We start from the raw sequence: 144179 nt of genomic DNA on the forward strand, positions 1-144179 counted from the left end.
AGCTAGGCGTGTAAATGTAGAGGGGCAGCGGGGTGACTAGGGGGGGTGGAGGCGGCGTCTAACTTTGCACGGGTATCGTGGGGAATAGCGGGGGGGGTGGAGGGTGTCAGCGTTGCAGATGTGCAGCAGGGTGCCCAGGTGTGTTGGCAGACATGGGTGGGGTGTTTCTTGAAGGGTGTGACTGTGATACCAGAGCGGTGAGCAGTGCCAGGGCGTTGTGTTACTTGTAGTGCCACGGGGAAACATGGAGCGCGCAAGGCAGTGGGGTGTATAGCTAGGCGTGTAAATGTAGACGGGCAGCGGGGTGACTAGGGGGGGTGGCGGCGGCGTCTAACTTTGCACGGGTATCGTGGGGAATAGCGGGGGGGAGGGTGGCAGCGTTGCAGATGTGCAGCAGGGTGCCCAGGTGTGCTGGCAGACATGGGTGGGGTGTTTCTTGAAGGGTGTGACTGTGATACCAGAGCGGTGAGCAGTTCCAGGGCGTTGTGTTACTTGTAGTGCCACGGGGAAACATGGAGCGCGTAAGGCAGTGGGGTGTATAGCTAGGCGTGTAAATGTAGACGGGCAGCGGGGTGACTAGGGGGGATGGCAGACCTTGTGTATGTCGACCTATTATCTGTGGACAATTTTAAGTGTCGATCTAAGTTTGGTCGATCGAAGTTTTGTCGATCTTGTATATGTCGACCTATTACATGTCGAGCCTTTTAAGTGTCGATCTAAGTTTTGTCGACCTTTGTTTTGTCGATTTTGTATATGTCGACATATTACCTGTCGAGCCTTTTAAGTGTCGATCTAAGTTTTGTCTACCAAATTTGCGGTCGATTTAGTAACGGTCGACAAAACAAATTTCGAACTAAAAGATGTTCGAACTAATGGCAGTCGGCCTATTTAATGTCGAACTAGTTACTGTCGGTCTAACGCTGTTGTCGAACAAACTACTGTCGATCTTAATCCATGTCTATTTATATTATGTCGAACAGTATGTTATGTCTAACTAAACTATTCGATAAAGTAGCTGACGATCATTTGTTATGGTCGAACAAATACATGTCGAACTAAAGCTACTGCCGATATACAGACAGTCGATGAGTTGTATTGTTCGAACTACCGTGGTCGATCCAAACATTGTCGCACAAACGCATGCCGATAAAACGAACCACACCCGCGGTAGACGCTCTGGTGACACCATGGGTGTTTCAGTCGGTCTATGTATTCCCTCCTCTTCCTCTCATCTCCAAAATATTGAGAATCATAAGAAGAAAGAGTGCAGACAATGGGGGTCATTCCGAGTTGTTCGTTCGTTATTTTTTTCTCGCAACGGAGCGATTAGTCGCTAATGCGCATGTGCAATGTTTGCAGTGCGACTGCGCCAAGTAAATTTGCTATGCAGTTAGGTTTTTTACTCACGGCATTACGAGGTTTTTTCTTCATTCTGGTGATCGTAATGTGATTGACAGGAAGTGGGTGTTTCTGGGCGGAAACTAGCCGTTTTATGGGAGTGTGTGAAAAAACGCTACCATTTCTGGGAAAAACGCGGGAGTGGCTGGAGAATCGGAGGAGTGTCTGGGCGAACGCTGGGTGTGTTTGTGACGTCAAACCAGGAACGACAAGCACTGAACTGATCGCACTGGCAGAGTAAGTCTCGAGCTACTCAGAGACTGCACAGAGAAGTCTTTTCGCAATATTGCGAATCTTTCGTTCGCAATTTTGATAAGCTAAGATTCACTCCCAGTAGGCGGCGGCTTAGCGTGTGCAAAGCTGCTAAAAGCAGCTTGCGAGCGAACAACTTGGAATGACCCCCAATACCCGTTGTTCCAGATTGGCCTCGAAGGGCCTGGTATTCAGATCTTCAGGAGATGCTCACAGAAGATCCATGGCCTCTTCCTCTCAGGGAGGACCTGTTGCAGCAGGGGCCCTGCGTGTTCCAAGACTTACCACGGTTACGTTTGACGGCATGGCGGTTGAACACCGAATCCTAGCTGGGAAAGGTATTCCGGAGGAAGTCATCCCTACTCTGATAAGGGCTAGGAAGGAGGTGACAGCGAAACATTATCACCGTATCTGGAGGAAGTATGTTTCTTGGTGTGAAGCCAAGAATGCTCCTACGGAAGATTTCCACCTGGGCCGTTTTCTCCACTTTCTACAGACAGGAGTGGATATGGGCCTGAAGTTAGGGCCGAAATCTGTACCTTAATGGAGCCTATCTATATTCTTTCAAAAGGAATTGGCTTCTCTCCCAGAAGTCCAGACTTTTGTAAAGGGAGTGCTGCACATCCAGCCTCCTTTTGTGCCCCCAGTGGCACCATGGGACCTTAACGTGGTGTTACAGTTCCTTAAGTCACACTGGTTTGAACCTTTTCAAACAGTTAAGTTGAAATTTCTCACTTGGTACGTGGTCATGTTGTTGGCCTTGGCATCTGCGAGGCGGGTGTCCGAATTGGCAGCTTTGTCTCACAAAAGCCCCTACCTGATTTTTCATGTGGATAGAGCAGAGTTGAGGACTCGTCCTCAATTTCTGCCTAAGGTGGTTTCATCGTTTCATATGAACCAACCTATTGTGGTGCCTGTGGCTACGGGGGACTTGGAGGATTCCAAGTCTCTTGATGTAGTCAGGGCCTTAAGAGTTTATGTAGCCAGGACGGCTCAAGTTAGGAAAACAGGCACTGTTTGTCCTGTATGCAGCCAACAAGGTTGGCGCCCCTGCTTCTAAGCAGACTATTGCCCGCTGGATCAGTAACGCGATTCAGCAGGCTCATTCTACGGCTGGATTGCCGGTACCAAATTCGGTAAAGGCCCATTCTACTAGGAAGGTGGGCTCTTCTTGGGCGGCTGCCCGAGGTGTCTCAGCATTGCAACTTTGCCGAGCGGCTACTTGGTTGGGTTCAAACACTTTTGCTAAATTCTACAAGTTTGATACCTTGGCTGAGGAGGACCTCATGTTTGCTCAATCGGTGCTGCAGTGTCATCCGCACTCTCCCGCCCGGTCTGGAGCTTTGGTATAATCCCCATGGTCCTTACGGAGTCCCCAGCATCCTCTAGGACGTAAGAGAAAATAAGATTTTAAACCTACCGGTAAATCTTTTTCTCCTTGTCTGTAGAGGATGCTGGGCGCCCGTCCCAGTGCGGACTAAATTCTGCAAGTCTTGTATATAGTTATTGCTTACATAAGGGTTATGCTGATCACTGGGTACGCCTAGATGCTCTCTCCCGCAGCCTGCCGTCACCCCCTTACAGAGCCAGAAGTCAGAAGACAGGTGGGTAGCTGAAGAAAAAGAAGACTTCAGTGACGGCATTCTCTGAGGTACCGCACAGCGCGCGGACGCTGCGTGCTGAGCTCCCACATACACACAGCACTACAGGGTGCAGGGCGCCGGGGGGGAAGGGAGCGCTCCGGACAGCTAATAAATCCGCAGTGGACACTGGCAAAAGAGGGACATTAGTGCCGAGGCACTGTCCTAAACCCCCGCCAGTATAATAATAGAAGAAGCGGGACGGAAGCGCGCCATTAAGGGGGCGGAGCTTCGTCCTCACAGCTCACTCGACGCCATTTTCTCTCAGGCTGCAGAGACGCTGGTCCTTCCTTCACACTGACAAGTATCAGGGTGCAAAACGGGGGGGGGGGGGGGCACTGGCTAATTTGGTGCAATATACTTTATATTAAGAGCGCTACAGGTCTGAGGCATTTATTCAGCGCTTCAGAACCGCTGATTGGGCACTGGGGTGTGAGCTGGCACATCCCCTCTGTGTCTCTCTAGCAGGCTCTACTGTGGGTCTGTCCCCTATATGCCCGGTGTGCCTGTGGGTGTCTGGTGCACATGTGTCGACATGTCTGAGGCTGAAGGCTCTTCCCAGGAGGAGGCTGTATTAGGGACACAAACGACTGCGGGGGTGACCCTGTCGGCACCACCGACGCCGGATTGGATAAATGTGTTGAACACCTTGAATGCTAATGTTGCTCTTATTAGTAAGAGGCTAGATAAGTCTGAGTCTCAGACCCAGGCATGGAAAAAATCTGTAGAAGATATATTATTGCAAAGTCAGGTCCCCTCAGGGTCACAGAAACGTACGCTGGCTCAGTTGGCAGACACTGATACCGACACGGACACTGATTCCAGTGTCGACTATAACAATTCCAGATTAGATCCAAAATTGGCAAAGAGCATTCAGTACATGATTGTTGCAGTTAAAGAGGTATTACATATAACTGGGGACCCGGCTGTCCCTGATAAAAGGGTCTGTATGTATAAGGTAAGGAAACCTGAGGTGACGTTTCCTCCCTCTCATGAACTGAACACGCTATTTGAAAAACTCTGGGAAGCTCCTGACAAAAAGTTTCAGATTACCAAAAGAATTACGGTAGCTTATCCGTTTCCCTCAGCGGATAGGGAAAAGTGGGAGTCACCCCCCACCGTGGACAAGGCCCTGTCACGTTTGTCTAAAAAGGTGTCTCTCCCGTCACCTGACATGGCGGCCCATAAGGATCCTGCGGATCGTAAACAAGAAACTACGTTAAAGTCCATTTTGCAACCACAGGTACGCTACTCAGACCTGTCATTGCGTCTGCGTGGGTAAGTAGTGCTATCGAAAAGTGGGCAGACAACTTGTCTTCTGAAATAGATACCCTAGATAGGGATAGCGTCCTCTTGACGCTGGGTTATATCAATGACGCTGCAGCATACCTTAAGGAAGCTGCGAGAGATATTGGTCTTTTGGGATCGAAGGCCAATGCCATGGCAGTCTCAGCTAGACAAGCGTTGTGGATTCACCAATGGAATGCTGATGCTGATTCCAAGGACAGTATGGAATCTCTACCACAGAGGTTCTCAAACTCGGTCCTCGGGGGCACACACAGTGCATGTTTTGCACGTAACCCAGCAGGTGCACAGGTGTATTAATTACTCACTGACACATTTTAAAAGGTCCACAGGTGGAGCTAATTATTTCACTTGCGATTCTGTGAGGAGACCTGCAAAACATGCACTGTGTGTGCCCCCGAGGACCGAGTTTGAGAACCTCTGCTCTACCATATAAAGGTATGGCTTTATTTGGTGACGGCCTTGATGATTTGGTATCTACAGCTACCGCGGGTAAGTCATCCTTTTTGCCTTATGTTCCTCCACAACAAAAGAAAACGCATCACTATCAGATGCAGTCCTTTTGGCCCAATAAATACAGAAAGGGCCGAGGTTCTTCCTTCCTTGCTACTAGAGGAAGGGGAAGAGGTAAACGATCACCAGCCTTGTCAGGCTCCCAGGAGCAGAAGTCCTCCCAGGCTTCTGCCAATTCCACCGCATGACGTTGGTGCTCCTATGCTAGAGTCCGGACCGGTGGGGGCACATCTCAAACTCTTCAGTCAGTTTTGGGTTCGTTCGGACCTAGACCCATGGGTTTTACAAATAATATCCCAAGGGTACAAGCTGGAGTTTCAAGACGTTCCCGCTCGCCGTTTTTGCAAATCGGCCTTACCAGCTTCTCTTCCGGACAGGGAGGTAGTTTGCGACGCAATACAAAAGTTATTTCAAAATCGTCAGGGTTCCCCAGTCACAACAGGGAGAAGGCTTTTATTCAAGCCTGTTTGTGGTCCCGATGCCGGACGGCTCAGTGAGACCAATCCTAAACCTGAAATCCCTAAATTTCTACCTAAAGAAATTCAAATTCAAGATGGAGTCTCTCCGAGCAGTGATATCCAGTCTGGAGGAAGGAGATTTTATGGTGTCGGTGGACATAAAGGGTGCCTACTTACATGTTCCCATTTATCCTCCGCATTAGGCTTACCTGAGGTCTGCAATTCAGGATTGTCATTACCAATTTCAAACGTTGCCGTTTGGTCTGTCCATGGCTCCGAGGATTTTCACCAAAGTGATGGCGGAGATGATGGTTCTCCTTCGCAAGCAAGTAGTCATGATTATCCCATACTTGGACGATCTCCTGATAAAGGCGAGATCCAGGGACAAGTTGGTGCAAAGAGTTGCACTCTCCCTGACAGTTCTTCAGCAACATGGTTGGCACCTAAACTTGCCAAAATCACAGTTTATTCCGACGACGCGGTTGTCGTTTTTGGGAATGATTTTGGACACAGAACGTCTTTCTTCCAGTGGAAAAGGCTCTGGAACTTCAGAGTCTGGTCAAACAAATTCTGAAACCAGCAAGAGTGTCAATCCATCATTGCATTCGGTTGCTGGGGAAGATGGTTGCGGCCTACGAGGCCATTCAGTTTGGTAGGTTCCATGCCAGAGTGTTCCAGTGGGACCTGTTGGACAAGTGGTCCGGGTCCCACCTACACATGCACCGGAGGATAATCCTGTCTTCCAAGACCAGGGTATCACTCCTGTGGTGGCTGCACAGCTCTCATCTCCTAGAGGGGCGCAGGTTCGGAATACAGGACTGGATCCTAGTGACCACGGATGCAAGCCTCCAAGGCTGGGGGGCAGTCACAATGGGAGAAAACTTCCAAGGAAGATGGTCAAGTCAGGAAACTTGTCTCCACATAAAGGTTCTGCAGTTAAGTGCCATTTACAACGGCCTTCTGCAAGCGGAACATCTTCTTCGAGATCTGCCTGTACTGATCCAGTCGGACAATGTAACAGCAGTAGCGTACATAAACCATCAGGGCGGAACGAAAAGCAGAGCGGCAATGGCAGAAGCCACAAGGATTTTCCGGTGGGCGGAAAAACATACAAGCGCTCTGTCAGCGATCTTCATTCCAGGAGTGGACAACTGGGAAGCAGACTTCCTCAGCAGACATGATCTCCATCCAGGAGAGTGGGGCCTCCACCAAGAAGTCTTTGCAGAGGTGACAAGTCGGGTAATTCCTCAAGTAGACATAATGGCATCTCGTCTCAACAAGAAGCTTCAGAGATATTGTTCCAGGTCAAAGGACCCCCAAGCAATTGCAGTGGATGCACTGGTGACACCGTGGGTGTTTCAGTCGGTGTATGTATTCCCTCCACTTCCTCTCAAAGGTTCTAAAGATCATAAGAAGAACAAAGATCCGGGCGATCCTCATTGTCCCAGACTGGCCAAGGGGGGCTTGGTATCCAGATCTTCAGGAATTACTCATAGGAGATCCCTGGCCTCTTCCTCTGCGTGAGGACCTGTTACAACAGGGGCCGTGCGTGTATCAGGACTTACCGCGGCTACGTTTGACGGCATGGTGGTTGAGCACAAAATCCTAGCCCGTAAGGGTATTCCCAGTGAAGTCATTCCCACACTTATTCAGGCCAGAAAAGGGGTAACGACTAAACATTACCACGGTATTTGGAGAAAATATGTTTCTTGGTGTGAATCCAAGGGGGCTCCTACGGAGGAGTTTCGGCTAGGACGTTTTCTCCATTTTCTACAAGCAGTTGTGGATGCGGGCCTAAAATTGGGCTCAATTAAGGTACAGATTTCGGCCTTAACGGTTTTCTTTCAGAAACAATTGGCCTCCCTTCCAGAAGTTCAGACTTTCGTGAAAGGCGTGTTGCACATCCAACCTCCATTTGTGCCTCCAGTGGCACCATGGGATCTTGGTGTTGCAGTTCCTCAATCACATTGGTTTGAACCTTTACGGAAGGTGGAGTTGAAATTCCTCACTTGGAAAGTGGTCATCCTGTTGGCCTTGGCATCTGCAAGGCAGGTGTCTGAGTTAGCGGCCTTGTCTCACAAGAGCCCTTATTTGATCTTCCATGAAGATAGAGCTGAATTGAGGACATGTCAACAATTTCTACTGAAGGTGGTTTCCTCTTTCCACATGAACCAACCTATTGTGGTGCCTGTGGCTACTGACGTCGTCGCTGAGTCAAAATCTCTGGATGTGGTCAGAGCTTTGAAGATTTATGTCGCCAGAACGGCTCAGATTAGGAAAACAGAGGCTCTGTTTGTCCTGTATGCTCCAAACAAGGTTGGGTGTTCTGCTTCCAAGCAGACCATTGCACGCTGGATCTGTAACACGATTCAGCATGCTCATTCCACGGCTGGATTGCCGTTACCGGAATCGGTAAAAGCCCATTCTACTAGAAAGGTGGGCTCATCCTGGGCGGCTCGGCATTGCAACTTTGCCGAGCAGCTACTTGGTCGGGGTCAAACACTTTTGCAAAGTTCTACAAGTTTGATACCTTGGCCGATGAAGACCTTAAGTTTGGTCTATCGGTGCTGCAGAGTTGTCCGCACTCTCCCGCCCGTTCTAGAGCTTTGGTATAACCCCATGGTTCTATGATGACCCCAGCATGCTCTAGGACATATGAGAAAATAGGATTTTAATACCTACCGGTAAATCCTTTTCTCTTAGTCCGTAGAGGATGATGGGCGACCATCCCAGTGGGTACTGTATCTGCAGTTATTAGTTGTGGTTACACACATGTTGTGTTACGTTATTGTCAGCATGTTGCTGTAAGTGTTCATGCCGTTGGCTTGTGTTCTGTTGAATGCCACGTTGTGCGGCATACTTGTGGTGTGAGCTGGTATGTATCTAACCTTAGTTTAACAATAAATCCTTTCCTCGAAATGTCCGTCTCCCTGGGCTGGAGTCTGGAGAAGGGGCATAGAGGGAGGAGCCAGTTCACACCCTTTCAAAGTCTTAAAGTGCCCATGTCTCCTGCGGATCCCGTCTATACCCCATGGTTCTATGATGACCCCAGCATCCTCTACGGACTAAGAGAAAAGGATTTACCGGTAGGTATTAAAATCCTATTATATCTACTTTCCATCATTAAGTACAATGAAAGTAGATAAACATGAAAACATGTATACAGTCATATATAGTGGGTGGGTGTGTGTGTATACTAGCTTCTAATTGCTTTGCCCGCTCTACCTGCTCACAACTCATGCGCCACCTATTTACTTAAATTCAAGTAAACGTGGAACCGAAGGATGGTGCAACACCCATCTCTTGCATTGATTTATATATCTACACTAATTTGCAATCAATGGGTGCTTAGTGATGTCAGAGGAATCTCACTGAAAACTCAGGTCCAGGGCAAAGCCCGGACAGGCATGCTCAGGGAATTCCAGAACAAGCTGATGGTAGGTGTACTAAGCCTAATGACTTCGGTTACATGTAGCAATATAGATTCAGCGTTGCACACTATTTCTGTCCGCAGACAGGACTCATAATTATCTCCTCTTGCGTCTGAGTTTGTGTCACTGGCTGGGCATTCACATGTAGGATACATGTGCCGTGACCAGGCCTGTAATTCCTGGCTCTTAAAAGCATCAGCAGAGATCTGGCCAGCTTCACCTCCAAGCATATGGCTACTGTCAGGGTAGGACTTGGCCCACTGTGGTACAGGGGAAATCCTCGGTGGGCCCCACTGCCTGTGGGCCCCAACAGGGCCGTCTTAACAGCAGTGTGGGCCCCTGGGCACAGCAATGCACTGGGGCCCCTACCCATCCTCCAGGGGGGGGTGCTATCAGCGGCAGCTTTGATGTCCCGCGGGCGGTATGGGGTGTTCTATCTTCTGCTCAGCATATAAAACCTGGAGCAGTAATTTCTGCTAATTACTGCTTTACTGCACAGATGGGGAGGGAGGGAGAACACTAAACTGTAGAAGGTGGCATTGGGATGAATGAAGGGGCCTCGGTACATGACTTTCAGGGTGGTATGGGGTGTTTAATATGTAAGGGAGGGGTCGATAGTGGAGTGGGCTTAATATTCATCATTTTCTGGTGAGAGAGCAGCTTGCTTGACTGCAGATATCTCAAGTTCCTGGAAAAAGATTTCTCAGCTCTGAATGGGATAAAATATTAGAGTGCCTCACCTGTCAGGAGGTACTGGGGACTTGGGCATCAGAGTTCAGGAGCCAGAGCAATCCACCAATGAATATATAAAACTGCATATTAGGCGTGTGGAGCTGGAGCAGGGACCAGCTGCTTGAAGGCTGATATCTCTGGTTCTGGGCATAGTAGAGAAAATCTGCCAGTGTCCACCGAAAGTGGAGAGTCCCAGCTTTTGAACTGTACCCTCAGAAAACTCTTAAGTCATACAGAACCTGAGATATCTGGCTGGGAAGAGCAATTAACAGGCTTGGATGGGGACCACTGCTTTGAAGTTCGATATCTCTGGTTCCCTATGGCCGATTTTCAAAAATCTGGTACCCCTGGAAAGAGGGGACCCTCAGCTATCAGCCTAGGGCCCTTATACTCCTGGGGCCCTTGGACAAGAGCCCATTGAGCCCATACGAAAAGACGGCCCTGGGCCCCAACTCCTCTAATGTCAGGTTGCAGACTCTGTGCTAGCATTATATATTGTTAATCTATTAGAGGGGCAGTCACCTGGTACAGCATGAACATGGTTGCTTGATTTCTACAGAAACGACACCGAGATCTGCCCTTCTGCCAATCAAATTTAGCGTTTGGATTAACACACATGGGCCCAGGCACATGGTAGTATCCATGATGTCTGCAGGTTATGTCCTCCTTAGTGGTCGGCCAACCCTCTTAGGCATGGCCCCTACCGCTGCATTCCCCTGGTGGGCCCTTCATGCCTCAACCCGACACTGGCTACTGCAAACGCATGGTGAAAATGGTGATGGCTACTGTTTGGGGTGACTCTGAGACCCACATTTAATTATGAGCATTCAGTGACAATTTTACATGCAAGTCTAAATCGGGCCTGTTGTGTATTTGTATGAGCTTTATTTAGATTAAAACATAAATTGTGTTTGACATAACTTTGTATTAAGCACAACTACCACACTTAAAATTTCTTTATGCATAATGGGAGTGATTCAGAGCCGGGAGCAAAATAATAGACGTGAGGTTTATTGAGGTAAAAAGATTTGTGTACCTCATTCCCAATTTTGTGTTACCGTGGGTATGCACACTCTCGATAACCGCAGTATCCAATAATAAAAAAAAATAGGATTTTAGTACCTACCGGTAAATCCTTTTCTCTTTGTCCGTAGAGGATGCTGGGGACTCCAAAAGGACCATGGGGTATAGACGGATCCGCAGGAGCTTGGGCACACTATAAAGACTTAAAGTGGGTGTGAACTGGCTCCTCCCTCTATGCCCCTCCTCCAGACCTCAGTTAGAAAACTGTGCTCAGGAGAGATGGACATTTCGAGGAAAGAATTTATTGTTATAAACACGGTGAGTGTCATACCAGCTCACACCTCAAACATACCGTAGAACGTGGCATTCAGTAGAATACCAGTCAACGGCATGCACAAAACACAGCCACATGCTGAGAGAATATGTAACACAAACTGTGTGTCAACACAACCAATAATAAGACACCGCTTGCCATGGCAGGAATAATGGTAGCAACCGCCTGACCGAGAAGACACACCACCAGGGTGTAACCAAAACCAATAACTGCAGACACAGTACGCACTGGGACGGGTGCCCAGCATCCTCTACGGACTAAGAGAAAAGATTTACCGGTAGGTACTAAAATCCTATTTTCTCATACGTCCTAGAGGATGCTGGGGACTCCAAAAGGACCATGGGGTTTATACCAAAGCTCCAGACCGGGCGGGAGAGTGCGGACGACTCTGCAGCACCGATTGAGCAAACAAAAGGTCCCCAAAAGTCAGAGTATCAAACTTGTAGAGCATAGTATAAGCGTTTGAACCCGACCAAGAATCTGCTCGGCAAAGTTGAACCGCCGAGACTCCTCGGGCATCCGCCCAAGAAAAGCCCAACTTCCCAAGAGAATGGGCCTCTACCGACTTCGGAGACGGCAATCCAGCCGTAGAACGAACATGCCAAATCGCATCACAGATCCAGCGTGTAACAGACTGCATAACGCAGTCTCTCAAACCATGCTGGGACATACCAGACAAACAGAGCCTCTGTTTCTCCAAACTGAGCCCAATTGGCGAGCTAAATATTCAAATCCCTGGCTAGATCGAGAAAATTTGAATCAGCTAATGCCTAAGTAACCACCGGCATCAAACTAGTTCTCAATTCCTCTCTATCCACATGAAAGATCAAACAAGGCTCTTGTGAGACAAAACCACCACTTCTGACACCCGCCTTGCGGACGACGTCAAAGCCAATAGCATGACCACTTTCTAAGAGAGAAGTTTTTTTTTTTTTTGTAAAGAAACTTATTAGGCTTGCATCCACACCGGCTTGTAAAGTATGGATAAGCACGACCTCGCTGAAAGTCTTCCATAGGAGCCTTCCTGGATACACACCGAGACACATAGTTACGCCAACTACGGTGGTAACGCTTTGCCGTTAGTTCTTTCCTAGCCTGAAGAATTGAGGAAACGACTTCACTGGGAACACCCGTTCGGCTTAGGATATGGCATTAAACCGCCCCGCCGTCAGACGCAGCCGCAGTAAGACTTGATACACGCCCTGATCTTGTTGTAACAGTTCCTCACGTAGAGGAAGAGGGCAGAAATCTTCTATGAGTAAACCATGAAAAAATTGGATAGCCAACCCTCCTTGGCTAGACCGGATCCAAGAGGAACACGGGAACCTTTGTTCATCTTACGCTTAGCACCTTCAGAAACGTGAAAACGGAGAGGCCACATAGACTGACTAAAAACACCCACGGTGTCACAAGGGTGTCCACTGCTATAGCTTGAGTGTCCCTTGACCTGGAACAATATCCCTGAGGCCTCTCGTTGAGGCGAGACGCCCACCTGACCAATTGCGACATTCCTCAAAAACTTGTCACTTCTGTGAAAACTTCTCGACGATGACTGAATTTCTCCCGTATGGAGAACGCGCCAGCAGAGGAAATCTATTTTTTCAGTCGTTTACCTCCGGAACGAAGACCGCTAATATAGCGATTACCAGACTCTCCACCCAACGGCAAAACTGTGCATCTTCTGCCATTGCCGCTTTTCTCCTTGTTCCGCGATAGCGGCTTACTTACGCAACTGCCGACAAGTCGTCTGGCAGAACGAACACGGGCAGAACACGAACAATACGTTCGTCGAAACTAACTCTTAATTCAAGAAAGGCTATTGCAGAGAAGCTTTCCAACTTGACCTCATCCCCTGGAAATACGTCCCTTACAAGAACTGCTCCCCAGCCTCGGAGATCTGTATGCACGGACACCAGGATCTACACCTGGAACCCGAACCTTCATCCCTCTAGAAGGAGGGAACCGAGCAGACACCACTGGAGCGGTGTCCTGGCCGTTAAGATTATATTCTGGTGCATGAGCAGGTGAGACCTGGACCACATTCCCAACTGGTCTCCTGAAAGCCACTCTGGCATTAGACCTGCTCACCAAAAAAGGCCTCTCAGGCCGCACCCAACTGTTTTAGTAACGGAACACATTGATGAAGTGTCACAGCAAAGCTGATCCAACTCTGGATCTTCAGACCTCTTTTAACAGGAAAAACACCGAACCGTAACCGGTCATTATCTACTCTGAAACCCACCTCCGACATCAGTGTCGTTGGAAACAACAGCCAACTGTGTCGAAGAACAGTCAGAGAGAAACAACGATTTGCACCTGTATACAGGGACAACCGGACAATGTCCTGATGCTGACGCACCTCTGTATGGCGTCGCGTACTATCTCCGCTTCCAGAGTGGAACGGCAAGATCTATTAGAAAAACAGTAAGGGGAAACAACCGTTACTCAGAATGTTCCCCCTTGGATTCTATAAAAACCCACAGGTCTTACTCTATTCCTGAACCAACTGAAAATTAGTAGACGAGTGCCCACCGGAGTGGGGACCAGCCCGACAGACTCAGCGACAAGAGGTGGATGTGTAGGAAACAGAAAACAACATCCACTTCTGCGAACCTAACAAGGCTGCAGAACTCTTACCTTTTTACCTTCCACAGTCTGCACAGAAAAGGAAAAAAAAAAAAGAACGGCATCGAACCGGTTAAAACGACTGCATCCCACAAAAGAATGCGTCACCAACCGTTGTGAAGGAGGCTAACTCACGAAGTCAGACTTACCAGTGGTATCCGCCAAAATTGACTGAACAGAGGCCTTACCAAACAGCTGAATACCTCCCCCCAGTATCTCTCTGAGATCCTGCTGTCACGTGGCAGCCTGCTGCAATTGTAAAGGGTAGAATCAACATAGGCAAGCTTACCCACTCCGGGTAGGGCAATTCTATCGGATGCCTACCCTAATACAACACCCTCAAGTGCATACAGTGCAAATAAGGTCAAAGTATAGAAATAAAATATCCCTTAGCTTCCTGGGTATGATCCCTTTCCGACCGGGCTCTGCGTCGACCAGGAGTTGACTGTCATAATGTTCTCTCCACATCGGGAAGAGAATAATATTCGGACTCCTTGAGAGGATCGAAACCCAACTCGTCACGGCCAATCTAGAGCTTAATCAACAGAGCGACCAGCACATGATAAGAAAAACATTATCTCAGCATTCATGGATATACATCATGTAATACACAATAAAACACACATATCCTAACCGTGCATATATAAACCTATATCTACATATAAATACATATAGATATAACCTATACGCAAGTGGATTGTCCAGACCTGTCAGGTCCCTAGTGACAGTAATGTGTTGTGAATGTGTATGGCCATGTACTGACATGCCCCCGAAGTGGATCTACCAGGAACGTTATGGTCGACAGAAACTAAGTAAATGTCGACAGCAAGGAACAGCAAGCGGGTAAAAATTAAAAATAATCTTGGAACCCCGAGGGGTCTGAGGGAAGCATACAAATACAATTTTGATAACACTCCCCCCACATATACCTATAAATACATATATACAGGTACAAGGCAATAACAGCCTGATAATTAATTTATTTTTCATTTTTTTACCCAGGAAGTACCGTTGATGCCGACAGGGCATTCACCAACAACTGTGTCTCCCCTAGCGTGTTCACTTTTTTAAGCACACAAACACCAACCTGCTAATACTTAATTTTCCGAATAAAGTACTGCCATGCGCCGGCGAAGCCGACAGTTATCCCCACAGCAGCTTGTGACAAAGCCCTCACCTCTGTCGACATATGTCGACTAACCGATAGTGGGTAACAAACAGGGAAACCGTGAATTTATGTATTACAACAAGGATTATGCGTCCATTATCAATCATAATGCTATATGACACCCATATAGCATTAAAAACACTGGCCCTCATTCCGAGTTGTTCGCTCCGTAAAAATCTTCGCATCGCAGCGATTTTCCGCTTAATGCGCATGCGCAATGTCCGCACTGCGACTGCGCCAAGTAAATTTGCTATGCAGTTAGGAATTTTACTCACGGCTTTTTCATCGGTCTGGCGATCGTAATGTGATTGACAGGAAATGGGTGTTACTGGGCGGAAACAGGCCGTTTTATGGGCGTGTGGGAAAAAACGCTGCCGTTTCTGGGAAAAACGCAGGAGTGGCTGGAGAAACGGGGGAGTGTCTGGGCGAACGCTGGGAGTGTTTGTGACGTCAAACCAGGAACAACAAGCACTGAACTGATCGCAGATGCCAAGTAAGTCTGAAGCTACTCAGAAACTGCTACGAGGTGTGTAATCGCAATATTGCGAATACATCGTTTGCAATTTTAAGATGCTAAGATTCACTCCCAGTAGGCGGCGGCTTAGCATGAGCAAATCTGCTAAAATTCACTTGCGAGCGAACAACTCGGAATGAGGGCCACTGTGCCCCCCCTCCTTCTTACTACACAGCAAGTCCTGGTGGGGATCTGAGGAAAATGGCGCTGACTCCTCTGTGAGGGCTAAGCTCCGCCCCTTCCCGGCGCGCTTAAGCCCTATCAAACATAAATATACATAACCCTATATTGAGCCGGGGGAACCTATATACAGGGAGTAACCCCCTGTATATATCCCTATATATATATATATATATATATAACTCAGCCCAGGGCGCCCCCCCTGCGCCCCGCACCCTCGGAAGCCGTTGGCGCTTCAGCCCGCTAAAAGTATAACTTCTCCTTACCAGCGGGGGACACTATACAGTGTCTGCACACTGCATATAAGGTCCATAGTGTTAAACAGTGCTCACGATACCGCCCAGGGCGCCCCCCCTTCGCGCCCTGCACCCTTGTAATCCATCGGCGCGAGAGTAAGTGGCGCGCAGTGCTGCTCCATGCCGGGGGGGGACGGGACACTGGTTATACACCCCAAACAAGTTGAAAACATGCTGCCCAGGGCACCCCCCCCTCCCTCGTGCCCTGCACCCGAGTGAGCCTTCGGCGCGGGAGTAAGCTGCTTCCTGCCGGCGGGGGACGGGACACGGCTACCCTTCCAACTAGCATCTACACCCTGCATAAGTGTAAAACATGCCGCTCAGGGCGCCCCCTCCCATCGGCGCGGGAGTCCCTGGTGATGCGCTATGCTGGCGGGGGTATGGGACACGGTGCTGAGGCACCGAGAAAGCCTCTAAAGCCAGCCTCATAAGAACATCAGTAATTTGCTGACCAGAGCCCCCCCACCCCAGCGCCCTGCTCCCTGTGCGTGCCATAGTGTGGGAGCATGGAGCGCAGCGCTACCGCTACGCTTGCCTCTGTTACTGAAGTCTTCTGCCGTCCTGAAGTCTTCTGTTCTTCACATACTCACCCGGCTTCTTTCTTCTGGCTTCTGTGAGGGGGGTGACGGCGTGGCTTCGGGAACAAGCAGCTAGGCGCACCAAGTGATCGAACCCTCTGGAGCTAATGGTGTCCAGTAGCCGAGAAGCAGAGCCCTTAAACTAAGAAGAAGTAGGTCTGCTTCTCTCCCCTCACTCCCACGCTGCAGGGAGCCTGTAGCCAGCAGGTCTACCTGAAAATAAAAAACCTAACATAAAGTCTTTTAGAGAAACTCAGGAGAGCTTCCCTAGTGTGTGACCCATCACTCCTGGGCACAAAGTCTAACTGAGGTCTGGAGGAGGGGCATAGAGGGAGGAGCCAGTTCACACCCAGTTTAAGTCTTTATAGTGTGCCCAAGCTCCTGCGGATCCGTCTATACCCCATGGTCCTTTTGGAGTCCCCAGCATCCTCTAGGACGTATGAGAAAATAGGATTTTAAATACCTACCGGTAAATCCTTTTCTCGTAGTCCGTAGAGGATACTGGGCGCCCGCCAGTGCTTCGTGTTTCCTGCTTCGTTACTTGGTTAAGTATTTGGTTCCAGTGGTGCACCCAGGGGGGGTTTCCGAGCACCCAGAAACCCCCCTCCACTAAAAAAAAAAATTTTTTTTTTTTTTTTTTAGCTGCATGAGTATTATTAATGGCTGTCTAGCGTCCTCTGTAGCCTGCTGTCTTCCTGGCTGGTGGCACTTGTAAGTGCAATAAAAGTTTACTTTATTTTAATTATAGTACATATATATCCATGTGCATAGATACAGTATATACACATGTTTATACATACATACATATAAACACACACACATATGATATATATATATACACGTGTATATATATGTGTACTGTATGTGTGTGTACATATATATATATATATATGTATGCATGTTTAATATGCTATGTATATTTGTATATGTATGTGTGTATGTATATATATATATATATATATATATATATATGTGTGTGTAGATATATATATATATATATATATATATCTATACACACACACACAGACACACTAGTTTTACGGACCCAACATATACTGGGTCACCTCAGTCCCCACCCCCGTGATTGGCTCCGCCCAGTTCTGGAAACCCCCCCCCATGCAAATCCAGCGTTTGCCACTGGGTTCAACTGTTGCTGTTCATGTTCAAGTTAGGTTAGCATGGCTTTCCTTTTGTTGTGTGTGTGCTGGTTCAAATCTCACCACTGTATATATCCTTTTCTCGAAGTTTGTCCGACTCCACGGGCACAGTTTCTAGACTGAGTCTGGTAGGAGGGGCATAGAGGGAGGAGCCAGCCTACACTATTAAACTCTTAAAGGGCCAATGGCTCCTAGTGGACCTGTCTATACCCCATGGTACTAATGTGAACCCCAGTATCCTCTATGGACTACGAGAAAAGGATTTACTGGTAGGTATTTAAAATCCTATTTTTACACTGCAATTTAGATTTCAGTTTGAACACACCCCACCCAAATCTAACTCTTTCTGCACATGTTATATCTGCCCCACCTGCGCAGCACATGGGGGCTAATTCAGACCTGATCGCTGCTGTGTGTTTTCGCACAGCGGGCGAACATGTCTGAACTGCGCAGGCGCCACAGTGCGCAGGTGCATGCCAGAGATGCTATCGGCATCTCAGCCCAGTGATTGCCTCTGCCTGATTGACAGGCAGAGGTGGTCGCTGGGCGGGCTGGCGGCGTTGGGCTGCAATTCTGGGGGCGTGGTCTGGGCAATGCATGCGTGCCCGGACTGTGCGGGGGACAGGCCGCGGCGGCTGCGTGACATCACAAGCAGCCGCTGCGACCCAAAGAGCAACGAGTAGCTCCCTGACAGCGCGCAGGAGCTGCGCTGGTAGGGAGCTACTCTTCAGGTACAAAAGCATCTCCGCCGTGTGATGCTTTTGTACCTGGGCGGGGAGGGGGTGGCAGAGCCAGACGTAGCCCTGTTTTGGGCGTCCCCCCGCATGTCAGGGTGGCTGATCGTAATCATGCAAAATTTTGCACGGCTACTATCAGGTCTGAATTAGGCACATGGTTTTGCCCATTAGCTATCAAATTTGCTGCTGCGATCAGATCTGATTTAGGCCCAAAGTCTACTTTGTTCTCATGTGTGTAAATAATGGGGGTAATTCCAAGTTGATCGCAGCAGGAAATTTTTTAGCAGTTGGGCAAAACCATGTGCACTGCAGGGGAGGCAGATATAACATGTGCAGAGAGAGTTAGATTTGGGTGGGGTGTGTTCAATCTGCAATCTAAATTGCAGTGTAAAAATAAAGCAGCCAGTATTTACCCTGCACAGAAACAAAATAACCCACCCAAATCTAACTCTCTCTGCAAATGTTATATTTGCCCCACCTGCAGTGCACATGGTTTTGCCCAACTGCTACAAAATTTCCTGCTGCGATCAACTTGGAATTACCCCCATTGTGGTATCTTTTATCCCGTATTTCAGGGAATAGAGGGTGGGAAGTGGTTTGAAATTAATGAGGGTAATAAAGAAAAATCTGAGGGATTGTGCAAAATAATGACTACTGTATGCAAATTTATCCGACAGCAATTTAACTACTCCAGACAGTCGAGTAGAGCCGTAAAAGGGTTACAAATAGGCAATTCTTCTAACTGGAGATGCGGACATTCAAACTATGGAAATTAAGTAGCATAGATGCTATGTATACAAGAAGATACATAGAGAAAGTGGTCAATGTAGATCTACTAGTGGTTATAGAGCAGTGGTTCTCAAACTTAGGGGGTCATTCCGACCTGATCGCTAGCAGGCTACTTTTAGCACTGCTGCGATCAGGTAGTCGCCACCTACAGGGGAGGGGGAAATCACTGTGCAGGGCTGTGCTTGCTTGTGCAGAGAGCTGCACAAACAAAAGTTTGTGCAGTTTCTGCACAGCTCAGGACCTACTCAGCCGCTGCTATCATCCAGGATGGAGCTGACGTCAGGATCCCTCCCTGGAAACGGCAGGGCACGCCTGCGTTCGGACGGACACTCTCTGAAATCGGTCAGTTGACGCCTCTGGACGGCCTATTCCTGTCAATCTTCTTGCGGTCGCGAGTGCGATCGCTGTTCTGTCACTTCCTGGCGACAGATATTAGCTCAGAAGGGCATTCCGAACAAGGTTATTCCTACCCTGATACAGGCTAGGAAAGGAGTAACGTCTAAACATTACCATTGCATTTGGAAAAAGTATGTATCCTGGTGTGAAGTTTCCATTTTCTTCCAGAAACAATTGGCTTCCCTCCCTGAGGTTCATACTTTCTTGAAAGGGGTTCTACACATTCAGCCTCCCTTTGTGCCGCCTACGGCACCCTGGGATCTTAATGTGGTGTTACAGTTCCTCCAATTGGATTGATTTGAGCCTCTACAGGAGGTTGAGGTCAAGTTTCTCATGTGGAAGGCTGTCACTTTGTTGGCCTTAGCTTCTGCTAGACGTGTGTCGGAGTTGGGGCTTTATCTTGTAAAAGCCCCTACTTAATCTTCCATGAAGATAGAGCTGAGCTCCGGACACGTCAGCAGTTGTGTCGGCTTTTCATATCAACCAACCTATCGTGGTGCCAGTTGCTACTGACTCCTCAATTTCGTCAAAGTCCTTGGATGTTGTAAGGGCTCTGAAAATCTATGTGAAGAGGACTGCTCGTCACAGAAAATAGGACTCTGTTTATCCTGTATGATCTCTCGCTGGATCAGGATCACTTTCCAGCATGCATATTCTATGGCAGGGTTGCCGTGTCCAAAATCTGTTAAGGCCCACTCTACTCGTAAAGTGGGTTCTTCCTGGGCGGCTGCCCGGAGTGTTTCGGTTTTACAGCTTTGCCGAGTGGCTAATTGGTCTGGGTCGAACACGTTTGCTAAGTTTTACAATTTCGATACTTTGGCCACTGAGGACCTACGGTTTGGTCAATCGGTTCTGCAGGAGCCTCCGCGCTCTCCCTCCTGTTTTGGGAGCTTTGGTACATCCCCATGGTACTAATGTGGACCCCAGCATCCTCTAGGACGTAAGAGAAAATAGGATTTTAATTACCTACCGGTAAATCCTTTTCTCATAGTCCGTAGAGGATGCTGGGCGCCCTCCCAGCGCTTTGTGATCCTGCAGTGGTTAGTTGGTTCAGTACTGCCTTGTTCTTGGTTAAGTACTGTTTTGTTACTTGGTTAAGTATTCTTGTTCAGCAGTTGCTGAGTTTTCAAGCTGGTTAGCTTTGTTTGCCTGGTATGTGTGAGCTGGTGTGAATCTCGTCACTATCTGTGTAAAGTCCTTCTCTTGAAGTTGCCCGTCTCCTCAGGCACAGTTTCTAGACTGAGTCTGGTAGGAAGGGCATAGAGGGAGGAGCCAGCCCACACTATTAAAGTCTTAAAGTGCCCATGGCTCCTGGTGGACCCATCTATACCCCATGGTACTAATATGGACCCCAGCATCCTCTAGGACGTAAGAGAAAATTGGGCAGGCAGCTAATAGAAGTCTCAAACAAGAATAACAAAACAAACTGATATCAGTACTGGCAGCAGACAAGGAACAAGCAGAGGTCAGGACCGGCATCAAGCAAGAATAGTCAAAAGGAGCAGTTTCAACCAATGAATGGACTTCATACTACTAGACAGCATGACTCCTAAGTAGCAATGAGTCAATGGTGCAGACAGCCTTATAAAACAGCAGTAATCAGTCTTGGCAGATCTGCTAGCTATTTGAGAGCTGATAGTAGTGCTAAGCACCTGACACCATTGAAGCAATGTTGAGACAACGAATGTAAAACAGTAGAAACACACTAAGAAGCATCTGATCACTTTAATCTGGCTCTGTTTATATACCGGCCTCTGCTTACAATCTTGACAGTAGCCATCCACTTACGGAGTCTGATGCCGACAGTTTTCTCAATGAATTGTCCTGTGTCTGCATGAATAGCAGTGTGTTTAATGTAGGGTCTTCTCTTTCCAGGGTAGAAAATATTAAGTGCCTTCTGGACCATTTAGAACCCAATATTATTCTTCTTGAACTGGACCTACTGTAATCACTGGTTTAAGCTGGAAAATATTGGATATCTTGTATATTCTTAGAAGTGAGGTCAGTATGTTTGTCCCAGTTTGGGCAAAAAGTTCTCTCAGCATGACGCTCTCCTTATCTCCTACCTTGTGCTTGAAACCAGTAGCGGGTCTTGCCTCGGGCAAGCAGGACTTTTGCCAGGAGCGTCGCCTTCCGGAGGGCGCCGCACCATGGCAAAATCAGCTACTGCTGTGCCCCCCGCTGCCCGCTGTGTCCGACGCTGGTCCCGCTGTGAAGGGAACTAGATGCTACGCGTCTAGTTTCCCTTCGTGGAGAGGACCTTTTACTGTGCGGTGCACGATGACGTCATCGCGCACCGCACAGCAAAGGTCCTCTCCACGAAGGAAACTAGACGCTACGCATCTAGTTTCCCTTCGTGGAGTGGACCTTTGCTGTGCGGTGCGCGGTGACGTCATCGCGCACCGCACAGCATTTCAGCGGCGCTACTCTACTGTACAGGGGGCGTAACTGACCACGCCCCCCTTATGAAGCCACGCCCCTATTTCTCGCCCGGGCCGCAAAAAGGGCTAGAACTGGCCCTGCTTGAAACTACACTTCTGCGCTCATCAGCAAATTTCTTAATCTGGGAGATGGTTCAAGGAAGCCCTGCACCTTCCTCCATACCATTCTCAATTGCTGGGAGAGACTTCCCTCCTCTGGAACACCTGACGGTTGCACCCTGGTGGGGGGTGATGGGGGATGTTGAGTACCGGGGCCCAGACTCTTTTGGGACCCAGAAGTGCAGGGGAGGTGTAACCATAAGGACTTTATCATGAGGCCTTACAATGGACAATTACATGGTACTGTTATCATGCAGTGTAGGGACTGTTGGTAATCAGAGAAGCTATGAAGGGACCCGGCAGCATACCATGTATTTGCAAATGCATGCAACAAATATCTCTGAATTTCTATTACGATATAGTTTTCAAGTATTGTTTCAAGCACTATTTAGTGTGCAGGAGGATACCTGAGAAGAAAAAGCCCCCTCCCTTTTGTATTCTGATTGCTATGACCCCTCCCTTGCATGCATCTGATAAGTGCAGCCAGACAGATTGAGCAGCGTCCACTGTGTTTGCAGTTGTGAGAGGCATTGTATGGGATCAGCATTTGGAAGGCATGCTGGTTCCTGTAGTGCTACGTGGAGATCACAGGGGTGGCTCCTAGGTAAGCTAACCCTCAATTTTGTTGTATTTCTGTATGTGCCTTTATCATGAGGCCTTACAATAGACTCTAAAGGCCCATATAGATGGGCCGATGTGGGAGAGATGTGTGCTGAGCGTGCGGGGGGAGACGGGGGGGCCTCTCATTTCACCCAGCGGGTGAAGTGAGCGACCCACTAGATTGGCCTGCGTGCAGGCCAATCTAGCACCAGCGATAGCAATGCGCGGGGCTGCGCATCGCTATCGCTGTAGGGGGTACACACGAAGCGATAATGCTTAAATTCTAAGCAATCTAGTCAGATTGCTTAGAATGTCGCTCCGTGAGTACCCCCCTTAAGTGGGTACTGTTATCATGCAGTGTAGGGACTGCCAGTAATCTGAGAATCCGTGAAGGGGCCTGGCAACTTACCATGTATTTGCAAATGCATGCAACAAGTATATCTGAATTTCTCATACGTCCTAGAGGATGCTGGGGTCCACTTCATGACCATGACGGTTCCGCAGGAGCCATGGGCACTCTTAAGACTTTTTAATGGCTGTGAACTGGCTCCTCCCTCTATGCCCCTCCTCCAGACCTCAGTTTTAGAAATGTGCCCAGGCAGACTGGATGCACTCCAGGGAAGCTCTACTGAGCTTCTCTGAAAAGACTTATGTTAGGTTTTTTATTTTCAGGGAGAACTGCTGGCAACAGTCTCACTGCTTCGTGGGACTGAGGGGGCAGAAGTAGGAATCAACTTCCTGAAGAGTTTCATGGCTCTGCTTCTGGCTGACAGGACACCATTAGCTCCTGAAGGGAACTGAACGCTAGCCGTGTCTAGATGCTCACTCCCACAACACGCCGTCACCCCCCTCACAGAGCCAGAAGTCAGAAGACAGGTGAGTAGAAGAAGACAGATCTTCTATCAAGAAAAGTGACGGCTGAGGTACAGCGCGGCTGGCGGGAGCGCAGCGCGCCATTGCTGCCCACACAGGCACTGCAGGGTGCAGGGCACAGGGGGGGGCGCCCTGGGCAGCAAAAACACCTCTATAAACTGGCAAAAAGGGGGCATAAGATGCCCAGGCACAGCCCTACCCCCGCCAGTATAAATATCAAGAAAAGTTTCTGAGGTAAAAACGCGCCATTGTGGGGGCGGAGGTTCTTCCTCAGGCAGCCAGCACCCTGCTCAGCGCCATTTTCTCTCTCCTCAGGCTGCAGAGACATCGCTGGTCCTCCTTCACTTCTGACTACAAGTATCAGGGTGCAAAAACAGGGGGGGGGGGGGGGGGCACAAGCGAATTTTGTGCTTTACAAGTGTGTTTTACTGTGTAAAAAGCGCTGCATGTCAGTGGGCATTCTGTGTTCACAGGCATTAGATGCTGGCGCTGGGGTTGTGAACTGGCTGCTCCTAAACTGTGTCCCTCTGACAGATTTTACTGTGGGTCTGTCCCCTATAAGTCCCAGTGTGTCTCTGTGTGTGTTGTACACGTGTGTAAGACATGTCAGAGACAGGGAGTTCCTCCCTGGAGGAAACCATTTTAGGGACACAGAAGTGTAATGTGGTGGCGCTGCCAGCACACCAAGAGCCTGCATGGGTGAAAGAAATACGTGATAGTATGCATCATATCAATATGAGATTAGATAAGTCTGAATCTCATGCTGAGTGCTGGAGAAAATCTGTGGAGGATGTGATTTTTCAGGGCTCTGTTCTTCCATCCGCAGGCGACCCCTCTGGGTCACATAAAAGACCATTTGCGAATATTGTGAATACTGATACCGACACGGACACTGATTCTTGTGTCGACGATAGTGACTCCAGAGAAATAGATCATAAATTGGCAAAAAATATACAATATATGATTGTAGCTATAAGGGAAGTTTTGGAAGTCATGGAAGCCACTCCTGTACCTCAGGAGAAGGCTTATTTCTATATAGAAGAGAAATCTAAGGTCACTTTCCCTCCTTCCCACGAGCTTAATACTCTTTTTGAAGGGATGTTGGTGAATCCCGAAAAGAAATTTTGTATTCCCAAGAGCATTCAGATAGCTTATCCTTTCCCGGAGGAGGACAGGAAAAAATGGGAGTCACCCTCTGTGTTAGACAGTGCACTGTCCAGGTTCACAAAGAAGGTAATTCTCCCTGCACCTGGCACGGCTTCACTAAAAGGGCCGGCAGACCGAAAGATGGAAACTACATTGAAATCCATTTATGTTGCCAATGGTACGCTGCTCAGGCCCACAATTGCTTGCGTGTGGGTGAGTCGCGCTATTGAAAAATGGTCAGAAAGCGTGTCATCAGAAATTGACACGATTGATAAAGATGAGATACTCCTTAAGTTAGGGAATATCAAAGACGCTGCCGCATACATGCTAGAAGCGATGAAAGATATTGGACTCTTGTGTTCACAAGCCGCTACCATGGCAGTATCGGCTCGGCAGGCGTTGTGGATTCGCCAGTGGAATGCGGATGCAGATTCCAAAAGAAATATGGAGGCTCTCCCATATAAAGGTGAGGCCTTATTTGGCGATGGACTGGATGCGTTAATCTCGGTGGCTACCGCAGGTAAGTCTACATTTTTGCTCTCTGCGCCTGCACCGGCAAAAAAGACATATCACCCACACATGCAGTCCTTTCGGCCCAATAAATACAAAAAAGTGAGAGGTTCCCCCTTCTTTGCAGGTAGGGGAAGGGGAAAGGGAAAGAAGTCCACAGCGGCTTCAGGTTCCCAGGAGTAGAAGTCTACCCCTACTTCTGCCAAATCTTCAGCATGACGCTGGGGCTCCTTTGTGGGAGGCCGCTCGGGTGGGGGCACGTCTCAAACTGTTCAGCCAAGGTTGGATTCTGTCTGGCCTGGATCCCTGGGTGTTGCAAATAGTGTCCCAGAGATACAAGCTGGAGTTTCAAGACGTTCCCCCATGCCGATTTTTCAAATCGACCTTGCCAGCTTCTCTTCCAGAAAAGGAAGCAGTAACAGCGGCAATCCAAAAATCATGTCAGGATCAGGTCATAGTCCTGGTGTCTTTGTCACAACAAGGGGAGGGGTTTTATTCAAGCCTTTTTGTAGTTCCGAAGCCGGACGGCTCGGTCAGACCGATCCTAAACCTAAAAAATCTGAATCTCTACTTGAAACGATTCAAGTTCAAAATGGAATCATTGAGGGCAGTGATTTCCAGTCTGGAGGAGGGGGACTACATGGTGTCTGTAGACATAAAGGATGCTTACCTGCATGTTCCCATTTATCCTCCTCACCAGGATTATCTGAGATTCGCGGTTCAGGAATTGCTCATAGAAGATCCTCGCCCTATCCCTCTTTGCGAGGACCTGCTGCAGCAGGGGCCGTGCATGTATTAAGACTTGCCGCGGCTACGTTTGACGGCATGGCTGTTGAGTGCCGGATCCTAGCACGAAAGGGTATTCCCAAGGAAGTCATCCCCACCCTTATTCAGGTCAGGATAGGAGTAACGTCGAAACATTACCACCGTATTTGGAGAAAATATGTGTCTTGGTGTGAATCCAAGAAGGCTCCTATGGAAGAGTTTCAGTTGGGACGTTTTCTCCATTTTCTGCAGGCTGGTGTGGAGGCGGGCCTCCGACTGGGGTCAATCAAGGTCCAGATTTCGGCCTTGTCAGTGTTTTTCCAAAAACAATTGGCCTCTCTTCCAGAGGTTCAGACCTTCGTGAAAGGGGTTCTGCACATCCAGCCTCCATTTGTGCCTCCAGTGGCACTATGGGACCTTAATGTGGTGTTGCAGTTCCTTCAATCGGATTGGTTTGAGCCTCTACAAGAGATAGAGTTGAAGTTTCTCACTTGGAAAGTGGGTGTCCTGCTTCCAAGCAGACTATTGCGCGTTGGATCAGAAGTACGATTCAGCACGCTCATACTATGGCTGGATTGCCATTACCGACGTCGGTGAAGGCCCATTCCACTAGGAAGGTGGGCTCATCCTGGGCGGCTGCCCGGGGGGGGTCTCGGCATTACAACTTTGCCGAGCAGCTACTTGGTCCGGGTCAAACACATTTGCAAAATTCTACAAGTGTGACACCTTGGCTGAAGAAGACCTCAAGTTCGGTCAATCGGTGCTGCAGGGTCATCCGCACTCTCCCGCCCGTACTGGAGCTTTGGTATAAACCCCATGGTCATGAAGTGGACCCCAGCATCCTCTAGGATGTATGAGAAAACAGGATTTTAATACCTACCGGTAAATCCTTTTCTCCTAGTCCATAGAGGATGCTGGGCGCCCCTCCCAGTGCGTACTTTACCTGCAGTTTTGTTATTAGAGTTACACAAGTTGTGTTATATTAGTTTCATCATGTTGCTGTAATTGATTCATGCCTGTTGGCGTGTGTTCTGTTGAATGCCATGTTGTGCGGTATGGTTGAGGTGTGAGCTGGTATGTATCTCACCACTAGTTTAAAGTAAATCCTTTCCTCGAAATGTCCCTCTCCCTGGGCACAGTTCCTATAACTGAGGTCTGGAGGAGGGGCATAGAGGGAGGAGCCAGTTCACACCCATTGAAAAGTCTTAAAAGTGCCCATGGCTCCTGCAGAACCGTCTATACCCCATGGTCATGAAGTGGACACCAGCATCCTCTACGGACTAGGAGAAAAGGATTTACCGGTAGGTATTAAAATCCTGTTTTCTATTACCACATCGTTTTCAAGTATTGTTGCAAGTACTATTTAGTGTGCAGGGGGATACCTGGGGGTAAAATGCCCCCCTCCTTTTTGTTTTCTGTTTGCTGTGACCCCTCCCTTGCATGTACCTCATAAATGTTGCCAGACTAATTAAGCAGCTTCCACCGTTCCTGCAGCCTATATTACTTCTCTGACCAAGAAGGTTTTGAACCCTAACATTTGGCCTGAGGAAGTCGTTCAAGCATTTAAAAAAAAAAGGCTTTTATTTCAGCACCTGCTTTGAAACCACCAGACTTCACCTATTTGGAAGTAGGCGCCTCTTTTGTAAGAGAAACTCCTGCGGTTTCTATTCCAAAACGTTTTGTCCTGCTGATGAAGACTATACCATCAGGGACAAGGAACTTTTGGCGACGTGATTAGCTTTAGCGTCATGGAGATACCTTCTTGCAGGAAATAGGTTCCCTGTAACTATTTACACTTATCAATAAAACCGGTTGTATCTTCAAATTGCTCAAAGCGTGAACCCCTGCAGAGGAGTTGGTGTTTATTTTTATGTTGATTTATGTTTTGCCTTTCGGACAGGTCATAAAAACTGTAAGGTGACGTTATAGTCAAGCGCCACTCTCCCAGGAAATAAGAAGGTGAGGAGGGGGTTCCGGACCTGCATTCCTCGGGCATCTGGAATTATACACTACCTGTTAACAATTATTGATTAAAAAGTTTTTTTTACTAGCGCTGCAGGCAGAACACTTAATAATTTTGGATGTAAACCATCAGCACTGATGAGTAATCTATTATTAATTCCCGAAAGATCAAGTAACCCTACCCCCACACCAAAATATATTTATTTCTACAGTACAATAGAGTATATATTTTCGGGTTGAGTATGGGTGACCGACGCTTGTGATCCCGCCAGTCACCATACCGACGCCGGGATCTCTGGGATTAGAATGCCGGCGGCGGCGAGGGCAACGAAGCCCCTTGCGGGCTTGCTGCGCTCGCCATGTTGCGGGCTCGGTGGCGAGCTGCACATATTTAGGGAACCTCCAACATATCCACCCTCTTGGGTTTTTAACCTTCTATCCTGCCTGTTTTCTTTTCACTAACCCATCATTTTGTTGCTCTTTTGAGAAAATTTCAATTTTTATTCCATTAAGCATGTTTTAATGTGTGATTAGTCTATTTGAATCTAGCTTTAAATGCTCTTTATCCTTCCAAATGTGGATTTGTATATGGGGGTCATTCCGAGTTGGTCGCTCGCTAGCAACTTTTTGCAGCACTGCGATCAGGTTAAATCTTGCGCATGCGTATGCACCGCGTCGTATGGGTACAAAGAGGATCAGTGCTGTGCGATGGATTTAACGAAGAATCCATTCGCACAGCCGATCGCAAGGTGATTGACAGAAAGAGGGTGTTTATGGGTGTCAACTGACCGTTTTCTGGGAGTGTTTGGAAAAAGGCAGGCGTGTCCAAGCGTTTGCAGGGCGGGTGTCTGACGTCAATTTCCGTCCCAAAAAGACTGAAGTGATCGCAGCGGCTGAGTAAGTGCAGAGCTACTCAGAAACTGCAAAAAACTTTTTTTGTGGTGTCGGCTGCAAAAGCGTTCGCACACTTGCAAAGCGAAAATACACTCCCCCATAGGCGGCGACTATCTGATCGCAGGGCTGCAAAAAGTTGCTAGCGAGCGAATAACTCGGAATGACCCCCATAATTTTTATATACAGTTTTAATGGTTTTTGCTTTCCCGTGCTTCTATTAAAATATCTGGCACAAAGCTCTGTGCATTGTCCAGACTCATGCATCTGTTTACAAAGCCAGATATAATGGATAAAACAGGCTACCAAGATTACAATCCTGTATTACTACAACAGAATCAATTATAAGATGACACAAAATATGTAAAAAAAAAATATTTAATAATAATATAAAATGTTTCTCAGCTACAAATAACACAGTTCTGAATCCACGTGAAAAATACCATCAAGTCTTCAGCTCCTGGGTTGAAAAGTACTAAAACTGATGAGTCTGGGGCACGATGCTTTATCATCCACCAGAGAAATCCCAAAGAATATCTTGAAGGTTCAGTCATTTTATAGGTTTTTAGTTCCAAAAGATTTAATCACGGTAAAGCCAGTTAAATGTTTGCCACTTTAAAACATCGGACAGATTTGCCGGGAACACATCAATGGTGCAAGTCACAGGCTATTATACTTCCCCCGCCGGGGCAGTGTCACACCTCTGTAGAGTAATCCTGCCATCTACTGTCTAAAATACATAATATACATAATATACCCTAATTATATCTTATGGAACTAAAAACCCATAGTCGCAGGCTATTACATTTAGCCCTAATATTTACATCATAGAGTGCAAGTATGATGTACATCAGCATATACAAGTATTCATTTATTTTGTCTGTCTAAATGAAACATTAACTGGAGTGGCAAACATCCCTTATTTTTATAATAAAACTGTAATGGTTGTGTTTGTACATAGCACTTTTTATTGAGAAATATACTTCTACGGACTGTTTATGAACTACTGAGGTGAGAAAAAAAATCGGAATTTTGGTCTGTTTATTCGGGCATCCCACAAAAATAAACAGACCGTTTAGCTTAGTGACCTACAAAGGAATGTATGATCTCGATCTGACATCAGGGAGCGGAGCAATAAAGGAAAAACTGGACCAGCTGCTTCTCTCATGGGCAGCTTTACACGGCTTGCTCACAAGTAAGTAGCTCCTAGCACTGTGTGAATCCCTATAAAATATACATCACAATATTAGATGGCACTACTGTCTTTGTAAAATTAGTTCCGCTGAATAACAGAGCAAAACCATGGGCAAACGCTAGAGTGTATATATATATATATATATATATAAATAATAAGAATTTACTTACCGATAATTCTATTTCTCATAGTCCGTAGTGGATGCTGGGACTCCGTCAGGACCATGGGGAATAGCGGGCTCCGCAGGAGACAGGGCACATCTAAATAAAGCTTTTAGGATCACATGGTGCGTACTGGCTCCTCCCCCTATGACCCTCCTCCAAGCCTCAGTTAGGTACTGTGCCCGGACGAGCGTACACAATAAGGAAGGATCTTGAATCCCGGGTAAGACTCATACCAGCCACACCAATCACACCGTACAACTTGTGATCTGAATCCAGTTAACAGTATGATAACAAAAAACGAAGTAGCCTCTGAAAAGATGGCTCACAACAATAGTAATAACCCGATCTTTGTAACAATAACTATGTACAAGTATTGCAGACAATCCGCACTTGGGATGGGCGCCCAGCATCCACTACGGACTATGAGAAATAGAATTATCGGTAAGTAAATTCTTATTTTCTCTAACGTCCTAGTGGATGCTGGGACTCCGTCAGGACCATGGGGATTATACCAAAGCTCCCAAACGGGCGGGAGAGTGCGGATGACTCTGCAGCACCGAATGAGAGAACTCCAGGTCCTCCTTAGCCAGAGTATCAAATTTGTAAAATTTTACAAACGTGTTCTCCCCTGACCACGTAGCTGCTCGGCAAAGTTGTAATGCCGAGACCCCTCGGGCAGCCGCCCAAGATGAGCCCACTTTCCTTGTGGAGTGGGCCTTTACAGATTTAGGCTGTGGCAGGCCTGCCACAGAATGTGCAAGTTGGATTGTGCTACAGATCCAACGTGCAATCGTCTGTTTAGACGCAGGAGCACCCATCTTGTTGGGTGCATACAATATAAACAACGAGTCAGATTTTCTGACTCCAGCTGTCCTTGAAATATATATTTTTAATGCTCTGACAACGTCCAGTAACTTGGAGTCCTCCAAGTCGCTAGTAGCCGCAGGCACCACAATAGGCTGGTTCAAGTGAAAAGCCGAAACCACCTTAGGGAGAAAATGAGGACGTGTCCGCAGTTCTGCCCTGTCCGAATGGAAAATCAGATATGGGCTTTTGTATGATAAAGCCGCCAACTCTGAAACTCTCCTGGCTGAAGCCAGGGCCAATAGCATGGTTACCTTCCATGTAAGGTATTTTAAATCTACCGATTTTAGAGGCTCAAACCAATGAGATTTGAGAAAATTCAAAACTACGTTCAAATCCCACGGTGCCACTGGAGGCACTATTGGGGGTTGTATATGTAGTACACCTTTGACAAAAGTTTGTACTTCAGGCACTGATGCCAATTCCTTCTGGAAGAAGATTGATAAGGCCGAAATTTGAACTTTAATGGACCCCAATTTTAGGCCCATAGACAATCCTGCTTGCAGGAAATGTAAGAATCGACCCAATTGAAATTCTTCCGTTGGAGCCTTCTTGGCCTCACACCACGCAACATATTTTCGCCAAATGCGGTGATAATGTTGTACAGTCACTTCCTTTCTAGCCTTAATCAAGGTAGGAATAACTTCCTCTGGAATGCCCTTTTCTTTTAGAATCCGGCGTTCAACCGCCATGCCGTCAAACGCAGACGCGGTAAGTCTTGGAACATACAAGGTCCCTGCTGAAGCAGATCCCTTCTTAGAGGTAGAGGCCATGGATCCTCCGTGAGCATCTCTTGAAGTTCCGGATACCAAGTTCTTCTTGGCCAGTCCGGAGCCACCAGTGTTGTTCTTACTCCTCTTTTCCGTATAATTCTCAGTACCTTTGGTATGAGAGGCAGAGGAGGGAACACATACACTGACTGGTACACCCACGGTGTTACCAGAGCGTCCACAGCTATTGCCTGAGGGTCTCTTGACCTGGCGCAATATCTGTCCAATTTTTTGTTGAGGCGAGACGCCATCATGTCCACCTTTGGTCTTTCCCAACGGTTCACAATCATGTGGAAGACTTCTGGATGAAGTCCCCACTCTCCCGGGTGAAGGTCGTGTCTGCTGAGGAAGTCTGCTTCCCAGTTGTCCACTCCCGGGATGAACACTGCTGACAGTGCTATGACATGATTCTCCGCCCAGCGCAGAATCCTTGCAGCTTCTGTCATTGCTCTTCTGCTTCTCGTGCCGCCTTGTCGGTTTACGTGGGCGACTGCCGTGATGTTGTCCGACTGGATCAACACCGGCTGACCCTGAAGCAGCGATTTTGCCAGGCTTAGAGCATTGTAGATCGCTCTTAGCTCCAGTATATTTATGTGAAGGGACGTCTCCAGGTTTGACCACACGCCCTGGAAGTTTCTTCCCTGTGTGACTGCTCCCCAGCCTCGTAGGCTGGCATCCGTAGTCACCAGGACCCAGTCCTGTATGCCGAATCTGCGGCCCTCTAACAGATGGGCACTCTGCAACCACCACAGGAGAGACAACCTTGTTCTTGGTGACAGTGTTATCCGCTGATGCATGTGCAGATGCGATCCGGACCATTTGTCCAGCAGATCCCACTGAAATGTCCGTGCATGGAATCTGCCGAATGGAATCGCTTCGTAAGAAGCCACCATCTTTCCCAGGACTCTTGTGCATTGATGTACTGACACAGTTCCTGGTTTTAGGAGGTTCCTGACAAGTTCGGATAACTCCCTTGCTTTCTCCTCCGGGAGAAACACCTTTTTCTGAACCGTGTCCAGAATCATTCCCAGGAACAGCAGACGAGTTGTCGGGGTCAATTGAGATTTTGGAAGATTCAGAATCCACCCGTGTTGCTGAAGCACTACCTGGGTTAGTGCTACACCGACTTCCAGCTGTTCTCTGGACTTTGCCCTTATCAGGAGATCGTCCAAGTAAGGGATAATTAATACGCTTTTTCTTCGTAGAAGAACCATCATTTCGGTCATTACCTTGGTAAAGACCCGAGGGGCCGTGGACAAACCAAACGGCAGCGTTTGAAACTGATAATGACAGTCTTGTATCACGAACCTGAGATACCCTTGGTGTGAGGGGTAAATTGGGACATGCAGATAAGCATCTTTTATGTCCAGGGACACCATGAAGTCCCCTTCTTCCAGATTCGCTATCACTGCTCTGAGTGACTCCATCTTGAACTTGAATTTCTGTATGTACAGGTTCAAGGATTTCAGGTTTAGAATAGGTCTTACCGAACCGTCCGGCTTCGGTACCACAAATAGTGTGGAATAATACTCCTTTCCCTGTTGTAGGAGGGGTACCTTGACTATCACCTGCTGAGAATACAGCTTGTGAATGGCTTCCAAAACCGACGTCCTTTCTGAGGGAGACGTTGGTAAAGCAGACTTTAGGAACCGGCGAGGGGGAGACCTTTCGAACTCCAACATGTAACCCTGAGATATTATCTGCAGGATCCACGGGTCCACTTGTGAGCGAGCCCACTGATTGCTGAAAATCTTGAGTCGACCCCCCACCGCTCCTGAGTCCGCTTGTAAAGCCCCAGCGTCATGCTGATGGCTTTGTAGAACCCGGGGCGGGCTTCTGGTCCTGGGCAGGGGCTGCTTGCTGCCCTCTCTTACCCTTTCCTCTGCCTCGCGGCAGATAAGACTGTCCTTTTGGTCGCTTGTTTTTATAGGAGCGAAAGGACTGCGGCTGAAAAGACGGTGTCTTTTTCTGTTGGGAGGGGGTCTGAGGTAAAAAAGTGGATTTGCCGGCAGTTGCCGTGGCCACCAGGTCCGAAAGACCGACCCCAAATAATTCCTCTCCTTTATATGGCAATACTTCCATATGCCTTTTGGAATCCGCCTCACCTGACCACTGTCGCGTCCATAAACTTCTTCTGGCAGATATGGACATCGCGCTTACTCTTGATGCTAGAGTACAAATATCCCTCTGAGCATCTCGCATATAAATAAAAGCATCCTTTAATTGCTCTAGAGTCAATAAAATACTGTCCCTATCCAGGGTATCAATATTTTCAGTCAGAGAATCCAACCACACTACCCCAGCACTGCACATCCAGGCTGAGGCTACTGCCGGTCGCAGTATAACACCAGTATGTGTGTATATACTCTTCAGTGTAGTTTCCAGCCTCCTATCTGCTGGATCCTTGAGGGCGGCCGTATCAGGAGACGGCAACGCCACTTGCTTTGATAAACGTGTGAGCGCCTTATCCACCCTAGGGGGTGTTTCCCAGCGCGCCCTAACCTCTGGTGGGAAAGGGTATAATGCCAATAACTTCTTGGAAATTAGCAGTTTTCTATCTGGGTTAACCCACGCTTCGTCACACACGTCATTCAATTCCTCTGATTCTGGAAAAGCTACAGGTAGTTTTTTCACCCCCCACATAATACCCCTTTTTGAGGTACCAGCAGTATCAGAGATCTGCAAAGCCTCCTTCATTGCCGTGATCATATAACGTGTGGCCCTATTGGAAAATACGTTTGTTTCTTCACCGTCGACACTAGATTCATCTGTGTCGGTACCCGTGTCGACTGACTGAGGTAAGGGACGTTTTACAGCCCCTGACGGTGTCTGAGACGCCTGAGCCGGTACTAACTGGTTTTCCGGCCGTCTCATTTCGTCAACTGACTTTTGTAATGTGCTAACATTATCACGTAATTCCATAACTAAAGCCATCCATTCCGGTGTCGACTCCCTAGGGGGTGACATCACCATTACCGGCAATTGCTCTGCCTCCACACCAACATCGTCCTCATACATGTCGACACACACGTACCGACACACAGCAGCCACACAGGGAATGCTCTAATCGAAGACAGGACCCTCTTAGCCCTTTGGGGAGACAGAGGGAGAGTTTGCCAGCACACACCAAAAACGCTATAAATGTATATAAACAACCCTAGAAGGTGTTGTTTTTGATATAAGCGCTTTTAATATATCAATATCGCCAAATTATGCCCCCCTTCTCTTTGTTACCCTGTTTCTGTAGTGCAGTGCAGGGGAGAGTCCTGGGAGCCTTCCTCACCAGCGGAGCTGAGCAGGAAAATGGCGCTGAGTGCTGAGGAGAATAAGCTCCGCCCCTTTTTCGGCGGGCTTTTCTCCCGGGTTTTAAGAAAACTGGCCTGGGTTAAATACATACATATAGCCTTAATGGCTATATGTGATGTATTTATTTTGCCACTAAAGGTATTTAATATTGCTGCCCAGGGCGCCCCCAGCAGCGCCCTGCACCCTCCGTGACTGAATCAGTGAGACGTGTAGCAACAATGGCGCACAGCTGCAGTGCTGTGCGCTACCTTCATGAAGACTGAGGAGTCTTCTGCCGCCTGCTTTCCGGACCTCCGTCTTCAGCGTCTGTAAGGGGGATCGGCGGCGCGGCTCCGGGACGAACCCCAGGAGGACCTGTGTTCCGACTCCCTCTGGAGCTAAGTGTCCAGTAGCCTAAGACTCCAATCCATCCTGCACGCAGGTGAGTTGGAAATCTCTCCCCTAAGTCCCTCGATGCAGTGATCCTGTTGCCAGCAGGATTCACTGAGATTTAAACCTAAAAAAACTTTTTCTAAGCAGCTCTTTAGGAGAGCCACCTAGATTGCACCCTTCTCGGACGGGCACAAAAACCTAACTGAGGCTTGGAGGAGGGTCATAGGGGGAGGAGCCAGTACGCACCATGTGATCCTAAAAGCTTTATTTAGATGTGCCCTGTCTCCTGCGGAGCCCGCTATTCCCCATGGTCCTGACGGAGTCCCAGCATCCACTAGGACGTTAGAGAAATATATGTATACTAGTGTTTGCCTATGTGATACAGTTGGCAGGTTTTAATTTTTGAGACTTTGTGATAGTGTAGGACCTGCATGAAGGTGGGGTACCTTGGCGAGCGGTATGCAGGCTTCCGTGCATTGGCCAATGCACTAACTAAACCCCCATCATTTATTTATTGATGTTGTGAGGATAAGTGAGCAGGATAAGTGAGCTTGCTATGGTGAGTGCTGAACTTTCTGTTTGTATATATTTGGGTTGGTGGCCATGGGCTGCATGCACCCCACCCTATGAGTGGTGAGTGCAGATATTGCACCCCGCTGCTGGGGTGGCGAGTGCTGTGGTTTTCTAGATTTGTTTGTATATATATATATATATATATATATATATATAGAGCCCCAAAAATAATACACTACTATTAATTAGTATAGGTATCAAAAGGTCACCTCAGATTATTGTGACCTTTATTAATACTATATGGTAACAGTATTCACCGAGAACCTGAAATACACTTGGGCGAGACACAGAGGGCGGGATTCAAATCTTCCGTCCCTCCCTCCCACCATCGTGCCCGCCGGCAGTATTCAAATGTTGCTGCTGATGGGTGCGATATCAGCATTTCAGCTCGCCACCCCCAGGGGTGGTGAGCTGAAATGCGCAAAAAAGTGACCCGTTTGGATGCCCAAACTGGACTTTCCGCGATTGCGCCCGTGACTTTAGTCGGGTTTAGATGCTTAACGCGGCTGAACCTGTCTATTAAGGGCGCGATCAGCGTGATAAAGGGGGTCAATAGAATATCGCCCTGCGATCTTCCGTCATTTTAGACGGGAGATCGAGGGCAATAAAACATTTGAATCCCGCCCAAGTCAGCTTTGTGACACACTTATAATAACTTCCATCCAAATCACTTATACTCTTGTAAGATATATAATGAACTTGATGTGTACAAAATACCAACAGTTTACAATTAATAGGAAGATCATCTGTACATGGCATGATGTGTTTGTTCCCAATTTTATCAACAATAGAACTTTGCAGTCCGGAATCATAAAGAGGAAAAACTGCTTAGCTACAGTATTAAGCAAGCTTGCCATTACTGTGCAAGAAAGATACATCGTAAGATATATAGAACACTCAACACCGAGCTAAACAATTATTCATTGTTTTATTATTATTCTTTGACAACTGAGTGACCTTGGCTAGTTTAAAAAAAAAAAATGTAAAAGGAAAACGTTTCTTGTGAACAGTTGGTATTTTATGTTTAGATCCATCCATTTTCTATCTCATAGCCAAGAAAATTGTTTGTCTCCTCGGCGAATTCTCTGAAATTTAGCAAGATGTTTTCCTCGCTGGAAAAGGTCTCTCTGAGGTGGTTCGTCTGATAGGCAAAGAGGTTTTTAGGACAAGATTTCTCACGTTCCGAGTACGGAAACTGCTGATGGATTTTCTCGTGGGCGACAAGATTAGAACTTTTGCAGAAACGTTTCCCGCAGTCCGAACACGAATAAGGTTTTTCTCCCGTGTGAGTTCTCCTGTGAGTAGCCAGATTGGAGCTGCTGGAAAAACATTTGCCGCATTCGGAGCAGGAAAATGGTTTTTCCCCAGTGTGAATTCGCTGGTGCCTAAGGAGATGGGGGTTACTGGTGAAATCCTTTCCGCAATCTAAGCACACAAAGGGCTTTTCCCCTGTGTGAGTCCGCTGATGTTTTAGAAGGTTGGAGTCCTGGTTAAATCTCTTGCCGCACTCTAAGCATTCGAAGGGTTTCTCGCCTGTGTGTATTCTCTGGTGCCTGATAAGATGGGGGTTGCGGGCAAAACGTTTTCCGCATTCCAAACAGGCAAATGGCTTTTCCCCCGTGTGCGTCCTCTGGTGCATTATTAAGTTTGAGCTGCTGGAAAAGAATTTACCACACTCCGTACATTCAAATGGTCTTTCCCCGGTGTGGGTCCTCTGGTGCCGGATGAGGTGCGGACTGCTGGAAAAACATTTACCGCATTCGAAACATATAAAGGTTTTAGAAACGTTTCTACAGCTGCTGTTAGTCCACGTGGAAAAGTTGAGGTCCATTTGTTGTCTGGTGAACTTCCATGGGTTTTCATGCCCAGAAGGTTCCGTGTTGCACTGTGAATTTTTTGCGGTGATGTAAAGGTCATCAGAAAAATGTTCACTGATGAATGCAGAGGAAGATTCTACATTGATATTAGGGGACTTATATTTTGAGTGCCCATGATCTGTGGGTCTATAAGTCTCCAAATCTGTGAAATCTCCTTTACACAGGTCTGATTCCTCCTTAATATGAGAAGATGTATACTGTGTATGATATGAGGGTGTATACATGTCAGTGTCTGTGAGGTCTCCTATATCACATGAGACAGGTTCCTCCTTAATATAAGTAGATGTATACTGTGTATGATCTGTAGGTGTATACATGTTAGTGTTTGTGAGGTTTCCTCCATCACATGAGACCGGTTCTTTCTTAATATGAGATGTATATTTTGTATGATATGTGGGTGTATAATTCTTAGTATCTGTGGGGTTACCTTCATCACGTACAACTGGTTCCTCCTTAATATGAGTAGATGTATACTGTGTATGACCTGTGGGTGTATAATTCTTAGTGTCTGTGAGATTTCCTCCATCAGATGAGACTGATTCCTCCTTAATATGAGTAGATGTATACTGTGTGTGATCTGTGGGTGTATACATATCAGTGTGTGTGAGGTCCCCTCCATCACAGGAGACTGATCCCTCCTTAGTAAGACTAGATGTATATTGTGTATGATATGTGGGTGTATAATTCTTAGTATCTGTGGGGTTTCCTCCATCACATATGACTGGTTCCTTCTTAATATGAGTAGATGTATACTGTGTATGACCTGTGGGTGTATAATTCTTAGTGTCTGTGAGGTTCCCTCCATCAGATGAGACAGACTCCTCAATAATATGAGTAGGTGCATACGGAGTATGATCTGTGGGTGTATAAATGTTGGTGTCTGTGAGGTCTCCTCTCTCACATTCCTTCTTAACACTAGCAGGCATATCCTGTGTACAATCAGTGTTTGCAGAAATGTTGGTGAAGGTTCCTTCTTGACATACTACTGACTGGTAGGGCACTTCCCTCACAGATGTTCCCTGAATCTCATCAGCCTCATGTTCTTCCTCTGGAGTTATACTATCATGTGTGTTCCGGTTTGTATTATTCCCTAAATCAGTACGGACATGGGATTCTCCAGAAGATTTATTAAATGCGATTGAGAAATCTGCAATGAGATAAATACACAGCAGATTCACTTTTAGTAAAAAAAAAATCCAAAAGTAAAATATAACTTAAGCTGATTTTGAAAATATGTCTTAACTATTAAGTTACGACAGTTGTTAAGTCACTGAACCAATAAAAAGATGAACATACAGTAGTCAATAAAATAGATGAATGCGCACTACTCCCACCTCTAAAGCCATTACACTCCAAGCGGCCTACAAATTATTACAGCCATTTTATTTTACGGCAGGTAAATAACGTCCATATTTGAAGTATTTAATAACAATCCAATCTTATCTTACCCGATAATGTGAGGGGCAGGTTATTCTCCATCATCGCGTCCTTGTACAGACCCTTGTGTTCCTCTATATACTCCCATTCCTCCACGGAGAAATAGACAGTGACATCCTCACACCTTATGGGAACCTAACACACACAATGATACAGTCATTACTCAGACACATCCCCTGGTGCTACTGTATAATGTCCCATTCCCAGCAGTCACCTCTCCAGTCAGCAGCTGAATGATCTTGTTGGTGAGTCCCAGGATCTTCTGGTCATTGTGTCTCTCATGTATCAGGGAGTGAGGTGGAGGCACCGTGATGGGGCACTATCAGAATTGGAAATACAAGTAATATTTTAATGTAAAAATGGGATTTTAATTACCTACCAGTAAATCCTTTTCTCGTAGTCCATAGAGGATGCTGGGGTCCACATTAGTACCATGGGGTATAGATGGTTCCACTAGGAGCCATTTGCACTTTAAGAGATTAATAGTGTGTGCTGGCTCCTCCCTCTATGCCCCTCCTACCAGACTCTAGAAACGGCTGAACTAACAAACTGAACCAAGTAACAATGCAGGAATAAGAATCACTGGGCGGGTGCCCAGCATCCTCCATGGACTACGAGAAAAGGATTTACTGGTAGGTAATTAAAATCCTATTTTCTCTTACGTCCTAGAGGATGCTGGGGTCCACATTAGTACCATGGGGATGTACCAAAGCTCCCAGTACGGGAGGGAGAGTGCTGAGGTACCTGCAGAACTGACTGACCAAACGTTAGGTCCTCAGAGGCCAAAGTATCGAACTTGTAGAACTTGGCAAACGTGTTTGACCCTGACCAAGTAGCTGCTCGGCAAAGCTGTAAAGCCGAGACACCCCAGCAGCCGCCCAGGAAGAACCCACTTATCGAGTAGAGTGGGCCTTAGCAGATTTTGGATACAGCAAGCACAACATCCAAGGACTTTGAGGTAATTGAGGAGTCAGTAGCCACTGGAACCACAATAGGCTGGTTGATATGAAAGGCTGACCCAACCTTTGAAAGAAATTGCTGACGCATTCAGAGCTCAGCTCTATCCTCATGGAAAATCAAGTAGGGACTTTTGCATGACAATGCCCCCAATTCCGACACACGTCGAGCAGACGCCAATGCCAACAGAGTGACCGCCTTCCAAGTAAGAAACTTGACGTCCACGTCCCATAAAGGCTCGAACCAATCCGACTGCAGGAACTGCAGCACCACATTAAGATCCCAGGGAGGCACAAAGGGTGGTTGAATATGCAGAACCCCTTTCAAGAACGTCTGACCCTCAGGAAGAGCGTTTCTGGAAGAAAATGGACAAGGCCGAAATCTGGACCCTGATGGAGCCCAAGCGTAGGCCTACATCCACACCTGCTTGCAGAAAGAGGAGAAACCGTCCAAGTTGAAACTCCACTGCAGGAAACCTCTTGGATTCACACCAAGACACATACTTTTTTCAAATCTGATGGTAATGTATTGACGTTACTCCCTTCCTAGCCTGTATCAGGGTAGGAATGATCTTTTTCGGAATGCCTTTCCGAACTAAGATCTGGTGTTCAACCTCCGTGCCGTCAAACGTAGCCGCAGTAAGTCTTGATAGGCGAACGTCTCCTGTTGGAGAAGATCCTCGCGAAGACGAAGAGGCCTCGGATCCTCCAGCAGTAATTCCAGAAGATCCGCGTACCAAGCCCTTCTTGGCCAGTCCGGACAATGAGGATCGCCTGAACTCTTGTTCTTTTTATTAGTTTGAGAATCCTTGGGATGAGTGGAAGTGGAGGCCCCATTTTTTTAACATATACACTGACTGGAACACCCACGGAGTTACCAGGGCGTCAACCGCCACTGCTTGTGGGTCCCTTCACCTGGAACAGTACCTCCGAAACTTCTTGTTGAGGCGAGAGGCCATCATGCCTATCTGGGGTACACCCCATCGGCTTGTTACCTCTGCGAATACCTCCGGGTGGAGGCCCCATTTTCATGGATGGAGATTGTGTCTGCTGAGGAAGTACGCTTCCCAGTTGTCCACACCCGTAATGAAGATTGCTGACAGCGCCACCGCATGCCTTTCTGCCCAGAGGAGGATTCTTGTTACCTCCGACATTGCCTCTCTGCTCTTCATTCCGCCCTGACGGTTTATGTAGGACAGTGCCGTTACATTGTCCGACTGAACCTGAATGGCCTGATCTTGCAGAAGACGAGCCGCTTGAAGAAGGCCATTGTCTATGGCCCTTAGTTCCAGAATGTTTATCGGAAGGATGGATTCCAGACTTGACCACTTTCCTTGGAAGTTTTCCCCTTGGTTGACTGCTCCCCAACCTCTGAGACTTGCATCCGTGGTTAGAAGGATCTAATTCTGAATCCCGAACCTGCGGCCCGCGAGTAGGTGAGAAGTTTGCAGCCACCAGAGGAGTGAAATTCTGGCTTTCGGCGACAGGCGTATCCGCTGGTGCATGTGAAGATGTGATCCCGACCATTTCTCTAGGAGATCTAGTTGGAAGAACCTCACATGGAATCTTCCGTACTGTAGAGCCTCGTAGGAGGCAACCATCTTCCCCAGAAGGCGAATGCACTGATGAGCCGATACCCGGGCTGGCTTCAGGAGCTCCCGGACCATTGATTGGATCACCAACGCTTTCTCCACCGGTAGAGTATCATCCCCAGGAAGGGCAGTCTCCTTGTTGGCTCCAAATGTGACTTTAGAAGGTTCAGGATCCACCCATGATCCTGGAGTAGTTGAGTTGAGAGAGCAATACTCTGCAACAACCTCTCCCTGGAAGATGCTTTTGATAGCAGATCGTCCAAGTGTGAAATTATGTTCACTCCCTGCCTGCGGAGGAGTAGCATCATCTCTGCCATGACCTTGGTGAACACACTCTGTGCCGTGGAGAGGCCAAATGGCAGTGCCTGGAACGGATAGTGACAGTCCAGCAGGGCAAATCAGAGATAAGCCTGGTGAGGCGGCCAGATCGGAATGTGAAGGTACGCATCCTTGATATCCAGGGATACCAGGAATTCCCCCTCCTTCAGACCTGAGATCACCACTCTCAGTAGGGGTGCAATGACTTTAGGTTTAATATCGGCCTTACCGAACAGTCCGGTTTTGGTACCACAAACAGGTTTGAGTAATAACCTTTGTGTTGCCGGTGGAGTGGAACAGGAATAATGACATTTGTTTGAACCAATTTTTGAATGGCTTCCTGTAGAAGAGCGCTGTCTGTCAGCAAAACTGGTAAGCATGATTTGAAGAATCTGTGAGGTGGGAGTTCTTGAAACTCCAGTCTGTATCCCTTGGCCACAATATCCTTTACCCAGGGGTCTAGGCATGACTACGCTCCCACCTGCCCGACCTCCAGGCTGGGAGGTCCACCGTCATGCTGAAGATTTTGAGGAAGCAGAACCTGGTTTCTGTTCCTGGGAACTTATAGTGCAGGTTTTCTGGACTTTCTCCGACCTCCTCTAAAGAAGGTGGGAGGGGGTTTGTAATTCTTAAATTTTGTGGTCTGAAAGGACTGCAGTGTAGGCGAAGGATAAGATTTCCTAGCTGTTGATGCTGCTGGGGGAAGAAAGGTTGACTTACCGGCAGTTGCCGTGGAGATCCATGCATCCCCAAACAGAGCCTGACCTGTGAAGGGTAGGTTCTCCACACTTCGCTTGGATTCCGTATCCGCAGTCCATTGGCGTAGCCAGACTGCCATAGAAGTAGCCCGTGCATTCAGCATGCCAAGGTCTTTCATGGCCTCCACCATGAACCCTGCAGAATCCTGTATGTGACGTAAGAACAAATCAATGTCACATCTATCCATAGTATCTAAGTCCTCTAGCAATGTGCCTGATCACTTTACTATGGCCTTAGAAATCCACGCACAAGCAATAGTGGGCCTTAAAGCGACGCCATAAGCTGTGTATAGTGATTTGAGTGTAGTCTCAATCTTGCGGTCAGCCGGTTCTTCTAAAGCGGTTGAACCAGGAACAAACAGGTAAAACCACCTTTTTTTGACAACCTAGATACAGATGCGTCAACTATAGGTGAGTTTTCCCTTTTTTTTTTCTATCTTCAGGAAAGGGAAAAGCAATGAGAACCCTTTTTGGGATCTGGAATTTTTTCTCTGGGTTTTCCCAGGATTTTTCAAACAAAGAGTTTAACTCCTTGGAAGCCGGAAAAGTAAGCAAGGATTTCTTACTTTCTGTAAAATAAGATTCCTCCACCTGTTCAGGTACGTTCTCAGAAATGTGTGAAACATTCCTAATGGCTTCAATCATTAGTTGCACTCCTTTAGCAAGGGATGCATCCCCCCCGCCCTGCATATCCCCATCACCGTCCCCTGTATCAGAGTCGGTATCAGTGTCCGCTTGCATAATCTGGGTAAGTGTACGCTTTTGTGGGTATGTAGGTGGGGTTTTTGATGAAGTAGTGGGGGCCAAATACTGTAACCCCTCCACAGATTTCCTCAAAAAATGTGTCTCTTTCTCAGTATGTGACATCCTTGTAGAAATCTGGGATATCGTTCCCATTAAAGAATCCACCCATGGGGGTTCAGATTCAGAAGGTTGATGCAGCAAATTGCAGTCATGAGTACATGGAATAGACTTCTCAGGAGAAGATAAACACTCTGCAGCACAGGATACAGATTCCTTAGACGTGGTAATGTGGGATATACACACACACAGAAAAATGTCAGATACAGTTTCCCCCAGAGTAACTTCAGAGAGTCACAGAGTCTAAGGAGCCAGCCACACAGCGCCCTTGTGAGCAGTTGTTATGATAAAAGCCCGGCGCTGAGTAAGGTTGATTATTACTAACAATGCACTCCCCTCCCCCCCCATCTATAACACCCTGGTACCGCAGTAACTGGAGTTATGTGGAGGGTCAGCGCTCCCTGTCAACGGCTAATTCTATGTCTGTAGGGAGGAAAATGGCGCTGGTGAATGCTGGATCCGCTTGAGGAGAAGCCCCGCCCCCTGTAATGGCACGCGGCTTCCCGCACAAATTTGATTATACTGGCCGGAGGTATCTATGCTAACAGCGGGATTAGCTCCTGTTAGCGTCTGTGACCAGTTTAGGGTGACTGCGCTGGCCCAGGACACCCCTCCAAGTGTTGCTGAGCCTTCCTGGAGCGAAGCCTGTCAGAGCTGCGTACCCACCCGTGTGACGCCATACCCGCCGGCGACCCGCTAACCGGGGCACTGACGCTGTACTCACCACTCTTCTATCTTCTGGCTCTGTTAGGGGGTGGCGGCCGTGCTGCGGGAGTGAGCGGTTGCCTCGTGGGCTTGCAATCATCACCCTCAGGAGCTCAGTGTCCTGTCAGCGGAGATAGAGAACCATTACCTTCTAGAGATGGTTCCTACCCTCCCCCCCACAAGTCCCACGAAGCAGGAAGGCTGTTGCCAGCAGCCTTCCTGTACCTAATGTTCTAATAAAATAAAAAAACTAAGAAAACTCTTAAGAGCTCTCCAGGCACATTTTCTAAACTGAGTCTGGTAGGAGGGGCATAGAGAGAGGAGCCAGCCCACACTATTAATCTCTTAAAGTGCCCATGGCTTCTAGTGGACCAGTCTATACCCCATGGTACTAATGTGGACCCCAGCATCCTCTAGGACGTAAGAGAAAACATGTTATCAGGGATGACTAAAAGTTACCTCATAGTCTTGTGAATTAAGAGGATTCAGAACAGTGATGCATAGTGGCAGTATCAGTAAAGATTGTGCTGATGAGCAGGAGATTCAATGTGGGACTGGAGGAATCCAACCACACAAGGAACAAAAAGGGTGTGTGACCACACATAGAGGCTGCCCTTGGAGACAGAGCCCAGTTGGGGTTCTAGCAGTCAGACAGTCCAGGTCGGGACTGTTCAGTCAGAGCTCAATGTGCTTGGAAGCCAGTAGGGACTAGGAAGGTTTAATTTATGCTGACAGTAGAGCACCATTTAATTTATTTAGCTGAAAAGCTGTGTTTGGATCCTGATTAAGCACCCAAACACAGCACCAATACACCACTCTACCGAGCTAAGTATTCCAGGTCATCACACAGGCAATACACTATCCAACTCAACAATTACACTTCCAGACCCTAACACCTCCCAAGTCAGGTTCTTGTATTAGTAACAGAGAAAAGAGTAATGTCACTGTGACACTCCCAGACTCCCTCACCTCCCCAGTCAGGTCCCTGTGTTAGTAATTGAGATAAGAATGCTGTCACTGTGACACTCCAAGACCCCCTCACCTCTCCAGTCAGCAGGTAGACGATCTCCAATGTCAGCTTTAATATCCTCTCGGTCATTATATCCCTGTCCTTTTCCATATTCAGGCTCCTTTTAAATGATTGGAGAATTGTTTTGCTTCTTGTGACTGATCATAAGGTGACCTCAGACAACTGAAAGAGTAGATCAAATTGCTAGACATGATTCAAAAGACAAAAGATGCACTTTCCACTGAATAATTCTGACTGCCCGCTTGAACTGTTAATGGGGTATATGATAGTGGCAAACTTCTCTGTTACTATTACAATAACATATAAATTAGACATGGAGGTATGTGTAATAAGCTGGGTGTTCCATGAACCACTGCAATCTCGACGATTGAAGCTGTAGATTTAAATGCCAATAATTGTAAAGAAAGAACCAGGTTTGATTTGACTTGAAAATTATAGCAGCTTTAAATGTACATCCTTAATCACAGAGATTGTGCTGGTTGAATGAATGTTCTGCCTATTACTGTTCATACACCCCATAGTCTGTCTTTTTCCCTTACTCAACCTATGAAAAGGTTGTTCTTATATACAATGTAAAGTCTTAAAAAATAAGGAACACCAACATTTTATTGTATGCTGTATATGTTTATTTGCCTGTTTGTACCATATTTATGTTTATGTTTCAAGAGAAGATACCATTGGGGTTTTTCTTGTTTTCTTGTGTGCACGTTGGTAAACACACTTTGGTTACGTTAATCCACTGGTTATCAGCTGATTTACACTATCATCGTTAGTACCAGTCTATGTGCCTGGACAAGGGTTCCCTTTGTGCAACAGAGGCAGATGTTTGAGAAAGAAACACACAAAAAATGAAGTTGACATGTAACGTCAGGCCAAACATGACATTCATCCCCACCCCCCCGCCCCCGTCGCTCCATCTGCTACTGTTCTGTAGCTTGATCACAAGACTAGAGGAGAACAAGTAGATAAGAGGGAGCAGCAGGTTCTGGAGGAACATTCCTGGGATCACAGACCAGAGAGGAACAAGATGTGGTGGAAGTGGCAGATAGGAAAGATGAGATAAGAGGGACTGACCGGCACTAGATTACAGACTAGAGGGGAACAAGATGTGGTGGAAGTGGCAGATCAGAAGAAGAGATAAGAGGCAACATCCAGTACTGGAGGAACATTCCTGTGACTAAAGACTAGAGGGGGACAAGACGTGGTGGGAGCAGCAGATCGGAAAGATAAGAGGACAGCTCGTCACTGGAGGAAAGGAGAATATGAGTGCGCTGTAAATGGCAGCCTGTATAGGGGTGGTCAAACCCATGTGGTTGTATACAAAGGAAAAAATGGGATACTGGCGCCGGCAGTTATTCCAATAATTACAAAGGACGTTTCACAATAATTACAAATATAACAATTTATTACAGTTCATAAAAAGAAGAGGGATAATTGCCACAAATCACATTAAAAGTGTAAATTTAGCTTGTTGGAAAATAAAGCCACAAGTGTTCTCCTCAATAAGTTACTAAATCACAATACTGGCTAGGGCTCACTCCACATATAATTAGGACTCCTTCTGAAGCAATGGTATTACCCGATCCATATAGTGCAGTCCTAAAGGTATCTCAGTTGTTGCAGAGATCCAATTTGAAGCAGGGAAGGAGATCCGTGTCCAAAAGTATGCTTTAACTGGTATGGATTCAGTGGTGGCAAATGAGTCCAAATTGTGACAGAAGGGATGAGATGGAGATGGTTGGCATAGGGTCCATACAAGCAGGCTCACCGCGTTTTGCTGGTAAAGTAGCTGCCAGATTCCTCAGGAGTGTCACTGGAGAAACATTCCTGTAATCACAGACCAGAGGGGAGCAAGATGTGGTGGAAGTGGTAGATCACAAGAAGAGATAATAGGGTGCAGCCGGCACTGGGGGAACAATCCTGAGATCACAGACTACAGAAGGAACAAGATGTGGTGTGAGCGGCAGATCGGAAGAGATAAAAGGGAGCAGCAGGTGCTGGAGGAACATTCCTGTAATCATAGACTGGAGGGGAAAAAGATGTGATGGGAGCAGCAGATCAGAAGATTAGGTAAGAGGTACTGGCTGGCACTGGAGGAACATGCATGTGATCACAGACTAGAGGGGGACAAGATGTGGTGGAAGCAGCAGATCAGAAGAATAGGTAAGAGGTACCTGCTGGCACTGGTGGAACGTTCCTGTGATCACAGACTAGAGGGGAGCTAGATGTGGTGGAAGTGGCAGGTCAGAAGAAGAGATAAGAGGGAGTAGCCTGCACTGGAGGAACATTCCTGTAATCACAGACTAGAGGGGAGCTAGATGTGGTGAAAGTGGTAGATCACAAGAAAAGAGAAATAGGATTTTAATTACCTTCCGGTAAATCCTTTTCTCGTAGCCCGTAGAGGATGCTGGGGTCCACATTAGTGCCATGGGGTATAGACGAGTCGCTTGGGAGCCATGGGCACTTTAAGAGTTTAATAGTGTGGGCTAGCTCCTCCCTCTATGCCCCTCCTACCAGACCCTGTCTAGAAACTGTGCCAGAGATACTTAGAGAGGAGGAAATACACAGATAGTGGTGAGATTCATACCAGCTCACACATAACAAGGCAAACCAGGCTAACCAGCCTGAATAACCTCAGCAACAGCTGAATAACAGTACTTAACCAAGTAACAACACAGTACTTAACCAAGTAACAAGGCAGTACTGAGCCAAGTAACAACTGCAGGAAAACGAAGCGCTGGGCGGGCGCCCAGCATCCTCTACGGACTGCGAGAAAAGGATTTACCGGTAGGTAAATAAAATCCTATTTTCTCTTACGTCCTAGAGGATGCTGGGGTCCACATTAGTACCATGGGGATGTACCAAAGCTCCCAGTACGGGAGGGAGAGCGCGGAGGCTCCTGCAGAACTGATTGACCAAACTTTAGGTCCTCAGAGGCCAAAGTATCGAACTTGAAGAACTTAGCAAACGTGTTCGACCCCGACCAAGTAGCCGCTCGGCAAAGCTGTAAACCTGAGACACCCCCGGGCAGCCGCCCAGGAAGAACCCACCTTATAAGTAGAGCGGGCCTTAACAGATTTTGGACACGGCAAGCCTGCTTTAGAATAAGCATGCTGGATAGTGAAGCTGATCCAGCGAGAAATCGTCTGCTTAGAAGCAGGACACCCAATCTTGTTGGGATCATAAAGGACAAACAGAGAGTCCGACTTTCTGTGACGTGAAGTCCTCTTCACATAAATCCTCAAAGCCCTCATAACATCCAAGGACTTTGAGGTAATTGAGGAGTCAGTAGCCACTGGCACCACAATAGGTTGGTTGATATGAAAAGCTGACACAACCTTTGGAAGAAACTGCTGATGCGTCCTGAGCTCAGCTCTATCTTCATGGAAAATCAAGTAGGGGCTCTTGTAGGACAATGCCCCCAATTCAGACACACGCCTAGCCGAAGCTAATGCCAACAGTGTGACCGTCTTCCAAGTGAGAAACTTGACCTCAACCTCCTGTAGAGGCTCGAACCAATCTGATTGCAGGAACTGCAACACCAAATTAAGATCCCAAGGTGCCGTAGGAGGCACAAAGGGAAGCTGGATGTGCAGAACCCCTTTCAAGAAAGTCTGAACCTCAGGGAGGGAAGCCAATTGTTTCTGGAAGAAAATGGATAAGGCCGAAACTTGGACCTTTATGGATCCCAAACGCAGGCCCACATCCACACCTGCTTGCAGAAAGACGTTACTCCCTTCCTAGCCTGTATCAGGGTAGGAATAACCTTGTTCGGAATGCCCTTCCGAGCTAAGATCTGGCGTTTAACCTCCATGCCGTCAAACGTAGCCGCGGTAAGTCTTGATAAGCGAACGGCTCTTGTTGCAGAAGGTCCTCTCGAAGAGGAAGAGGCCTCGGCTCTTCCACAAGTAATGCCAGAAGATCCGTGTACCAAGCTCTTCTTGGCCAGTCCGGAGCAATGAGGATCGCATGAACTCTTGCTTTCTTTATGAGTTTTAGAATTCTTGGGATGAGTGGATGTGGAGGGAACATGTACACTGACTTGAACACCCACAGAGTTACCAGGGCATCCACCGCCACTGCCTGTGGATCCCACGACCTGGGACAGTACCTCCGAAGCTTCTTGTTGAGGCGGGAGGCCATCATGTCTATTTGAGGCACACCCCAAGATTTGTTACCTCCGTGAACACCTCTGGATGGAGGCCCCACTCTTCCGGATGGAGATCGTGTCTGCTGAGGAACATTGAGGAACCTTCGACATTGTAGCCCTGCTCTTCGTTCCCCCCTGTCGGTTTATGTATGCCACCGTCGTTACATTTTCCGACTGAACCTGAATGGCCTGATCTTTCAGAAGATGTGCCGCCTGTAGAAGACCGTTGTTCCAGAATGTTTATTGGAAGGATGGATTCCAGACTTGACCGCCTTCCTTGGAAGGTTTCCCCTTGGGTGACAGCGCCCCAACCTCGGAGACTTGCATCCGTGGTTAGAAGGATCCAGTTCTGAATCCCGAACCTGCGGCCCTCGAGAAGGTGAGGCATCTGTAGCCAACACAGGAGCGAAATCCTGGTTTTCCGCAACAGCCGTATTCTCTGGTGCATGTGTCGGTGAGATCCCGACCACTTGTCCAGGAGATCCGGTTGGAAGGACCGTGCATGGGCCCTCATTCCGAGTTGTTCGCTCGCTGCTAATTTTAGCAGAATTGCTAATAGGCTAAAATCCGGCAGTTCTGCGCATGCGTATGCATCTCAGTGCGCACGCGCTAAGCAAATTTACACAAAACTATGGGGGTCATTCCGAGTTGTTCGCTCGGTAAAAATCTTCGCATCGCAGCGATTTTCCGCTTAATGCGCATGCGCAATGTCCGCACTGCGACTGCGCCAAGTAAATTTGCTATGCAGTTAGGATTTTTACTCACGGCTTTTTCTTCGTTCTGGCGATCGTAATGTGATTGACAGGAAATGGGTGTTACTGGGCGGAAACAGGCCGTTTTATGGGCGTGTGGGAAAAAACGCTACCGTTTCCGGAAAAACAGGGGGGTTGGAATTGGAATTTTTTTCTCCGGGTTTTCCCAGGATTTTTCAAATAAGGAGTTTAATACCTTAGACGCAGGAAAGGTCAGGGAGGCTTTCTTATTTTCTGTAAAGTAAGCCTCCTCGACCTGCTCAGGTACTTTGTCAGTAATGTGTAACACATCCCTAATTGCCTCAATCATGAGATGCACCCCTTTTGCAAGGAATGCCTCACCCCCCCGCCGCATATCCCCATCACCGTCTCCCATATCAGAGTCGGTGTCCGTGTCGACTTGCATAATTTGGGCAAGAGCACGCTTCTTTGGGCATATTACCAGGGGAGTTTGAGGAGGCTGTGGGAACAGTAACAGACAGAACCTCTACAGATTTTTTCAAAACCTGAGATTAAGTCTCATTATGAGCTATCCTACATGAAATCTGGGATATCATTCCCTTAATTGAAACCACCCACAACGGTTCGGATTCAGAAGGCTGAGACATGACATTACATTCCTGAGTACATGGAAAGGATTCCTCTGGGGAAGATACATACTCTGCAGAACAAGACACAAAGGGGGTAATTCCAAGTTGATCGCAGCAGGAAATTTTTTAGCAGTTCGGCAAAACCATGGCCCTCATTCCGAGTCGTTCGCTCGGTATTTTTCATCGCATCGCAGTGAAAATCCGCTTAGTACGCATGCGCAATGTTCGCACTGCGACTGCGCCAAGTAACTTTACTATGAAGATAGTATTTTTACTCACGGCTTTTTCTTCGCTCCGGCGATCGTAATGTGATTGACAGGAAATGGGTGTTACTGGGCGGAAACACGGCGTTTCAGGGGCGTGTGGCTGAAAACGCTACCGTTTCCGGAAAAAACGCAGGAGTGGCCGGAGAAACGGTGGGAGTGCCTGGGCGAACGCTGGGTGTGTTTGTGACGTCAACCAGGAACGACAAGCACTGAAATGATCGCACAGGCAGAGTAAGTCTGGAGCTACTCTGAAATTGCTAAGTAGTTAGTAATCGCAATATTGCGAATACATCGGTCGCAATTTTAAGAAGCTAAGATTCACTCCCAGTAGGCGGCGGCTTAGCGTGTGTAACTCTGCTAAAATCGCCTTGCGACCGATCAACTCGGAATGAGGGCCCATGTGCACTGCAGGGGAGGCAGATATAACATGTGCAGAGAGAGTTAGATTTGGGTGGGTTATTTTATTTCTGTGCAGGGTAAATACTGGCTGCTTTATTTTTACACTGCAAACTAGATTGCAGATTGAACACACCACACCCAAATCTAACTCTCTCTGCACATGTTATATCTGCCTCCCCTGCAGTGCACATGGTTTTGCCCAACTGCTAAAAAAATTCCTGTTGCGATCAACTTGGAATTACCCCCAAAGTCCCTAGACATGGTAACGTGAGAAATATGTACACACACACACAGGAAAATGTCAGACACAGTTTTCCCCCCAGGTACCTTCAGAGAGAGACAGAGTTATTGGAGCCAGCACCCACACAGCGCCCCAGTAGGCAGTTATATCATAAAAGCCTGGCGCTGACTGTGCAACCTTAATAGACTTCACAGTTTTAAATAGTGAGTAACACTCTCCCCCCCCCCCTTCTATAACCCCCTGGTACCGCCCAGGATAGCTGGAGTTATGTGGAGGGTCAGCGCTCCCTGTCAGGGTCTCTGTGTAGGATCTGTAGGGAGAAAATGGCACTGGTGAGCTGCTGGATCCGCTCTGAGAAGCTCTGCCCCCTGTCATGGCGCGTCTTCCGTACTTTAGGATTATACTGGCCTGAGGTAAAAACATTGCTAGCAGTAGAAACGCATCCCTGATAGCCCAGATGACCAGTTGTAAGGGTGTTTGCACTGGCCCAGGGCACCCCTCACAGCGCCGCAGAGCAGTACCTCTGAGCCCTCCAGAGCGCAGATTCAGCGCTGCGCTCCTACCCTGTTGCCGCCATACTCACCGGCTTCCCGCTTGTCGGGTTGCCGGCAACCTACTCACCACTGACGTCTTCTGGCTCTGTTAGGAGGTGGCGGCATGCTGCGGGAGTGAGCGGTCGCCTCGGGGGCTTGTGATCATCACCCTCAGGAACTCAGTGTCCTGTCAGCGGAGATAGTGGCCATTAACCTCAGAGGGTTGGACACTACTCCCCCCCTAAGTCTTATGAAGCAGGGAAGCTGTTGCCAGCAGCCTCCCTGTGCCTAACTGTAATAAAAATAATAAAACTAGAAAAACTCCTATGGAGCTCCCCTAGCTGTAACCGGCTCCTCCAGGCACATTTTCTAAACTGGGTCTGGTAGGAGGGGCATAGAGGGAGGAGCCAGCCTACACTATTAAACTCTTAAAGTGCCCATGGCTCCCAAGGGACCAGTCTATACCCCATGGTACTAATGTGGAGTAGTGCAGACAAACTGGGGGAGAGGGGACAGACGGAGATAAAAAAGAGAGACAGACTGTTGGGGCAGACAGAGATGAGGAAAAGAGAGAGGGCAGATGGGTGAAAGAATGAGAGACAGACAGAAATGAAACATAGACTCTGCCAGCAGATAAGAACCACTTGGCCCATCTAGTCTGCCCCTTTTTTTTACCATATTTTTCATCTCAAACTTTATTTGATCCTTATTTCTTTGTAAAGATATCCTTATGTCTATTCCATGCATGTTTAAATTGCTCTACAGTCTTAGCCTCTACCACCTCTGATGGGAGCTATTCCACTTGTCCACTACCCTTTCTGTGAAGTAATTTTTCCTCAAATTTCCCCTGAACCCACCTCCCTCCAGTCTCAGTGCATGTCCTCGTGTTCCATTGCTTCTCTTCATTTGAAGAATGTTTCCCTCCTGGACCTTTATAAAAACCTTGACATATTTGAAAGTTTCTATCATGTCCCTCCTTTCCCTTCTCTGCTCCAAACTATACATATTGAGATTTTTTAGTCTTTCTGGGTATGTTTTGTGATGTAGGCCATGCACCATTTTAGTTGCCCTTCTTTGTACTGTCTCTAATGTATTAATATGCTTCTGAAGATATGGCCTTCAGAAATGAATGCAGTATTATAGATGAGGCCGTACCAATGACCTATACAGTGGCATTATTATATGAGAGATCAACGGGGTGGGGACAGAGATGAGAGAGGCAGACAGGGTAGGGGGGGACAGGAGAGACAGAGATATGAGATAGAGACAAACAGACAGACAGATTGGGGGAATGACGACACACAGATAGAAAGGTAGGGGAAGATTGGTGTAAAAAACAAAAACAAAAAAACATTCAATACTGGGCACAATAGCTACTGGGTCCAAAAATAGGATTTTAGTACCTACCGGTAAATCCTTTTCTCCTAGTCCGTAGAGGATGCTGGGGACTCAAAAAGGACCATGGGGTATAAACGGGATCCGCAGGAGCTTGGGCACACTGAAAAGACTTTAACTGGGTGTGAACTGGCTCCTCCCTCTATGCCCCTCCCCCAGACCTCAGTTACAGGAACTGTGCCCAGGAGAGACGGACATTTCGAGGAAAAGATATTAGTTTAAAGTAAGGGCTACAAATATACCAGCCCACACCACAAACATACCGTACAACCGGAGTAACAGTAAACCAGATAACAGCATGAAATAACAACAGCAACAGGCTGATAACAAAAAATACACAACCCGTGTATAAACTAATTTAACCAGTAAGAACCCACTGCAAGTAACAGTCCGCACTGGGATGGGCGCCCAGCATCCTCTACGGACTAGGAGAAAAGGATTTACCGGTAGGTACTAAAATCCTATTTTCTCTTACGTCCTAGAGGATGCTGGGGACTCCAAAAGGACCATGGGGTCTATACCAAAGCTCCAACACGGGCGGGAGAGTGCGGATGACTCTGCAGCACCGATTGAGCAAACATGAGGTCCTCCTCAGCTAGGGTATCAAACTTGTAAAACTTAGCAAATATGTTTGAACCCGACCACGTAGCTGCTCGGCAAAGCTGAAGTGCAGAGACCCCTCGGGCAGCCGCCCAAGATGAGCCCACTTTCCTGGTAGAATGGGCCTTTACTGATTTCGGCACCGGTAACCCAGCCGAAGAATGGAGCTTGTTGAATCGTACTACAAATCCAGCGTGCAATAGTCTGCTTCGAAGCAGGATGACCAAGCTTGTTGGAAGCATACAGAACAAACAGCGCCTCTGTCTTTCTGGCCACCGCCGTTCTGGCGACGTAGATCTTCAAAGCTCTCACAACATCAAGAGACTTTGGAACTGCCACAGCATCTGTAGCCACAGGCACCACAATAGGTTGGTTAATTTGAAATGAAGAAACCACCTTCGGCAGAAATTGTTGACGAGTCCTCAATTCCGCCCTATCCGAATGGAAGATCAAGTACGGACTCTTGTGTGACAAGGCCGCCAACTCCGACACCCGCCTGGCAGACGCTAGAGCTAACAGCATGACCACCTTCCAAGTGAGGAATTTTAACTCAACCTTACGCAAAGGTTCAAACCAGGAAGACATAAGAAACTGTAAGACCACGTCAAGGTCCCATGGTGCCACCGGGGGCACAAACGGAGGATGGATATGCATCACTCCCTTCACAAAAGTTTGAATCTCAGGGAGAACCGCCAATTCCTTCTGAAAGAAGATAGATAAAGCCGAAATCTGCACCTTGATGGAACCCAATTTCAGGCCGGCATCGACGCCTGCCTGCAAAAAAAATCGAGAAACCGACCCAAGTGAAATTCTTCCGCAGAAGCAGCTTTAGTCTCACACCACGAAACATACTTTCTCCAAACACGGTGATAATGTTTCGCCGTAACTTCCTTCCTCGCCTTAAGGAGAGTGGGAATGACCTCCCCGGGAATACCGTTCCGAGTTAAGAATTGGCGCTCAACTTCCATGCCATCAAACGCAGCTGCGGTAAGTCTGGAAACACGCATGGACCCTGCAATAACAGGTCCTCCCTCAGAGGAAGTGGCTAAGGATCTTCCACAAGTAATTCCTGAAGATCTGGATACCAGGCCCTTCTTGGCTAATCTGGAACCACAAGAAGTGCTCGCACTCTTGCCCGACGAATGATTCCCAGCACCTTTGGAATGAGAGGAAGCGGAGGGAACACATACCCCGACTGAGAGACCCACGTAGTCACCAGGGCGTCCACTGCACTGGCCTGGGGGTCCCTTGACCTGGAACAATACCTCGGAAGCTTCTTGTTGAGGCGAGACGCCATCATGTCGATCATCGGAGTTCCCCAACGCTTCGTCAGTTCTGCAAACACCTCTTGATGAAGAGCCCACTCTCTTGGATGGAGATCGTGTCTGCTGAGGAAGTCTGCTTCCCAGTTGTCCACTCCCGGAAGGAAGACTGCTGACAGGGCGCTCACGTGCTGTTCCGCCCAGCAAAGGATTCTTGTGGCCTCCGCCATAGCCGCCCTGCTCCTTGTTCAGCCTTGACTGTTTATATGCGCCACCGCAGTTATGTTGTCTGATTGTATCAGGACAGGCCGACCCTGAAGAAGGTTTCTTGCTTGAAGCAGGCCGTTGTAAATGGCTCTTAACTCGAGAACATTTATGTGGAGACAAGATTCCTGGTGCGACCATTTCCCCTGGAAATTTCTTCCCTGGGTGACTGCGCCCCAGCCTCGGAGACTTGCATCTGTTGTCAACAGGACCCAATCCAGGATACCGAATCGGCGGCCTCCTAAGAGGTGAGAACTTTGTAGCCACCACAGGAGAGAAATCCTGGCCCTGGGAGATAGACATATCTGCCGGTGCATGTGCAGGTGAGACCCGGACCACTTGCTCAGCAGATCCCACTGGAAACTCCGAGCATGAAACCTGCCAAATGGAATGGCTTCGTACGCCGCAACCATCTTCCCCAGAACCCGAGTACATTGATGAACCAACACACTCTTTGGCCTCAGAAGTTCCCTGACCATCGACTGAAGTTTCAGAGCTTTTTCTTCCGGAAGAATCACCTTCCGTAAGCCCGTGTCCAGAATCATGCCCAGAAAGGGCAACCGAGTGGTTGGAATCAACTGCGACTTTGGCAAATTTAGCAGCCAACCGTGTTGTCGCAGAACGGAAAGAGACAAATCCACATTTCTTAGCAACCGTTCCCTGGACCTCGCCTTTATCAGGAGATCGTCCAAGTACGGGATAATGGTAACCCCTTGCTTGCGACGGAGAACCATCATTTCTGCCATGACTTTGGTGAAAATCCTCGGGGCCATGGAAAGCCCAAACGGCAACGTCTGAAATTGGTAATGAGAATCCTGTACCGCAAACCTTAGGAAGGATTGGTGTGGAGGATATATCGGAACGTGTAAGTAGGCATCCTTTATGTCGACTGACGCCATAAAGTCCCCCCCTTCTAGGCTGGCAATCACAGCCATCTTGAACTTGAAAACCTTCAAGTATGGATTGAAGGACTTTAGGTTCAGAATCGGTCTGACCGAACCGTCCGGTTTCGGTACCACAAAAAGGCTCGAATAGAACCCTTCTCCCCGTTGAGACGGGGGAACGGGAACAATTACCCTCTGTTGACACAACTTTTGTATTGCTGCCAGCACCACCTCCCTGTCCAGAAGAGACACTGGCAAGGCCGACATGAAAAACCGGTGAGGGGGTGTCTCCTGAAACTCCAGCTTGTATCCCTGAGATACAATCTCTAGGGCCCAAGGATCCAGGCCTGATTGAATCCAGACCTGACTGAAGATCTGCAGACGGCCCTCCACCGGTCCGGACTCCCCCAGAGAAGCCCCAGCGTCATGCGGTGGACTTGGTAGAGGCAGGGGAGGACTTCTGGTCCTGGGCGCCTGACACTGCAGGCGACTTCCTTCCCCTTCCTCTACCCTTTGAAGCGAGAAAGGAGGAACCTTTTCCCCGCCTGTATTTATTCGGACGAAAGGACTGCATCTGCTGATGTGGTGCCTTTTTCTGCTGTGTAGGAAAATAGGGAAGAAAAGACGACTTACCCGCAGTCGCGGTAGAAACCAGGTCAGCCAAGCAGTCCCCAAACAAGACATTACCTTTGAAGGGCAAAGCTTCCATAGCTCTCTTGGAATCGGCATCAGCATTCCATTGATGGATCCACAGCGCCCTCCTGGCCGAAATCGACATGGCATTGGCTCTTGATCCCAAGAGACCAACATCCCTCGCCGCGTCCTTCAGGTAATCTGCAGCGTCCTTGATATAACCAAGAGTCAAAAGAACAGTATCTTTATCAAGGGTATCCATATCAGCAGCTAAATTCTCTGCCTATTTAGCAATAGCACTACTCACCCATACCGACGCCACAGCAGGTCTGAGCAATGCACCCGTATTAGCGAAAATGGACTTCAGAGACGTCTCCAGCTTGCGATCCGCCGGATCCTTGAGAGCTGCCGTGTCAGGAGACGGAAGCGCCACCTTCTTAGACAAACGAGATAGAGCTTTGTCAACATTTGGAGACGCCTCCCATTTTCCCCCTGTCAATAGTGGGGAAAGGATACGCCATGTAAATCCTCTTGGGAATCTGCAAACCTCTTGTCCGGCGACTCCCAAGCCTTTTCACAAAGAGCATTCATTTCATGAGAGGGGGGAAACTGCACCTCAGGTTTTTCCTCTTTGAACAAGCAAATCCTTGTTTCCTGCACCGCAGGTTCATCAGAAATGCGTAAAACATCCTTTATAGCCACAATCATGTACTGAATACTCTTAACTAATCGTGGATGTAAAGCCGCCTCAGTGAAATCGACCTCGGAATCAGAATCTGTGTCGGTATCAGTATCTACCACTTGAGTAAATGACCGCTTTTTTGACCCCGATGGGGTCTGCATCTGAGTCAAAGCATCCTCCATGGATTTTTTCCACACCTGTGTCTGTGACTCAGACTTATCTAACCTCTTTGACAAAGAAGCCACATTTGTATTAAAAGTATTTAACAATGTGAGTAAATCAGGTGTCAGCTGCGCCGACAGAGCCAATTCCAGACCCGCATCTGCCCCCCCAATAACCTCCTCCGGTGAATAACATTCAGCCTCAGACATGTCGACACGGAGTATCGACCCACCGACACACCCACAATATGTCTCAGCTAGGGGACAGGCCCACAATGAAGCCCGGAAGGAGAAACACAGAGGGAGTATGCCAGCTCACACCCCAGCGCCCATATATCCCCCCAAAGCATATATGTGAAAGCGCTGCTGAAGGACAATAATATGCACCACCAACTGTGCCCCCCCCGATCAGCTCCCCGTTACTGTTAGAGGAGCTTTGGAGGTCCCGGGCCAGCGTCTCCTGTAGCCGCGTGTAGAGGAGAAATGGCGCCTGTGAGCTAAGCTCCGCCCCTTCCTGGCGCGCTTCAGCCCGACAAATTTGAAAATGAAAAATGCCAGCGGGGGTCTGAAAAAACGGTGGTAACTGCGGCCCAGGGCGCCCCCCCCCTATGCCCTGCACCCTGCGAGTGCCGATGGAGAAGTGTGTGGGAGCATGTACCTCGTTACTGAAGTCTTCTGCCGTCCTGAAGTCTTCTGCCTTCTGCATACTCACCCGGCTTCTGTCTTCTGTGGGGGGGGTGACGGCGCGGCTCCGGGAACAAGCAGCTAGACGCACCAAGTGATCGAACCCTCTGGAGCTAATGGTGTCCAGTAGCCAAAGAAGCAGAGCCCTTAAACGAAGTAGAAGTAGGTCTGACTTCTCTCCCCTCAGTCCCTCGCTGCAGGGAGCCTGTAGCCAGCAGGACTCCCTGAAAATAAAAAACCTAACAAAAGTCTTTTCCAGAAAAACTCAGGAGAGCTCCCCTAGTGAGTGTCCAGTCAGTCCTGGGCACAAAGTCAAACTGAGGTCTGGGGGAGGGGCATAGAGGGAGGAGCCAGTTCACACCCAGTTAAAGTCTTTTCAGTGTGCCCAAGCTTCTGTGGATCCCGTCTATACCCCATGGTCCTTTTGGAGTCCCCAGCATCCTCTAGGACGTAAGAGAAATACTAGTATAATGTAAAGCAATGTTGAAGGGGCTGAGGACAGGTCACTGCATGGACAGACCCCCTTTATGTGCCCAAGATTGCTGATAACCCACTACGCCTCAAATCGTGAAATCTGTTTTTACATTTGTGAGTCTGTGACCTTGAAATGTTGATTTCCTTGAAACTAGTCATGTTGTATACCAAAGCCTGTTATGTTCTGATCAAAATGTTTTTGTTTTTTTTCTAAATACCTCAAAATCAAAATCATTTTCAAACCATCAAAAACTATACAAGATTAAAACTATATTGAAGATTTATATTCAGCTTTGATATCCTATTTACTATACGGAGTGCAATAAAAATTGGGAAACCTAAAACAAAATAAAAAATAAAATCGGTTGATGTGCAATGACACAATACAGATACTGCAATGTAAATGATAATATGAGATACTTATTACAGTACAAGCGATAATATGATAAAATTAGACAAAGACATTAGTCTATGTGATAATGAGATACAGATATTGCATATAACTAATATAAAATAATGAGCTACATATAGTTTATTACAGTGTAAACGACGGTATAATGAGACACAGATATATTATATGCAATAAGATGATACGACATAGATAGTAAAGGGTAAGTGATAACAGAAAATAATGAGATACAGATACCAAAGTGTAAGTTACAATGTACTAAAAGATATACATTTTACAATGTAATTCATATTATATGGGGTTCAGATATTGCAATGTAAGTGATCATATAATAAAACAGTTATAATATACTGAGAATGATATTATAGTGAGTGGTAAGTTAGTTATTACACTGTAGGAGACCATATAATATAATGAGAATGTCATTGCAGGTCATGTGACCATATTATACAATGTAACATAATATACAGATATTGGAATAGTACTGATGATAGAATATAACAGATACAGACGAAACTATTACCTCTCAGCAGTGAATGGGGGTCATGTTGCACTGTAACACAAAAAAAACAGTTTCGCTGGGACGATGAGAGTAGTGGGATTTGTAGTCAGAGCTGTAGCTGACAGGCGCCATTTTGCCTGGGTCCTGGAGGACACGTCGCCTACAAAAGGGTTAGAACATAATATTCAACAGTGCTGAATTGTTGTGAGGACTGAGGCATCACGTGACACAAGCCAGCCAATCGGACTGCCGTGCCGAGCCAAGCCTGACATGGTAGAGCGGGACAAGTCTGAGTAGTAGCTGTCTCCGTGTTCCTGAGACTCTCGCCTCATTTTCCTGACCACATGCGCAGTATTATTCACTGCAGTCTATTTCATAATGTAAACTACATTCGTGTTTCTTTCAGTGTTATTAACATTTAAATACAGTATGTGTGCCATTATCTCTCATTGTTGTGTGTTATGAAATGTAAATGTCTACCAGCAGTAAAAAGAAAACTTTATATGCTAAACAGCATATAGCATATACGCCTGTGCACCAACCATCCACCAAAGCAGGCTATACCAGCCCCTATTTAGACAGGACAAACTTAATTTAAGGGCACAAGCACGCCTTCTGAAGGGTTAAACATGCTATATGAATTGTTATGTGTTTGAATAGACACGTACGCACTCTCTACAAGATGCCTTTGTCTGTTCATATAATATAAGGCTTGTGTGTGTCTTATCTTCAAGGACAATTACATACCAGATCAAAACTGTTACTTCTGTGTGTTACTAAAATATCCTGCATGTAATGTCGTATGCTACTTCTATTTATCCAATCATATGCTTGCACATATTGTATACACCCATGTTTCTTTTCTATATAGTACGCTGTAATTTATTAAATAAACAGTGTGAATCTTTACTGCTTGTGTTGTGCATGTAACTCATAGCATGAAGGTTTACACTCACAGACGTCTGAGAGGCCATCACATCGAGGGTTAAAGAATAGAGGGGCAAATCCTTTCAAGTGGGGGCTACGTCCGCGATTCAGTGATCGTCCCCGAATGGTAAAGATAGAGAATTTATTGTCTGTCTTTGCCATACGGGATTGCGGTCATACACTGAAGCTGAATCCGTGTCAGTGTTCTGGGAACACGTGACCAAACATCTTTAATGTCTGGGACTTAAAGATACGTCTGAGAAGGGACCAGGGGTCCAAGCGCAACTCTCCAAAGACGTTAGTATCTGGGATACTTAAAATAGACCTGGGAGTCTATACATAACGTGACGTTAGTATCTGGGATACTTAAAAATAGACCTGGGGTCTATACGTAACGTAGAGAATACCTCGATTTGATCGTCTATATATTCTTGTATGTTTGTAGTGAGATAAGTTCTTATATTTGGTCCAGACGGCTGGTAAGTTTTCGTCTGCCAGATATCTTTACTCAAACACTTTTCCTGCTTCCTGTTTAAAACGCTGTATTTTTCTGACATCTTGTACGAATGGTAAGTATCGTACACGTCAAAAGATTTCATGTTCTCACTATACAGATAATATTGTGATATTGTCAATGACTAATTAACTGGTTAGCTGATGCATGTATAGTAAGTAGAGTGTTGTATATTTTAGATATTTTCTTTTAAAGTTGTACTGTTGATTTATATTACTGTCTGACAATGGGCTCTAGTCAGAGTAAAAAAAACTACATATCCCCCGCCCCTCCCTGGTGAGACATGCAAGATGTATGTCGCCCGCAACTCTACCTCAGAGTATTACTTAGTTAACCCATGGGTGGATAATTTAGCGGGATGGACAGAGAAAGCAGGACAGGACCCATTCCTACGGGAAGGCAGTAATTACCTTTTCTATATGGAGGATTAAAAAAAAAATGTCAGTTCCCAACAGCACAGAAGCGAAGAAGTGAAAAAAACTGTAAATCTTTGAAAACCCTCTGCCTCCCCCTTACATTCCAATGTATCCTGCGCTCGGAGACACAGATCTCTTGGCAGCAGTAACCCTTTCACACCAGATGGGATCGCCTCCAACTCCACTGCTGGAGGGTGCGTCCACTAGCTCTATCCCTAACGCACCAATAGCCCAGAGTTTAGATAATAGTAAAACACTGTCCCAAGCCCACTATTACCCTCGATGGCTGTATATCTTATTTGCGCAAAGCTTGCAAAGGACGCAGCTATACACATATGAAGGAGGTCTTTAAAACCCGTGCTCCTTTGCCTGTGTTTTTTTGCCTGTCGCTGTAGCTTGTAAACTGAAACCCTCGGAGTCTGTTACTGAGTTTTGGAAAAGGTTTAAGGACTGCTGGACAGATGACGCTGGCTTACCTTTGCTTAACTCAGAAAGCTTACTCATTTCCACCTTCATTAACAACCTACCCACCAATGCCTGACTTAGCTCAAGTAAACCCCGCTCTTTGGTCAGAAGGTCCATATGACACTGGCCTAATCTCATGCACACCACATAAGGCCAATCTCAAACCCGACTCACAACCTGTTTATAGAAGGTCTCATACAGCAATTCTTACAACAGGGTATTCTCAGACATATTGTATCACCATACTGTACTCCTGTGAACCCTGTTGCCAAAGCTGATGGCAGTATAAGATTTGTACAGGATCTCAGAGCGATCAATCAGTTAATTGTCCCAATTGCACCAATTGTTCCAGATGTAAACTCACTCATTTCTGCAATCCCTGCAGATGCTGCGTTCTTCTCTGTATTTGATTTGAAGAATGCCTTTTTCAGCATACCTGTAGATTCACAGACACAATTACTTTTTGCCTTTTCTTTTGAGGGTAAACAACTTACCTGGTGCAGATTATTGACGCACCTGTTGTCTCCAGGCCACATTGGGGCCCTGGCAACCTCACCATGGTTCAGTCCTGCTACAGTATGCAGATGATCTGCTGCTCTGTAGTAAAACTGAGGAGGCCTGCCGAGAGGATGGTGTTTCATTACTAAACTGGCTTTGTGAATGTGGACACAAGGTGTCCAAAATAAAAATGCAATGGTGTAAAAAGCATGTTGATTACTTAGGTTTTGTGCTCACTCAGGGAGAGAGGAAAGTCAGTCCACAACACATACAGTCTGTATTGGGCCTGGTCACCCCAACTACCCAGAAGGAACTACTGTCCTTCCTGGGTATGGTAAATTACTGCAGACAGTGGATATCTGATTGCTCTTATTATGATAACATTTTGAGACAAGCCACACTGAAGGACAAACCTAAAACTGTACAATGGTCACAAGAAATGTTAACTGCATATGAAAGTTTAAAATGTATGTTGATGAAAAGTCCGGCACTTGGCCTCCCCAATTATGTACTACCTTTCCATCTATATGCAAGGGACAATTGTAAAACCATGGCGGGGGTGCTCACACAGTTTCATGGAGGGAAGTTGCGCCCCGTGGCATTTTTTTTCCAAAGTCATGCCAGTGTCTGTGCAAGGTATGCCTGCCTGCCTCAGGGCTTTGGCAGCCTGTGCAATGGTTGCAGAAATGGCCACTACCCTCACTTTAGGCCACATCACAGTACTCCACACCACACATGATGTCCTGGCAATACTTAAAGGCTTACACACACAGCACATGTCAGCACAACGCCTTAGTGGATATGAAGTACTCCTTTTGAGTAACCCTACCCTTACCATTAAGTACACTGCTAGTTCTTCTGGCCCTGCACCCATTCTCAATGCCCTTTTAGGCTTGAAAGGTCCCGAGGATGAACCACCCGACCTACATGACTGTGCTGCTTCCATTGAAGCTGAAACTTCTCCCAGACTTGACATGTCTCCCGTTCCCATACCAGGCGCAGACATTGTTTTTGTTGACGGCTCCTGTAGTAGGCCCAATGACAATACATACCAGGCTGGCTATGCCATTGTCACCCTCCCTGACACTGTGTTGGAAACCCTGCCAACACCTTATCAGTCCGCGCAAGCTGCAGAACTCATTGCACTCACTAGAGCATGTCCCTCCCTTGACAACGTCCATCTGCTCACTCAACTTCAAGCTGCTGCGACTAATGCTGATCTCTCCGACTGAACTTACCCAATTCTGCAGAAAAAATCCTAAATCAGGATTAATCTGCAAAGAGGGGAAACCCTGTATACCCCAGTCCAGTGCCCCTTTGCTCGTTGCCCAGTGCCGTGGTGTTGGTCACCGTGGTGAAGCCACAACACTCCTCCTACTAACCAATGATTTTTATGTTACTAATGCCAAATCACTTGTGGACCAGTATGTTAGCAGATGCATCACTTGCCTCAGGAACAACCCTAATAAAGCTAAACACCAGCATCTTGAATACCCCACAGAAAACTCTAGGATACTCACCCTTTGAAATACTAATGGGTAGACCCTTTTCCTACACCCTGGGCTAAGAAACCACTAGTAATACAGGAAGGAGATCTAGAACTCATCAGAGAAGAGTATGTCAGGTCCCTGATAACAAAACTGAATGAAATTGAACATGAGGTTGTTTGTAAAAACCCTTTGAATCCACAGGAACCTACACACCCCTTTAAAGTCAGAGACAGAGTCGTGGTGAAGGTGCTCCCCAGGAACAAGAGCCCAGGAGACTTCACCTATGGTCCAGAGACAGAGGTCGTAGCAGTTACCCGAACAGCAGTCCTGACAGAGGAAAGTCCTACCTGGATCCATGCATCCCGAGTAAAAAAGGTTCCTAGACCAGACCTAGAGAGGGAAGCAAGTGATTCCAGTGAGGTACGAACCGGGGCAGACAGCCCTGACCTCCCACCTAGCGAAGACAGAAGAACAGAAAACGATGAAGAACCTGCCCCCTATCTCTATCCTGGGGACTATCTCGATAGCCCTACTGGCCCTCATTCACCTCACAATATGTGAAGTCGACATCACACAAACAGATGGGGTCCCCACCTTGTGGTACAATTCCTCCAATACACACGTAGCCACATACATCCTTGATTATTTCATGTTCCCTAAACTTGCTGACAACAAACACAATAAAAGCAACTGTTATGTCTGTGGCAAATCTAGGCCCCACCTAGGTACAGTGCCCCTTAATATACCCCTAGAACAGGAAAATTGTTTTTTCAGCCTTTTTAATGACACCAAAACAAATGACAGTCAGTGCGAAATGTGGAAAAGGGAATATCCCATATTGTCAAAAAAATCCCAACCCAGGAAGCACCATAACCATATATCCTGGAAACTATACCTGTTATACATCTAACACCACCACAGGGAGAAATTTAAAAACCTTCCCACCAGGGTATTGTGCAAATAAAAGAACAACTGTTTTAGTCAACCAAACTAGATCATTAGGCGACATTTATTACATATGTGGGGATATGAAGCTTAGAATTAAATAAGACACACCATGGTATGGTGAGTGTGCCCTGGCCAAAGTCATAATGCCACTCCTAATGATCACCGATGACCCCACTCCTCCCTCTAATACTCCTGCTAATCGAAAGAAAAGAGCACTCCCAGGAGGTAGCTTTGACCCCCACGTATACATTGATGCTATAGGGGTCCCAAGAGGTGTTCCAAATGAGTTCAAAGCTAGAGATGAGGTGGCTGCGGGTTTTGAGTCATTGTTTCCTATAGTAACTGTAAATAAAAACGTAGCCTGGATTAATTATATATATTATAATCAACAAAGATTTGTTAATGATACCAAAGATGCTCTTAAAGGTATAGCTGAACAGCTAGAAGCCACTTCCCAAATGACATTCCAAAATAGAATGGCCCTTGACATGATTCTAGCAGAAAAAGGCGGTACATGTGTTTACATTAGTAAGGTGGAAGGCTGTTGTACATATATTCCTGACAACACTGGTCCCAATGGTAAGGTTACTTTAGCCATAAACAAGTTAGAAACCTTATCCATAGAACTTAAGAAAAATTCAGGTATTGATAACCCATGGAGCCAATATTTTGGGTGGTTTGAAAATTGGAAACAGGCTCTTGTGCAAATAAGCATATTCATACTTGTAACTTTAATTCTTGTAGGCATTATAGTTTATTGTGTAATTCCCTGTGGAAAGAAACTTACCTCCAAAGGCATTGATAAGGCCCTGATGTACTATGATATAACCACCAGTCCTGTCACCTCCTCTGATAGTAAGGGACCCGACGATTATGTCCAATATCTCAAGAACTGGAGGAACAAGAAAGGAGCCTCACTCAAGAATCATGTTATATAATAATCATGATTCTAAGAGGGGATTGAAGGGTTAAACATGCTATATGAATTGTTATGTGTTTGAATAGACACGTACGCACTCTCTACAAGATGCCTTTGTCTGTTCATATAATATAAGGCTTGTGTGTGTCTTATCTTCAAGGACAATTACATACCAGATCAAAACTGTTACTTCTGTGTGTTACTAAAATATCCTGCATGTAATGTCGTATGCTACTTCTATTTATCCAATCATATGCTTGCACATATTGTATACACCCATGTTTCTTTTCTTTATAGTACGCTGTAATTTATTAAATAAACAGTGTGAATCTTTACTGCTTGTGTTGTGCATGTAACTCATAGCATGAAGGTTTACACTCACAGACGTCTGAGAGGCCATCACATCGAGGGTTAAAGAATAGAGGGGCGAATCCTTTCACCTTCCCATGTAAAAGGGCTTTTTTACTGATTCAGGGACATTTGGGATATGATGACCCATTCAGCGAGGGTTGATGTCATGTTGGGGGTGTGCCACGTTCCCTGGGGTCTTATTTAGTGCTTCAGAATAGGGATGGCCATCAATCGGTTAACCATCCATGGTCACCTTCGATTGTACCATTAGTGGTTAATTTTTAGATGGTATAAACCATTGATGAGGAACCATCATCCCTGTTCTGTTACTCAGAGGGCCCACCAGAGGTGGTGCTTTGCAGGTTGCATTGGAGAGTGGAGCTATGCTCTGTGTCTTGGCACTAGGGAGAAAGCGTAAAAAAAAAAAAAAAAGCATTGTGAAGCTCTGTGCCATCGACGACAGGGAACCACTGGATCTCCACATAACTATCTGCCATCAGCGATTAACCATTGATGGTTGTTATCTATCGATGGTCGATGATCATGGCTACTTAAGCTCTAGGCCACTTCCAGCACCTCCCCTCAACCTACCTAAATAACCGTCCTTAAAAATGGCCGATGCACCTGCCGCTAGTATTAATTGAGGGGACATTTGTAGGGGAAGACTTTGGGTAGCCCGTAGCGCGCACACACAGCCTCCAACATGACCCCATTGTCTACTAGGTACAAAATACTCTGCTCCTGGACCTCCCTTTTCATTTATAACAGCAGTCCACTGTGTTGCACAAGTTCAAAGTATTTCATGCATGCCCTCTCTGTCTGAAATCACGACAGACGTTTGTTCTACATACACGTTCATTTCTGTACTTTACAAATGTCCCGTTTTAGATGGGACAGCCCTGATTTGAGGGCACTATCCCCCAGTCGGCATGTTTGTTCCAATTCCTGGGAACCTGGGAAGTTGGGAATTAATCCTGCGTAGACAACACTATTGTGAGCCGGTTTCACGATTTACAGCTTTTTTTTGGGGGGGGGGGGAATAGTGCTGGGCCCCAGTTTGCTGACCACTGGGATGGGGACTACTTCCCATAATTAGTAAATGAGCACACACACTATGTGTGACCAAGTCTACTATTTCCAGCCCGGCAGGAAGTAGACCAAGGCCAGGTGTCTGAAATTTGTGTAGTATGGTCACGAGCAGATGCAAATTGTACAATACAAAATTGAATAGAATACCGTCGTGCGCAAGTTCAGCAGCTAGTATAGTCTCAAAGTTTCTAAGGAGGTTTTCCTTCACCCCTCACCCATATAGTGCACAACAGAAAAATAGAGACCAAGACTTAACTAGCGCGTTCTCAGTTTCTTCTGATTCTTAAGATCCCATGCAATTTCTTTGCTCAGGATCGAATCCCATATGAAACAAAGGATATGTGTATATAGTGAAGTACTATTTTAATAGTAAACATATAACACATGCAAATACATCCAATACAATTGATAAAAGATGATAAAAAAGTTGATAAAAAATTGATAAGCAATCCAATATATTGCACAATCCCTTCAAGCATACATATGAGGATGGGCTAATTACCAGATGATTCTGAACTGTGGTTTAGACAGTTCAAACAGCGCATGAAAGATGTAATGTGGGGTTACCGGATCTTCCCACCATGCCACTCAGATCTTGTTGAGAGCCTGGTTCTTACGTCCGTCCTCGGGCTTGTTCAGGAAACAACCTACGCGTTTCTACCCCTGCCTGGGGTCTTTCTCAAGGTTTGCAAGCTGAATGATTCCCTTCCTCCTACTCCTGTTATTTAAACCACAATCTCCCAATCAGAAGGCTAGGCGCCCAGCTGAATCCTATACATCATCATTTCCTACAAGTCCCATGATCCTCTGCCAGAGCGTCCATAGCAACTTCCTAATCATTTATACAGATTCTGGGCGGGTTTGTTGCCATAACAACCCCAACTTCCTCTACACATACATCCCGTATGGCTGCCAAGGGCTGTATAAGCATACCTTTTGCTGCACCGCCCCCTTAGTCCGTGTAGCTGCTCGTTGCCATGCCAACCCGCTTCTCCTTGTATTATTCACTTCCGCACACTGTAGCGCGACGTCACTTCCGGTCCCGTTGTCATGGGGACCGGATGCTCGAAGCGCTCCGTTCTGGCGGTGTCCTATGGCAGGTTCAATGTTCCTCCTTTGGACAGGATTCCTATCCTGGCCTCCCTGCTTTCGGTGTCCGGAGCTTTTATTGTTGTTTGCAGGTTTTCACCACAATTAATTCTTTTCCCTAGAGAGGTAACGTCACTTCCGGTCCCGTTGTCATGGGAACCGGAGGGCTTCATCTTTTACGTCCTGGATTTTCCCCTATCATTTGTCCATGGGGGAAAAATTCTTATGGGTAGAAGTCATTATACTCAGCTGATGGCATATCTAAGTGCAACTCTTTGTCCATGTTTCCTAAAATGTGATTTAGGAGACAGTCACCACATAAAATCCGATTTAAAAGAAAGTCACAGTATAATAGGATGTATAAAATAAGTAAAAACACCTAATACCTTATAAAATACCATCTTATTAAAATGAAGTATATCTAAAGAAACCATTTTACTTCAAAATCAGAATTGATCCCTCCCGGCTTCAGAGTGCCAAACTCATATATTAGCTGCATTTCTTTCTTAGCTAGCTGACTTGACACATCCTTACACCTCCAGTTGTTCTTTACATGTTTTATTCCACAAAAGCGTTTAATGGCTAAAGTGCTACACTGATGTACCACCCTAAAGTGTTCAGACAGCGCATGTGTGTTTAGGCCTTTCTTTATATTTCTCAAGTGTTCGCTAATGCGAGTTTTCAATGTTCTAGAGGTGCGGCCTAAGTACCAGAGGCCACATGTGCACTCTATTGCATACACAACATTCGATGTGTTGCACGTGATAAATTCATTTATCTTCCAATCCCTTTTATTGATGGTAACTTGTGTGATCTTACTGGTGTCCGACCGGATTCCTCTACACCCCAAACAGAGGCCGCAGCGGAAAAAAACTTTCGATTTTATAGTGCCCATGGCTCTCTTGGTGGGAAAAGCACTCCTCACTAAGTTGGTTTTCAAATTCGGTGCTTTTCTGAAGATACATTTAGGTTTTGTTGGAATTATTGTACCTATCACAGGATCTTTTTGTAATACCTTCCAATGCCTTGCTAAAGTTTTTTCTATATTTCTATACTGGCTATTGTATGTGGTAATGAAAGCCCAGTCAAATACGGAGTTTTCCTTTCTCTTCCCCGTATTGTTGGGCTGTAGAAGGATATTCCTATCCATTCTGGCTACTCTGTTTCTGGCATCCGAGACTTTCTCCTTATTACACCCGGATGCTTCAAATCTGGATTGCATCTCCTCTGCTTGTTTAAGATAAGTTTCTTCCTTGGTGCAATTTCTTTTGAGTCTCCTGAATTGCCCTTCAGGGATTGAACCTAGCCAGTCTGGATGGTGGCAGCTTTTGGCATTGATATAGACTCCTGAGTCGGTAGGTTTACTGAAGGTCCTAGTGTTAAAATTGCAATTCTCTATGTATATCGATATATCCAGAAAATTGACCACTTCATAGCTTTTTTCAAAGGTGAAATGTATATTCAAACTATTTGTGTTGAGGTACCTAAAAAAAATTCCTCCAAAAGGGTCTCTCCACCTCTCCACACGAAAAAAACGTCATCTATGTACCTTCTCCACAGCACCAGGTTCGCTCCAAAGGGGCAGTGGCTCCAGATTTTTTCGTCTTCCCACTGCCCCATAAAGATGTTGGCATAACTTGGAGCGAACCTGGTGCCCATGGCTGTCCCCACACACTGTAGGTAAAAGGTACCATTAAAAGAAAAATAATTATTTTGCAATATGAAATTTACCCCCTTTAATAAAAATTCTTGGAGGTCCTTGTTGAGTTCACTATTGGCGAGTGCAATCTGTAATGCTCTCAAGCCTGCCTCATGTTCGATTATAGTATAAAGTGACCTCACGTCGGCCGTGACTAACATCAGTCCTTCCTCCCATGCTATTTCCTTTATGGTCCTCAGGAAATCTCCTGTATCCTTTAAATGAGCTTTATTCTTCGAGACTAGTGGCTGTAGGAAGTAGTCAATGTACTCTGATAGGTTGGAGGTTATTGAACCTATTCCTGAAACGATAGAACGCCCCGGAGGTTCCTTCGGATCCTTGTGGACCTTCGGCAGGACGTAAAACACCGGGATCACGGGCTCTGTAATACAGATGAATTTCACTTCCTTTTCTTGCAAGGTCCCCTTTTGATGGTATTCTTCTATCAATTCTCCTAACGCCTTATGTATTCTTTCTGTTGGATCCGATCTTAAACGGCGATAAGTCGTTCCATCCTCTGTCTCTTTATTTCGTTCTCATATTCCTCCCTTGTCATAATGACTACCCCCCCCCCCTTTGTCAGTGGGTTTGATAATCAAATCCTCATTGGCCCTCAAACTTTTAAGTGCTTCACGCTCCTTAAAAGTCAGATTGGCTCTGGGGACCCTTGTTTCCATATGTTGAATATCGTCAGACACTAATTTCAAGAAAGTCTCTATAAAATTTCCCTTGACATGTGTTGGATAAAAACTGATTTTGGTTTTAAAGGGGTATGTTTTTCTGGAATATTTGTAGCGGCCCCATCTTCCTTCATCAGAAAAAAATTCTTAATGCATAGTTTTCTTATATATTTGTGCAAATCCACATATGTGCTAAACTTATTAAGAGAAAGTGCCGGTGCGTACTTCAGGCCCTTTTCTAAAAGGGAGATCTCCTCCTTTGCCAGGATATGGTCGCTGAGGTTGAAAATCTTAACCCTTGCCTCCATATTCGGTAGTCATTCTGTGTCTCTAAGCGGGTTTTCCCCTACTTTCTTTTGACGTTTTCTTCTGACTTTTTTTCTTCTTCCCTTTTGCTTTTGTTTGAACCTTTTCTTCAATTTCCCACCCCTCCTACCTCTCTTCCTTATCTTCGGTGTCTCTGGTTCCTCTCCCTGTATAAAAAAGGCACCGGGGACTGTGGGTACTCCTCAAGGGGTCTGAATCTATTGCGGTTTAAAATCCCCTCGGGGCTCTTCCTTCTCAATACCCCTTCCCTGTTATCCCCATTCCTGTTCCAATCATTTCTGTTCGAAAAATGAACGGGATTCCTAGGTCTCCAATCTTTATCCTCTCTTCTATATTCTCTATGATTTCCGGATTTCCATTGTCTATCATCCCCTCTATACTCTCTATACCTCTGTTCTTTGAAATATGGTGTCACCGATCTCTGTCCATGATTGTATCTCGGATGCTCCATTTGTTGTCCTCTCCCTGAATTCAATCTCCCCCTGTGTTGGGAAGCTTCTTGTATCTTCTTCCTATTTAGGGAGTAGGATTGTGGTGGATCTGATCTTTCCTCTTCTCTTAGGACATCTGCCTCCTCTTCCGGAGATTGTGGTTTAAATAACAGGAGTAGGAGGAAGGGAATCATTCAGCTTGCAAACCTTGAGAAAGACCCCAGGCAGGGGTAGAAACGCGTAGGTTGTTTCCTGAACAAGCCCGAGGACGGACGTAAGAACCAGGCTCTCAACAAGATCTGAGTGGCATGGTCGGAAGATGCAAATTGTATATTCAATGATTAACAAACTCCACACCAAACAGGTGTTCATTTGTAAAATCCTCTATTTGATCCTATGTTTTCTTGATTTAGTACCACCATACATCCAATGTAAAAAGAGGGTCACATACGCTGGGTTAAAAGTTCAAACAGCTGCCCTTTATTCTTAGGCAGGTAACAGCATCAGGTAAGCTTCATACACCAGGCTTGCAGTTTTGAGAAAGCATATCAGCACAGCAGTAGGCCCTGACATTCCCACACCCACTATCTGGGTGCTAGTCACCGTCAGAGCCAAAGCCCCTGTGTCCTGAACACATACTTAAAGGCAGATCCCAGGTGGAGTCTCATTAATTAAGCCAGCCTCTAGCTGACAACCGATTGAGGCAACACCTAAACCAGAGGTTCCCAAACGTAGTCCTCAAGGCACCCCAACAGTCCAGGATTTAGGTATATCCATGGCTCAGCACAGATGGTTAAATCAAATTGACTGAGCTGCTAATTAAGTCACCTGTGGCCAAGCATGGATACATTTAAAACCTGGACCGTTGGGGTGCCTTGAGGACCGCATTTGGGAACCTCTGACCTAAACCCTTTAGTCCTGCTGTGTTTCTTGCTCTGCTAAACCAGGGACATACAGACATTCCACATTACCTTCATGTGGAATTCTGCTGTCCCTGCCACACTAAGCTATCCTAGCATAATAGTCTATACATATTACAATTCTTTTACCTTCCCTGCTAAGTTCTGTCATGTAGACCATGCACAATTTTAGATGTCATCTGCACAATCTCTAGTTTATGACCCTCGGGAGATATTGGGTAGACTCTGAGACCGTGTTAGCTTATTTTGTCATAGTTATGTCAACGACTTTATGCTAATGTTATTATAAACACTTGCCCTGTTGTACAGCCATACACCTGAATGCGCAAGGGGCTGGGACTCCCACTTTGAGCAGCTGCAGTCGCCACCACCAAAAAAACATACAGGACTCACACCAGTCCCATGGCGATTAAAATGCACGTGATTAAGCGTCTGAGTCCACAATCACTCCTGCGAAACTCCAAGTACACGCCGTCACATGGAATTTCTTTGTGCATTTGCTTAGACACCTCCAAGTCACCGCCAAGTCCAAACTCTTTAGAGATGGTTTTGTAACCTTTTCCAGCCTGCTAAGCATCAACAACTCTTCTAATGAGGTCCTCAGAACTCTCCTTTGTTCATGGCATGATACACTTCCACAATCGTGTTGGAACCTCAGACTTTGATAGATCCCTGTTCTTTTAAAAAAAAGACAGGTTGTCCGCTCACACCTGATTGTCATACCATAGATTGAAAATACCTTACACTAATTTTACCTTCAAAATATCTACTAAGCCTGAAGGGCCCTGCACACTTAGCTATGTCTTTGAAAGATATGAACGATATCTTTCAGTGTGTTTGCAACAACGATGAACGATGCGCGTCCCCACAATCGTTCATCGTTGATCGATCATCGTTTAAACATGCAAGCCAATCTAGACTATATCGATGTATGTAATGTCATATCATCCAAATCGGCCATAGATATCGTCCAGTGTGTATGCTAAAATTCGGGGATGAAAAAAAAAAAAAAAAAAATTCAGCTAACGATAATATCGTTGGTCAGTAACATCGACCAAATCGCGAAGTGTGTAGGGCCCTTAAAGGTTCACATACTTATGCCACTCACAGCTATAAAAAAAAAAAAGAACACGTCTAATGTTTTTTTTGTGTCATTTGTTCGATTTGGTCTCTTTATCTACGTTTAGGACTTGTGTGAAAATCTGAGGTAGTTTTAGGCCAAATTTCAGCAGACATATAGAAAATTTTGAAGGGTTCACAAACTTTCAAGCACCACTGTAACAAACCTGTTGCCTCATTCCTAACTGGAACTAATTCCATCTGTACAAATGGTGTTAATAGTGATCGCCGACACAGTAAATTCACAAAATGTTCCCAATAAATCTCCCTTTATTTTTTTAGGATTTATATTCATGAATTTGTCGTTTTGTAAATAAAAGATTTGGTGACATTCATTATACAGTATAAAATCTGTAATATTTTAATTTAGCTAAACCATGATGTGCTTAATATAAATATTTATATTGTACAGTAAATAACGTGGCAATTTTATTTTTCCTTAACAGCATGTTATAAATTAAATAAATGATTGTTTAAGATACGCAATTGTTATTTCAGTTTAATTCCCAATAAAAAAAACCTGCAGACAGAAAGCGTTCTACAGTTTCGGCATTCGCATACGGGCTGCGCTATTCTCCGATATGTCTTTTTAGGCGTAACTTGAAGGTAAAAAAAACAAAAGTCTGATATCAGCCTTAAGCCATTGAGAAATAATTAAACTATGTAAACAGATTCAAGAAGGGATAATAAACCTTTAAAATCCAGACCTGTTCCCATTTTTTGTTTTATACTATCTTTACAGTAAGCCGTCATTTCAACAGAGGGCCTATTTTCTTACTTATATTCCTGTAGAAACACGAGTTATAGAAAAACATGATTAAATATACATTTAAAAAAAATCTTAAACAAAGGAGCACCCTTGCTTTATATATTTAAATAATTAATTACTATTCAGTTATACGTCTGTTTGAATTGTGGATGGTTTCGCCGTATTAGAGAAAGGTAAATTGCTTTCTGGCCCGGTGAGTTCTTTGATGTGCGACAAGGCTGGAACTTTTCATGAAAGACTTTCCACATTCGGGGCAATAAAATGGCTTCTCTCCTCCGTGGACTCTTTGATGGGTGACGAGGTTGGAGCTCTTGATAAAGGATTTCCCGCAGACTGAACACACAAAGGGTTTCTCTCCCGTGTGCGTCCGCTGGTGTGTAACCAGGATTGACTTCTGGTTAAAGCTCTTTCCACATTCAGTGCAAGGGAAAGGCCTCTCTCCCGTGTGAATCCTCTGGTGCCGGATGAGATGGGGGTTAGTGGAAAAATATTTCCCACATACATAGCAGAAGAACTCTTTCTCTCTGGTATTAAATCTCTGATGTCGATAAAAGTCAGACTGTTTGGTGAACCTTTTTTCCCGGTCGTTAAAATGATGCGGTTTCGGAACTGGGTGCACTTTCTGCGGCGCAGCTAGATGCGAGTTAACGCCAAATGACCTCCACCAGTCGGAACAGACAGTTGTTTTATCTCCTACACAGGTCCTCGGATTCAACGGAGGCGTTGATTTGTTGGTGACAATCTCCCTGCACTCGGGGTAGGTTACCAACGATGGGTTGTGCGTTTTCTCTGGGCAGAGGTCCCATTTACTAAAGTCCAGAATGTCAATATCTTTATACAATTGGTCCATCGGAGTAAATATATTCAGATTACTCTCTTCACAAACACCTGTAGGTACATAAATATCAGTTTCCATGAAAGCCCCTTGTTCATAGTACACAGATTCCTCTTTAATAGGAGATGTATACTGTGTCTGATCTGTAAGTGTATAATGGTCATTGTCTGTTTTATTTCCTCTTTCTGCACAAGAGACTGGTTCCTCCTTTATATGAGTAGGTGTCTGATCTGTGGGTGTATAGATGTCAGTGTCTGAGAGGTTTCTTCTTTCTGCACATGAGGCAGATATCTCCTTAATAGCAGATGCTTGGTGTGTATGATCCGTAGGTGTATAATTGTCAGTGTGTGTGAGCTTTCCTCTTTCTGCACAAGAGACTGGTTCCTCCTTTATATGAGTAGGTGTCTGATCTGTGGGTGTATAGATGTCAGTGTCTGAGAGGTTTCTTCTTTCGGCACATGAGGCAGATATCTCCTTAATAGCAGATGCTTGGTGTGTATGATCCGTAGGTGTATAATTGTCAGTGTGTGTGAGCTTTCTTCTTTCTGCACAAGAGACTGGTTCCTCCTTAATAGATGTATGCTGTGTATGATGTGCAGGAGTATAAATGATAGCATTGGTGATATTTCCTTGTTCACAGAAGACGGATTCCTCCTTTACATGAGTAGGCGTATACTGTGTAACATCTGTGTAAATGTCTTTATCGATGACATTTCCTTCTTCATGCGATACAGATTGCTTTGTAATTTCAGTCACATTCCTCTCGGATGTTGTCTTTATCTCACTTTCTTCCTCAATTTTCAGGCATTTTGCTTCATTGTCATCATTTGTAGACTTGCACTCAGTAAAACCGGGATGAAAGTCTTCATACAATGTTTTACCAGCCGCAGACCCATCTGAAGAAAATAAATACACAGTAAATATTCTTCTGGAATAATAATAATAATAATAATAAAATAATAAGAATTTACTTACCGATAATTCTATTTCTCGTAGTCCGTAGTGGATGCTGGGAACTCCGTAAGGACCATGGGGGATAGCGGCTCCGCAGGAGACTGGGCACAAAAGTAAAAGCTTTAGGACTACCTGGTGTGCACTGGCTCCTCCCCCTATGACCCTCCTCCAAGCCTCAGTTAAGATACTGTGCCCGGACGAGCGTACAATAAGGAAGGATTTTGAATCCCGGGTAAGACTCATACCAGCCACACCAATCACACCGTACAACTTGTGATCTAAACCCAGTTAACAGTATGATAACATGAGGAGCCTCCAGAACAGATGGCTCACTACAACAAAAACCCGAATTTTTGGCAACAATAACTATGTATAAGTATTGCAGACAATCCGCACTTGGGATGGGCGCCCAGCATCCACTACGGACTACGAGAAATAGAATTATCGGTAAGTAAATTCTTATTTTCTCTGACGTCCTAGTGGATGCTGGGAACTCCGTAAGGACCATGGGGATTATACCAAAGCTCCCAAACGGGCGGGAGAGTGCGGATGACTCTGCAGCACCGAATGAGAGAACTCCAGGTCCTCCTCAGCCAGGGTATCAAATTTGTAGAATTTAGCAAATGTGTTTGCCCCTGACCAAGTATCTGCTCGGCAAAGTTGTAAAGCCGAGACCCCTCGGGCAGCCGCCCAAGATGAGCCCACCTTCCTAGTGGAATGGGCTTTTACAGATTTTGGCTGTGGCAGGCCTGCCACAGAATGTGCAAGCTGAATTGTACTACAAATCCAACGAGCAATAGTCTGCTTAGAAGCAGGAGCACCCAGCTTGTTGGGTGCATACAATATAAACAGCGAGTCAGATTTCCTGACTCCAGCCGTCCTGGAAACATATTTTCAGGGCCCTGACTACATCCAGTAACTTGGAATCCTCCAAGTCCCCAGTAGCCGCAGGCACCACAATAGGTTGGTTTAGGTGAAACGCTGAAACCACCTTAGGGAGAAATTGAGGGCGAGTCCTCAATTCCGCCCTATCCGAATGAAATATCAGGTAAGGGCTTTTATAGGATAAAGCCGCCAATTCTGATATGCGCCTGGCTGAAGCCAGGGCCAACAGCATTACCACTTTCCATGTGAGATATTTTAAATCCACTGTGGCAAGTAGTTCGAACAATGAGATTTTAGGAATCCCAAAACCACATTGAGATCCCAGGGTGCCACTGGAGGCACAAAGGGCGGCTGTATATGCAGTACCCCCTTTACAAAAGTCTGGACTTCAGGAACTGAAGCCAATTCTTTCTGAAAGAAAAATCGACAAGGCCGAAATCTGAACCTTAATGGATCCTAATTTTAGGCCCATGGACAGTCCTGTTTGCAGGAAATGCAGGAAACGACCTAGTTGAAATTCCTCTGTCGGGGCCTTCCTGGCCTCGCACCACGCAACATATTTCCTCCAAATACGGTGATAATGTTGTGCAGTTACATCCTTCCTGGCTTTGATCAGGGTAGGAATGACTTCATCTGGAATGCCTTTTTCCTTCAGGATCCGGCGTTCAACCGCCATGCCGTCAAACGCAGCCGCGGTAAGTCTTGGAACAGATAGGGTCCTTGCTGAAGCAGGTCCCTTCTTAGAGGTAGAGGCCACGGATCCTCCGTGAGCATCTCTTGAAGTTCCGGGTACCAAGTCCTTCTTGGCCAATCCGGAGCCACGAGTATAGTTCTTACTCCTCTCCGTCTTATAATCCTCAGTACCTTGGGTATGAGAGGCAGAGGAGGGAACACATACACTGACTGGTACACCCACGGTGTTACCAGAGCGTCCACCGCTATTGCCTGAGGGTCCCTCGACCTGGCGCAATACCTGTCTAGTTTTTTGTTGAGGCGGGACGCCATCATGTCCCCCTTTGGTTTTTCCCAACGGTTTACAATCACTTGGAAGACTTCTGGATGAAGTCCCCACTCTCCCGGGTGGAGATCGTGTCTGCTGAGAAAATCTGCTTCCCAGTTGTCCACTCCAGGAATGAACACTGCTGACAGTGCTATCACATGATTTTCCGCCAAGCGAAGAATCCTTGCAGCTTCTGCCATCGCTCTCCTGCTTCTTGTGCCGCCCTGTCTGTTTACGTGGGCGACTGCCGTGATGTTGTCCGACTGGATCAACACCGGCTGACCCTGAAGCAGAGGCCTTGCTTGACTTAGGGCATTGTAAATGGCCCTTAGTTCCAGGATATTTATGTGAAATGACGTTTCCATGCTTGACCACAAGCCCTGGAAATTTCTTCCCTGTGTGACTGCTCCCCAGCCTCTCAGGCTGGCATCCGTGGTCACCAGAACCCAGTCCTGAATGCCGAATCTGCGACCCTCTAGAAGATGAGTACTCTGCAACCACCACAGGAGAGACACCCTTGTCCTCGGAGACAGGGTTATCCGCTGATGCATCTGAAGATGCGATCCGGACCATTTGTCCAGCAGATCCCACTGGAAAGTTCTTGCGTGGAATCTGCCGAATGGAATTGCTTCGTACGAAGCCACCATTTTTCCCAGGACCCTTGTGCATTGATGCACTGACACTTGGCCTGGTTTTAGGAGGATCCTGACCAGCTCGGATAACTCCCTGGCTTTCTCCTCCGGGAGAAACACCTTTTTCTGGACTGTGTCCAGAATCATCCCTAGGAACAGCAGACGTGACGTCGGAATCAGCTGTGATTTTGGAATATTTAGAATCCACCCGTGCTGTCGTAGCACTACTTGAGATAGTGCTACTCCGACCTCTAACTGTTCCCTGGACCTTGCCCTTATCAGGAGATCGTCCAAGTAAGGGATAATTAAGACGCCTTTTCTTCGAAGAAGAATCATCATTTCGGCCATTACCTTGGTAAAGACCCGGGGTGCCGTGGACAATCCAAACGGCAGCGTCTGAAACTGATAATGACAGTTCTGTACCACAAACCTGAGGTACCCTTGGTGAGAAGGGCAAATTGGGACATGGAGGTAAGCATCCTTGATGTCCAGAGACACCATATAGTCCCCTTCTTCCAGGTTTGCAATCACTGCTCTGAGTGACTCCATCTTGAATTTGAACCTTTGTATGTAAGTGTTCAAGGATTTCAGATTTAGAATAGGTCTCACCGAGCCGTCCGGCTTCGGAACCACAAACAGCGTGGAATAATACCCCTTTCCCTGTTGTAGGAGGGGTACCTTGATTATCACCTGCTGGGAATACAGCTTGTGAATGGCTTCCAATACCGCCTCCCTGTCGGAGGGAGACGTTGGTAAAGCAGACTTCAGGAACCGGCGAGGGGGAGACGTCTCGAATTCCAATTTGTACCCCTGAGATACTACCTGCAGGATCCAGGGGTCCACTTGCGAGTGAGCCCACTGCGCGCTGAAATTCTTGAGACGGCCCCCCACCGTACCTGAGTCCGCTGAGTCAGCGTCATGCTGAGGACTTGGCAGAAGCGGGGGAGGGCTTCTGTTCCTGGGAAGAGGCTGCCTGCTGCAGTCTTTTTCCCCTTCCTCTGCCCCGGGGCAGAAATGAGTGGCCTTTTGCCCGCTTGCCCTTATGGGGACGAAAGGACTGAGCCTGAAAAGACGGTGTCTTTTTCTGCTGAGAGGTGACCTGGGGTAAAAAGGTGGATTTCCCAGCCGTTGCCGTGGCCACCAGGTCCGATATACCGACCCCAAATAACTCCTCCCCTTTATATGGCAATACTTCCATATGCCGTTTGGAATCCGCATCACCTGACCACTGTCGCGTCCATAACCCTCTTCTGGCAGAAATGGACAGCGCACTTACTCTTGATGCCAGAGTGCAAATATCCCTCTGTGCATCTCGCATATATAGAAATGCATCCTTTAAATGCTCTATAGTCAATAATATACTGTCCCTGTCCAGGGTATCAATATTTTCAGTCAGGGAATCCGACCAAGCCACCCCAGCACTGCACATCCAGGCTGAGGCGATTGCTGGTCGCAGTAGAACACCAGTATGTGTGTATATACTTTTTAGGATATTTTCCAGCTTCCTATCAGCTGGCTCCTTGAGGGCGGCCGTATCAGGAGACGGTAACGCCACTTGTTTTGATAAGCGTGTGAGCGCCTTATCTACCCTAGGGGGTGTTTCCCAACGCGCCCTAACCTCTGGCGGGAAAGGGTATAATGCCAATAATTTTTTAGAAATTAGCAGTTTTTTATCGGGGGAAACCCACGCTTCATCACACACCTCATTTAATTCATCTGATTCAGGAAAAACTACGGGTAGTTTTTTCACACCCCACATAATACCCTTTTTTGTGGTACTTGTAGTATCAGAAATGTTCAAAACCTCCTTCATTGCCGTGATCATGTAACGTGTGGCCCTACTGGAAATCACGTTCGTTTCCTCACCGTCGACACTGGAGTCAGTGTCCGTGTCTGGGTCTGTGTCGACCATCTGAGGTAACGGGCGCTTTAGAGCCCCTGACGGTGTTTGAGACGCCTGGACAGGTACTAACTGATTTTCCGGCTGTCTCATGTCGTCAACAGTCTTTTGTAAAGTGCTGACGCTATCACGTAATTCCTTCCATAAGACCATCCAGTCAGGTGTCGACTCCCTAGGGGGTGACATCACTATTACAGGCAATTGCTCCGCCTCCACACCATTTTCCTCCTCATACATGTCGACACAAACGTACCGACACACAGCACACCCACAGGGAATGCTCTAATAGAGGACAGGACCCCACTAGCCCTTTGGGGAGACAGAGGGAGAGTTTGCCAGCACACACCAGAGCGCTATATATATACAGGGATAACCTTATATAAGTGTATTTCCCTTATATAGCTGCTGTATTGATTAATCTGCCAAAATAGTGCCCCCCCTCTCTTGTTTTACCCTGTTTCTGTAGTGCAGGACTGCAGGGGAGAGTCAGGGAGACGTCCTTCCAGCGGAGCTGTGAGGGAAAATGGAGCTTGTGTGCTGAGGAGATAGGCTCCGCCCCCTTCTCGGCGGCCTTTCTCCCGCTTTTTTAAGGGAACACTGGCAGGGGTTAAATGCATCCATATAGCCCAGGAGCTATATGTGATGTATTTTTCGCCATCTAAGGTGTTTTTATTGCGTCTCAGGGCGCCCCCCCCCAGCGCCCTGCACCCTCAGTGACCGGAGTGTGAAGTGTGCTGAGAGCAATGGCGCACAGCTGCGGTGCTGTGCGCTACCTTATTGAAGACAGGACGTCTTCTGCCGCCGATTTCCCGGACTCTTCTGTCTTCTGGCTCTGTAAGGGGGCCGGCGGCGCGGCTCTGGGACCCATCCATGGCTGGGCCTGTGATCGGTCCCTCTGGAGCTAATGTCCAGTAGCCTAAGAAGCCCAATCCACTCTGCACGCAGGCGAGTTCGCTTCTTCTCCCCTTAGTCCCTCGATGCAGTGAGCCTGTTGCCAGCAGGACTCACTGAAAATAAAAAACCTAACTTAAACTTTTACTCTAAGCAGCTCAGGAGAGCCACCTAGTATGCACCCTTCTCGTTAGACAAAAATCTAACTGAGGCTTGGAGGAGGGTCATAGGGGGAGGAGCCAGTGCACACCAGGTAGTCCTAAAGCTTTTACTTTTGTGCCCAGTCTCCTGCGGAGCCGCTATCCCCCATGGTCCTTACGGAGTTCCCAGCATCCACTAGGACGTCAGAGAAATTATTATTATCTTATATTGGTTAGGTACCACGGAAAGTGCACAGCACCATACAATGGGGGTAATTCCGAGTTGATCGCAGCATCAAATTTGTTAGCCGTTTGGTAAAACCATGTGCACTGCAGGGGGGCAGATATAACATTTGCAGAGAGAGTTAGATTTGGGTGGGTTATTTTGTTTCTGTGCAGGGTAAATACTGGCTGCTTTATTTTTACACTGCAATTTAGATTTCAGTTTGAACACACCCCACCCAAATCTAACTCTCTCTGCACATGTTATATCTGACCCCCTGCAGTGCACATGGTTTTGCCCAACTGCTAACAAACTTGATGCTGCGATCAACTTGGAATTACCCCCCATGTCAGCAGCCAGTGGTGAAAAGCAGGAAATGGCACTACAGCTCTCAGTGATCCTGTACCCATTTGTATGGACAAGCAGACAAGAGTTGCAGAGGAGGAGGAGGAGAAGACGACGACAAGGAGCACTGGTGGTAAGCATAGTGCAGGGGAATGAAAACGAGTTAAGAGAGCCCTTTCCGAGAGTTTACATTCTAAATAGGGGGAGAAGGAGTTGAAGAATGAACTGGGAAGGAGACAAGGTGGAGAGGAGCAGGTAAGAAAGGAAGGCTGGTAGGCAGCTTTAGGGAAATGTTTAAGTGTGAAGAGCGTTTAAAAGAAGGAAGTTGTACTTTGTGAGGCAGAATGGCCTAGAGGAAAGGGGGCACAGCAGGAGAAATGTTAGAACGGGCATGGGAGGAAGTGACCAGAGTACAGATGAGGCGGCAGCCAAAGAATGAACGGAGAGGGCGGGAGGGAGTGTGGATAGGGATGACGTTGGAGAGGAAAGATTAAGAGCCTTATAAAGAAGGGTGAGAGATTTAAACTGGATTGTGAGAGATATAGGGAACCAGTGAAGGAGGAGATGAAGATGCTGAACTGCAAAAGAGGAAAATAAGGCAAGAAGCAGCATTAAGAATAAAATGTAGTGGGTAAGAGTAGCAAAGAGGGAAGACAGAAAGGACAAGGTTACAGTAGACAAGGGAGGAAATGAGTTCATGGATAAGGGTTTTTGTGACTCTGGAGTTGAGACAAGGGCAAATCCCAGAGATGTTACTAAGCTGAAGGCGGTAAGACTGAGAGATGGCCTGAATGTGATAAGTGAAAGAGAGCGTGAAACAGAGGTTGAACCAAGGCAGCAGACACAGGGAGAGCAGAGACTGTGTTTTTGTCAACAGAGTGAAAAGGGGAGAGTAAAGGGGTCCTGGAAGGGGGAAAACAATTAGTTTAGTCTTCGCCATGCTAAGTTTCAGGAAGTGCTGGAACATTTGGGAAAAGATGGAGAAAGGCAGTTGGAAACGTGAGCAAAGACAAAGGGGAGAGGTCAGGTTAGGATAGGTAGATTGGAGTGTAGATTTGGAGGCTGAAGGGGAGAAGAGAAGGGGCCAATGACAGCGAGTAGCTAGTAAGTGAGGGTCAACAGTGTCAAAAGGAGAGAGACAGATTGTAGAGAAAGAGGAGAGAATTAATCCATAGATTAGGCTGTGAGAAGGTCATTCATGGTGAGTGCAGTGGAGAGGACGGAAACCAGATTGCAGAGGGTCGAGATAAGAGCGTGCAGAGAGGAATGTGGTACGGCAGAGGTCGACAATGCTTTCAATAAGCTTGAAGACAAGGCGGGAGGGGAGAAGAGAGATAGGGAGGTAGTCTGAGAGTCAGAGTCAAGAGGATGGGTGAGACAAGGCATTTTTGAAAGAGAAGAGGAGACTGGGCCAGCAGAGGGATTGCTTGAAAAGATGAGGGGGGGGGAGGGGGGAGACCAGCAGCAGGAAGAGAGAGCAGAGGAGGTGAGGGGGAATGGGGTCAAGATGGCAGATGGAGATGATGATGATAAGAGGACGTGGACTTTATCGCTGGTGGTGGGTGAGAAAGTGGAGAGAGTGGGCTGACCAGAGTGGGGGATAAGCAGGACAAAACCAGGAGGCTGGGAGGAAGAGTTGACATTACAATGGTTTTGATTTTGTAGTAAAGTGGGTGGCAAAATTAGGGCACAAAGGGAGAAGGAAGGAAGGTCATGTACTGAAGTAAGGCTTGGAAAAGTAAATGTTTAGAATAAGAATCCGTATGAATATTATAAGCATCAATCGTCTTTTTCCACCCAATGTGGACAAGTACTCTGTTGAACAAACACCTGGACTGGTTACCACAAATTTAGTCAAGGCTTGGCTAGTGGCTACATGATAATCATCTGTTATGTAATTCATGGGAACCCCAGGTAATAAACAACCTCTCCAGCCATGACTTTATGGGAGCCTCCACACAACCCTAAAATTTCTAGAATATCTTATTGTAGGTTGAGTTAATAGTAATATTAATAATAAGTGTATCTTTTCTTACCCAAGGTTCGGAGAGGCTGTTGATGTTCCATGACGTCTTTGTACAAGTCCTTGTGTCCTTCTATATACTCCCACTCTTCCACGGAGAAATGGACAGTGATATCCTCACATCTTATAGGAACCTGACACACACAATGACACAGTCATCACCCAGACACCTCCCCTGGTGTTACTGTATAATGCCCCATTCCCAGCAGTCACCTCTCCAGTCATCACCCAGACACCTCCCCTGGTGTTACTGTATAATGTCCCATTCCCAGCAGTCACCTCTCCAGTCATCACACAGACACCTCCTCTGGTGTTACTGTATAATGTCCCATTCCCAGCAGTCACCTCTCCAGTCATCACCCAGACACCTCCCCTGGTGTTACTGTATAATGTCCCATTCCCAGCAGTCACCTCTCCAGTCATCACCCAGACACCTCCCCTGGTGTTACTGTATAATGCCCCCTTCCCAGCAGTCACCTCTCCAGTCATCACCCAGACACCTCCCCTGGTGTTACTGTATAATGTCCCATTCCCAGCAGTCTCCTCTCCAGTCATCAACCAGACACCTCCCCTGGTGTTACTGTATAATGCCCCATTCCCAGCACTCACCTCTCCAGTCAGCAGCTGAATGATCTTGTTGGTGAGTTCCAGGATCTGCTGGTCATTGTCCCTCTCAAGTATCAGTGAGTGAAGTGGAGGCACCGTGATGGGGCTCTGGGTCCTGTTCAATCCTCTAGATGCAGAGAGACAGCTGCTAGGTGTCTTACATTCACCAGACTTCTTCATAACAATATAATCCTAAAAAATGATAGAAACATTTCTCTAAAGCAAAAGCACAGGGTTATTTCACACCAAATCAACACTGGTTTCAGATGGACCATTTCAGATTGTAATGAAATTTGGTATAATAAATTCTGCCGTGGGTGTAGAGAAAACCCCCAAATCTTAGGCTATGTACACTAGTTTTGAAGTTACAGGCCTTTTAAGGTGCGATTTTTTTCATGAAAAATTTGGTATTTATATTTTATTAAATTGCACTTGCAGCTCACCTAATTGAGCTAGAGAGTTGGGCACGGGCTCATTTTTGAGTGATTCATAAAAATTGTATTTAAAAATGAAAAAAAAAAATAGTTTTTCAAGTTCACTACATTAGAGGTATGCACGTTCCTCTTCAGATGTGTTTGTTGACAAGATTCTACAGAATGCACCTGCTCCCACTTCTATGCAGGTGCACGAACTTAAGTGGATAGATACTCCATGTAGACAGACGCTTCAACTATGTTGAATATGCCCGCCTTTTACATTTCCCTGGATCACTACAAGTGGTCTAGGTACAGGACGCTCACAAGGATGAAAGTTGGGTAATTTACTGTACTTGACAGGCTAGTGGGGATGAGACACAGAGTAGGAAGGACAGTTCAGTACTGAGTAGGACTGTACCCAGTGAAGGGTGAGCACACAAAGAAAAAGTAACACTGGAAGCAAGGCTAGGGAAAGGAAATAACATGAGGTAGGAGGGCCCTGCCCGTGAGAACCGACATACTAAAAGTAGGTGTGACCAGTTGAACAGTGAACTTTGCAAACCAAATTACCTTTATTATTATAAATGAAAATAATGTCACTATAACAATCCCAGACCCCTCACCTCCTCAGTCAGGGACTCCCTGTGTTAGTAACAGAGATAAGAGTGATGTCACTGTGACACTCTCAGCTTCCCTCACCTCCCCAGTCAGGTCTCTGTTTTAGTAACATAGATAAGAGTGATGTCACTGTGACACTCCCAGACTCCCTCACCTCCCCAGTCAGGTCCCTGTGTTAGTAATATAGATAACAGTGATGCCACTGAGACACTCCCATACTTACTCACCTCCCCAGTCAGCAGATAGATTATCTCCAGGGTAAGGTCTATAATGCTTTCCGTCATCTTGCCCCTGTACTTGCTCATTTTTAATCCATGCGGATTGGAGAATCTCAGTAATTATTGATACTACATTTAATAACTGAAAAACAAATGTGAAGAGCTCAAATTAGAAACAGACCATGTATTTCTAGATCAATTATTACGTTTTACACATCTAATACAAACATAATTTGCATTATCTAATCTACAACAATTTTAATCGCATTAAAATATCTGTGTCAATGTACCGCATACAATATAATACAAAGTGGGTTTTTGAACACTGCTCCAACACGTGACACAGCTGGTCAGACCCATTGTTATTCCCAGGTAGACCCCGTTCACACTGAACCTGTGTCTGCCCTGCAAGACTTGTGTTTGTCATAAGAAAAAATAAGAATTTACTCACCGGTAATTCTATTTCTCGTAGTCCGTAGTGGATGCTGGGGACTCCGTAAGGACCATGGGGAATAGACGGGCTCAGCAGGAGACTGGGCACACTAAAAGAAAGATTTGGTACTACCTGGTGTGCACTGGCTCCTCCCTCTATGCCCCTCCTCCAGACCTCAGTTAGGATACTGTGCCCGGAAGAGCTGACACAATAAGGAAGGATTTTGAATCCCGGGTAAGACTCATACCAGCCACACCAATCACACCGTATAACTCGTGATATTTAACCCAGTTAACAGTATGAAATACAACTGAGCCTCTCAACAGATGGCTCAACAATAACCCTTTAGTTAGGCAATAACTATATACAAGCATTGCAGACAATCCGCACTTGGGATGGGCGCCCAGCATCCACTACGGACTACGAGAAATAGAATTACCGGTGAGTAAATTCTTATTTTCTCTGACGTCCTAGTGGATGCTGGGGACTCCGTAAGGACCATGGGGATTATACCAAAGCTCCCAAACGGGCGGGGGAGTGCGGATGACTCTGCAGCACCGAATGAGAGAACTCAAGGTCCTCCTCAGCCAGGGTATCAAATTTGTAGAATTTAGCAAACGTGTTTGCCCCTGACCAAGTAGCAGCTCGGCCAAGTTGTAAAGCCGAGACCCCTCGGGCAGCCGCCCAAGATGAGCCCACCTTCCTCGTGGAATGGGCTTTCACTGATTTAGGAAGCGGCAATCCAGCCGCAGAATGCGCCAGCTGAATTGTGCTACAAATCCAGCGAGCAATAGTCTGCTTAGAAGCAGGAGCACCTATTTTGTTGGGTGCATACAGGATAAAAAGCGAGTCAGTTTTCCTGACTCCAGCCGTCCTGGAAACATAAATTTTCAAGGCCCTGACTACGTCCAGTAACTTGGAATCCTCCAAGTCCTTAGTAGCCGCAGGCACCACAATAGGTTGGTTCAAGTGAAAAGCTGATACCACCTTAGGGAGAAACTGGGGACGAGTCCTCAATTCTGCCCTATCCATATGGAAAATCAGATAAGGGCTTTTACATGACAAAGCCGCCAATTCTGACACACGCCTGGCCGAAGCCAAGGCCAATAACATGACCACTTTCCACGTGAGATATTTGAGATCCACGGTTTTAAGTGGTTCAAACCAATGTGATTTTAGGAAACTCAACACCACATTGAGATCCCAAGGTGCCACAGGAGGCACAAAAGGGGGCTGAATATGAAGCACTCCCTTTACAAAAGTCTGAACTTCAGGCAGTGAAGCCAGTTCTTTCTGGAAGAAAATCGACAGAGCCGAAATCTGGACCTTAATGGAACCCAATTTTAGGCCCATAGTCACTCCTGACTGTAGGAAGTGCAGAAAACGACCCAGCTGAAATTCCTCTGTAGGGGCCTTCCTGGCCTCACACCACGCAACATATTTTCGCCAAATTCGGTGATAATGGTTTGCGGTTACTTCTTTCCTGGCTTTTATCAGCGTAGACTGAAAAAGAGAACTGGCTGCGCTGAATTTCAGAAGGATTCAAATAACAAAGGAGAGAGCCAATGTATCAATATAAAAAGACAACAGGTTTATTTAAAATATAATGTTAATTAGTAAAAATAATGATAAACAGACATATTGCATTAATGATAACACAGTCCGGTGTCTCACAGTGTCAGCAGTATGTTGGACTTTCACAGAACTGCCTCTGTAAGTGTGATGTATTAACGTCCAAAATCCATACCAGGTATTAGCTGCCGTTCCTACTGCTCAGTATTGATGCATGAAGAAATGTGATGTGACAGGTTCCAATATGGGATCACATGAGGGGGCCAGTGAGTCCGTAAATGAACAATTACCTCTCCAGTGGGTTGGTCCGTCTACCGGGCGTCCCCGGACAGGAATCCTGCGTTACCCACACACAGCAGCAGTGTCACGGAGAGGAGAGCGGGCACCGCTCGGGAATCAGCTGGCTGTAGCGGTATGTGACGGCAGCGGCTATTGGAGATCTCAAAGCCGCCCGGAGTACGAGTGCTGAGATGGTAGCACGTATGAGACACCTGAACAGGTGACGAAACGCGTTAGGACCCGCCTCTTGAATACCTGTTCAGGTGTCTCATACGTGCTACCATCTCAGCACTCGTACTCCGGGCGGCTTTGAGATCTCCAATAGCCGCTGCCGTCACATACCGCTACAGCCAGCTGATTCCCGAGCGGTGCCCGCTCTCCTCTCCGTGACACTGCTGCTGTGTGTGGGTAACGCAGGATTCCTGTCCGGGGACGCCCGGTAGACGGACCAACCCACTGGAGAGGTAATTGTTCATTTACGGACTCACTGGCCCCCTCATGTGATCCCATATTGGAACCTGTCACATCACATTTCTTCATGCATCAATACTGAGCAGTAGGAACGGCAGCTAATACCTGGTATGGATTTTGGACGTTAATACATCACACTTACAGAGGCAGTTCTGTGAAAGTCCAACATACTGCTGACACTGTGAGACACCGGACTGTGTTATCATTAATGCAATATGTCTGTTTATCATTATTTTTACTAATTAACATTATATTTTAAATAAACCTGTTGTCTTTTTATATTGATACATTGGCTCTCTCCTTTGTTATTTGAATCCTTCTGAAATTCAGCGCAGCCAGTTCTCTTTTTCAGTCTATGCCTCCACACTATTACACATATAGTTGCAGGCTGCGCAGTAATTCAGAGGGCTTCTGATATATACATATATTTATCACATTGAGGCGCTTTTTCACAGTTAAATTTGTTTGTTTTTGGTTTTTTATCAGCGTAGGAATGACTTCCTCCGGAATGCCCTTTTCCTTTAGGATCCGGAATTCAACCGCCATGCCGTCAAACGCAGCCGCGGTAAGTCTTGGAACAGACAGGGCCCCTGCTGTAGCAGATCCTGTCTGAGCGGTAGAGGCCATGGGTCCTCTGATAACATTTCTTGAAGTTCCGGGTACCAAGCTCTTCTTGGCCAATCCGGAACCACGAGTATCGTTCTTACTCCTCGCCTTCTTATTATTCTCAGTACCTTTGGTATGAGGGGCAGAGGAGGGAACACATAGACCGACTGGTACACCCACGGTGTCACTAGAGCGTCCACAGCTATCGCCTGAGGGTCCCTTGACCTGGCGCAATATCTCTTTAGCTTCTTGTTGAGGCGGAACGCCATCATGTCCACCTGTGGCCTTTCCCAGCGGTTTACCAACAGTAGGAAGACTTCTGGATGAAGTCCCCACTCTCCCGGGTGTAGGTCGTGTCTGCTGAGGAAGTCTGCTTCCCAGTTGTCCACTCCCGGAATGAACACTGCTGACAGTGCTAATACGTGATTTTCCGCCCATCGGAGAATCCTTGTGGCTTCTGCCATGGCCACCCTGCTTCTTGTGCCGCCCTGTCGGTTTACATGGGCGACTGCCGTGATGTTGTCTGATTGGATCAGAACCGGCTGGTTTTGAAGCAGGGGCCTTGCCTGACTTAGGGCATTGTAAATGGCCCTCAGTTCCAGAATGTTTATGTGTAGGGACGACTCCTGACTTGACCAAAGTCCCTGGAAATTTCTTCCCTGTGTGACTGCGCCCCAGCCCCGAAGGCTGGCATCCGTGGTCACCAGGACCCAGTCCTGTATGCCGAATCTGCGGCCCACTAGAAGATGAGCACTCTGCAGCCACCACAGTAGAGACACCCTGGTCCTTGGAGACAGGGTTATCAGTTGATGCATCTGAAGATGCGATCCCGACCACTTGTCCAAGAGGTCCCACTGGAAGGTCCTTGCATGGAACCTGCCGAACGGAATTGCTTCGTACGAAGCCACCATTTTTCCCAGGACTCGTGTGCAGTGATGCACCGATACCCGTTTTGGTTTTAGGAGGTCTCTGACTAGAGATGACAGCTCCTTGGCTTTCTCCTGCGGGAGAAACACTTTTTTCTGTTCTGTGTCCAGAATCATCCCCAGGAACAGTAAGCGTGTGGAAGGAACCAGTTGTGACTTTGGAATATTTAGAATCCAGCCATGCTGTTGTAGCACTTCCCGAGATAGTGCTACTCCGACCAGTAACTGCTCCCTGGACCTCGCCTTTATTAGGAGATCGTCCAAGTACGGGATAATTAAAACTCCCTTTTTTCGAAGGAGTATCATCATTTCTGCCATTACCTTGGTAAACACCCTCGGTGCCGTGGACAGTCCAAACGGTAGTGTCTGGAATTGGTAATGGCAATCCTGTACCACAAATCTGAGGTACTCCTGGTGAGGAAGGTAAATTGGGACATGCAGGTAAGCATCCTTGATGTCCAGGGATACCATGTAATCCCCCTCGTCCAGGCTTGCAATAACCGCCCTGAGCGATTCCATCTTGAACTTGAATTTTTTTATGTAAGTGTTCAAGGATTTCAAATTTAAAATGGGTCTCACCGAACCGTCCGGTTTCGGTACCACAAACAGTGTGGAATAGTAACCCCGTCCTTGTTGAAGTAGGGGTACTTTGACTATCACCTGCTGGGAATACAGCTTGTGAATTGCCTCTAGTACAGCCTCCCTGCCCGAGGGAGTTGTCGGTAAGGCCGATTTGAGGAAACGGCGGGGGGGAGGCGCCTCGAATTCCAGCTTGTACCCCTGAGATACTACTTGAAGGATCCAGGGATCCACCCGTGAGCGAACCCACTGATCGCTGACATTTTTGAGGCGGCCCCCCACCGTACCTGGCTCCGCCTGTGGAGCCCCACCGTCATGCGGCGGATTTGGAAGAAGCGGGGGAGGACTTTTGTTCCTGGGAACCTGCTGCGTGGTGCAGCTTTTTTCCCCTTTGTCAATATTTTCTGACAGGGAATCTGACCAAGCAGCAGCAGCACTGCACATCATCGCTGAAGCAATAGCTGGTCTCAGTATAACACCAGTGTGTGTATATATAGACTTTAGGATAGCCTCCTGCTTTCTATCAGCAGGTTCCTTTAGGGCGGCTGTATCCGGAGACGGTAGTGCCACCTTTTTAGACAAACGTGTGAGCGCTTTATCCACCCTAGGGGGAGTTTCCCAACGTGACCTATCCTCTGGCGAGAAAGGGAACGCCATTAGTAATTTTTTTTAAATCACCAATTTCTTATCAGGGAAAGCCCACGCTTCTTCACACACTTCATTTAATTCTTCAGATGGGGGAAAAACTATTGGTAGTTTTTTCTCCCCAAACAGAATACCCTTCTTTGAGGTACCTGGGTTTATATCAGAAAGTTGTAAAACCTCTTTCATTGCCTCAATCATGCCACGAATGGCCCTAGTGGACATTAAATTTGACTCATCGTCGTCGACACTGGTATCAGTATCCGTGTCGACATCTGTGTCTGCCATCTGAGGTAGTGGGCGTTTTAGAGCCCCTGATGGCCTTTGAATTGCCTGGGCAGGCACGAGCTGAGAAGCCGGCTGTCCCGCATTTGGCATGTCGTCAAATTTTTTATGTAAGGAGTCGACACTTGCACGTAATTCCATCCATAAGTCCATCCACTCAGGTGTCTGCCCCGCAGGGGGAGACATCACATTTACAGGCATCTGCTCCGCCTCCACATAAGTCTCCTCATCAAACATGTCGACACAGCCGTACAGACACACCGCACACACACACAGGGAATGCTCTTAAAGGAGACAGGACCCCACAAAAGCCCTTTGGGGAGACAGAGAGAGAGTATGCCAGCACACACCAGAGCGCTATATAATGCAGGGACTAACTGAATTATGTCCCCTATAGCTGCTATAATATTTACTGCGCCTCAAATCTGTGCCCCCCCCCTCTCTTTTTTACCCTTTTCTGTAGTGTAGACTGCAGGGGAGAGTCAGGGAGCTTCCTTCCAGCGGAACTGTGAGGGAGAAATGGCACCAGTGTGCTGAGGGAGATGGCTCCGCCCCTTTTTCGGCTGACTTTTCTCCCGCTTTTTTCTGTATTCTGGCAGGGGTAATTACCACATATATAGCCTCTGGGGCTATATATTGTGGTTATTTTGCCAGCCAAGGTGATATTATTGCTGCTCAGGGCGCCCCCCCCCCCAGCGCCCGGCACCCTCAGTGACCGGAGTGTGAAGTGTGTATGAGGAGCAATGGCGCACAGCTGCAGTGCTGTGCGCTACCCTGGTGAAGACTGAAGTCTTCTGCCGCCGATTTTCCGGACCATCTTCTTGCTTCTGGCTCTGTAAGGGGGACGGCGGCGCGGCTCCGGGAACGAACACCAAGGACGGGTCCTGCGGTCGATCCCTCTGGAGCTAATGGTGTCCAGTAGCCTAAGAAGCCCAAGCTAGCTGCAAGCAGGTAGGTTCGCTTCTTCTCCCCTTAGTCCCACGTTGCAGTGAGTCTGTTGCCAGCAGGTCTCACTGTAAAATAAAAAACCTAATATATACTTTCTTTCTAGGAGCTCAGGAGAGCCCCTAGTGTGCATCCAGCTCGGCCGGGCACAGAAATCTAACTGAGGTCTGGAGGAGGGGCATAGAGGGAGGAGCCAGTGCACACCAGGTAGTACCAAATCTTTCCTTTAGTGTGCCCAGTCTCCTGCGGAGCCCGTCTATTCCCCATGGTCCTTACGGAGTCCCCAGCATCCACTAGGACGTCAGAGAAAGGAGATTTATGGTAAGAACTTACCGTTGTTAAATCTCTCTCTGCGAGATACACTAGGCTCCACAGGGAATGACATTAGGGTGTAGAGTAGGATCTTGATCCGAGGCACCAACAGGCTCAAAGCTTTGACTGTTCCCAGAAAGCATATTGCCGCCTCCTCTATAACCCCGCCTCTGTGCACAGGAGCTCAGTTTTTGTAAACCAGTCCAATGCAGTAGCAGGCAAAAAGAGACGACAACTGTTAGTAGCCACATACACCACATTCTCACAACAGGAGAAAGTGTCAGCGGCTAATGCCATACCAACCCAAAGAAGCTAAGTGTGTCAGGGTGGGCGCCCTGTGGAGCCCAGTGTACCTCGCAGAAAGAGATTTAACAACGGTAAGTTCTTACCATAAATCTCGTTTTCTGCTGCGGGGTACAATGGGCTCCACAGGGAATGACATTGGGGATGTCCTAAAGCAGTTCATTATGGGAGGGGACCCGGCATCCAAAGGAAGCATCCTGGGAGGCGGAAGTATCGAAGGCATAAAACCGTATGAACGTGTTCACTGAGGACCACGTAACCGCTATGCACAATTGTTCAAGGGCCGCCCAAGAAGGTCCAACCGACCGAGTAGAATGGGCCTTTATGGTAGCAGGAGCTGGAAGGCCAGCCTGTACATAAGCATGTGCAATCACCATTCTAATCCATCTGGCTAGGGTCTGATTGTGAGCAGGCCAGCCACGTTTGTGAAAACCAAACAGAGCAAAGAGAGAATCCGACTTCCTAATGGAGGCAGTTCTCTTCACGTAGATACGGAGAGCCCGTACCACACCCAAAGACCGCTCTTTGGAAGACAATTCAGTAGAAGCAAAGGCCGGAACCACAATCTCCTGATTAAGTTGGAAAGAAGACACCATCTTAGGTAAATACCCAGGACGTGTTCTAAGAACCGCCCGATCACGGTGAAAAATAAGATATGGTGACCTACAAGATAAGGCACCCAAATCAGACACCCGTCTAGCAGAGGCAATAGCCAGCAGAAACAAAACCTTAAGAGAAAGCCAAATAAGGTCTGCAGATTCAAGGGGCTAAAACAGAGATTCTTGTAACGCCTCTAGAACCACCGACAAGTCCCAAGGAGCCATAGGCGGGACATAAGGAGGTTGAATCCGCAACACACCCTGAGTGAACGTATGAACATCAGGTAAAGTCGCAATTTTCTCTGGAACCAAACCGACAAGGCAGAACCTTGATGGAGGCCAGGCGAAGGCCCAAGTCCAGGCCCTGTTGTAGAAAGGCCAAAAGTTTGGCCGTACTATACATGTAAGTGTCATGATTGTTAGATGCGCACCAAGCAAAGTAAGTATTCCAGACCCTATGGTAAATCCAGAGCAGAAGCCGGTTTCCGGGCCTTCAACATAGTTTGAATGACCGCCTCAGAAAAACCTTTGGCCCTCAAGACGGAAGCTTCAAGAGCCACGCCGTCAAAGCCAACCGGGCTAAATCCCGATATACACAGTGGCCCTGAACGAGGAGATCTGGGCGCTGCGGAAGTAGAAGGGGACGCTCTATCGAGAGACCCTGAAGGTCTGAGGACCAATGCCATCTGGGCCACGCGGGAGCGATCAGAAGCAGGATTCCTCCTTCTTGCTTGAACTTCCTTATTACTCTGGGCAGGAGTGACACCGGAGGGAACACGTATGGCAGCTGAAAGTTCCATGGAATTGCCAGTGCGTCCACGAACAGTGCTAGAGGATCCCTTGTCCTTGCTCCGAAGACCGGAACCTTGTGATTGTGTCGGTCTGTTCTGTATTAAATGCTGGGCCAAGTTCAGAGCATTGAACACCGTCCGCAGTTCCAGAATGTTTATCGGGAGAAGAGACTCCTCCTTGGCCCACCGACCCTGAAGGGAGTGTTGCTTCAACACTGCGCCCCAACCTCTCAGACTGGCATCCGTCGTCAGAAGGACCCAGTTGGAGATCCAGAAGGGACGACCCTTGCTCAATCGTTGGTCCTGAAGCCACCAGCTCAGTGACAGATGGACCTCCGGAGACAAGGAGATAATTTGAGACCTGATCCGGTGAGGCAGGCCATCCCACTTGGCAAGAATCAACTTCTGCTGAGGTCGGGAATGAAATTGAGCGTACTCCACCATGTCGAAAGCAGACACCATGAGACCTAGCACTTGCATTGCCGAATGTATCAACACTTGTGGACGAGATAGGAAGCATCGAAACCTGTCCTGAAGCTTCAGGACTTTCTCCTGAGACAGGTTGTGAGTCTCCAACAATGCTCCCAGGTGCACCATGCTCTGAGCAGGGACCAGGTAAGAGTTCTTCCAGTTAATGAGCCATGGCTTGCAGAAACTGGATAGTCGGATCCAGATGGCGTAGGAGAATTTCTGGGGAATTTGCCTGGATCAACAAGTCGTCCAGGTACGGTAGGATCCTGACCCCTTGACGGCGGAGTACAGCCGTCATTACCGCCATGACCTTGGTGAAGACTCGCAGAGCCGTGGTCAAACCAAAAGGTAACGCCCGAAATTGGTAATGGAGGTTGCCAACCGCAAACCTCAGGTGCTGCTGATGCGACACTGCAATGGGAATATGCAGGTAAGCATCCTGTATGTCCAGGGAGACCATATAATCCCCAGGTTCCAAGGCCAGAACAATAGAGCGAAGAGTTTCCATACGAAACTTGGAGACCCTCACAAATTTGTTCAAGGACTTGAGGTTGAGAATGGGCCGGGAGGACCCATTCGTTTCGGGACTAGGAACAGCGGTGAATAGAACCCCTTGCCTCTCTGAGCCAGAGGCACCTGTACTACCACTCCTGTGTCCAGGAGGGATTGTACCACCGAATGAAGAGTTTTTGCATTCACGTGATCCGAAGGGATGTCTGTCAGGCAAAACCGATGAGGGGGTCGATTCTTGAAGGATACGTCGTAACCTCGAGTGACGACTTCCCGTACCCAGGCATCGGAAGTGGTCCTCAACCATTCCTGGGTATACCCTAGAAGTCGGCCCCCCACCCTGGGATCCCCCAGAGGGAGGCCCGCCCCGTCATGCGGCAGGCTTGACAGTTTTGGAAGCAGGCCCTTTTGGGTTTGGGCTTATTGGGTTTGAAAGTGCGAACCTGTTTCGGGTACGCATGACCTTTTGCTTTCCCTGAAGGACGAAAGGAGCGAGATGGAGTACTTTTAGCCTTCGGCACCGAAGGAGCAGTACTAGGTAGACATGCTGTTTTAGCAGAGGCTAAGTCAGCCACTATCTTGTTGAGGTCTTCTCCGAAAAGAATGTCTCCCTTAAAAGGGAGTACCTCCAGGGTTTTCTTAGAGTCCAGATCCACAGATCAGGACCGTAACCAGAGAATCCGGTGAGCCAAAATGGACGTTGTAGAAGCCTTGGCAGCCAGAATACTGGCATCAGAAGCCGCTTCCTTAATGTAATGAGAAGCTGTGACAATATAAGACAGACATTGTCTATCATGATCAGAAGCGTTGGAAGGCAACTCAGCCTCCAGCTCCTGAGCCCACGCTTCAACAGCCTCTGCAGCCCATGTCGCTGCAATGGTGGGCCTATGCGCAGCACCAGTTAGGGTTTAAATTGCCTTTAAACAACCCTCCGCACACTTATCCGTCGGTTCTTTCAGAGACGTGACAGTAATTACTGGCAGAGCTGAGAATACCACCAGCCGCGCCACCTGCGAATCCACTGGCGGGGGTGTCTCCCAATTTTTAATTATCTCCGCAGCGAGGGGGTAGTGAGCCAGCATCTTCTTGTGTTTCTTTCGTGGATTTTCCCAGGACTCCTGACGTATGTCAACTAAATGTTCAGAATGAGGTAAAACTTGTTTAACCACTTTCTGACGTTTAAACTTGTCCGGTTTCTTAGGGGCAGCATCAGGCTCCGGATCATCAGTAATTTGAAGAATGGTCCTGATAGCCTCCAACAAGTCAGAAACATCCACCTGTGAAACAGATTCCCCATCAGAAGCGTCGGGATCAGAATCGGTGGGGTCAGTATAAATGCCATCCTCATCAGAAGAGGAGTCTGGGACATTGGTGGATTGTGAGGAAGTAATGGCCCGCTTAGAGGACCCCTTGGTCTTAGGCGGGCGAGGGTTAGACTTCTGAGTAGTCAGTGATTGGTTCAATTGCTGTAACTGAGCGGACAGTTGATCTGCCCATGGCGGGTTAACCGCAGGGACCATAAGCGGTTGTACCGGCACAGGAGGTCCCATAGGGGGCGTTAGTCTAGTTACCAGCATATTCAATAGCGTGGAGAAGGTAGCCCAAGGTGGGTCATTATGAACCCCCGTTGCTACAGTACCACGTGGGGGTAAGGATCCCCCAGAACCTGAACCCTCAGCTGCTATGTTTTCCTCAAATGTGTCTGCAGCGTCACCACCACATAATGTGGGATCAGCCCCAGCACCATTGCCCTTTGTAGCCGACATATCCGAAAGCTCAATGCAAGGCAACACAGTACATTATCAGCAGCACAATACCTGACAAGAACCCCCTGTGTAGTGCATCAGCACAAACAGGGAATTCAAGAGGTATATGGTGACTAAAAATCACAGAGAAAAATACACACTGAGTATATCCTGCGAACTACCTATATTAAATGACAAACCTGACGCACTTAGCCCCCTCAGGTTATAGAATATAGGGATAGCAATCTGAGTGAGATACACGAGATGGAGGTCACACAGCAGCTATATGCACACACACACACACACACACACACACACACACACACACACACACACACACACACATAGTCACATAGTACTATGTATAGCTATACACTCAATAGATATAACAATGCACAGTAAAGACTGGAAGTATATCACAGGGTACTTGTACTATATAACCCTGACTAAATGCACTCTTTCTTAACTAACACTGTCAGCAGACATGTAGAATACTTAAGTGTCCTGTAAAATACACAGCGCTGACATGCAGGCGGCTTTACAGAGGAGGATTTGCCCAAACAGTCCCAGGATCAGCTCAGCTTGTCCTAATGGCGCCCAAACGATGACAGGGAGTGAGGGAGAGAGACATATGCAGCTCCAGGGCGGGAACATTTACTCTAAATGGCGCCCTGGGGGGGGGGGGCTATAGGTCAAAGCCTATCCCCCTGCTGGACTTCACCACCGGGTACTGTGGGCTTATATAAACGGTTTATGAGAGAAAACCGACCTGTGCCCTTACCCAGTAGCGGCTCTTGCCACGGGCAAGCAGGCTTTTTGCCTGGGGCGCCGCTACCCTGAGGGTGCCGCCGTGGCAAGAGCAGCTACTGCTCCTCCTTCCCTCCCTGCTCCCCGGCTGCAGCGAGCGATGTGTGCGCCCGCTACAGCCGGCATCACTGACTGACGCTAGAGGTCAAAATTGACCCCTAGTGTCAGTGCGGCGCTGCTATGGGAGAGACGTCATTACGTCTCTCCCATAGAGCGGAGCTGGCGCCCGGAGACAGCAGCAGCGGCAACAGCGGTCCGGAAAGAGGAGCGAGGCTGGTAAGTATTTTCTTTTAGGTTTTGAAAGCGTCGCTACTACTGGGGGCACATATAGGGGGCACAGCTACAAGGGGCCCTATCACTGGGGGCACAGCTGCAAGGGGCACAACTACAGAGGGCACATACAGGGGGCACTGCAACAGGGGGAACAGCTACTAAGGGCACTACTACTGGGGGCACATACTGGGGGCACTACTACAGGGGGCACATCTACAGGGGGCCCTGCTACAAGGGGAACAGCTACTGGGGGCACTACTACAAGGGGCATATCTACAGAGGGCACATGCTGGGGCACTACTACAGGGGGAACAGCTACTGGGGGCACAGCTACTGGGGGAACAGCTACTGGGGGCAAATTAACTGGGGGCAAATCTACAGGGGGCACAGCTACAGGGGGAAAATCAACCGGGGGGCACAACTACTTGGGGCAAATCTGGGGGCACAGCTACTGGGGGCATAACTGTGGCCACGCCCCTCCCCTAGGAAGCCACGCCCCTATTTTTTGCAAACTGACTTTTGCCGGGGGGGGGGGGGGCGCGCCAGTGGAAACTTTCACACTGGGCGCCGCAAGGTGTAGAACCAGCCCTGCCCTTACCCTTGTGGGCTAGTGGGGTCCCTGTACTACCACAGTGTCCACGCCAGCGCGCATGGCCCGCCTCCCACCGGCCGCGCAGGATCGTGATTTACAGTGGGTCCCGCCGGGGGGACCCACTTACCTCCTCCCTGAGTGCGGCCACGCGATCCAGGAGAACAGCGGTCGCGTGTGTGACTAACTGGAAGAAAACCGGAGCCTCCGCTGTAGGTACCCGGCAACCAGGGCGCGGGAGTGTACAGCGCCACTGGGGCAGGTGATGGAGCTGCAGCAGGAGATATCTGACTGACATCCAACACAGACAGTGCCTCTGCTGCAGCCCTTGAATTCTTCATTTTTCTTTTAAAAGCTTCTTCTCAAGGCTGCTGGAGCAGCCCCCCTGTTGTATGCCTGCTTACTGCATGGCACCAACTACAAAACTGAGCTCCTGTGCATGGAGGCGGGGTTATAGAGGAGGCGGCGCTATGCATTCTGGGAACAGTCAAAGCTTTGAGCTTGTTGGTGTCTCGTATCAAGATCCTACTCTACACCCCAATGTCATTCCCTGTGGAGCCCAGTGTACCCCGCAGCAGAAATTGACTTTTTTCAGGCTCACAAAGATGAGGTCATAAAAAGTGGGTGGTGACTGCTGATCAGCCATCCTGATTCCCCAATCAGCTCCTTTTAGCATGACCCGGATCAGTGCTGGGATCCAACCTGGTAATTACCAGGGTCAGAGTCACGGGACACACAACTTGGGGCCTAATTCAGACTGGATCGCTGCAGCGATCGCAGTCTGAATCCCTATGTGGAATGTGCACGCGCACCCCGGGAGTCCAGTAAGATGCTAAAAGCATCTCAGGGCTGCGATTGCCTCTGCCTGTGGTAGGAGGCGTGCCAACGGCATTAGAACACTGCTGGTGGGCCGTGGTCCAAACAACGGAGGCGTGTCCGTATCATTGCAGGGGCGGGACGCGGCAGCCGCTGCGACCCGGGACGCGGCGAGTAGCGGACTGCCAGCGCGTAGGAGCTGCGGTGGCAGGGAGGTACTCAGCGGGTGCAAAAGCATCGCCGCTGTGCGATGCTTTTGCACCCTTGCGAGGGGGAGGGGGAACGGGGGTAGGGCCAGAGATTCGGAGCGAACTAGCCCATGTCTGAGAAACTGATCGTAGATGTGCTAAATATCGCACATCTACGATTAGATCGGATTTACCCCCTAGTTTGACCCTTTTACACCAAGCCAACACCTGGGTTGTCCCAGTAATACCTGGGTCAAAAGATTGCTGTGAAAGGGGTATAATAAGGAACTCACAGTAATGAAGTGACATAATACAGATATACAATAATATCAGTGCTCTTCTTTTTGGGTTAAAAAGTAATAAAATAAAATACACAAATTCTTAGCTCTTTTCGGTGATATTTATTTTCTATCTTGTGTGCAGTAGCCCTATAGAAACTCCCATTAGTATAAGGTAGTAAATCGAGCTGCTGCGGCATCATGCAAACAGAGAATCGGCTCCGCAATGATAGAATACAGATATTTCAGTGATAAATGATTATATAGTGATATAATACAAAAATGTAACAAACTTAGTGATCTATAATAACATTATGATAGAATGCGGAGCTATAAGTCATATATGATAATATAGTGGTATGTTAGATATATAATAATATAATTGATAAATTAATATGACAGAATGCAGAAATGTAAGTGATTAAATAGTGACATAATACAGAAGTATCATAATATCAGTGATATATATACAGTACCAACAAAGTGATATACAATACCTATAAATAGATGGCACATGACAACACAGTGATTTTATGTAGATAAACTATTATTAGTGCTACACAATAACACATTGACAGAACACAGATATATTAGTGGTATGGTATAATATAGTGATATGATAAACAAGTAAACAATTTGACATATTAACATAGTGGTGTATTACAGGTATCATTCAGTTATGCATGATAATTACAGAGTGATATATATATACACATATATACTTACATATAATAACAGCTATATTACCATCCATCAGACACTACTTGGCAGATAACAATATCAAGTACAATGAAATGAATACTTCCTTTTTACAACCTTAGACACCCATTCCGGAAGTGATAGCAGTGGGAATCAGATGATTCTGAGTGTGGTAGTCTTTTTCCGCATACTGTAGGCGTCACATGACTAAAGCTAGCCAATTGCAGTTAACATTGAGATCTCTGGTCACAAGAGGACGAATGCCTGCATGGAGTCATTAGAGTCTATCTGTGGCGGCGGCCATATTTCCATAGATCAGTAGTCACTGAAGCAAAACACAGGAATCACTGTGTTATCTTACACAGAGAGTGCGGATGTTATCTATTCATAACATTATGGTGCTTATTACTTATATAGTTCCAGAAATCCAGCAGTGTGATAGCATGTGAGATATTATCACCTACTGCTCACTAGAGAGAGGTGACATCATACTTCCCAACATGACCCTCTCCAGGAGGGACACAATGCTCTGCTTCTGGACTTTTCTCTTAATGCATGATTGCTGGCACTTGTTTTAAACAGGTTAATGAATAAGAAAGGCATTTCTCTGACGTCCTAGTGGATGCTGGGAACTCCGTAAGGACCATGGGGAATAGCGGCTCCGCAGGAGACTGGGCACAAAAGTAAAGCTTTAGGACTACCTGGTGTGCACTGGCTCCTCCCCCTATGACCCTCCTCCAAGCCTCAGTTAGATTTTTGTGCCCGGCCGAGAAGGATGCACACTAGGGGCTCTCCTGAGCTTCTTAGTGAAAGTTTAGTTTTAGGTTTTTTATTTTCAGTGAGACCTGCTGGCAACAGGCTCACTGCATCGAGGGACTATGGGGAGAAGAAGCGAACTCACCTGCGTGCAGAGTGGATTGGGCTTCTTAGGCTACTGGACACCATTAGCTCCAGAGGGACCGAACACAGGCCCAGCCTCGGAGCTCGGTCCCAGAGCCGCGCCGCCGGCCCCCTTACAGAGCCAGAAGCAAGAAGAGGTCCGGAAATATCGGCGGCAGAAGACATCAGTCTTCAACAAGGTAGCGCACAGCACTGCAGCTGTGCGCCATTGTTACTCAGGCACACTTCACACTTCGGTCACTGAGGGTGCAGGGCGCTAGGGGGGGGCGCCCTGAGCAGCAATGTAAACACCTTGGCTGGCATAAATACACCACATATAACCCCCAGGGCTATATGGATGTATTTTAACCCCTGCCAGAACTCACCAAAAAGCGGGAGAAAAGGCCGCCGAGAAGGGGGCGGAGCCTATCTCCTCAGCACACGGGCGCCATTTTCCATCACAGCTCTGCTGGAAGGACGTCTCCCAGACTCTCCCCTGCAGTCCTGCACTACAGAAAAGGGTAAAAAAGAGAGGGGGGCACTAATTTGGCGCAGTTTTGATACTAACAGCAGCTATAAAGGGAAAAGCACATTTTATAGTGGTATTCCTGTCTATATATAGCGCTCTGGTGTGTGCTGGCATACTCTCCCTCTGTCTCCCCAAAGGGCTAGTGGGGTCCTGTCCTCTATCAGAGCATTCCCTGTGTGTGTGCGGTGTGTCGGTACGATGGTGTCGACATGTTTGAGGAGGAAAATGAGATGGAGGCGGAGCAATTGCCTATTATAGAGTTGTCACCCCCTAGGAAGTCGACACCTGAGTGGATGATCTTATGGAAGGAATTGCGTGACAGTGTCAGCTCTTTACGACAGACAGTTGACGACATGAGACAGCCGGCTACTCAGCTTGTGCCTGTCCAGGGGTCTCAAACGCCATCAGGGGCTTTAAAACGCCCGTTACCTCAGATGGCAGACACAGACACGGATACTGACTCCAGTGTCGATGATGAGGAGACAAACGTGACTTCCACTAGGGCCACACGTTACATGATTGAAGCAATGAAAAATGTATTGCATATCTCTGATAATACAAGTACCACTAAAAAGGGTATTATGTTTGGTGAGAAAAAACTGCCTGTAGTTTTTCCTGTATCCGAGGAATTAAATGAAGTGTGTGATGAGGCGTGGGTTTCCCCCGATAAAAAACTGATAATTCCTAAAAGGTTATTGGCATCGTACCCTTTCCCGCCAGAGGATAGGGCACGTTGGGAAACACCCCCTAGGGTGGATAAAGCGCTCACACGCTTGTCTAAACAGGTAGCACTACCCTCTCCTGATACGGCCGCCCTAAAGGAACCTGCCGATAGAAAGCTGGAGTATATCCTAAAATGTATATACACTCACACGGGTGTTATACTGCGACCAGCAATCGCCTCAGCCTGGATGTGCAGTGCGGGCCTGGCGTGGTCGGATTCTCTGACTGAAAATATTGATACCCTAGATAGGGACAGTATATTACTGACTATAGAGCATTTGAAAGATGCATTTTTATATATGCGTGATGCACAGAGGGATATTTGCCGACTGGCATCAAGAGTTAGCGCGCTGTCCATTTCTGCAAGAAGAGGTTTATGGACGCGGCAGTGGTCAGGTGATGCGGATTCTAAAAGGCACATGGAAGTATTGCCTTATAAGGGGGAGGAGTTATTTGGGGTAGGTCTATCAGACCTGGTAGCCACGGCAACTGCTGGAAAATCCACATTTTTACCCCAGGTAGCTTCTCAACCTAAGAAGACGCCGTATTATCAGGCGCAGTCCTTTCGGCCCCATAAGGGCAAGCGGGCAAAAGGCGCCTCATTTCTGCCCCGTGGCAGAGGGAGAGGAAAAAGGCTGCAACAAACAGCCAGTTCCCAGGAACAAAAGCCCTCTCCCGCCTCCGCAAAGTCCTCAGCATGACGCTGGGGCTTTACAAGCGGACTCAGGCACGGTGGGGGCCCGTCTCAAGAAATTCGAGACGTCTCCCCCTCACCGTTTCATAAAGTCTGCTTTACCGACGTCTCCCTCAGACAGGGAGGCAGTATTGCAAGCCATTCACAGGCTGTATTCCCAGCAGGTGATAATCAAGGTACCCCTCCTGCAACAGGGAAAGGGGTACTATTCCACACTATTTGTGGTACCGAATCCGGACGGCTCGGTGAGACCAATTTTAAATCTAAAATCCTTGAACACTTACATACAAAGGTTCAAATTCAAGATGGAGTCACTCAGAGCAGTGATTGCAAACCTGGAAGAAGGGGACTATATGGTCTCTCTGGACATCAAAGATGCTTACCTACATGTCCCAATTTACCCTTCTCCAAGGGTACCTCAGGTTTGTGGTACAGAACTGTCACTATCAGTTTCAGACGCTGCCGTTTGGATTGTCCACGGCACCCCGGGTCTTTACCAAGGAAATGGCCGAAATGATGATACTCCTTCGAAAGAAGGGAGTGTTAGTTATCCCTTACTTGGACGATCTCCTGATAAAGGCAAGATTCAGAGAACAGTTGGAAGTCGGGGTAGCACTATCTCAGATAGTGCTGCGGCAGCACGGTGGGATTCTCAATATTCCAAAATCGCAGCTGATCCCGACGACACGCCTGCTATTCCTAGGGATGATCCTGGACACAGTCCAGAAAAAGGTGTTTTCTCCCGGAGGAGAAAGCCAGGGAGTTATCCGAACTAGTCAGAAACCTCCTAAAACCAGGCCAAGTGTCAGTGCATCAGTGCACAAGGGTCCTGGGAAAAATGGTGGCTTCCTACGAAGCAATTCAATTCGGCAGATTCCACGCAAGAACTTTCCAGTGGGACCTGCTGGACAAATGGTCCGGATCGCATCTTCAGATGCATCAGCGGATAACCCTGTCACCAAAGACAAGGGTGTCTCTCCTGTGGTGGTTGCAGAGTGCTCATCTTCTAGAGGGCCGCAGATTCGGCATTCAGGACTGGGTCCTGGTGACCACGGATGCCAGCCTGCGAGGCTGGGGAGCAGTCACACAGGGAAGAAATTTCCAGGGCTTGTGGTCAAGCCTGGTTACATCACTTCACATAAATATTTTGGAGCTAAGGGCCATTTACAATGCCCTAAGCCAAGCAAGACCTCTGCTTCAAGGTCAGCCGGTGCTGATCCAGTCGGAAAACATCACGGCGGTCGCCCACGTAAACAGGGCGGCACAAGAAGCAGGAGGGCAATGGCAGAAGCTGCAAGGATTTTTCGCTGGGCGGAAAATCATGTGATAGCATTGTCAGCAGTGTTCTTTCCGGGAGTAGACAGCTGGGAAGCAGACTTCCTCAGCAGGCACGACCTCCACCCGGGAGAGTGGGGACTTCACCCAGAAGTCTTCCACATGATTGTAAACCATTGGGAAAAACCAAAGGTGGACATGATGGCGTCCCGCCTAAACAAAAAATGGGACAGGTATTGCGCCAGGTCAAGGGACCCTCAGGCAATAGCTGTGGACGCTCTGGTAACACCGTGGGGGTACCAGTCAGTGTATGTGTTCCCTCCTCTTCCTCTCATACCAAAAGTACTGAGAATTATAAGACGGAGGGGAGTAAGAACTATACTCGTGGCTCCGGATTGGCCAAGAAGGACTTGGTACCCGGAACTTCAAGAGATGCTCACGGCGGACCCGTGGCCTCTACCTCTAAGAAGGGACCTGCTCTAGCAAGGACCCTGTCTATTCCAAGACTTACCGCGGCTGCGTTTGACGGCAGGGCGGTTGACCGCCGGATCCTGAAGGAAAAAGGCATTCCGGATGAAGTCATCCCTACCCTGATCAAGCCAGGAAGGATGTAACCGCAAAGCATTATCACCGCATTTAGCGAAAATATGTTGCGTGGTGCGAGGCCAGTAAGGCCCCGATGGAGGAATTTCAACTAGGTCGATTCCTGCATTTCCTGTAAACAGGAGTGTCTATGGGCCTAAACTTGGGGTCCATTAAGGTTCAAATTTCGGCCCTGTCAATTTTCTTCCAGAAAGAACTAGCTTCAGTTCCTAAAGTTCAGACGTTTGTAAAAGGGGTACTGCATATACAGCCTCCTTTTGTGCCTCCAGTGGCACCTTGGGGATCTCAATGTAGTTTTGGGGTTCCTAAAGTCACATTGGTTGAACCACTTGAATCTGTGGAGTTAAAATATCTCACATGGAAAGTGGTCATGTAGTTGGCCCTGGCCTCGGCCAGGCGCGTGTCAGAATTGGCGGGCTTTATCCTGTAAAAGCCCTTATCTGATCTTCCATTCAGACAGGGCGGAATTGAGGACTCGTCCTCAATTTCTCCCTAAGGTGTTTTCAGCGTTTCACTTGAACCAGCCTATTGTGGTACCTGCGGCTACTAGGGACTTGGAGGACTCCAAGTTGCTGGACGTAGTCAGGGCCCTGAAAATATATGTTTCCAGGACGGCTGGAGTCAGAAAATCTGACTCGCTGTTTATCCTGTATGCACCCAACAAGCTGGGTGCTCCTGCTTCTAAGCAGACTATTGCTCGTTGGATTTGTAGTACAATTCAGCTTGCACTTTCTGTGGCAGGCCTGCCACAGCCAAAATCTGTAAAAGCCCATTCCACAAGGAAGGTGGGCTCATCTTGGACGGCTGCCCGAGGGGTCTCGGCTTTACAACTTTGCCGAGCAGCTACTTGGTCAGGGGCAAACACGTTTGCTAAATTCTACAAATTTGATACCCTGGCTGAGGAGGACCTGGAGTTCTCTCATTCGGTGCTGCAGAGTCATCCGCACTCTCCCGCCCGTTTGGGAGCTTTGGTATAATCCCCATGGTCCTTACGGAGTTCCCAGCATCCACTAGGACGTCAGAGAAAATAAGAATTTACTTACCGATAATTCTATTTCTCGTAGTCCGTAGTGGATGCTGGGCGCCCATCCCAAGTGCGGATTGTCTGCAATACTTGTACATAGTTATTGTTACAAAAATCGGGTTATTATTGTTGTGAGCCATCTTTTCAGAGGCTCCTCTGTTATCATGCTGTTAACTGGGTTCAGATCACAGGTTGTACGGTGTGATTGGTGTGGCTGGTATGAGTCTTACCCGGGATTCAAAATCCTTCCTTATTGTGTACGCTCGTCCGGGCACAGTATCCTAACTGAGGCTTGGAGGAGGGTCATAGGGGGAGGAGCCAGTGCACACCAGGTAGTCCTAAAGCTTTACTTTTGTGCCCAGTCTCCTGCGGAGCCGCTATTCCCCATGGTCCTTACGGAGTTCCCAGCATCCACTACGGACTACGAGAAATAGAATTATCGGTAAGTAAATTCTTATTTTTACCACAGGTGTCGGCGATCATACATTAAGAGGGAAGTCCAGAAGCAGAGCATTCTGTCCCTCCTGGAGAGGGTCATGTTGGGAGGTATGTGACATGGCTCTATGTAGGTGCCACAGCATTCACTCGGTAGCAATGGACAGTAGGGAAAACATGGCATGCATAAAGCATACTGTAGCTGTTTACTTTCCAGGAGAAATCCTGCCATGTCCAGAATGCAAGTAACTCTCCTGAGAGCACCTACCCAACTTTGTAGGTTGGGTAATTGGGACAAACCATACCTCCCAACATGACCATCTCCAGGAGGGACAAAATGCTCTGCTACTGGACTTTTCTCTTAATGTATGATTGATAGCACCCATTTTGAACAGGTTAATTGATAAGAAAGGTGTTTCAGCACAGGTGATGAAAATCATACATTAAGAGGGAAGTCCAGGAACAGAGCATTGTGTCCCTCCTGGAGATGGTCATGTTGGGAGGTATGGACAAACGAGCGCAGAACGCACTAGTAGGGGGTGCAACGAGTACTTCTGACACACTTTACTCCCCCCCCTCCTATTCCTCTCAACTAAAAATACCCTGAAAATGTTGCGCACACCGCGGCATATGCACATGGCACCCGTTCACCACTACCAGGCCCTCCAGCGTTGTACAAAATTATCTGCTTGTGGATTTCCCAATTCATTTTCGATTGCGAAAATCTGCGCCTGCATGATGCAAAACAACCACAACTTGACACAAAATAAAATATGCCAATCGTGTTTCCTACTGAGGCCTTAAGTCTCCAGTACCAGTATACAATCTCTATCCCCAGTCCCTGTATATAGTCTGTGGTTGCATCACCAGTGTAAAGGGAATGCGTTTAGCATACTGGCAGTCGGGATGCCGGTGGTCATGTGACAGACCTCAGAATCTGGATCCCGCCCATGTAAAGAGTGTGTGTCCAGTGCCTGGAGCACCATTTATCATACGCAACAAGTTTAAACTTGCTGATGCTTCGGCCAAGGTGGCTTGCTTTCACTACCGCTGTGCCCGGCACAGGTTACTATTCCCAATCGTAGTCAACATGGATGGTAAAGTATAAAAAGTTGTGGGGGAAAAACGTGTCGACCATTGTCATATCGACCTTTTGACCTCGTCAACCATGTGACCCTGTTGACCTTTTTAACTGTCTACCTTTTACATATCGACCTTTTCACTTTGTCGACCTAATGCATGCCGACCATTAGTGGTCGATCTATTAACTGTAGATTTTTTAGTGTAGATCTATAGATCGGATACGCCCCCAGCTCCAACATACAGTCTGTGCTCCCAGTACAAGGTACAGTCTATGACCCTATTACCAGTATACAGTCTGTGCCCCCCCCCCCCCCCTTCCCACCTACAGGCCATTCTCCTGTCCTGGTATCAGTATACAGTGTGTGTCCCTAGTACCAATATGCCAATGCGCCCCTAGTACTGGTATACATCCTGTGCCCTCCAATCACTATACATAATGTACAGTAGGTGTCCCTTGTACCAGTGTACAGTATGTGCCCTTATATCAAAGAAGCCGTTTGTATAACCAGCACCTGTATCCAGTCTATGGCCGGTATTCGAATGATATATCACGCCCAATCTCCTTTCTAAAGTGATCCCCGTTATCGCTCATATCGCGCCCATAGTAATCAGGTTTAGCTGCGTAAAGGGTTAGGGCGCTTCCTAATCCGGGGGTAGCAAGCTGAAATGATTATACCACATCTGTCAGTTGAAACAGAACGGGTGTGCAATGGGGTGAAAAGAATTGAATACCGCCTTATGTGTTGCTATACACTATACAGTATGTGCGGGCAGTACCAGTGTACCAGCACTATACCAGTGTTCTTCTCTGGTGCCTGTACTCGTACGCATTGTGTGCACCCCAGTAGTACCTGTATATAGTTTGAGTTCCTGTACCTGTATAGAGTCTGTATCCATAGTACCAATATGCATTCTGTATCCCTAGTATTATTATTACTAACCTTTATTTATAGGGTGCTACAAAGGATCCCCAGCATGCACATCAGAAATACTGCAATCACAGCAGGATATAAAGTGGCTATACAATGTGGAATAAAGCAGCACACATACCATGATGAGCACATTATACCATTTACAAACAATCATGTAATGATAGTCACTATAAAAAGAACATCAGCACATGGGGAAACTCTGCCCGTTCAGATGATGGCTGTAGAAGACAGTTTCAGGGACCCTTTAAACCTAATGACCTTTTGACCTTGGCAACACAATTGCATGTTGACCATGTGGTGTCTGTCTGACACTGACTATTAATACCAACGCCTGGTGGGTTACGGTCGTTAGGTCGACAGTCATTAGGTCTACCACATGCATTAGGTCGACATGGTCAATAGGTCGACATGTACTAGGTCGACAAGTCAAAAGGTCGACATGAGTTTTTAAAGAAAATAAAATAAACAATTTTGGTGTTTTTTTTCATACTTAACAATCCACATGGACTATGATTGGAAAGGTAACCTATGCCAAGCGAAGCGGTAGCGGAGCGAGGCACCTTGCCCGAAGCATAGTGGGCGAAGCGAGCCATGCAAGGGGACACGATGCACTAATTGGGGTTCCCCATTACTTTACGAAGAAAACAACGCCAAAAACAGTAAAAAAAAAATATGTCAACCTTTTATCCTGTCGACCTACTACATGTTGACCTAATGACCATGTTGACCTATTGTCCCTGTCGACCTAATGCACGTTGACTTTCCATAGTCGACCTAATGACTGTCGACCTAAGTTGTGTCTATCCAACGACCCATACCCCTTCCATGGTCGACCTAATGACTGTCGACCTAAGTTGTGTCTATCTAACGACCCGTACCCCGCCTGGTTATACTCAGCCAAGTATTTATCTGGAAGATACAGTCACACCAGAACAGACACCCCAAAAAAGGCACCAAAGGCCTTCAATTAATAGAACATCTGACATTTATTCATGATATTCTGTAAAATATATGTACAATAAAGGTTTTGATCTTACATAATAAAATAAGGTGTTTTAAATGGAACCAATGCTACACCGGAACAGACATATTAATGTGCCACCAACCACCCTAGGGTGGGAGCTCAGTGGTGGAAGTTCTCAATGCAGATAATGGGTCCAGTCACCTTTGCAACCCTACGCGTTTCGTCCTATACACAGGACTTCCTCAGGGGTAATATCTAGGTATAGCAAGAAGTGGATAACTGTAGTTTCCACCAGAAAACTGTCCTTAGACGGGTCTATATAGACAAGGTGAACAAGCGGCTACAAGTTTCACCGCCTAGAAGGGTTGAGTTTAGGCAAAAACAGTGTAGCCACAAAATTGTATCTAGGATGGAATGTTCCCTACTGGTGACCCCTGGTAAAACATTTTCCCTAGAAGATCAGAGGGCACAGAAAGATCCTTCTGAGGGCATATACACCAGTAGAGATCCTATTCCTCCTGTGGCTGCAGTGGGAAAATATACATTCAAATAGGATCATTTACCTGCATTGGTTACAAGGATCAATGAGGGTCATTCCGACCCGATCGCTCGCTGCAGTTTCTCGCAGCGCAGCGATCGGGTCGGAACTGAGCATGCGCCGGCGCCGCAGATCTTACCGAGCAGCAATGCAGCATGATCTCCAGGGGCAGATTGGACTTAGAGATCATAGGGAAGATTCCTGATGGGCTGATGTGCACGTGGGGCCTGTTTTGTTTGTTAACATGTGAGGGGTGGTGCTGCTGCCATGGTTACATGGTATACCTCTGGTGCTGATCATGTGAGGCCATTTTTTTACTAATTTTTCCAGGGCCACTTTCAGTTCCCAATCTGCGCCTGCCCGACTTTGAAGGAAAGTGCAATGGAATATGCTAGCACTACATACATGTTAATAAATAAATGAATATACAGTATAGATGTAGAAGCAAATTTATTTTTTTTCTGTTGGGGTCAGTGTGTGTGTGTGTGTGTGTGTGTGTGTGTGTGTGTGTGTGTGTGTGTGTGTGTGTGTGTGTTTTTCCTGTGGGGGCCAATGTGTTTTTTTTTCTTCTTGTGCAATGTTTTTCATCTGCGCTTGTGTCTGAGTTGCGGTGTTCGTACAGTACAGAGTTAGACACACGCCCCAATAAGTGTATTATTCCTGTGTGGTTACAGGGGGTTGGCTAATCAGATGCAGATGTAACATAGCTGAAAGTGGTTGCATATAGAGACGTTGAATTGCTCTAGCATAGGGGCTGTGAAAGTGTCACTGGTTCGACCGATGGCGGCGTCTAAAGATGCATAATGCATGATTGCAGCATCTGTGGACACTGAAAATGGGCATCTCCAGCCTTGCATATTTGGATACACTAGGGAACTGCATTGTATTATCATTAGCATAAAGTCACACATGCAACTGCTGCAAAAGATGCAAGGAAGCCCGTAATTACGTCCAACTCATAATAATCAGACCCTATGAAGATGAATATTGCCACCTCAGCATACCCTGCCCCCATTAGGGCTGCTTTCATAAATTTCCCGGGCTGGTTTTCCATCCTAATCCACCCCTGATGATCTCACAAAGGGGGTCATTCCGATTTGATCGTAGCTGTGCTAAATTTAGCACAGCTACGATCAGGCACTCAGACACATTTCCCCCGCAGAAATGCAAAAGCATCGCAACTCCTGCAGCTGGCCGGGAGAACCTCTTCGCTGCCTGGGTCGCAGCGGCTGCGTGTGACGCCACGCAGCCGCCGCGGCCTGCCCCCCCCAACGGTCCGGCCACGCCTGCGTAGCCGGAGCGCGCCCCCTAAATGGCGGCTTCACGCCGCCGTCCAGCACCCTCCCGCCTCTGCCTGTCAATCAGGCAGAGGCGATTGCTAGGCAACGAAGGCCTTCGGCCATCTGGCATGCGCAGGTGCACAGCGGCGCCAGCGCATGCGCAGTACTGACCCGATCGCACCGATGCGATAAACTGCAGCCTGCGATCAGGTCAAAATGACCCCCCAATGCGCCCACAATGATTTGCTAATGGATCCAATGAATCCCACCAAACCCAGATCATCCATTGGGCAATGCAGGATCCCGATTAGGACCCGGTGGTTTGTTATGGGCCTGAATTATTCTAACTAGGACCCCATGGGAGCTTAATGCATTCCTAACTCTCATCCAGCTTACATCACATCCCCTCTCAACTCTCCGTTCTGGCTATAATATTCTGTTCAACGTAACAAAAGTAATACACGTTCAATTTCATTGTTTTGTCAGAAGCTGTTTTATTTAATTTATTATTCAACAAGTGCAAATTTCCTCTGTTATTACAAATCATATTCAGTGTCGTCATTATGGGTGTGAGACAGATATTTAGGACACCAATCACTGCGTCCAGGCACTGCTTGTGAGCATTGAAGATAAGGGATGAGCCAGATTCCCTCCAGGGATTTGTATGAGCTGGGTCACTGCTCTCAATGGGAGGAGATTATTTTGCTGTGCAAGAAAAGACAATCAGTCTGGTGGAAATACACAAAAATATGAGACTAACAGCAAATTGCAGATTTATATATTAATACCAAAGCATACCTCCCAACTGTCCCGATTTCGGCGGGACAGTCCCGTTTTTCACGGTCTGTCCCGCTGTCCCACCCGCGGGTCGCAGTGTCCGGCGGGTGGGCGGGCAGTTGGGAGATCCCCCCTGTCACTCGCTGCTCTGAGAAGAGCAGCGGTGAATAGATGCTGTGCGGCAGAGAGGGACAGGGGGCATGACCAGCAGCTCTCACAGCGCTGTTCATGCCTCCATAATGAGAAAAACGGGGGCGTGGATTGCGATCGCGGCACTTGCCGCGAGGCCACGCCTCCTTACTGTTAGGCCACTCCCCCTGAAATCGGGCGCGCGGAACTGTCCCTCCTCGGATAAGACAAAAGTTGGGAGGTATGCCAAAGTCTCTCGATATTACAGTAGGGTTGTGTGTATGTTCCCTTCGTGATCAGGACCAGGAAGTGACAGCACGAGAGGGCAGAAGAGAACTTCCGCCCTTACTGCATGTTAATATTTGATCCATTCTCTATTTGTTTGCGGTTGTTATGTTATATCTATGCACCATTGTTCCCTCGCCACAGTTTACTATTCCAAATAGTTGGTGACATGGACCCAGGGGCTTATGGGAAAGGTCCTCTCCACGAAGGGTAACTAGACGCTACCATTACAGCAGTAGCAATGAGTAGCATCAGTGGTGCCAAGAGGTGGGGAAGGGAGCGGGTACAAATTATCTGGGCCCGGGCTGCTGGAGGGGCCAGCGAGGGCCCAGGACCGCTACTCCTCCCAGCATACCTGTGCTGTGGCCGGCGGCAGCAGCATCTTCCCAGTGATCTCTTCAGGAAGATGGCACCGCACATAGAGAGCAAAGAGAGTCTTTGCTCTCTAGTGGCCAGCGCCATCATCTTCCCAAATATCGCTTGGAAGATGGCGCTGGCCGGGGAGGAGGGACACCCTCCCTGTTCTTGTAAGGTAGGAAGCGGGTGCCCTACCCTGCTCCCCCCCCACAATTATTTTATAATTATTTTTATACTAAAGGGCGTCTTTACGCCCCCTTTTTTAAGCCATGCCCCCTCTATTGGCGTGGCTCTCTACGCCCCTGGGTGACATGTTATGCAACAAAACAGTCAAACAAACAATGACAGTGGTTAATAAAGGTGGGGAAGGTGCAGGGGAAAAAACTGAGGAAAAGTCTGTATAGGGAAGAGGGGGAAAGGGTAGAATGAAACAACTTTCAATGAGACCAGAATCTTATAAACTGGGCAATGACAAGCACAGGTAACCAGCTATGTAAAACCCCATGCATTCAATATAGAGGCAGTATCTGGTAGAGACATTGATATAGGAAATCTATGAGGTCAGAAGAAGGAACCAGGCAGGGGTGGATTGCCAATAGGGCCCACTGGGAAGATTCCGGCGGGCCGATGTGTATGTGGGGCCTGTTTTATTTGTTGACATGTGAGGGGTGGTACTGTTGCCATGGTTACACATTATCTCTCTGGTGCTGCCCATGTGAGGCCACTTCTACAAATTTTTCCAGGGCCACTTTCAAATCCCAATCAGCTCCTGGAACCAGGTCATGCATTCAAACACCTTCATTATCTTAGCACTAGCAGATGTAGGCATAGAATTGCCTCCACATAGAATTGCCATTTACTACAAATGATAGCCACTCCCTTTCCCACATCAATCTAGACTGTACGCCTGTCAAAGTACAATATTTCCTGGAATTCAGCCTTGACTATTCCCAACGTAAAGGAAGCCATGGAGAACCAGTTAGAGTTCAAGTAAAGGAATAGTCGGCACTATACCTTCTTCACTAGGGACGTTTGGGGGGAGCACTTAAGAAAGGGGGGCCCAGGGGAAGGGGGGATGTATATTAGATTGTGCATATCTCCCAACATGACCCATTCCAGAAGGGACAAAATGCTCTCTACCTGGACTTCGCTCTTAATACAGGTTGAATATCCCATATCCAAATATTCCGAAATACGGAATATTCCGAAATACAGACTTTTTTGAGTGAGAGTGAGATAGTGAAACCTTTGTTTTTTAATGGCTCAATGTACACAAACTTTGTTTAGTACACAAAGTAATTAAAAATATTGTATTAAATGACCTTCAGGCTGTGTGTATAAGGTGTATATGAAACATAAATGAATTGTGTGAATGTAGACACACTTTGTTTAATGCACAAAGTTATAAAAAATATTGGCTAAAATGACCTTCAGGCTGTGTGTATAAGGTGTATATGAAACATAAATGCATTCTGTGCTTAGATTTAGGTCCCATCACCATGATATCTCATTATAGTATGCAATTATTCCAAAATACTGAAAAATCCCATATCCAAAATACCTCTGGTCCTAAGCATTTTGGATAAGGGATATTCAACCTGTATATGATTGGCATCACCTGTGTTGAACTATTTAATTGATAAGAAAGGTGTTTCAACAGAGATGATTACAATCATAAATTAAAAGGGAAGTCCGGGTAGAGAGCATTTTGTCCCTCCTGGAATGGGTCACGGTAGGAGTTATGTATTGTGCATATTAAATATAAACCAATGGTGCATATTAAACTAATAGCTGAATAATGCCTGGATACTGTTTATAGCTCCACCTAATTGTGAAACAACTATTTTATAAAGTTTTCCTGTAGTAGAACAAAGGCAACTTAATCAACCTTAAAAATAAAAATCTATAATTTATCTTGTCACGTGCAAGAATAGCAGCAGCCTCTGTACTACTTACACACTGGAACAGGACTCAGGAGGACTCTCTGTGTGTCTCTCTGTCTCTAGGCCCAAATGCTCCCATTAGATAACAGGAAGAGGAGAAACTAGGATCCCTAGGTTACTTCCTGCTCTCTCCCTCCTCCTATCTCTCCTCTGGTCGGGAAGCTCCGTCGGTATCTCATGAAACCTGATACTCCTGTGTCTTTGCTTGCAATGCATACATTCCTCTTCAGATTCTGCCAGCCTGGTTCTGCTGCTACGCAAGAGGGAGCGCTAGTGATGTCAGTGTGCTCTGGACAGGGGCCCCCTGACAGAGGGGGGCTCAGGGTACAGTATGCTGGTGAGTATGTCAAGCAACAAACGACATCCCATAGGGTAATGCAGCTACATAAATGGAAAATATAAAACCTCAGAATCTCCTAACAGAGAGATTGACGTTTTATAGTAGACACATGCGCATTAGGGGGAGAGGACATCGCCCAATTTAGAATCAAAAGATCCTGGCCACGACACTGCCTCCAAACTGCCAATCCAGATTTAATGGTCTACTAAGAAACAAGTAGACATTTGAGCAATGGTAAAGTAGCCAAACAGACGTCCCTGGATTAAATTGTCACCAGCTAGGTTGAGTTCCAATGAGACCCAGACAATCCCTCCTCACCAATGTGTTTCGATACTAGAATAATATCATCCTCAAGGCTTGGTTGGCTACTTTACCATTGCACAGATGTCTACTTGGTCTTTAGCAGTGTTTTTGAGCAGCTGTTTTTACAACTATCATTTACATGGTTCAGCAAGCATACCCTTTTTTTCATTTTTTCACCCTATGACCTTTGTATCAAATTGTCTATAGCTTAGGACAAAACCATAGATTACGGGTAAACAAAGCTGCCACCTTGCATTTGAGGCATCTGCCTGAGTGTTCTGCACTTTAGAATTATAGGCCCTATTAAGCAATTTGACATGGATATCTTGCAGTTTGGCAGAGCCAACCAATGCCAAAGTATGTTATAAGGTAGCTAGGATTCACTAAGATGAGTCGATACTCGGTAAGTACCGTTTCCAAAAAAGCACTATGCTGAAGCTTTGTCTAGGGTGCGGAGAGACCTTGCACCGGCCCTGCGGCCAGACACTATTCTCTCTTGTGTACGTCACTTTATCACATTACTGTACTGTGTACGATAATATGACATTTGTATTTACAACACTGGGCCTAATTCAGACCTGATCGCAACAGAAACATTTTTCTCTAATGGGCAAACAACCGTGTGCAGTGAAGGTGGGACAGATGTAACATGTGCAGAGAGAGTTAGATTTGGGTGGGGTGTGTTCAAACTGAAATGGAAATTGCAGTGTAAAAATAAAGCAGCCAGTATTTACCCTGCACAGAAACAATATAACCCACCCAAATCTAACTCTCTCTGCACGTTATATCTGCCACACCTGCAGTGCACATGGTTTTGCCCATTAGAGAAAGATTTAGTTTTTGAGATCAGGTCTGAATTAGACCACATTTCTACACTTTCTCTACAGTGGGAGAGAAGTACACACCCTAGTTATTCCTGAGGTACAGCTGAGAAATGTGTTCGTGCATACCTCCCAACTTTACAGGATCCTGAAGAGGGTCCCCAAGTGTGGTGAAGCTGCGGCTGCCGTCGAAAAGGGGCATGGCTATGGAAAATGGGCAGGTCTTCATAGAAGGGGGCGTGCCACTGCCCCCATTCTCGTCACTATGGGGGCATGGCTAGCGCTCACTGAGCTGCTGGCATGCCCCCAGTCCCTCTGTCTCCGTGAATAGACGCTGTGTGCCCATGTGCTCAGCGTCTATTCACCCTGCTGTGGAGCCAGTGCAAGAGCCTCCCAACTGTCTCCCCCACCGTGGGACACTGCAGCCCGCGCGTGGGACAGCAGGACAGTTCCCCCCAAAAAGAGGACTGTCCCGCGAAAATCGGGACAGTTGGGAGGTATGGTTAGTGTTGTACAGCTTGCAATGGGTCACATGCAGGTAAATGCGCTTTATTTTTGCAGGATTTGTTTTGGTGCAAATACGTCCAACGCTACATGAGTGATTAAGGGGTACATTTACTAAGCAGTGATAAGAACGGAGAGGTGAGCCAGTGGAGATATTTCCCCATCAACCAATCAGCAGCTCTGTATCATTTTATAGTATGCAAATTATAGATGTTACTTCAGTGCTGATTGGTTGCCATGGGCAACTTCTCCACTGGCTCACTTCTTCGCACTTATCACTGCTTAGTAAATGTACCACATACTGTAATGTGAGACTTTAATTTGAGGAGGTAATGGAGGAAAGGTTTTAATGCAATCTCTGGTTCTTCTCAGCCTGAAACTATGCAAAGGTTATGTGTGCCGTTTCTGTTACCTGTGTATTTCAAATCGCCTCAGGAAACAATGGCACGCTTTCACCCTGTGGACACCTCACCCAAACAATTCTTCACTGTCGTCCAGTAGCCCGACAGCCCTTTTCTCATCTAGAATCAGAAAATGTCATTCTTAAATAACTTGCAGGTTCTGTAAATCAATTGAATCTTTATTATGGTGGCACACTGCAGTATTATTGGGAGTCATTGAAAGGGGTTGGGATATTTACCAAGTGTAAATGTACAATAACCCACTGTAACTAACTGATTTTATTGTCTAGTAGCTGTTACACTATGGGCCTAATTCAGAAATGAGGGGTCATTCCGAGTTGATCACTAGCTGCCGTTGTTCGCAGCGCAGCGATGAGGCTAAAAAATTGGCATTTCTGCGCATGCGTATGCCCCGCAATGCGCACACGCGACGTACGGGTACAAAGTCCTTTGTGGCTTTGCACAGGTTCTAGCGAAGCTTTCAGTCGCACGGCGCGACGCAGGAAGATTGACATAAAGAGGGCGTTTCTGGGTGTCAACCCACCGTTTTTAGGGAGTTCTTAGAAAATGCAGGCGTGTCAGGGAAAACGCAGGCGCGGCTGGGCGAACGCTGGGCGTGTGTGTGACGTCAAAAGCCATCCCTTCGTCGTTAGAATCAACGCACACGAATAGTAACTACGGGGCTGGTCTTGTTTTGCTCAAAAAGATTTTGCAGGCGCCCTGCTGCACAAGAGTTCGCACTTCTGCAAAGTGAAAATACACTCCCCAGAGGGCGGCGGCATAGCGTTTGCACGGCTGCTAAAAACTGCTAGCGAGCGATCAACTCGGAATGACCCCCAAGATCGTAGCAGCAAATTTGTTAGCAGATGGGCAAAACCATGTGCACTGCGGGGGTGCAGATATAACATGTGCAGAGAGAGTTAGATTTGGGCGGGTTATATTGTTTCTGTGCAGGGTAAATACTGCCTGTTTATTTTTACACTGCAATTTAGATTGCAGATTGAACACACCACACCCAAATCTAACTCTCTCTGCACATGTTACATCTGCCCCCCCCCCCCTGCAGTGCACATGGTTTTCCCCAACTGCTAACAAATTTGCTGCTACGATCAGGTCTGAATTAGGCCCTATATCCCACAGGGGTGTGGAATGTAAGGTCGACCACACTTAGGTCGACAGTATCTAGGTCGACCACTACTGGTCAACAGTAAGTAGGTCGACAGGGACTGTAGGTCGACATGTTCTAGGTCAACATGACATAAGGTCGACATGAGTTTTATCACTTTTTTTGGTGTAGTTTTCTCTGCACAGTGACTGGGAACCCCAATTAGTGCACCGGGTCCCTTCGCATGTTTCGGGCAAGGTTACCATTCCCAATTGTAGTCCACATGGATCGTAAAGTATGAAAAAGTAAAAAAAAATTAAAACAAATTTGAAAAACTCATGTCGACCTTATGTCATGCCGACCTATAATATGTCGACCTAGAAACCATGTCGACCTACTTACTGTCGACCAATAGTGTTCGACCTAGACCTAGACAGTGTTGACCTAAGTGTGGTCTACCTAAAGACCGGATCCCATCCCACAGGTAAGTAGTGATAGAGATGGCGCACAGTGGGGGTCATTCCGAGTTGTTCGCTCGTTGCCGATTTTCGCTATATTGCGATTTTCCGCTTACTGCGCAAGCGCAATGTCCGCAGTGCGACTGCGCAAAGTAAATTTGCTATGCAGTTTGGTATTTTACTCACGGCATTACAAGGGTTTTTCTTCGTCCTGGTGATCGTAATGTGATTGACAGGAAGTGGGTGTTTCTGGGCGGAAACAGGCCGTTTTATGGGTGTGTGTGAAAAAACGCTACCGTTTCTGGGAAAAACGCGGGAGTGGCTGGAGAAACGGGGGAGTGTCTGGGCGAACGCTGGGAGTGTTTGTGACGTCAAACCAGGAACGTCACTGAGTGAACTGATCGCAATGGCAGAGTAAGTCCGGAGCTACTCAGAAACTGCTAAGAAGTGTCTATTCGCAATATTGCGAATCTGTCGGTCGCAATTTTGAGAAGCTAAGATTCACTCCCAGTAGGCGGCGGCTTAGCGTGTGCAAAGCTGCTAAAAGCTGCTTGCGAGCGAACAACCCGGAATGAGGGCCAGTGTCTATTCAGTGGAGACAGAAGGAGAGGGGACATGCCAGCGGCTCACGGAGGATTTTTTCCCCCCTATCTACAGCGCATAGACTTGGTACAGATGCAGTGGCATACCCTCCAGCTGCAACTTTTTGGAAGGTACGGGACCTTTTTTTATGGTCAGTACCAATTTCTGTCTCTCCAAACTTCCATTGAAAGTATAGGGAAAGGGGCGTGGCCACGTCACTTTACCCGTGGCCACATCCCCTTTTCAGATTTGTAGGTGTAAATTGTTGGAGGGTATGTTGCTGCAGATGCGGTGGGGCCTATTTTGGGGTGTGGACCTGGAGCTGCAGCTCCATCAGCCCCATTGTTAATCCTGCTCTGGGAACACACAGCAGCCAAAGGGCAGAGCCTCCCATTGGATGTAACCTGTGTGGGAGGGCGTTTCTCGCCCAACCAGCTGTGGACTGGGTGTGATAGACCTGCTGCTAACCCAATGAGAGCTCGTAGCCACACCCAGCATTAGACACACAGGTACGGAGTCACAGATCTGGGCTATTATATAGAAGATTATAACATACTGTAGATCTTGAGTTTGTACATGATGCACAAGTATGTAGTTAGTAGGCAGCAACACTGAACCTAATACCCAGGACAGAATTACTTTGTTCCTCATCAGTTTATGGGCTTGTTCATTTTGGCTTTAATTGACAATTTTAAGGGTTTGTCCACAGCTGGCCAGTGCCTTCTCCATAAGACATGCCTCCTGCATAATGCAAATGTCTGCAGTAACGTTTCAGCTGGTTTGAGTTCCGTTCCTCTACAGTGTTTGAGCGCGCTGAGCCGTAACTCTACAGCAGAGTCCCTTCGGCGAGTTATGCATGGTCAGTGTGCTGAGCAAGGGTTGCATGCTCTGTCGAGAAGGGGTTGTCCTAGAGTGGACAACTCATTAATGCATGATTAATACGTTACTAATCACTATATTGCTATATATTAATATAACTGTAGAGTTTTGTATGTAATGTGATACTTTACCAAACCACTAATCTGAGAGCTCAGATCAACTTCCGTCAAAAATGTGTATTTCAAATACCTGAAAGAGACAATGGAAAGTTCAAAAGATCATATATAGTACCACATATCTTATATAGGAGACAGCTCGGATGGGCGCATTAATTTTGCCGGCTGCCGGTTGGAATCTTCACTCGGGTGGTGGTCCACACCACCACCCAAGGGGGAGTATAACCCTGGTCGCCACCGGGCCCGCGAGGGGACACACTGCACTCGCAGTGTTCCGGCTGTCAGGATCCCGGCCTCGGTCTCCTGATCACCGGGACGTCATGCCGAATCTGCCCGGATACATGTTAGGCTTTAGCATGTACTATAAGCTCGCACAAGCAGGGCCCTCTTGCCTCATGTGCTGTGGCTTCCCTACTAATACTAGAGTATCATCTACTCCATGCTTCCTTAATTGGCACCTAACCTTTGGTTTCTGCCACCTTACTGCTTATTTGAGTGCTATGACCAATAAGCTGTACCAGTGGCGTGCGGTGGGGTGAGGCAGAGCCTTTCCTGTCATACTAATCTTTAAACCAGAGTTTTAACTATATAAAATATATGAAAAATACAAAGAATATATTAGAAATATCTTCTTTGTATTATGCTAATAATTTTTATAGTCAAAACTCTGGAGTAAAAAGTCTATGGCAGTTGAGGCAATGCCATCCCCGCCTACCTTTTCCACACATCTCAATACTCACTAAATTTCAAGCAGTATATACTGCTGCACCTGTGTATAATGACCACTTGTATATACTGCTGCACCTGTGTATAATGTCCACTTGTATATACTGCTGCACCTGTGTATAATGCCCACATGTATATACTGCTCACCTGTGTACAATAACCACTTGTATAAACTGCTGCACCTGTGTATAATGCCCACGTGTATATACTGCTGCACCTGTGTATAATGCCCACATGTATATACTGCTGCACCTGTGTATAATAACCACTTGTATACACTGCTGCACTTGTGTATAATGCCCACATGTATATACTGCTGCAACTGTGTATAATGCCCACATGTATATACTGCTGCTCCTGTGTATCATGCCCACATGTATATACTGCTGCACCTGTGTTTAATGCCACATGTATATACTGCTGCACCTGTGTATAATAACCACATTTATATACTGCTGCACCTGTGTATAATAACCACTTGTATATACTGCTGCACCTGTGTATAATGCCCACATGTATATACTGCTGCACCTGTGTATAATAACCACTTGTATATACTGCTGCGCCTGTATATAATGCCCACATGTGTATACTGCTGCACCTGTGTATAATTCCCACATGTATATACTGCTGTACCTGTGTATAATGCCCACATGTATATACTGCTGCACCTGTGTATAATACCATACTTGCCAACACTCCCGCATTCTGCGGGAGGCTCCCGGTTTGCCTGCCAGTCTCACGCTGCCCCGCAAACGCCACTCAATCCCCCGGAATCCCCCAGTCCCAGCTCAAATGTAAACCGTGCATGCGCGAATCTGGTAGAATCGGGGGGCGGAGCTTGACGACCGGCCACGGGCAGCAGCAGCAGCAGCTTCGTACGCGGCCAGAAGCGACAGTGGTGAATCTGATCCACAGTGCTGCTTCACTCTCCCGCGGAAGCAGCAGCAGCAGCGGAACCCTCTCTCCCCCCCCCCCCCTCCTCCTCCTCCTCTTCCTCGCGTTGGGAGCCACGGCCAGTGAATGGAGAAGAAAGGCTGCATTATCACGGCCAGTGATGGGAGCTGGGCCAGCGTGGAGCCTCTCTGGAAGATTGAGAGTCCAGAGGCTGCTGACAGCCCGGCGAGTAGGAGGAGTGCCTGGTCCCCGACCCCAGATGTGTGTGAGTGTGTGTGTAGGTTTTTTAAAGTGACATGGTCAGCAACATTTTGTGTTCAGTCATGTATGTGACAAAACATACTGTAGCTTTAAAAACACGCTGTATTTCTATTGGTTTATACTTTTCTTGTAATTATAGCATATGTAGGGTTCTATTGACATAGCAACTAGTTACTTGGTAAACAGTCATATATGTCACATTTTGATGTCTGATTTGATCTGACTATTAGGTCACCAGATCAAATGACCCCAAAATGTGTGCAATTTTATTAATAGGTGTTTAATCAGGATAGTATCAGGATCCCGGTGCTTGGGATGCCAGCAGTCAGAATACTGACAGCGGCATCCCGACGCCTAAATGGTGAGTGTAGTATCAATAATCCCCAATCCTAACCCTCCCTCCCCGCAGCCTGACCCTAACCACCCTCACCCCCGCAGACTGACCCTAACCACCCTCCCTCCCCGCAGCCTGACCCTAACCACCCTCACCCCCACAGACTGACCCTAACCACCCTCCCTCCCCGCAGCCTGACCCTAACCACCCTCAACCCCGCAGCCTGACCCTAACCACCCTCACCCCCGCAGACTGACCCTAACCACCCTCCCTCCCCGCAGCCTGACCCTAACCACCCTCAACCCCGCAGCCTGACCCTAACCACCCTCACCCCCGCAGACTGACCTTAACCACCCTCCCTCCCCGCAGCCTGACCCTAACCACCCTCAACCCCACAACCTGACCCTAACCACCCTCACCTCCACAGCCTGACCATAACGCACCCCCACAAAAAAAAAAAAGCCCCCAGAGCTGACAGACATTCGTTTGGGATTCCGGCGCCATGTCGGTATCCCTGTCAGTGTCTGGATGCCGACCGGATCCCATGTAATCACCTAACAGTAGCTTTAGTGTGATATACGGCGTGGTCAGTGTTGGGATTGTGATTTGAATGTACTGAGACTTAGTAATATAGCATAAGAGATTTAACATAAAGCTAGTCCCAGTTTATCTATCTTTTTATGGTAGACAATTAAATTGCCCATAGACTGTCCAACTTGGGGCAGTACAGATGTTGTAAGGGTAATACGGACGGTTTAACGGTTAGCATTACTGCCTCACAGCACTGAGGTCATGGATTTTATTTTCACTATGGCCCTAACTTTGTGGAGTTTGTGTACTCTCCCCGTACTTGCGTGGGTCTCCTCTGGGTACTCTAGTTTCCTCCCATAATCCAAAAATATACTGGCAGGTTAATTGGCTCCTAACAAAAATAAACTCTAGTGTGTGCGTGTACATGGGCAGACTAAATAGGCAAGGTGGTTCTTATTTGCAGTCACATTCTATGTTTCTATGTGTGTGTTTGTGTAGGCTGCCAGTACCCTGTGTGTAGGCTGGCACTGACCCGAGTGTGTGTGTGTGTGTGTGTGTGTGTGTGTGTGTGTGTGTGTGTAGGGTGGCACTGACCCCTGTGTGTGTGTAGGGTGGCACTAACCCCTGTGTGTGTGTGTGTGTGTGTGTGTGTGTGTGTGTGTGTGTGTGTGTGTGTGTGTGTGTGTGTGGGTGGTCTGGCACTGACCTGTGTGTGTGTGTGTGTGTGTAGTCTGGCACTGACCTGTGTGTGTGTGTAGAGTGGCACTGACCCCTGTGTGTGTGTGTGTGTGTGTGTGTGTGTGTGTGTGTGTGTGTGTGTGTGTGTGTGAATGTATGGTGGCACTGACCCCTGTGTGTGTGAATGTACGGTGGCACCGACCCCTGTGTGTGTGTGTGTGTGTGTGTGTGTGTATATGTGTGTGTGTGTGTGTGTGTGCGTGTGTAGGCTGGCACTGACTCGTGTGTGTGTGTGTGTGTGTGTGTGTATGGTGGCACTGACCCCTTTGTGTGTGTGTAGGGTGGCACTGACCCGTGTGTGTGTAGGGTGGCACTGACCCCTGGGGGGGGGGCACTGACCCCTGTGTTTGTGTGTGGGGCGGCACTGATCCCTGTATATGTGTGTGTATGGTGGAACTTACCCCTCTGTGCCCAAACCGTGGAGGTTATAAAAATAAGTGGTAATAGATACACTCATAGGTAGAGCTAGACATGCCCTTTAGGCGGAGCAAGATATACTCCCTTGGCGACATGCCGTGCAAACTCTTATACTATCTAGAATCTCCCTGAAACTAGTTTTCTAAAGTAGGCAAGTATGTAATACCCACGTGTATATACTGCTGCACCTGTGTATAATGCCCACGTGTATATATTGCTGCACCTGTGTATAATGCCTACATATATATACTGCTGCACCTGTGTATAATTCCCACATGTATATCCTGCCGCACCTGTGTATAATTCCCACATGTGTACACTGCCGCACCTGTGTATAATACCCATATGTATATACTGCTGCACCTGTGTATAATGCCCGCATGTATATACTGGAAACATGGGTGCGACAGCAGAATCAGGTACATATTATGGCGAGAGCCCATATCTAGCTATCATGCACTGTTTCTTCTACACTGAGTGATCTAAGAATTCTAATAATAAAATTGCGCTAAGGAAAGACAGGCAGATTGTATAAATGTCCTCATTAGATTGACCTGCTAGATATTTGTGTTGTACCCATTAGAGATATACTGCTGGCGTGTAATATAAAATCCATTGTTTGGTGGCAGCACGCTGGCTGAGGAGAAGAACAAACACAGACTTTTCATGGGGGGTTTCCGTACATGTATGTATATATGTATACGAAAAGGTGAGGACACCGACACCGGAATCCTGACAGCTGGCATCCCAATCGTGAGTATCGCAGGAGGGTTAGGTTTAGGGCCAGGGTGGGGGGTGTTGAGAAACAGCATTCAATAGATTCAGACTTGATGTGTTACAGAGGAGGGACAGCAGGTGGAGCTGTCGTATATATGTTATGTGTTTTACAGTCTGTGATGTATGTCTCACACTTGTTTGTTCCTGTATTCTGAAGGTTACATGAAGGAGAGAGATGGAGCATGCATGATGGCAGCTCATGCACAGATATACTGTTTTGACTATCAGTTTGTATTATGATCCGTTCCAGTTTCAATATATAAACAAGTTACACCACAAAGAGCTTTCCGGTGTCTGCCTACATGATTCAAAGGTAGCTCAGAGGTGATCCTGACTGCGCTGGTAAAGTACTCTGTAATGACAACAGGGGGTTAGGTTTAGGCGCCGCCCCAGGAGGTTAGGCTGCAGGAGGGGAGAGCTTAGGTTCAGGCTGCAAGAAAGGAAAGGGGGGGGGGGGGGGGTAGGTTTAGGCAACAACGGGGGAGGTTAGGGTCTGGCTGCAGGAAGAGAGGGTTAGGGGGTAAGGGAGAAGGGAGAACATAGGTACCTCTCCCCTGTCGGTATACTGAATGCCGGTGTCTCAAACCTAACTCCACACAAACACATAGCATTCATACACACAGCATATACACACACAGCATACATGCAGACACACACACACACACACACACACACACACAGCATGCATATACACATACACACAGCACATACACACACAGCACATACATACACACACACACACACACACACACACACACACACACACACACACATACATACATACATACATACATATATACACACACACAAACCCACAGACATAGCATACACTTCTCCCCCTCATTCACTCAAACACACATCAGGACAATGGGCTAGATGCATCATTGCGTGGAGAGTGATAAAATGTTAAGTGATAAACTACCAGCCAACCAGTTACTAACTGTCATTTTTCAAACAGAACCTGTGACATGGCAGTTAAGGCCCGTACACACTGGTCGATATATCGGCCGTTCTCTTGAACGGCCGATATATCGCAGGAGCGTCGGCCAGTGTGTACGGGCGATACGTCTGTGAACTCCGTCGTTCACAGACGTATCGCGTCGGCTGCACAGCACAGCCGACGGCCAATATATCTAACGATATATTGGCGCGTCGTGTGTGTGTACGGGGCGGTCGTCCGACCGCCCGTACACATGCTGCTGCGGCGGCCGGCGGTGATTGACAGGTGAACTAGGCGGGCGCGCCCGCCCGCCCAGTTCATGACGTCAGTCCCCCGACGGATCGGGCAGTGTGTATGCACAGCACACTGCCCGATCCGTACATAGATATATCTGCAGATCAATTGATCTGCAGATATATCTACTAGTGTGTGCCCACCTTTAGGAGCTGATTGGCTGGTACTTTTTCTCTGTCCATTTTATCACTTTCCAAGCAATGATGCATCTAGTCCAGTGAGTGCCTCACCCAGCCAGCATAATAACTAAGGGGGTAATTCAGACCTGATCGCTCCCTAGCATTTTTTGCAGAGCTGCGATCAGGTCAGAACTGAGCATGCGTATGCACCGCAATATGCAGGCACGTTGTACAGGTACAAAGCGGATCGTTGTTGTGCGATGGGTTTTACGAAGAATCCATTCGCACAGCCGATTGTAAGGAGATTGACAGGAAGAAGGTGTTTGTGGGTGGCAACTGACCATTTTCTGGGAGTGGTTGGAAAAACTCAGGCGTGTCCAAGTGTTTGTAGGGCGGGTGTCTGACATCAATTCCGGGCCCGGACAGGCTGAAGTGATCGCAGCGGCTGAGTAAGTTCTGGGCAAATCAGAAACTGCACAAATATTTTTTGTACCGCCCGGCTGCACATGTGATCGCACACTTGCACAGCTAAAATACACTCCCCTGTAGGCGGCGACTATCTGATCATAGCGCTGCAAAAAATTGCTAGCGAGCGATCAAGGCTGAATTAGGCCCTAAGCCCCCACCAAATGACACACATGCGCCTGCTCAGCTGCAGAGGACAGCTGATAAGGCTCCGTTAAAAAAAGAAAAAAAAGAAAAAACCAAACAAATGGTCAGCTGCACTGATGGATCGGCGGGCAGGGGGGTTTCTAGGTACTCAGAACCATCCCCCCCCCCTCCGCGTGCACGTATGGTGCTGCTTATTGCTAGGTAAGGTGGGAGGTGGCCCATCCATAAGACCCAGGCCCGGGTAATTAGTACCTGTCCCCCCTCTTGGTGCCACTGAGCACACCAACCGGTTAGTGTATGTACATACTGGGTAGAGGTGCAGGATACTGATACAACATTGGATTCTATTCAAACACTGGTCCCACTGGCACTAAGTGTAAGACAACTGTCTCCCACTGTGACACTCTGACACAATCTCACACAGTCTCAAGATGACTCTGCACATGCTCAGTTGTGGCCTCGGTGGCCATCTTGGTACAGGGAATGAAGCTTCCCTGGAGGAGTAGCAACATGGAGTCTGCACAGTAGCGCATTCCACTTTGGGCTACTGTGCACTGGGCCCTTTATTGCCTTACACCTGCCCTGACTTGCATCCAATATCCGATACATTTTAGTTAAAATTATTTCAATCGTAAGCCCCCATTTATCAAGCCTTGGAGAGTGATAAATAGCATGGTGATAAAGTACCAACCAATCAACTCCGGACTGCCATGTTACAGGCTGTGTTTGAAAAATGACAGGTAGGAGATGATTGGTTGGTACTTTATCACCATGATATTTATCACTCTCCAAGGCTTGATAAATCTGGGCCGTAGTTTCATGACTGAAATACATAAAGTACTTACATGGTAAGTTGTATGTTAAAATTAATCGTTTTAATAGGCATGGTTTCCTGTGTATCTTTTGCGTTTCCAATTGGCCTGAAAGAAAAGATTAAAATAAAAGTGTTACTAGAGTTGAAGTAGACACCAAATGCAACGGCAGATTTAGGGGTCAGGCTGTCCCTAGGCATAATATTTAATAAGGAAATAAAATATAAGAAATATGTGTACAATTTCTATAAAACCAACAACTAATAGGGGTAATTAAAACAACTGAGACTTGATTTGTAATAACTGCAGAACTGCTAAGACCGTGTCCCTTTGGTTTATAATGGACAGTTCACAACAATAAGCTGGCTTGATTTAGAGGCATCTAGTAGTGAATACGGTTACCAACTAAGTGGTCCAAAGCGTTGGGTCTCGTGGCAGTGGTTCCTTGTGGCAACATGACTCCATGCACTATAAGCGATGTCCCCAGTCCGCAATTAGTGGTTGGATATAGCCTCTGTACTAGCCGAGTGTGGCAGTGTCCAATTAAATCCACGGAGCTCCTTCAGAACAAGATAAGGGTAACACTGGTCTGCTGCAGTCTCAATGTAACCTCTGACGCGTTTCACTGCTCCAGGCAGCTTTGTCAAAGGTGCATAATGAGTGTCCAAGGCCCCCTTATAGACGGTAAGGAAAGCTGTTATTACCATCCTATTGGTTGGTTATTATCAAGCTAATTATCTAAAATAAATACCACATTTTATTGTTGTTCTTATTATGAGCAAGAGGAGGCAAAGACTAGTATGAACCTTATTAGAAATAGGCTGGATAGTGGATCAGCATCAGCATGCCTTACCATTTATACGTGGGCCTTGGACACTCATTATGCACCTTTGATAAAGCTGCCAGGAGCAGTGAAACGCGTCAGAGGTTACATTGAGACTGCAGCAGACCAGTGTTACCCTTATCTTGTTCTGAAGGAGCTCTGTGGATTTAATTGGACTCTGCCACACTCGGCTAATACAGAGGCAATATCCAACCACCAATTGCGGACTGGGGACATCGCTAATAGTGCATGAAGTCCTGTTGCCACTAGGAACCACTGCCACGAGACCCGACACTTTGGACTACTCAGTTGGTTATTGTATTTACTACTAGATGCCTCTAAATGAAGCCAGCCCATTGTTGTGAACTGTCCATTATAAACCAAAGGGACACGGTCTTAGCAGTTCTGCAGTTATTACAAATCAAGTCTCAATTGTTTTAATTACCCCTATTAATTGTTGGTTTAATAGAAATTGTACACATATTTCTTATATTTTATTTCCTCATTAAATTGTATACTGGGTATTATTAGCGCTGTTTTTCTTCATACTTCATTACCTTGTATAGGGAGACTGAATATCTCCCACTACACAGCAGCTGGTGAAACACTCCTTTTAGCGCCTGAGAATATATACTTGTTATATACTGTATATTTTTGGCATCTAGCCATAATATTATTTGCGCCCCCCCCCCCTCATCTTGCTTCACAAGTATCCTCAGTCTCTGTGGTCACAGGTAGGGAAGGCCATTGTGGGTTATCCATCGATGGATACCCTCGATGGTACCATTGATGGATAACCTCAATGGTGGGAAATCATCTGTAAGGGAACCATCGATGGTTTCACCCGCGAGCCGCGGGACAATCAGGGCCTGGGGGCATGGCGTCGGGGGGGGGGGGGGGGGGGGGCGGAGCTATGCTCCGTGTCCTGGCTCCTAGTTAAACAAAAAATTACAAAATATTTGGTTATGCCATGCCATCGATGGAGGGAAACCGTCTGGTTCTCCCCCTCCGTGGCAAAAGTATTCTACATCGGCTAAAAACCATCAATGATTATGAAAAATCGTTGTTCGATGGCCATCCCTGGTCACAGGCAGTTAAGCATAGCTGGAGAGCTGCTGGTGAACTTGATGACAGATAAGAACTATTTGTACCATCTAGTCTGTCCCTTTTAAAAATGTCAGAAGTGAGATACAAAATAATATAACTGCCCAGCACCCCTAATCTAAGTGCCCAGCACCCCTAATGTGAGTGCCCAGCACCCCTAATCTGAGTGCCTAGCGCCATTATTCAGCCCTATATAACTGCCAAACACCCCTAATATACCTGCCCAGAACCACTAATCCAACCGCCCAGCACCCTTAATCTAACTGCCCAACACCCAAAATATAACCTCCCATCATCCCTAATATAACTACCCAGTATCCCTAATATAACTATGCTGTGTTCCCTAATCTGACTGTACAGCACCTCTAATATAACCACCCATCACCCCTAATTTAACCGCCCAGAACCACTAATATAATCACGCAGTACCCCATAACCTAACCATCCAGCACCCCTAATGTAACCTCCTAGCGCCACTAATCTAACCACACAGTAACCCTCTAATCTAGCCGCTCAGCACCCCTTAGCTAACTGCCCAGCAGCGCTAATCTAATTGCCCAGCACCCTCAATATAACTGTCCAACGCTCCTCGTCACTTAATACAAATATATATATATATATATATATATGTACTGTACTTTGAAATATACAGTAGCTATTAATTCACTGCACCACCAGGGGGGCATTGGGGGAAAGTAAGTATACCGTGTCGGGATTTCCACCATCGGGATGCTGCGATCGGTCTTCTGACTGTGGGCATCCCGAACACTGGCATTTCATACCCAACGCAAATTTAGAATAGCTATGGTTAACTATATATATATATACTCATTGGTTGTGAATTGTTTATTGCATTAAACCATAAAAATCCTGAATATTATCATTTACCTGGTATTTTGTACCATTTGGTTAGGAAAAAAGGACCTGGAAGAGAAGAAGAAAACAACAGGTATAAAGTGTGTATATATATATATATATATATATATATATATATATATATATATATATATATATATAGTATATCCTGACATATGTTTATGGAAAAGTAGTAGAGTACACAATGCCAGTAACAAGACAAATAGTGGATGAAGGGGAGCTTGCTCCAGGCTGAGGAGCACTGAATGGGATGATGGCAGTGAGCATGAGCTGAGTCCACAGTCTGGGGATAGAGAGTGACCAGTGGCTGAGAAGAAGGGGTGCTGGCTGAGGAGCAGTGATTGCAGTGAGCAAGTGCTGAGTAGGCATGGCCATCGACCATCGATGATTCAAAATCATTGATGGTCTATAACCAATCTTAACTACTTTTACCAACAATGGGGGAAAACCAGATGGTTTCCCGCCACCCATGATAAAGACCTATTTAATTTTTTTTCTCTCTCCAGGGTGGTCCTACTTCTGCTTAGTTCTCCTTATCTATAATTGGGCTCTAGTTCTGCTTAGTTCCCTTTATCTATAATCGGGCCCTATTTCTACTTAGTTCCCCTTATCTGTAATCGGGCCCTATTTCTACTTAGTTCCCCTTATCTGTAATCGGGCCCTAGTTCTGCTTAGTTCCCCTTATCTATAATCAGGCCCTAGTTCTGCTTAGTTCCCCTTATCTATAATCAGGCCCTAGTTCTGCTTAGTTCCCCTTATCTATAATCAGGCCCTAGTTCTGCTTAGTTTCCCTTATCTATAATCAGGTCCTAGTTCTGCTTAGTTCCCCTTATCTATAATCAGGCCCTAGTTCTGCTTAGTTCCCCTTATCTATAATCAGGCCCTAGTTCTGCTTAGTTCCCCTTATCTATAATCAGGCCCTAGTTCTGCTTAGTTCCCCTTATCTATAATCAGGCCCTAGTTCTGCTTAGTTCCCCTTATCTATAATCAGGTCCTAGTTCTGCTTAGTTCCCCTTATCTATAATCAGGCCCTAGTTCTGCTTAGTTCCCCTTATCTATAATCAGGCCCTAGTTCTGCTTAGTTCCCCTTATCTATAATCAGGTCCTAGTTCTGCTTAGTTCCCCTTATCTATAATAAGGCCCTAATTCTGCTTAGTTCCCATTATCTATAATCAGGCTCTAGTTCTGCTTAGTTCCCTTTATCTATAATCAGGCTCTAGTTCTCCTTAGTTCTCCTTATATATAATCAGGCTCTAGTTCTCCTTAGTTCTCCTTATATATAATCAGGCCCTAGTTCTGCTTATTTCCCCTTATCTATAATCAAGCCCTAGTTCTGCTTAGTTCCCCTTATATATAATCAGGCCCTAGTTCTGCTTAGTTCCCCTTATCTATAATCATGCTCTAGTTCTGCTTATTTCTCCTTATCTGAAATCAGGCTCTAGTTCTGCTTAGTCCCCCCCTTATCTATAATCAGGCCCTAGTTCTACTTAGTTCTCCTTATATATAATCATGCTCTAGTTCTGCTTAGTTCTCCTTATCTGAAATCATGCCCTTGTTCTGCTTAGTTCCCCCCTTATCTATAATCAGGCCCTAGTTCTACTTAGTTCTCCTTATATATAATCATGCTCTAGTTCTGCTTAGTTTTCCTTATCTGAAATCATGCCCTTGTTCTGCTTAGTTCCCCCCTTATCTATAATCAGGCCCTAGTTCTGCTTAGTTCCCCTTATCTATAATCAGGTCCTAATTCTGCTTAGTTCCCCTTATCTATAATCAGGCCCTAGTTCTGCTTAGTTCCCCTTATCTATAATCAGGCACTAGTTCTGCTTAGTTCCCCTTATCTATAATCAGGCCCTAGTTCTGCTTAGTTTCCCTTATCTATAATCAGGCCCTAGTTCTGCTTAGTTCCCCTTATCTATAATCAGGCTCTAGTTCTGCGTAGTTCCCCTTATCTATAATCAGGCTCTAGTTCTGCTTAGTTCCCCTTATCTATACCACTTCTGGGCATAATCTCCAGTACTAAGGGGCCTATTTATCACCATCCGCATCCAGGATGCGGATGACAGGTGATAAAAGCGCCCCAACTCGCACTGCGATAATTGATTACATTGCAGGGATGTATCAATTATTGCGTGCAGGGACAGAGCTTGCGGTCAAGCTCTGTCCCTGCGATGACACTCCGCAGCATCATCGGGGTATTTTTTGTAAAAAATACCCCGATGTCCTACTGCGTATGCACCTTCCCCGCAGACATCGCTGCTACCGCCGCCGCCTGGTCGCCCCCCCCGTCGCGACTACCCCCGCGCCCCGCGGACCCCCCACCAAGAAGATCAATATACTCACCAGTCCAAGGAGCTGGTCCGCGCTGCTTCTGCCGGGCGCCGGTTCCTGTGCGCTGCGGTGACCCCCGGTGCTGTAAAGTGCGCTGCCGCTTTGCAGTGTCACTTTACTGCACCGGGGTCACACTGCAGCATATGGGTGACCCGGCGCCCGGCAGTGCTCACCGGGGTAGCGGACACCGGCTCCCTGTACAGGTGAGTATGGTTTGGGATTTTTTTTTTACTTTTTTTTTTTTTACTTTTTACACTGTGATCAGCTTGTGTGTCCATCGGACACACATAGCTGATCACTCTGCCAGGTCTCCGCTCAGCTTTCTCTGCCAGGGGCAGAGAAAGCTGGGCAAATGCCACATTATCGCAGTGCTGCCCTGTGAACTCGCCAGCCTGAGCTGGCGAGATTATCACAGGGCACACTGCTGTGTTTTTTCATATTTTTGTTTTTTTGTACATTTGGCCACATCACATTTCCCATTATAAGTATGAGGAATGCGATGCGGGTTACTAAAAAAAAAGTGAAAAAAGGGTTTGGAGCAGATTTTCATGAAAACTGCTCCAAATGCCCTTTAACTTTAATACATTCAGGTGATACTAAAATAATGTGAAAAGGGTGTGAAAACACCCTTTTTCACATTATTTTAGTAAAAATAATGTTAATAAATACCCTTACTCTGAAAAAGAGACTCTGGTGACTGTGACTGTTCCTGTGTCCACATCCAACACAAAGTGGTAATTTGAAGATGAAGAGAATGTCGGGTTGTCTTTCGTCTGTGTGTCTTCCAGGCATGATCTAGATAGAGATTTTTATACACCCATATATATTATACAAATACATAAAATAGTGACTCAGACCTGTGATACTTGATAATACAAGTCTCCAGCATGTGCAGAACCACTGCCATCAATTTGAACGCATGAAAAAAAAAGTCAAAAACAAAAAAAAACAAAAAAAAAAAGTTTCCGGATGATAGATCTACACTGAATAGCAGTCTATAATTTCTCTATTGCCTTAAAAAAATATGATAGACAGCATCTGATTGGTTGCCATGGGCAACATCACAAATTCTCTGTTTTAGAAGCTTTAGTAAATTTACCCCCATATGCTCGACATGCATTTGGTCGACATGGTCAAAAGGACGACATGTAAAAGCTAGACAGTGCTTAAGGTCGACAGGTGCAAAATGTATCGCCCATTTTTTTTGTGTTGCACTTTTGACCCTGTCGATCTTTTCTACTGTCTTCCTTTTTCCATGTCGACCTTTTGACCTTGTCGATTTTGTTGCAGTTCTGTCAGCAACCGCCATCAACAATATCGAAACGTACCCCCTTCCCATGATGGGTGCAAAAGATCAACCTGGTGTGGGCCCACCTTGGGCCCGGGGGCCCGTATGCACTGCAGGCCCTGCACCCATTATAGATATGACATTGGTTTGGACTGTATTTTACTTTGCTTGCTACAAAATAACATGTCCAAGTTTTTGTTTAGTCATCTGTATAATACTGTACTGTTTATTTAGTTATTAACCTCATTTCTAAAAACAAAACATAAGTGTAGATTCGCCAAAATCAATGTGTGACAACAGGACACCGGAGCAGTGGATAAAATAAACTTTACTGCATGCTTGTGGCACCAACATGTATGGCAGGGGGTCAGAGCCGGCCCTAACCAATATGATGCCCTAGGCAAGATTTTGGCTGGTGCCCCCTAGCACCACCGCTGGTTCCGCCTCTGACCTTGTACCCCCTATATTTTAAATAGGAACAGTTCACACATTTGGCGCACAACCCAAAAAAGGGTGTGTTTTTGCTGGCAAGGGGCATGGCCACACAATAACCCCAATTCCAATTACGCCACACAGTAATGCAACTTTATTCACATTTGATCATGCAATATTATCCATATTTCATATTACATCCCACAGTAGTATCACTTTACCTAATAAACGTTACTCCTCACAGTAGAGCCCCTTATTCACATTACATCACACTGAATTGCTCCTTATTCACATTACACCACACCCTATTGCTCTTTATTCACATTAGACGACACAGTAGTGCCCTTTCTATACGCAACGCCACATAGTAGAGCACCTTATACACATAATGCCACACATTAGTAATGCATTTACACACATTCCACACAGTAATGCCCCTTACACATATGAGACACCTTATTAATGTCCTTATAAACATAATGCGCCTTACACATTATGACAACCTTTATTAATGCCCTTTTACACATAATGTTCCTTACACATATGCCGCACATTATTAATGCCCTTATACACATAATGACACACATAGTACCCCCTACACATTTGCTGCACATTATTAGTGCCCATATACACATAATAACACATACAGTAGTACCCTGTTACACATAAGCCGCACATTATTAATGCCCTTATACACATAATGACACACACAGTGACCCTTACACATATGTTGCACATTATTAATGCATTTTTACATGAAACACATAATGCTCCTTACACATATTCCGAACACTACTGCACAACCAACCCAGTCACATGCACACAGCATTCACACTGTCACTGGGATCCGGTCTCTTAAGTCGACAGTAACTAGGTCGACAGGGTGTCTAGGTCGACAGGGTCTAGGTCGACAGGTCAAAAGTTTTTCACAATTTTTTTCTTTTTTTGATCCTTTTCATACTTAACGATCCACATGGACTACGATTGGAACGGTAATCTGTGCCGAGTGAAGCAAAGGCACCATGCCCGAAGCATGGCGAGCGAAGCGAGCCATGCAAGGGGACGCGGTGCACTAATTGGGGTTCCAGGTCACTCTACAAAGAAAACGACACCAAAATAACATTAATAAATCATGTCGACCTATTGACCTGTCGACCTAAAGACCCTGTCGACCTAGACACCCTGTCGACCTAGTTATTGTCGACCAATAGTGGTCGACCTAGACATTGTCGACCTTCAATACCACACCCCTGTCACTAACACTGTGACCTCTGCCTCTGCTTGGATACAGATGTGTCCTTATAAATATTGCCTCAATGCTAACGTCGGGCACCTTTTTTATGAAAATGCGTCTTATTTGCACTGCTATGTGGCTATGATGCACAAGCAGCTTCTGCTGATTAAAATGATATGCAGCATGCCTATATACTGTGTGATACTGTGACTGTATCTGCATATGAAATGCTACACACAGAATATAGGTATGCCACATATCATTTTAATCAGCAGAAGCTGCTGATGCCCCTAGGCATATCAAATGCCCTAGGCAATTGCCTAGTTTGCCTATGCCTATGGCCGGCTCTGGCAGGGGTTTGCCACGGCAGGAAACAGGTTGGCACACTAGAATGTAGCTTTCACCAATCACAACACACACACACACACACACACACACCTACTTCCCCCTTTTGCAGGTGCGTTAGGATCTGGCCACAAAGAAAAGGGGAGAGATAGGATAGATCCCTCTTGAGACAATAAAGTACGAGACATGGGGGTGTCAGGGCACTCACTGGAGAATTACTAACAGAGTTTCTGGGCTAGATTAACTAAAGCTTCTAAAACAATTTCTAAAACAGACAATTGGTGGTTTTGTCCATAGCAACCAATCGGATTCTGTCTATAATTTTCTAGAATGCAATAGAGAAATAATATCTAGATCCTGATAGGTGGCTTTGGCCGGGTGTGATACACATGGCCGGCGCTCGGAATGCTGGCAGTCAGAAGTCCTACAGCAGCATCCCGATGGAGAGAATCACGACAGGGGATAGGTAAGTATACTTCCCCTTCCCCTCTACCTAACCCTCCCATCCCTCAGCCTAACCCTATCCCTCCCCCCACCCCTCACCCACACAGCCAAACCCTAACCCAAAAAACTAAAAAAGTATATAAGTCTTGGAGTAACTCCCAAAAGCAGGAAGGCCTTAGTGAACCGCTAAGGACATATAAACATACATGTGTAGATGCATGTAATATATGTGCTGGCAGTGTAGCCAGATTGGCAGTAGCGCTGTGCACCATATCCACCGCTGTGGTGAGTGCCGTTTCTAACGGCAGGCGAGGTGTGCAACTGCATAGGGCGCCCGCCGCGGCACTTTTCCCTGGTTCCTACTGCTCCCCCTCCTCCCTGACATATTACTCCGCTCGGGGGCGGAGTTTCACGGCATGACGCGTTTGTGTCGTGACATCACAACGCAACGCATCATTTCTCGAAACTCCACCTCCCGAGCAGAGTGATATCACAGGAAAGAGAGGGGAGCGGGGGAGCGAGCGGCGCCAGGCAGCTGACAGGGGTGGCATTCTGTATGCCGGCGGTCGGGCTCCCGGCGCTCAGTATACCGGCGCCGGGAGCCCGACCGCCGGCATACCGACACTTATTTTCCCTCGTGGGGGTCCACGACCCCCATAGAGGGAGAATAAAATAGTGTGGCGCGCGTAGCGCGCCACCGTGCCCGTAGCGTGGCGAGCGCAGCGAGCCCGCAAGGGGCTCATTTGCGCTCGCCACACTGTCGGTCAGCCGGCGGTCGGGCTCCCGGCGCCGGTATGCTGGGCGCCGGGAGCCCGACCGCCGGCCAGCCGTAGTGAACCCGCTGACAGAGCTGGTAGGCGGGAGCGGGAGCAGGCGGGAGCGGGAGCTGTACATACAGACCACACACCACACCACCCCCACTGGCAACTAGCATTACACACCCTCTAGCAACTAGCATTACACACCCTCTAGCAACTAGCATTACACACCCTCTAGCAACTAGCATTACATACCCCTGGCAACTATCATTACCCCTGGTAACTAGTATTACTCACACCCTAGTGAACGATATCAACTGCGCTAATGGTGCTTATATTATAGCAGCTCTTAAAAGGAATTAATTAAAAACATAGGATATAGTCAGAGCGCTTGACAATATGTATGAATATGAATATGTGTTTACGCAAAACCTGTATGGAAAAAACGTGGTTAGTAAATGTTAACAGCTCTTTTGTGAGGTATTTGGTATCCAATATGAGTGAGTTCCCAAAGTGCCGTTTAGAATGAAGCAGTGGGTACTTGATAGTACTTCATACATATTGGCCCTCATTCCGAGTTGTTCGCTCGCTAGCTGCTTTTAGCAGCTTTGCACATGCTAAGCCGCCGCCCTCTGGGAGTGTATCTTTGCATAGCAGAATTGGGAACGAAAGATTAGCAGAATTGCGAATAGAGGGGGTAATTCCAAGTTGATCGCAGCAGGATTTTTGATAGCAATTGGGCAAAACCATGTGCACTGCAGGGGAGGCAGATATAACGTGCAGAAAGAGTTAGATTTGGGTGGGTTATTTTATTTCTGTGCAGGGTAAATACTGGCTGCTTTATTTTTACACTGCAAATTAGATTGCAGATTGAACACACCACACCCAAATCTATCTCTCTCTGCACATGTTACATCTGCCTCCCCTGCAGTGCACATGGTTTTGCCCAATTGCTAACAAAAATCCTGCTGCGATCAACTTGGAATTACCCCCAGAAATTTCTTAGCAGTTTCTGAGTAGCTCGAGACTTACTCCTACACTGCGATCAGTTCAGTCAGTTTCGTTCCTGGTTTGACGTCACAAACACACCCAGCGTTCGCCCAGACACTCCCCCGTTTCTTCAGACACTCCCGCGTTTTTCCCAGAAACGCCAGCGTTTTTTCGCACACACCCATAAAATGGCCAGTTTCCGCCCAGAAACACCCACTTCCTGTCAGTCACACTACGATCACCAGAACGAAGAAAAATCTTCGTTAGGCCATGAGTAAATTACCAAACTTTTGTGCAGATTTACTTGGCGCAGGCGCACTGCGAACATTGCGCATGCGTAGTTTGCGACTAATCGCTCCGTTGCGAAAAAATCTAACGAGCGAACAACTCGGAATGACCCCCATTGTCAAGCGGTCTGAATATATTCTATGTTTTTAATTACTCACCCCCTAGCAACTAGCATTACACACCCTCTAGCAACTAGCATTACACACACTCTAGCAACTAGCATTACACACCCCTAGCAACTATCATTACACCTGGCAAGTAGAATTACACACCCCTGGTAACTAGCATTACACACCCCTGGCAACAGCATTACCCCTGGCAACCAGCATTACCCCTGGCAGCTATCATTACACACCCCTGGCAACCAGCATTACCCCTGGCAACTAGCATTACCCCTGGCAACGAGCATGACACCTGTCCCAGAGCATGAAACCCCTGGCAACGAGCATGGATCCCAGAGCATGAAACCCCTGGCAACAAGCAAGACACCCAGTCCATGAAACCCCTGGCAACAAACGAGCATGACACCCAGCTCATGAAACTCCTGGCAACGAGCATGACACCCAGCTCATGTCCCTTGGCAACGAGCAGGTAATTTAAAAGCAATTAGAAGCTTTACTGTAGGGCAAAATGTATCACGGGCATTGCGGTATGTGGCATAATATGGTGCAAGGGGCATTACTGTGGGGCTTAATTTGGTGGAATTTATTTTTTTCCCTGTGGTGGCCGAGGTCTTTTGGTGAAGGGTCAAAAACTGGGGTGTAAGGTAGTCTTTTCTTGCAAGGACGCGCCCATTTTAGAGAGACCATGCCCATTTCAGCAAAGCCATGCCCCCTCGCAGGGAGTGCGTGCAGATTTTTTTTTTTTATCTGGATCTGGGCACAATTTTTTTATGTCAATGGGGGGGGGGGGGGGGGGGGGCACATTTTGCCAAATTGTCTAGAAACAGCCCTGGCTATGTTGAACCCGGGACTCTGCATTGGGCTTCTCTCTCCTAAACCCGTCCCCAGACTCGTGTGAATGTAGCCAATGAGAGTCTGGGGGTTGGCTAAGGAGAGAGAGAATCCTAAAGCCGAGTCCCTTTTTTCAAAAGGGGAATGACCAAAACTTATGCTATTAGGCCACACCCACTACATGTGTGTGTTGACAAATATTTTTCCCAAACCTGCTCAGAATTTGTCATTTTTTTAAATGATTTAATTAGGTTAATACAATTATCTAAAAAAAAAAAAAAAAAATCCCCAACATTTACAAAAATTACAATTAAAAATGTTAAACATCGGTGCAAACATCGATGAACGGAACATAGCGACCATCGATGATAGGAACATAGCGACCATCGCGACTTCAGCTTCCCGGCACGTGATCCTCTCTGCAGCCTCCGGAACTCCCCAGGGAAGGTGAGGGCTGCTTTTTTTTACATTTAACTAGCGGCTGCTAATGTCTGCAGCTGCTGGGTGGGGGGCGCTGCCAGGCTGATTGATCAGCAGTGATTGGCAGCACGGCAGGCACTGGAGAGTAGGAGGGAACCAGGAAGCAGGGGGACCGGAGGTCCCTCTGAGAGCGCCATTTGCACACAGTGGGCTTTCTGACTGGTTGCATCAGACGATCCTTCCAACATAAGACTATATATTTATAGCAGGCTCCGGAAAGTGTGCCTGGCCCTGTACATATTTTTAATTATGTTTTTTTACTGCAATGGTATCGGGATCCCAGCACTTGGAACGCTGGGATCCTACCGGATCCCTTTTTACTAGGAGACATATTTCATAAAATTTCTTCATCAGGACCACAGGATCTTCATTATCCTCCCCATCCACATAGACAAAAGTGTCAGCCTCAACACCAGCAAGATTTAAAAGCATGTAAACCTGTCCCTTTTTGGACTCATCGGCCGGTTCGGCATAGCATTATACTTACTCTGCAGAATTTGAGTTATAAATCCACAATATTGTTATCAGAGACCTGTGGTTCAGTGTGGAAGAGACCTTTAGCCACCACACTCTCTCTTATCACACCATGATGAGCCATAAGAACCAATGGGTGACAACAGGAGCAGTGGATAAATGTGATTACTGCTCTCAGCCTGTCAGATGTCATTTGAGGGTAGTGGAAGGAGAGGCAAATGTCACAATGGGGTCAGAGCTAGGTGACATTTCGGAGCCTCTCTTCTCACTACACTGTATGCCGTGTGTTTGCTTTTACCATGGTGGTCCATTACATTGTGGAGGGACTGAGGAGTTGTTGGTCATCCGTTCTGGTCAGAAAACCCAAACCAGAAGCAAGGGAAGGTTCTCAGGTTGCTTCTGGTGGCCTGCCCTAGTAGCTTATGCAATGGCATATCTACAATGGATGCAGTGTGTGTAGTGCACACGGGCCCCTGGGTTCAGGAGGTGGCAGTGGCAAATCAGTGGTGTAACTACTGCCCCCGCAGTCACTGCGGGGGCTTGGAGGCGCAGGGCTGCGGGGGCGCCGCCACTTTCAGAGCAGATTGACATGCGGACTAGTCTTCCGCATGTCAATCTGCTAAATGTCCCCTCCAAAATGGCCACCGCCATGGAGGAAACATGCTAGAGGTCATACCTGACCTCTAGCATCTAGGACAGCGGTGGCCAAACCGCGGCTCTTAAGCCCCATGTAGCTCTTTCATCCGCCGCATGCGGTTCGGCCGGCTCCTGGCCACCGCTGCCCAGCACACACACTTGTCTCCGGCGGCGGTGTCTCTTCAATTCAGCGCCGGTCCATGAGCCAATCAGAGCTCACGGATCGACAGCTGAGGCTCCTGATTGGCTGCCGGACCGCGAGCTTTGATTGGCTCACGGACCGGCGCCTAATTGCAGAGAGTTACCGCCGCCGGAGAGTGAGGGGCAGAAGAGGCGCGTGCTGCGCTCTTCTCCCCTCACAAAACAACAGCAGCGCGGTGAGCAGCATGGGGGGAAGGAGGGGGGGGGGAATATCTGGCACTATGGGGACACTGGCTCTGGGGGCATATCTGGCACTGTGGGGACACTGGCACTGAGGGCATAGCCGGCACTGTGGGGACATGTATATCTGGCACTGGGGGCATATCTGGTACTGTGGGGACACTGGCACTGGGGGCATATCTGGCACTGTGGGGACATTGGCACTGGGGGCATAGCTGGCACTGTGAGGACATGTATATCTGGCACTGTGGGGACATGTATATCTGGCACTAGGGGCATAGCTGGCACTGTGGGGACATGTATATATGGCACTGGGGGCATATCTAGCACTGTGGGGACATGTATATCTGGCACTGGGGGCATAGCTGGCACTGGGGACATGCATAGCATAGCTGGCACTGGGGGCATAGCTGGCACTGTTGGGACATGTATATCTGGCACTGGGGGCATATCTGGCACTGGGGGGACATGTATATCTGGCACTGGGGGCATATCTGGCACTGTGGGGCAGATATGTATTTGGCACTGTGGGGCATATGTGTACTTGGCACTGTGTGGCATATGTGTACTTGGCACTGTGTGGCATATGTGTACTTGGCACTGTGGGGCATATGTGTATCTGGCACTGGGGGCATATATGTATCTGGCACTGTGGGGCATATGTGTATCTGGCACTGGGGGCATATATGTATCTGGCACTGTGGGGACATGTGCATCTGGCACTGGGGGCATATATGTATTTGGCACTGTGGGGACATGTGTATCTGGCACTGGGGGCATATATGTATCTGGCACTGTGGGGACATGTGTATCTGGCACTGGGGGCATATATGTATCTGGCACTGTGGGACATGTGTATCTGGCACTGGGGCATATATTTATCTGGCACTGTGGGGACATATGTTTCTGGCAGTGTGGAGGCATATATGTATCTGGCACTGTGGGAACATATGTTTCTGGCAGTGTGGAGGCATATATGTATCTGGCACTGTGGGGACAT

The 144179-nt window shown here is 47.1% G+C and overlaps 2 protein-coding genes across 2 annotated transcripts; both read right to left on the minus strand.

Annotated features, from left to right (window-relative positions):
* Window positions 1–36218: 36218 nt before the first annotated feature.
* LOC135054789 (oocyte zinc finger protein XlCOF7.1-like) lies at window positions 36219–60636 on the minus strand. The gene is made up of 5 exons (XM_063958118.1): window positions 60494–60636; window positions 45604–45753; window positions 39586–39690; window positions 39383–39506; window positions 36219–39081 (listed from the first exon to the last, which is right to left on the minus strand). Exons 2-5 carry the CDS (start codon window positions 45679–45681, stop codon window positions 37082–37084), a joined length of 2307 nt encoding a protein of 768 aa, XP_063814188.1. The 5' UTR covers window positions 45682–45753; window positions 60494–60636; the 3' UTR covers window positions 36219–37081.
* Window positions 60637–74606: 13970 nt separating this feature from the next.
* Window positions 74607–102120, minus strand: LOC135054797 (zinc finger protein 436-like). Its single transcript, XM_063958133.1, has 5 exons — window positions 101956–102120; window positions 86819–86951; window positions 85561–85749; window positions 84965–85085; window positions 74607–76854 (listed from the first exon to the last, which is right to left on the minus strand). Exons 2-5 carry the CDS (start codon window positions 86894–86896, stop codon window positions 75287–75289), a joined length of 1956 nt encoding a protein of 651 aa, XP_063814203.1. The 5' UTR covers window positions 86897–86951; window positions 101956–102120; the 3' UTR covers window positions 74607–75286.
* Between the last annotated feature and the right edge of the window lie 42059 nt (window positions 102121–144179).

The sequence above is a fragment of the Pseudophryne corroboree genome, chromosome 3 (assembly GCF_028390025.1).
Source record: "Pseudophryne corroboree isolate aPseCor3 chromosome 3, aPseCor3.hap2, whole genome shotgun sequence".
NCBI lineage: Eukaryota > Metazoa > Chordata > Amphibia > Anura > Myobatrachidae > Pseudophryne > Pseudophryne corroboree.

Bases quoted from the DNA above. Each gene is read 5' to 3' on its own strand.
- LOC135054789 (XM_063958118.1), bottom strand. From the start codon at position 45,681: ATGGAAAAGGACAGGGATATAATGACCGAGAGGATATTAAAGCTGACA. The intron at 39,691-45,603 runs GTGAGGGGGTCT...CAATTCTGATAG, and splicing joins TCTACCTGCTGACTGGAGAG to TGCCCCATCACGGTGCCTCC. The intron at 39,507-39,585 runs GTGACTGCTGGG...TGTGTGTGTTAG, and splicing joins TTCAGCTGCTGACTGGAGAG to GTTCCCATAAGGTGTGAGGA.
- LOC135054797 (XM_063958133.1), bottom strand. From the start codon at position 86,896: ATGAGCAAGTACAGGGGCAAGATGACGGAAAGCATTATAGACCTTACC. The intron at 85,750-86,818 runs GTGAGTAAGTAT...ATCATTTTTTAG, and splicing joins TCTATCTGCTGACTGGGGAG to GATTATATTGTTATGAAGAA. The intron at 85,086-85,560 runs GTGAGTGCTGGG...TGTGTGTGTCAG, and splicing joins TTCAGCTGCTGACTGGAGAG to GTTCCTATAAGATGTGAGGA.